Here is a 144,179-nt window from a genome sequence, read left to right on the forward strand (position 1 = left end):
TCATCACGTATCAATGTATCTAATCATTATTTAATGTTTTCCATTAGATATCAGTTTAATTTTTCGTCAAAAGTTATCCTAAACCATATTCTGAAATAGTGTCTCGTTTCTCCACTAGGCAGTGCCACAAGTTCCTCCAAAAATCGTAACACAACACACACACAAATGTAATACTTACTAATGTAAACCCACCCGATGATGGAGGTTTAAACCATCGAAACGCGTCGTGGAAATAAATAAAACGGTGACTGGTAACAGTGAACTTGTTGCTTCATTTAATGTCAGTAACAGTCACGGTAAAGCCTAACCTAAAAATGTTCGCATGTAAAGCATTATGAACATGTTTAACTTTATATTATCTTTATATGAAGCAATTTATTAGGTTGTTAGTGTTTCAGTAAGTCTTTAATTATTATTTTGAAACTATTGACCATAGAAACCGCCTCTCAGTTTGGGAATTTCAATGTTTTATCTAATTATTTACTATCTTCATATTCTGTTTACGTTAACTATGTTTGTCAATTGAATACTTTTATTTTATAGAGCTAACTAATTTGTTACAATTACTACCTTCATATTTTAGTTTATATTCTGAAACTGATTCCACTATGTAGCAACGAGTTTAACGTTTGCCAAACAACACAAACAATTACACATTTCTAGAGGCGCCTGTAACCTTCAAAAGATCGGTGCTGATTCAGTTCGGCCAGCATCTACACTTCTGACATACCGAGTTTAGCGTTGCAAGTATATATGAGTAACAGAATTTGTAATACTTCATTCCAATGTTGTGAAACTTTTGACATACTTTTAACTTTTTGTGCTAAGATCTGCATTCTGATACAGTAATGATGATGGGAAATTATCGTATTGAATTATGTGTGAAAAGATCAATGTCTCTAAATGTTTTATGATTTTGATCAACAATCTTCCTGTATATCGTTTCTTTTTTTTTTTTAAAAAGGGACTTTCTTTTTATGTTGTAAAATCACTCCAGTATACATAGATGTTTTTTTAAAACTTAGATTCACCCCACGCCCATTTTTGCAAATATTAGCATACCCGACCAAGGGAGAAAAATTGTTTTCTTTTATCAACTAGCAACAACTAATTTTCACCATAAAACCTCTCTCCCGCGGAAGGGGAAGGAGATGTACAGGTGCTGACAGATTGAGTACGGGAGTCCTTTATTTTCAATAAAAGAAAAGGGAATTTTTTTTCCTAAATGCGTGAGCTATGGATGGCAATGGATCTTCACAAAGCCGTGCACGGGCCCTGGGTTGGCGACACATCAGATTTTTCCAGTATGTGCCGCTATCCCACGGCTTGTTCACGTGCTCGATGAACAAACAACCTTTCTGCTGACGGGGTGACGCTTAGGGAAGCGTCGCTTGCCTAGGCAGAGCTCCTACAGCAGCCAATCAGAAAGGTCCAGGAGATCACGCGTAAGCGTCCACCGCGCCGAGTTGCGCGGATGAGGCGTGTGGATCGCTCTCTTTTACTGACAGACCACCGACGAGATCAGACGCATTGGCCGGTTGCCTCCGTCCACTTTTCGAGCCCTGGCTCAATTTATTTGCGCCTTAGGGCCGCTAACCTCACATAATGTACCCCGGCTAGGTCATCAGTAGATGTTTTTTCAATAAACGGGAGGCAGTTTCCCGACCGGAGTTGAAAAATTAACACTTGCTCTTTTTAGACCCACTTCCACCTCAGCCACATCCTGACATGCACAATACAGTGTACAAAGCCCGATTTGAACCTGGTGGCCACAACTGTAACTAATTTTTTTCCAGCGTTAATTGATTCCCCATTAATACAGTATAATATCTACCAACTTTCGCTGCCATAAGATAATTACAGTTCACCCTGGACCTGCGTGAATAGCTGCACTTCAGTTATAGCCACCCGGTACACGTGCTTATTGTACTATTTCCTACAGCTTCAGAAGAGATTCTCAAGATTGAGGTATGTACTGAAAGTGTAGAGACATGTTTTAAGAAAAATACCTTGTCACGAAAGTGCTGTGTTGTGGCTGACAATGTACAGAACTGACTGCTGCAAATATTTTACTTGGTATGAAATAAAGACACTAGCACAGTTACTGCAGGAGTCTCATGGAAACAGGTCAGACAGGGGCCGGCCAGACGAAGTTACATCAGGAGCGACCTGCTGAAGCAACAAGTGCTGTCACAACAGCATGAGGCAGTTAGCACACAGCCTGGCCCAGCTGGGAGTCGGTGTCGTAATGTCGTTGACGTAGTGGAAAGTTAGTGCCGCTGTTGTGTTGGTTATCTAAGTGCTGCACGACCGAGCTCTGTTGTGGCTTGTGGGGTGGGAATTGGTGCCTTGGCAAAAGAGGGACGAGGTTAGCTAGTATAAATATACCTCAATTTTAGACGGAGGTAGTCAGACAGCTGCCAGCTTCAAGGGGAGGTCTATGCCACTCTTCTAGTGGATAGGAGTTGTCAAACCGCCACCAGTCAACTTGGTCTCTGCTAGCAGTGGGTCTGGTTCAAATGGCTCTGAACACTGTGGGACTTAACATCTACGGTCATCTGTCGCCTAGAACTTAGAACTACTTAAACATAACTAACCGAAGGACATCACACAACACCCAGTCATCAAGAGGCAGAGAAAATCCCTGACCCCGCCGGGAATCGAACCCGGGAACCCGGGCGGCAGTGGGTCAGTTAGTGTGCACCAATACTAATGCCGCTGATTTAAGCCATGTCCTATGTGAGCAACAGAAGCGAGCGACAGCGCTCCACAGCTTCAGGCGAGAAAACACAATCGCAGGTGTAGTTATGGAAGTGTCCTACGTGAGCGACATCTGTGTCGCTGCCTGTCTCCTGCTGCAACTGGCGACGTTTGAATTCAAACGTGTTTGAATCTTGTCGCTGCAGCACGAGAGACAGAGATCGACAGCCACGTGACTTTTCGGCAAAGCAGTGGAGCGTACGCGACAGCAGCTATGAAATATTTGTCATCCGATTTTAAGAAAACTATTCGGTGAAAAAAATTGATTCTTCCGCATCTTATAGCCTGATATCTTTAAACGATAAAGATCTGAATTTATTTTCGTTATTCGTCATAGTTACTGTGCCGCACGAAATTGAGTACATGGCTGCACGAAATTTTTAAGAATTTGCAGAGGTAAAATCACACTGCGCAGACTTTCCGTATGGTTGATTTAAGGCCATACATTATTGCGTATGAAATGTAACCAATATATCCTAATTGTATTTAAAGTTGAGACCGGAATGATATCTCTTTTCATTCTTTCCTGCGTTCCGGGAGTCAAATGTCCGTAAAAATCGTCGTATATCTCATAAACGGTTCAAGATATGGAAACGACGATTTTTGGAAATGACAGCACGTAGAAGGGACTATTTTATCGTATAATTAATACTCGATACGCTTATGAAATTTGATGCTCGAAATCATGAACAGAAAATGAGTTGCAGCCTACGTTTCCCTAATATTTTTTATTTCATACTTTTAGACAAATCATTACACAAAACATCTGACTTTCTTTTCAAAACTTTTGTATGTTTTACTTTTACAGACTTTTTAGATTAATTGAAACGCTTGACATTAACACTAACTGCTGATGAAATCCGTTCGCAACATCAAATATCTGTAAAATTCCATGGTTCATTGTTATTTATTAGGAATTCAACGTGTCTGATAAACTGAGATAGGTGTGCATATACATACAGATGAAGTTCTTTAGCAAGACCTTAAAATGAACTTTGCGATGCAGTGTAAACAGTATACATAAAAATAAATACACAGAATTGCAAGTAAGTCAGTTAAAACATAATCAGGGCCAGGAAGCGAATGCAGAACCTTCCCCATGCACGCAATCACACTCTATGACGCTACCACTACACCACAACTGCAAAGTTGTATCTGTAGTCTATTAGTGTGTTTGTATGAGAATTTAGGATAGTCATGTAGCCAGTCATTCTTCCGCATTTATTGGCTGTTAAAAGTTATTGATCATGTAAAAACATTCGTATTTAATTTATTGATGAGATAGTCGAATGTTCCTCTGCTCATTCAAGTGTATTCGAAAAATTTGTCTAGTGATCTTCATAGTTGATGATATTTATGAACTTTTCCATGGAGATTCCTCCCTTTGTAAATTTCATGCACAGCATTCCTTTTCGCTTTATTTTCTTAAGTAAACCTAATTTTGTAGCCTTACTCTCTAGCTACAGTATTCTACAGTTTAGGGGCGCCGTTTTATAGAAACAATTGATCGGTTCTAAGCAGCCATCTTGTAGCACGACATGGTCGCTCGCCTGTAGGACACCAAGCTTTTCGCCCGATGCTGCTGCTTGTCGCTGGAGTGTCGCATATCCAGAAGTTGCTCGCTGTCGGCCGCTTCTGTTGCTCACGTAGGACACGGCCTTAGCGCCTTTCAGCTGGTAGGCGACTTCCAACCGCTGTCATCTTCCTGTCCTAGCGATGTGTGATTTGAGCCCAGCAACGTGCACCTGCTGAATGGCCTTCGCTGATGTGGGAAAACCTTGCTGCTGTCCGTCTCAATTTGGCATGGCCTGAGAGGCGCCTCCTGCACTCTGGGTCCACGGCGCGATTCTGTGCGCTCCGGAGCGTCCTGTCCAAGCCACGAGGTTGCCGTTGTGGGCTGCTGTCCACTGCTGAAGTCGGCGCCCTTGTTGACTCGCCGTCATCGTATCACCCCCGAGCGGCGCCGCAAGCTGACAGTGACGACCGTCCACTTGCTGATAGCAGTACACCATCTCACTGAACGTGCACGGCTTACGCTTGGAGGCGTTGACACTTATCACCTGCGTCGCGACTGTTGCAGTTTCCTGCGCAATAACATGAATGTTTAACAATGCTGTTTGCTTGACATCACGTCTGTCAGCAAGCAGATCTAGTACACCATTAAATTACATCACACACATTTGCTTTCTTATCTGTCGGGGGCCGTTGTGGCCGAGCGGTTCTAGGCGCTTCAGTCCGGAACCGCGCTGCTGCTACGGTCACAGGTTCGAATCCTGCCTCGGGCATGGATGTGTGTGATGTCCGTAGGTTAGTTAGGTTTAAGTAGTTCTAAGTCGAGGGAACTGATGACCTCAGATGTTAAGTGCCATAGTGCTCCGAGCCATTTCAACCATTTTCTTATCCGTCATTAGTGGTAACCTGGTGTAAAGAAACGTAATCCGCCGTTACGCGCAACTATATAGATACAGCAGCATATGCAATAATAATACAAATGTGGTGGAGTAATTAGTGTTCAAGGTCACATACCAGTAAACTGGTACGACGAAAAATGATATAAAACAAATCAAAAGTAAGTACAAAACTGAATTCAGTGTCTTGTGAATTTCATTGATCAAAATATAATGTGTTTTGTTCGCAGACTTGTGTCCTGGACGAAATTAGCTGTTTGTGACATTGTAATTCCCGAAGCAGAGAAAAAGAGCATATGGCGAAGAAACTATTTACTGGGACTGAATTAAAGGAGATGTTACACTTGCCTGATTTTGGCATGTGTAATAGTTTGCCCCCCCCGTTGGTCCACAGTATTCTGTATACTTGATAAAGTTCAGGTGTGGCACATAATCTACGTGTAATGTCTTGTTTATTCTTTACATAAAATTGTCCCATGGTCAGTCACGGAGCAAGAGATCTCTTTACTTTGCGCGTTGAAGGGCATTGTTTGTGACAAAGCGCCGCAAGTCCACGACTGATTTCCCGGAATTCACCGTTGACGTTCTCCGTTCTTAATGCCCTGATAGTCTACGAGAGGTTAATACAATAATCTTTATTCCTTAGTCTGCTAGGGCTGACGGCATATTTGTTAGCTCAAATACGTTCAGTGTGTTCATGATGATACGTCAATCATAGTCTGATTCCGTTTCGTAATCTGAGTATGTGGATGAGATAAACATGGGAGGGATGTATACGATGTGTAGTTTGTGATGATGTGGCTACGGAAAAGAATTTACAACCAAAGATCCAAACGTGAACGGTTCTTTTTTTTGACAGTGAATACTGCGGTCACTGTCCGCAGCGCCGGATTATCCGTCTTGCCCTGTCGGACAGTCTCTCAAAATTGCTGCAACGAAGCGTGCTCGCACGCGCCGGCCTGACACTCACATTAGCGCTAGCGGCGGAAGCCGGGTGATTTATCATCAAAGGCAGCAGCGAGCGCCTCACCGCAGAAGCTCGGCAGAGAGCAGACGGGAAACCGATGCGCCGTTCCGGCCACCGCCGCTGTCGCTGCTGGTTATTCATGAGGGCCGACCGGCCGCGCCTCTGACGGGCCCACACTGAAGCGTGGGCGAGGACTCTCACCGCCACGCGGCCCGTAATTACGTCGTTTCCAGGAGGAATTCAATAAGCGGATGTAGTTCAAAATTGACAGCATACACCAATAAGTCACCTAAATTATCATTTCGTTGTAGATGACATGTCTGGTTGTGGGTAAGAGCTATGATAGAGCTAAAGCGCCACCGTCTAGTGCGCAGTATAGCGTAGTGTATGCTGACAACATATCATTTTATGAATGAATTTTTCACTCTTCAGCGGCGTGTGTACTGATATGAAACCTACTTGCAGATTAAAACTGTATACCAGACCGAGACTCTGGGCCTTTGCCTTTAGCGGGCAAGTGCTCTAGAGACTGAGCTACCCAAGCACTACTCACGACTCGTCCTGACACGTTTAAAGCGGGTCGTGAGTCGTGCTTGGATAGCACAGTCTGTACAGCACTTGCCCGTGAAAGGCAAAGGCCCAGAGTTTGAATCTCGGTCCGGCACACAGTTTTAATCTGCCAGGAAGATTCGTATCATTTCATACTTGCGTCCTTGGCTACTGCATGCACCACGACGGCCGAGCGGGATTAGCCGAGCGGTCCTGAGCGCTGCAGTCATGGACTGTGTGGCTGGTCCCGGCGGAGGTTCGAGTCCTCCCTCGGGCATGGGTATGTGTGTTTGTCCTTAGGATAAGTTAGGTTAAATATTGTGTAAACTTAGGGACTGATGACCTTAGCAGTTAAGCCCCATAAGATTTCACACACATTTTTTGCACCACGACGTGTTTCCCGTATCCACGAGGAGGAATGATGGTTCGGCTTCTCCGAAATTGTTTTGAATGTGGCCAGAGCCTACTGTGCTATACTAGCTTAAAATTACTGGTTTTCCCCTGATAACCGGTGCTTGCTAACGCATATAGCAATTAAACTTTGATAATTCATGACAGGAACTAACTTTTTTAGATGAGTGGTATTACGAGATGCGTTTCTTATTGATTTACATTTTAGTTTTTCCCATCATTCATGATGCGCCATCTTAACTCATCATTACAGTTGCAAGTGTGTAGTTGCCAACGTGGGGTGTGATCATCAAGGACTGCTCTGGATGAAGTAGTTTCTGTGAAAAGAGGGTGTAAACACTGCGGATATTCGCAGGCGTTTAGTGGCAGCGCATGGAGAGTGTGCAGCATCACGAAAAATTGCCCTTGCAACACGACAACGTTAGTCCCCAAACGAGTCAGAAAAGCAGGCCAACTCCTGTAGGCCATACTCGAACTACAAAAGTTGAAGATACTCGAACCATTTTTCTGGAGCCTGTCACACCCTCTGCAGAACAGCTGCTCGCAGATCCTGATAGTCTGTGAAATGATGACCGTGCAGACGCTTTTTCAAAGTCCCGAATAGGTACTAGTCAGAAGGGCAAATCAGGAGAATATGGTGCCTGTGGCCTTAACTGGAACCCCATTTTAGAGATGGCAACAGTCGTATGAGGACAAGCGTAATCGCGTTGCAAGAGCATTTTGTCGTGACGGTCGATCACACTGCCACTATTCGCCTATGAATATTCGCAGTGTTTACACCCTCTCTGCAAAGAAACCAGGTTGTCCAGCAGTGTCCTTAATGACCAAAGCCCTTGTTGACCGCTCACTTAATGACGGAAGTTGAGAAAATGTACTGTACTGTGCATGGATTATATTGTGCGTGGACGGTCCTGCTACCTTCCTTTAGATCAACGTACTACATATTTCCAATTGTAATGATGAGTTAAATGGGACGCTGTGAATGATGCGTAGCAATAACGTATGAATCAAATATCAGTATGCAACACCCGTCGTAGTTAGAACAGGAAAAAAAGTGGCTCTGAGCACTATGCGACTTAATTACTGAGGTCATCAGTCCCCTAGAACTTAGAACTCTTAAACCTAACTAACCTAAGGACATCACACACATCCATGCCCGAGGTATGATTCGAACCTGCGACCGTAGTGGTTGCGCGGTTCCAGACTGTAGCGCCTAGAACCGCTCGGCCACTCCGGCCGGCCTTGGAACAGGAAAGGTCGACTGATATTTATATTATGGTTCCGAGTGGGATTGGCTGAAACACCTGAATGTTGAAACAATATCGTGGAGATGCTTGGAGTTCGCGAAATTGGGTACCTCAATTGGTAGCTCTCCTGAGTCTTGGAGTTGTGAGTTCTGTGGTGCTGATTTACGAGTATTACTTATTTCTGAATTCGGAGAAATAGTGATCCCCTTTAATCAGTGAAGTATTTCTTCCAGCCGGAAATCTGAGAGAACTGATGTTTTTCCAGTGCTCAGCGGTTTTCCGATTTTTGTAAGCAAGAGTGCTGTTTAGATGTTGTTCGCAGTGTTTGCAGGAAGACGTCTGAATCAAACCCTGAAGTCATAAGCTATTTTGAGGTGAAGTTTCGAAAATTTTAATAGACTTTGAAGCCAAAATATTCCTGTACGCCTAGTTGCAGTAAAAACTTAAAGTATGATCTTCTTGTGTACCTTTTGATTATTTGACTTTGTACTATTATCGTCTTTGTTTTGGTGGCGATTATTACTGGAAGATTCTAGACACCACCTGTAAGTGGTAGCTAAACAGTTAACAGTGTATATTTTCCAGTCCAGCGGCCAGACCTAGGAATCCTTCTGAAAATAGGTATGGAACTTTAATTATTGGCTTTAGACTAGTAACAAGTTTAAACCTGTCTCATTGGTCAAAGCGAAACTGGAGAGCCTTATTTTAGTTTAATTTTAATACCGAAGCAGTGCAGAGGATTAATCTGGATCCGCCACTAAAGGATACCAAGTAAATTTCCCGAGCAGTATGTCTTATAATATGTCTCGCACAACACTAAGTCTGTGGAACCAGGCTTTGGAAATGTTGGGACATCGTGTGGTGCAAAGGAAACTCCTGGAACTAGAGATGAGCGATCAGCTGCTGAACTGATACAAAGAGATAAATACTTCTACAGAGTGAGCGATAAGCGGCGCAAAAAGGATCAGTTGGCGAAAGGAGATCCCTGACAGTTGGCAGCACTGTTGCGTTACGTGATTGGTTAACGTAGATAGGCCCCTACCTCTACAGGTTCCGCTCAGTACAGAATGGAGGCTACCCCTCAGGAATCATCATCCCACTCATTCTGCTCTTGACTCACTCAATGATTCAGCTTACAGTGCTTATGCCTTGCTCACTTATCAACCTGATTCTATCTTGACCCAGAGCTATCCATACAATGAGACGGAGTCTATTACTATATAGATCAGCAAAAACCGAATACCAAGCTGTCATAGATACCACACAGAAAAGGAACATGAAACATGACGCTCAAAGGCAACTAACAACGGACGCACGGGTTCTCTCTATAGAATAGTAGCAGAGAAAGCAAAAACAGCAACTGTGCTATCCACATTGCGTAAACAAAATAGGACATTACTACAGGATGGAGGGAATGTACTGAATACCTGTCGAGGTCGCTACTTCCAGAAGATAATAACGAAAATATGACGATTATAAAAAAGAGGTTTGAGAAAGTATCTATGCCCCTTACCCTTTTACGTTAATGATCGTTACCTTACGGATAAGAGCTGATCAGTTTTAACTGCTACGGGAGTTGTTCCCACGATATTTTGAGCCGCTCAGTAATATTATACTCAATGAATAGATATTTTGCAATAATCAATGTCATGAAAGTTTCTACTACGCAAACTGACATATTCTGATCAAACACAATCTGAGACAGTCACTACCTTCGTCATAAACATTTGTTCACGTCTAATTTCATCACATGTCCAGCACATCGATTATCATCATACGCTGTTAGTGTAATCTGCATACGTTATCCTTACTGCAGTTCATTGGTCGGCACGGTATAGGCGAACGCGTAATATCGACACTCTGTACTTATAATTACTTTTTGGAAAAACACTTTGTCACTTGCCTTTATACTTCTTATAGTTTGCTAAGGGTCAACCGACGGCAATGGGGTCACAGCCAGCATGATATGTCTCCTCCCGCTACGCCGTTCAACAACCACTCGCACACTGCCTCAACAGCGTCTGACAACAAGTCACTCGCTGGGCGCTGGGCTCTCGGCGCTTCACAATTGATTCTTTGCCTATCCTCGACCTTTGCGAGCAAAACGTGGCTAGCTTCAAGGGACTGTGGATCTTTTACAAGCTATTATCACTCAATTAAAGAATGGAATAGCTTACGGTCCGAACTATATTCAGAAGTAAACGTTGAAAGCAGCCAAGAATAAAATTGTTCCATTTTTCACACATCCATTGAATGAATTACTGAGACAGGGAACAGTTTCTATAGTTGCGAAGTACGCATAAGATGTGATAATTCAGAAGAGCATCGACAGCGATCCAGTGGTTACTAAGAGCTGTCTTCTCAGCAAATAGCGTAGGAAGGACTGGCTGCACTTCGCAAACAGCTGAAGATGCTTTTGGCCGCCATCAGCGATCTTCAGGCTGCTGCCTCGGGGTGTAAAGGTGGCGGAGACTCTGGCACGTAGCATGGGACACCTCAGGTGTTGCTTGTTTCTCCCATGGGCTCTGCTGCTGAGGCACCTTGCAGTGTATCCGATGTGGGGACCTGCCCCCACAGAGGGTGATTGGCGAGTTGTAGTGTGTTCATGATGCTCGAGGCGGAGAATCGATGTGGAAGTTGGCCGTCGAATCCCTTCCATTCACCGTACATTCACTTCAGCATGGTTCGAAGACACATGGACAGAGATTTACCAACTATCGGAGGCTCCAGTGTTAGGCGCGTACTGGGCAAGAAATGAGTCACATCTGCGCTCGATACGCCTGCCTGGGGCCTCATCCGAGATATATAGGAGGCCTGTCTCTAGTTATCGAGGGTGCAGGGTGCAGCTGTCTGCAAGTTGTGGCTCACGTCGGCACGATTGATGTCTGGCGCTTGGATCCTGAAGCCATTCTCAAATTTGTATGTGTGGCTCGTGGAAGTGATGGGATTTCTTGGCCTCGTTCGCAGGTTACAACAGAGCTCACAATTTGCAGCATCACAGCGGAAATTATTGGGGGGTCCTTTGGTCTGGAGGGTCTCAACCAAAGGCTTTGTTGATTTTGTGATGATACTTCGGAGAGCACAAGGGATTTATTAAGGCAAGGTGTAGTCTGAGGTCTTCTTATGAACGCTCGCCAGTCGATATGCAGAGAGTGCGTGCAAAATAAGGCCACTTGAAATGATAATATTTTAAAAGGAAATTGTCGAGGTACTCGAAACAAAGTTCCTGACTTTTACTGCCCTTCTGGAAAGTTATCACGTTCAAATTCCTCTCGGAAATGAGAGCTGGCTGGAACCGGAAGGAGGAAGCTCTAAAATATTTAAAGAGGCGTCGAACGTAATCTAAAAGTGTTGAGTTCCGTAACTCACTTGTCACTGTAAGAGCCATCTAGAGGCAGTTAGAAAACTGGGCAGGTCAGACTATCCCATATAATCTGCTCCCTTTCAGGTAACATTGTAACTGTGTGTGCGGAAGTGAACTTCCCAGCTTCTTTGTGCATGCACGTAAGCTGGTCAGCTGCCGTAAGCGGCCAGGTGGCGGCCCGTTCAACCAATGGCTGCAGCTTGCGGGCACCCTGTGCACTTGTTACATTTTGCTGAATAGCACCTGTAAAGTAATACGGAATAAAGTGTTTATATATCAAAAAGGTTTCTTCCATCTAATTATTGCGAGTGGAAACAAGGGGAAGACAGTGAGTCCTCTCGCACTACATGCTCAAAACTTAAACGTATAACGCAGGACCAGAGGCCTGCAAGTGAACTGCGTACAAAAAGACAATTTAGACACCTTGGGAGGAGGAGAAGTGTCGACAAAGAAATTGTGTATATCGATGTCTAAATAGTCTGTGAAGTTATCTGGATGCCACTAATAGGCCTAGGTGAACTTAAGTTAGTTATGGGATGCTCTTACTGGTCACCTGGTCCCGCAGTGACAGTTTTAGAATCATTCGCAAGATAGTCTACGCTCAACAGCGTGGAGCAGGGTTTAGAGATCATGATGTCATAACGAGAATGGTTACTAAATTTAATAAATTCATCAAGAAGGTCAGGAGCGTATTTGTGCTAGAAAGAGCAGTTAATCAGTTAGCGTACCACTTAGACAATAAAAGGACATAATTTAGTTCCAATATGATGAAAATAAATGGATTAAGGGCAAAATTTAAACTTATTTCGAATCGCGCTCTGAAGAAATAAGTGTTGACTGAGTGGTTTATGGACGGAGAAGATCCACCGTGGTTTAATAACAAAATTCGGAAACTGCTGAGGAAGCAGAAACTGTTGGATTCTCGGTTCAAAGAAGAACGCGCATATGAAGGAATGCAAAAGCCAGTAGAAATCAGTGCCACTGTAAAAAGATCGATGCTGAAGGCATCCAACTACTTCAACCATCATAATGAGCCGTGCCCGCGCCAGTTTTCTGTCGCACGCATCAAATATACGTATCGATAGCTGCGACACTGTCTTTGGCGGTTTCCTAGGAATGAGACCGTGCTGTCTCGTGTAGTACTGGGCCGGCGGACGGTTGCGCTTCGATTTAAGGCTGTGTGCTGACTGGCTAAGGGAGGCAGCTTTCTTTTTTTTTTTTTTTTTGTTGGCCTTCAGGACGTGCTCATACGGTGATCTCAACAGTGGATGTCATTCCTAACGATAATAACATAAGCACAAATAACACCCAACCCCGGGCGAAGAAAATCTCAGACCTGACCCGGAGTCGAACCCGATCCTGTAGTTAGTAAACCGCCGCGCTGACCCCACAGTTACCATGGCGGACGGCGGACTAGGGAGGCAGTTGAACTGAATGACTGGAGGCGATCGGTGCTGTTGGTGAGCGCCTCGCTGTCCGCGGCGTGTTCTCCCTGGCGGTGCACACCTCAGTATGGACGAAGTGCTGGCCTGGCCTCGTGTTCGTTACTGTCAGTCAGTGATTTGAATTTGAGCAGTCTAGCGTCTTACACCATTGCGGTGCCAACCGCAGCACGGAATTATTCATTTAAAGCGGTACCAATGTTAACCGTAAGCGTCCGCTTTGGTTCAAATGATTCGAATGGCTCTAAGCAGTATGAGACTTAACTTCTGAGGTCATCAGTGCCCTAAACTTAGACCTACTTAAACCTAACTAACCTAAGGACATCACAAACAGCCATGCTCGAGGTAGGATTCGAACCTGCGACCGTAGCAGCGGCGCGGTTCCGGACTGAAGCGCCTAGAACCGCTCGCCCACAGCGGCCGGCCGTCACATTTGGCTTTATGTGAAAGTTTCTGCTGCTTGTTTCTCAAAGCTTCTTGCTTTCCGAATTCTTTGGTTGAGTGCGCCTTGTACTATATGGTCATTGTGTATGGGCGCTTAAGTTGTGATTATTTTTTTTTTTTGCTGTGCGTGTTGGACCTACGCATTGCGAGTCATTGTATAGCTGTGCAAAGAATTTAAACATCAGGTTAAGTATACTGAGCGATCATCTATCGTGATTTATATAGCTTCAGATGTTTTTCATGCATATTTGTGTGACATGTTCAACGGTAGCAGCTTGTATTTAATTTTTGTGTTTAAAGTGCACCATGCCCGGTGTCGTTATACCCTATGATAGCTGTTCGGCAAGAAGCAAGTGTCCTTATTCCTTTTAGTGTTTTGTTCCGTTGTTTGATGTCTGTTAGTAGTAGCTTAGTGGACGATTGCTATTCGCGTATCGGACGTGATTAGGTTGTAATGTCCGTTAGTACACTGAAGAGCCAGAGAAACTGGCGTACTAACGTGTAGGGCCCCCGCGAGCATGCAGAAGGAATTCAACAAGTACATGGCATGCTCTCGATTAATGTCTAAAGCAATGTTGGAGGGAAATGACACCATGATTCCAGACTCGTTCGACCAGGCAACATGTTTCCAGTCATCAGCAGTCGAATGTCGGTACTGACGGGACCAGGCGAGGTGTAAAGCTATGTGTCACGCAGTTATCAAGGGTACACGAGTGGGCCTTCGGCTCCGAAAGCCCATATTGATGATGTTTCGTTGAATAGTTGACACGCTGACACTTGTGATGGCCCAGTATTGAAATCTGTATCAATTTGCGGAAGGGTTGCACTTCTGTCACGTTGAACGATTCTCTTCAGTCGTCGTTGGTCCCGTTCTTGCAGAATTCTTTTTCCGGCCGCAGCGATGTCGGAGCTTTGGTATTTTACCGGATTCCTGTTATTGATGGTCGTACAGGAAAATCCACACCATTTCTACCTCGGAGATGCTGTGTCCAACCGCTCGTGCGTCGACCAATACACCACGTTCAAACTCAGTTAAATTTCCGTATCTCTGTCGCCAAACACCTTCATCCCGCCATTCTTCCTCATCGTCTTCTATTCCTCTTTCCTCTATCGCATCTCCAATAGCACTTTTCGTGCCCTTCCCATTCTTCTCCTTCCAGGAGGTTGCCATGAAAGTACTCTCTTGGGCCATCTGTTTTCATGCTTTCTTTTGACGTGCGCGAACCCTCCTAGCTGCATTTTTTTCTGTTCTAACAATAATACGATAATGGGTCTGTGTCCTTTCTCTTATTTTCTCATTTTTTTACGTGATCGAGTCGGGAAATTCTACACATTCTTCTCAAGTGATCCAATTTCTAAGTTACTGAGTGTCTTTTTATTTCTTTCTGTGAGTTCCCAGCACTAACTCTCATAGCTTGTTACTGGTTCCGCAATGAATTTGTATAAATGCACTTTAATCTTTAAACTCATTTTTGAGGACCAAAGTACAGACTTTAATATTAGGATAGCCGCTCTTCCCTGCCTCATCTGTTGTTGGATATCCCTGTCACATCTTCCATCTTTAGGGTAGTTATTGGAACTCCTCATTTGTCAACCGCTTCCCTGGTTCTCATTTGAAGAAGACTGATTCTTTCTAGGGCTTCCTTCATTTTACTTTCATTCTGTTTATGTCGTGATACCTCTGCATTTGCATCTTATAAAAAACATATAAATTTAATTTCTTTGGTATCACTCAATTCGAAATAGATTGCTTCTATACGACGCTAATTTACCACAGTGGTAGTTTAACACTCGCAACGTTATTATTTGTGCTAGACATTATCAGACCATACAATACTGATAATAGTATAAATTGTATCCGACCTTCTTCTAGGTGTTTAATTTGATCTCCTATCATACATGTACATGTGTACATGTAGGTAGGACATACTTTGATAAATTATACTGTACGAATACGCTCTGTAGTCCTTTTATTTTTGTCCCAATATATGACACGACAAATTTTCTACCAATAATTTTCCCCTAATAATGTATACGACTACAGGAAATACAGGGTGTTTCAAAAAGAATATACAGGTTTCAAGGCTTTGTACCGTTTATTACATTCAACTTACAGTTATAAACAATAGATAAAATGAACGGTCAACTCAAACAGCTTTTCTTACAACTGCTCAACGTGAGAACCTTTATTCACGCTTCGAGTCGATACGCGAGTTCTTCCTAAATTTTGATCAGTGTGTCTCGAGTAATTGTTGCAAAAATTGTATACCTAAAGTCAGACAGATCAGCTGATAATGGAGGCACTTACACAATATCCTTTATGAATCCCCAAAGGTAAAAATCGCATCAGATCGTGTGTGCAGATAGAGGTCATGCAAAACAAGCTATGTCATCTGGACCCTCATGGCCAGTACACGGGACGGGTACAACGTCGTTTAACCAATCGCTACTGAATTTTGCTAGTGAGACAAGTTCTGTGGTTCAGCTTCTTCCAATAAAGAGCCATAGTTCTAGCGCTTCAAGGTAAGAAGCACCAATTATAGTTAATTCACCGAAGAATAAAGGCTCGTAAACTTGCCTCCAGGATATGGCACAAACAACATTCAGTTTGGGGGAGTCTCGTTGCAACTGTAACATCTCGTAGAGATTAGCTGACCCCCAAATGAGCACGTTCTGTGTGTTATCTTTTCCACTTAGATGAAATTTCGATCCATCACTGAAGAGGACACTGAAACGCGCAGCTTAACCGGCAGGGAAGGATAGGTAGTTTAAATTGAGGAAAGGGGCCAAAATAAGGGGCTGTCAGTACAACCTTATTATTTGTTCAAACATTAAAAGAGCCTAAAAAAATTTTTTTGACACACAGCTTTAATCTTTGGGAATTAATTACTGACTGAAAGCCACCTTAATTTAAAAACGGCTGATGGCCAGTAACTTAAAACGCAAGCATAATCAGGAAATTAAAAGGCAAGTCTTATCTTAAAACAGTTCTTTAGTTAGGCTGAAGACCCAAAGAATCTGAGATTTTCAGAGCAAACTATTTGAATTCAAAATCGGCTGAAAGCCCAACACTTAAGGCTAAACAACATTAATTTTTTAAAAATAAAACAAAGGCCTTATGTAAAACAGTTATTAATTAGGCAAAACTCAACCAAAACAGAATTTTAAAAGACAAAGCCTTATCTTAGAACAGTTCTTTAGTTAGGCTGAAGGCCCAAAGAATCAGACACTTCAAGAGTAAACAAGTTAAATTCAAATCGGCCTAAGGGCTAACACTTAAAACTCCATAAAATTAATTTTTTTAAATACCAAAGGCCTTACGTGAAACATTTCTCTAATTTAGGTTGAAGGCCTTAAGGGACAAAACAGCTCAAACTCAAAATCGGCTGAAGACCCAACACTTAAAATTCAACAACATTAAAACCTTTAAAATGCCAAAGGACTTACGTGAAACAGTTCTTTAGGCTTAAGGCCTAAAGAATCTTGCGCCTTAAGGGCAAAACAACGTTAATAAAAAAATCGGCTAGAAGCCACACAAGTACAAACAACAAGAACAAATAAAAAAAGGCAGTACACCCAAGGGCGCTCAGACGTTCGAGGGTCGGCCTGAAATTCAAATACTAACTCTCAGTTAGGTGAGACAGGCAGTTGGGCCAACCATTCACGATCCGACGACAACCCAACAGACCAACAGTCAACGGATCCACCGACAGGATAACTTCTACCTCACCCGACCAAGGCACAACAGGGAGTTCAACGGAACAACATAGAAGATATTGGCTCCCACAATCAATCATACATGGAGCTGTCAAACTACACACCGTGCTGGGCAGCAACAACACGATGAGGAAACGAAACTGCTTGAAATTTACTTCAATGGCCAGGGCAGGTAACCGAAACGTTAACGGCCACAAGGCAGAAGATTCTGCTGGTGCACTTGAATTCAAATAACGAAATACAGTGAAACCCCACCAGAGGGTGGCTAGAATTTTCCAACTTGAAAACCACATTGTTGCTCGCGGGAATATCCCAACAGCCGATGACGAACTCCAATCGACACAATGTGAACAGTCTTGACTTGCTGGTAGATTAAATCAAAACCGAACCTCCGTGTCCAGGGTCGGTGAGCCACGGACCTCATAAAAATGGCAACAGCCCCACGTATTCCAACACCGCGTAGAGACCGCCAGCGGCACCAGCCAAACTACGTCCCGCAGAGAATTCCTCGCTGCTCCACGCCAAGCGACCGACTCCCCAGGCCCGGAAACGGCGAAAGGACCAAATATTCATCGGCCTATGAGACGCCCAACCGGACGACCAACCAACGGCCGTCCTGCTCCAATCTCCCTCCGTCGGACAGTTCACGTGTCGCCAACGGTCGGCGAGGACTGGCTGTCGACGCCCCACCGACGCTCCGTTCCAGACTTCACTGCTGCGTCCCGACTGCACTGCTGGTCCGTCTCCAACTGACTGCCAGGCACACGACGACCCGGAAATACTATCGGTCGCTCCAGAGATGGTACGACAGTGCACTTATCGATACGCGCTGCTGCTGCCGCTCGCGGGCAAGTAAAGCAGGAAGTTAGTGAAGCCAGTAAATGGAATAAGAAAATGAGGTGGCGGTACCGTAATAGAAGATGACAAACAATAAATGGCATGAACACGAGCTATGCATGGCTCAGACACGATCCAGGAATTCTTCATCGCGATGTAGCAACATTTCGTTTGCAAAGTTGGTATATAAACTGTAGTCTGAACGCTTCAGAGCATGTAACAACAGCAGACGATAAGGACGTAGTTATAAGCGTCTCCTTGAAAGTAACTACACAAACGTCGCTGAAACTGTTAATTCACGACTAGCCTTCCGAACTGATTTCTTGGGGCTACGCATGAAAGACTCTCACTCGTATTCATTTTGAAACACCCTACAGTACACCCTGCTTCTTTCCTTTCCCACACGTATTACATAAGTGTTGAACTGTTGCCACTTTTAAGGAATAAGACCACCCGTTTCTGCTGGCCCTCCAGGCGGATACCGGATAGGTTAAACTGCAATTCCCTGCTTCTACCAGAGTCATGTTTTAACACGACTCTGTCTCGCCAGACTGGGACGTATCTTGAAAACAAATGTACGTTGTTTTCCCGGAGCTGTTTCGTTTAGGGTACTACGCTAGCAGTGCTTCGCGACGTGTGAGCGGACAAATTATCGGCGAGGGCGAATTATCAGCGACCGCAGTAGCAAACTGTGCGAACCGCATTTCGCGGACTCGAGCGAACATTTATTAGGGCCAATAAAACGCTTGTCGCCGGTCGCTGGTGGCCGGTCGCACTCAATTATGCCGGCAACTGGCCACCGGGGAGCGGTGGGCGGGCGCAGCTGCGAGCGCAGTCCGGCGCAGCTCAGCGCCGCCACCTCGCGCCTTGTTTATCGCCGCGCTCGCGCGCCGCAGTAAATATTCTCATCAGCTGACGCGCATCCACTCCTGCTAAATGGTGAACGTGCTCCCCCTTTAAATATGGAGCCGCAATCGGCATTCTAGGTAGTAATTTGGGAACGAGTAGTGCTAAACATCTCCGGGGCATTAACATTACTCTGAGATAGGTTCGCACTATAATGAGGAGTCACCAGTTGTGGGATCTCGTACTGTCTGATTCCTTTGATTTACAGTGTGGTCGAAACACTTGCTAAGTTTGAGTACCAGTTTTTCTTTCTTTCTCAGAAAGAAGAACCAAGAAACCTCACCCCCATTTGCGAATCAATTCGTGCATCATCAGAATCAGCATCTACGTCCATACTAAGCAAACAACAAGAGCACGGTAGAGAGTACTTCACATGCCCAACGAACCAGTTACTAGGGCTTCTTCCCATTCCGTTCACATCTTAAATGCAGGAAGGATGATTTTTTTAACTCTGGATTACTAAAACCAGGTAAATTTACGACTGCAAGGTTCCCGCCAGTCTGGAAGCATGAGTGACACAGCTGATGGTAAATATTGTTGTCAACAATGACTCAATTGAATAAGTTCTCGAGTTTTCAGTTGCATCAAGTGATTCATATTACACGAGCTTTCGGCCAAGTTCTCCTTGGCCATTGTTAAGTTGTATGACTGCCATTGGGCTGCAGGTACGCTCCTTAAATACACTGCTGCCGGTTGTGACGTCACTGGTGCTTGCGGCGTCGCTCTATGTGGGCACACGCTGATTCGGCGTTCGCTGTCAATGTGTGCCCATATGTGGCGATGCTGCAAGCACCAGTGACGTAACAGCCAGAAGCTAGTGTACGTGAGGGGCGTACAAGCAGCCCGCTGGCAGTCTATTACTTCACAATGGCCAAGGAGAGCTTGGCCAAAAGCTCGCGTAGCTTTAATCACTTGACGTGGCTGGAAATTCAACAACTGTTTATTCAATGTTACCGCCGAGAGACTCTGCATTCTTACAACGGCTGCATTATTTATTACCTGATTCCATCAGTTTACTGACACACTGGTGCTCTTGTCGTAAGGATTGCGAAAGTTTAGTAACAGTGTGCCTGTTTTCTAATAGTACACTTTATACTATTGGGCCTACTAAGGAGAAATATCAAGTAATTACAGTTACAAGAGCGGTAGTTTATAACACATTAGCCTTCTTTAGTGAATGTCTCGTCCTCTGCTACTGAAATTAGCACAATGTGGATGGTGCTGAATTTGATTTTGACGATGACATACCGGGTGGTTTACTTGAAGAACTTCACCTGACAAGCAGCAGCAGAACGTAAAACAACTTCAGGGAACAAAAGTATGCTAATTTTGTACTCCGACCAAACGAAGTTTGATGACGACGTTTTGTAACCATCGCTGAAGCTCAATTTCTGCAGAACACCCAGCTAAGATTTACTTCGATATATTTTTTAAAACTCAATATTTTTAGTGTAAAAGACTCTTTGACTTACAATAATTGTAACTATTCCATAACATAACTTATCAGTTCTTTCCCAATAACATTTTGAGCAGTAAAATTGTCGTTGTAGAGTATAACACAGCACTTTTGTACTTCATTTGTATGTATCATACAACTGGAGATTAATATTTATAATTAACCAACGCTTAACTTATAACCTATCACTTACTTTCAATAGAATTTATAGCAGTAAAATACACGATGATTTAGTAGTAGTGTAGTATTTTCCCACTTTAGTGCTCTAAGTTTAAACGCCTCTGCGAGCTGTAATAAATGTAATCTTGTCCTCACGGTCACTACGAGAGCGATATATAACGTGTTGTAATATATTCCTAAATTCATCATTTAAAACATATTCCTGAAACTTTTTGAATAGGCTTTCTCTGGATATTTTACGCCTGCATTAAAGCATTTGCCTGTTCTGTTCTTCCAGCATCTCCGTGACTCTCTCCCGTGTGGCAAAAAAAAAAAAACTTTGACCATTCGTGCTGTCCCACCCTATATACTTCCCATATTCCCCATGTCCTATTTTGTACAGGCCTAACACACTTGTGCAGTGTTGTAGGATGATTCGCACGAGTGATTTGTAGGCAGTCTCCTTTGAAGACTGTATTTCTGCTGAAACGATATCTGCTATCTGCTTCACCTACGACAGAGCCTGTGTCATCTTTTCTTTTCATATCCCTACAACTTATTACACTCACGTTTTTATATGAGTTAACCAATTGTAATTGTGACTCATTTATATTTTAGTCATAAGATACCCCCTTTTTTTCTACATTTCTTAACAATTAAAGCAAGTTGCGTATCTTATCAAGATTACTGTTTGCGCAGATTTTTCTATACACTAGTTCACTGTAGATAACTGTGTCATCTGCAAAATTTTTTATGTTACTATTAATATTGTCTGTAAGGTCACGAATATACGACATGAACAATAACGCTCCAAAACACTTTAAAAAGGCTATGATGAGGGGCTTAGACAAGACGAAACCGGTCACCAAATGAAGTGTACCTAGCCTCTTTTATTGAAGTAATTTTAATACCGATTGTCTTCCATCCAACATAACTTGCTGCGTCCTCCCTACCAGGGAATCCCCTATCCATTCACAGTTTCACTTTATACGCCGTACGATAGTAGTTTTGACAACAGGCCAAAGTGTGGTACTGAGTTACATGCTTTGCGGAAACCAAGAAATACTGCATATACCTGTTTGCCTTCATCCATGGCTTTGAGTATTTCGCACAAGAATACATGCTAGTTGGCTTCGAATGATCGACGTTATCGGAATGCGTGGTGCTTGGCATAAACCTCAATGTCGTTTGGTATTGTTGGCTGGGATATCACAAGAGATGGATCGAGCCACCAGTCGGGAAGGGCATTCTTCGTCCGAGCGCAATAGCCTCTTTCTGTGCAGGTATGCGGATGTTTTGCGATATGTACCTTTTTCGAGTATAGGTGAGTATCAGGTTCATGTTGCGTGATAATGATGAGAGAAGGGACAGGGTGAAATCTGATTCCGGTACATACTCTACTTCTCTCGAATAGCACCAAGTTGATCGCCAAGCTTAACGTCCTCATCCGACAGACTGATCGACACCAACAATGTCGCAAGCCCTCACTGCATGACACAGGAACTTTGCGCCACCACCTCCCCTCCCTTTCAGAGAAAATTACCGTCGACTAGAATTCGAACCAGCTTACCTTAGAGTCACGTGCTACCGTACAGGCATGGATTAGCGACCTCGGCTATGGTAATCTGGTCTAATGGAGGAAGTCATTCTGTCCGAGACACGTCTTCATGTTTGAGCTCAGAATATGCTCTAGGGCGTACAATATGTGGGTCAAATGGCTCTAAGCACTATGGGACTTAAGATCTGATGTCATCAGTCCCCTAGACTTAGAACTGCTTAAACCTAACTAACCTAAGGACATCATACACATCCATGTCCAAGGCAGGATTCGATGCTGCAACTGTAGCAGAAGCGCAGTTCCGGACTGGATCGCCTAGAACCGCTCGACCACAGCGGCCAGCAATTAACCTCTCTCCGCTGCTAAACCCTCCCCTCCACCCCCCTTCTTCTCCCCCTCCCCTCCTCTACCTGGAAATTGGCGGCTCTGTGGTGGAGAAGAAGAATCTCATGACAGGAAATTCAACGGTATATTGTTTATTTATAAAAAAATTCAGTTTGCGACGGCTGGATTTCTCTTGCTCATCATTCTCTGCTTTTTGGGAAGATGCAGGTCTTGTAAGAACTAATTAAATCGATCGCCTTTCTTTTTATTCCAGTTGTGCAAGGAATACCATCATTAAACATCTATCACACATAAGTATACAGCTAAAAATCTTTCGATCGCAATGCATGCGCTGTCCACTGGACTGAACAGAACAGAACGCCACAGCCATACTACCAGGAGTCGGATGAACCGGCGGCCCCTGCAAAGCGACGAAGCAGCCATCAGCTGCTGAGCCAAGTGCAGGTGTCCTTTCGGGTCCCACAACTGATAGACTGCATGTGACTCTAATCCTCAAATGGAAGCATGAGGTGGTGGTGTCCCTTTCATACTTGATACCTGAGAAATTCCTGTCGAAACACATGTTAAAATACCTAGCCACTGTGGCTGGTGTGCTGATGCATTGCCTTTGTACATGTGGGTCCAGCACTGGTCTAATTGCCGAGCGACATATTTGCCTAGCGACACATTCTTGCAGGTGCAGCTAAGAGATTGTCAGTGTTATACTGACATCTCATGTCTATGTAAATAAAACAGCCAACTCTCCCTCTGTACATTCTATAGAAATCTTCTGCAATGCTTTCAGAAACTGTTTATGAAAATATCCCGGAATAACACAGGATGCATTCTTCCTAGCAATCCTCACAGGATAGCCCATCCATTAAATATCAACCCTTCCCAGAAATCGTGAAGTGCTGCAGAAATAGTTAATGGTCGCTTTTGTTATTGGAGATTTCGTGATGTCTCAGCTTGTCTGCATAGAAATTCTTGTCCTAAGAGGACCTGTTTACGAAAATATCCCAGAATAACACCGAATGCATTCTTCCTGGTGGTCCTAAAGAGGCACCCCATCCATCATGTGTTACTCTTCTCGGAATGTCCTGCTTGCAACATATGTCTTAGAAATGGTAAACGTTTGCTCGTGTTCTCACTGCTAAAAGCCTGCACCATGTCTGTGCATGCTTGTCAAAACACCGTTAATCATAAAATCATTCTTGATGTTGAGAAAGAGAGCTCCATCTGAGCACAGACGGGAAAATAAAAACAATTACAGAAACAAAAAAATGGCTCTGAGCGCTATGGGACTTAACTTCTGAGGTCATCAGTCCCATAGAACTTAGAACTACTTAAACCTAACTAACCTAAGGACATCACACACATCCATGCCCGAGGCAGGATTCGAACCTGCGACCGGAGCGGTCGCACGGTTCCAAACTGTAGCGCCTAGAACCGCTCGGCCACACTGGCCGGCGATTACAGAAACAGAACTGGAAGCACAATCCTACAGAAGAGAAAAATGGATGGAATTTTCGTGTCCCATAGCTGCTGGTCTGAAGCTGTCCTACATACAGGTACTGCAGTCCGAAGCAAATGTGCATCTCTCAGGATCCATTCATGTCCATCACCCCAACATTCTCTCTACCAATTACCACCCAACAGAGAATAAAAAACTACAAACTATAAAAAACGATGCTTACTTCATCTGATAGAGAACTCGATATATTGATCGAGAACAGATACTGTCTACTTGCTGATATCGAACATACATGGCAATTCTATTAAATATACAGGTACTGATTCATTGGAGCAGGTGACCAGTGATCAAAGTCGCTTGCACAGACCAGTGTAAAGTTTCATCGCCCATACTGTAGGAGGACCATATCCCACAGACTATCATTCGCAAGAGAGGGTCCCTATTTTGTTGTTTGCTATATTGTTTTTTTTCTGTTGTAACACATTCGTGCACTTCCATACATTGTTTGTTCTGTCACGAATTCGAAGTCTGTTCAGGTTCTAAACTGACATTAACGCATGCTGATCCATTGCTTCTCACAGAAAACTAAACGTCGCACAGAGTAAATCAAGTTGTTGCTGCTGCTACCACAACATACACAAACTGGATATTTTAAATAAGAGATAGTATCCGCATATGGAAACTGGAAGAATTTTGTGGTGTTGTGAACGTTTCCAAATGCTGTCTGAAGGTGATTGACGGCCTCTACATTTAAACTCATCTTTCACAGTGACGGAATATCTGATTTTTCAGTGTTACATTTCGATTGATTCCTTGCATTGCAGTCATGCACGCGATCACTGTTCGGTGCTAGTCATCCCTGGAAGGTGTTGCCCCTCGACCATGACTCTTTATCCATCTCAAACAAACAATCTGTCACTCATTACATGGTAATCAATAGCATGCTGGTGAACAGGTGGGATGGAAAAGACACCATCGATATACCGTAATCACATGTATCACAAATGATAGTGCGAACAATTTTAGCAATTTCACCGTAATTTCAACACCAACGAATGACGTGGCAGCATGCTTCCTAGTTTCAGTATCATCGCTAAACCACCCCTGCTCCACTTTGTGAGTACTATCACGAATGTAGATAGATGACTGTGCAGTATGTCCATTCATTGTAAATTCTCAAATGTATACATCAAAGTATACCAGACAGCGATCTACATATTTCTGACACTTCGAGCATAGTGCATAATTTACGATCTTTCTCTATGCAGATGGGGAGTCACAAGGCGTTCTCCCATTCTTAGGATAAAGTTAGAGACTGAAAGAACGCCTCACACTGTCTTTGAGCAACCCGCCCTGCAGCACTGTCACCGATTTAATCTGCAGCGGACCAGAAGGAGCGTGCTGTGTCTTTAACTGCTGTTCTGCATCCATCCAAGAGCACAAGATTTCTTCAGATGCGCACATGTCGAAGAGGTTAGCACCTCTCATCGATGTGTTGTAGTGGATATGAAATTTTGTGATCGCGAAGCTTATAAAGTATGTGTGTGCAAAGAAACTGGATATGTCCTGTTGTAAGGGAAGGTATGGATTTGACGTGGAATACTGCGATAGCAGCAAAGGGAATGAAAGTTTTTTTTTTTTTACCTGGAAAATTATGTCCAGTCACAAGAATGGTAGAGATATTTCTCTTTCCAGAGCGACAGTGGTCAGGAGGGGGTATTACCAATACTTCGCTCGTTGTTGGATGTCGTCCGATTGATGCTGAAATCGTAATATTTAATGGTAAGTACAGTGCTCAAACATATACGAGGGTGAGTCAAGTGAAAACCTTAAATTTGTAATAACAAATCAAAATTTCGCGCCGTTATCCTGTAAGCTGGTAAGCGTGCTACAAACAGCGTGAAGAATGACCTGTAAGTGGCAGCTTAGTGCAGATGCACACATACCGTCGCAGTATAAAGATGGCCGCCCCACGTGCGATTTGCACCAGGGAGGAACAGCGTTCTGTTATTCGGTTTTTGTTTAGTGAAGGTGTGGAACCTATTCAAATTCATCGGCGAATGAATGTTCAGTACGGTGATGCATGTTTGTCACAGCTGCAAGTCTACGAATGGAGTAGGAAGTTCGTAAATGGTGTGACTTCAGTGGAAGATGCTCCTCGTCCAGGTCAGGCACAACGAGTTGTGTCTCCACAGAACATTGCAGCAGTTGAAGCCATAGTGAAGGAAAACCGCCGAGAGTCACTTAATGACATTACAGCATGTTTACAGATTAGTCATGGGTTAGCACACTACATTGTGCATGATGTGCTCCAGTTTCACAAAGTGTCTGCAAGATGGGTGCCACGGCAGCTGATTCCTGAAATAAGAAAACGACGTGTTGACACTTGTGAAGAACTTCTTCGGTGTCTTGAACGAGAATGTGATGGCTTCCTTGCAAGAATCGTTACTGGGGACGAAACCTGGGTTCACTTCTACCAACCGGAAACGAAGAGAGCGAGCAAGGAATGGCGCCATTCCTCATCAACAAAACCAAAGAAGTTTCGAACAGAACCATCAGCTGGGAAGGTTATGCTGACTCTCTTTTGGGACGAAATAGGCTTCATCTTGGAGCATTACATGCCTAGAGAGACTACTGTCACCATTGCATCACGCACAGATCTCCTAAAAAATCATCTGCGGCCTGCAATCAAATCAAAGCGACGTGGATTTCTGTCAGCAGGTGTCCTTTTGCAACATGGCAATACGAGGCCCTACACTGCCCGTACAACAGTTGCAACAATCGCAGACCTGCATTTTGAGTGTCTTCCTCATCCACCATACTCACCAGACTTTGCCCCAAGTGATTTCCATATGTTTGAACCACTCAAAGGCGCAATGGGAGGAAAGAAGTTCCGTTCTGATGAAGAGGTACGCCACGCGATGGTTGCGCAGACTAGCAAAAGAATTTTTTTCTAAAGGAATTTATGAACTTTGTAAGCGCTGGAGGACTTACATTGAGCATGGGGGAGATTACGTTGAAAATTGATACAGCTTTATACTACTTCTGCACAATAAATAATATTTAAAAAAATAGTTAAGGTTTTCATTTGACTCAACCTCGTATTTGTGTTTGTGGTATATGTACGAGTGCCTGGTGGTCAACAGTTATTTGCAGGATGCAGAAGTGGTGATTTCGTATGGCGCAGGATACGATTTGTGTGTTTACTACATCTATATGGTATGTGGTGATATAGCTGGGCTGGAGATCAGCTTCACGCTCAGATATTCAAGCCTTCCTCGACAGTAGCAGAGCAATGCAATTGAGGAAGTATCTTTCTGTATTTCATGATCTGAAGACCACTTTTATAAAGTTTAACTGTCAGAGCAATATGCCAGTCTGTGCAAATAGTTTTGCCATGGAAAGTCTCATCTGCAGAAAATTGCGGACAGTGCTCACACACCAGCAGCATTAGTTTGGTGGCTTTCACACCGAAAAATTCAAGCTTTGCTCAACAATAGCAGAGCAGTGTAACTGAGGAAGCGTCTTTCCATATTTGACAACCTGTAGACCACTTTTGGAGGGTTTAACTGTCAGTGCAATATGGTGATCTGTACAAAACAGTTTTGCCACTGAAAGTCTTGTCTGCAGAAGAAAATGGCGGACAGTGCTTCCACACCGGCAGCTGCACGGGTTTAACAGGTAAATTCAGTAAAAGCCAATCAGAATGCTCCATTAATTCACAAGACATCCTTTGTGTTGGGACATAGGAGCCTCTACAGACTGGTTTGAACAAGATGGGGGCAAGGTATCTGCAGAAAGTTCCGAAAGTAACGTGATGTCTTCTTTGTACAAGTGTCCAAAGACAAGTTGAAGCAGACCATCCATCTCTGGTGGGATGCTGTCCCTCATCCGCCATTGTGGTGTTAGGACATCTTCAGACCAGCAACTGTAGGACACCACATATACCAGTCATTTTTCTTTTCTGTAGGATAGTGTTTAGAATTCTGTTTATGTAATTATTCCGGTTTTCCCGTCTGTGCCTATATGAAGCTCTCTTTCCTAACACAACACTGCTTTTACGACTAATGGTGTTTTCGTAAGCATGTACAGACGTGATGAAGGCTTTTAGCAGTGAGAACACGAGCAAACGTTTTCCATTTCTGAGACATATGTTGCAAGCAGGTGCCTCGTTAGGGCCATCAGGAAGAATGCATTCGGTGTTATTCTGGAATATTTTCGGAAACTGGTCCAGAGGGAAACTTAGCTGTTATTTACATATAACTGAGACATCAGTATAACACTGACAGTCTTTTAGCTGCACCTGTGAGTGTGTGTTAAACATCTCGCACGGCAATCAGGCCGGTGCTTTGTCTGCAGGTACAAAGATGATGCGTCAGCTCAACAGCCGTTATGGTTTGGTAAACTAGTGTTTCGACAGGAATTTCTCAGGTATTAAGTATGAAAGGAACACCACTGCCTTATGTTTCTTTGAGGATTAGTGTCACATCTTACCTGTCAGTCATGGGACCCTAATGGACATTTGTGCTTGGCTCAGCACCTGACGGCCGCATTGTAGGTTTCGCTTTGCAGGAGCCGCAGGTGCACCTGACTCCTGGCAGCGTGGCGGTGACGTTCTGTGTAGTCCAGGGAATGGCGCATGTTTCACGATCGAAAGATTTTTAGCTGTGTAATTACGTGTGATAGGTGTTTCATGATGGTATTGCTTGTGTTACTGGAATAAGAATAAAGACGATCGATTTAATTAGTTCTTACAAGACCTCCATCTCCCAAAAAAGCAGAGAATGGTGAGCAAGAGAAATCCAGCCGTCGCAAACTGAATTTTTATAAAAAAACAATATATCCTTGCATTTCCTGTCATGAGATCCTTCCACTTCACCGCAGAGCTACCAATTTCGAGATAGAGAAGGGAAAGAGGAACGAGTTGGGGTTGGTGGGAGGGGTTAGCAGAGGGGTGGTGTTAATTGTTTGATCAGTTTAATTAAGAAGCCAACCAAATTCATAAGAGTTAGAGGGGGCTATTTGAATAGCTCAGACCTGAAAGTGTACCTGTATCAGCGAGGGGGAGAGGGTTGGTTGGAAGTTTCCTAAGGGGTTGGGGAGAGAGGGAGGGGTAGGGGAACAATAGGTTAAGGACCTGTCAATCAAAAGGGTAGATTATCACCAAGAGGTCATTACCTGTCAATCAAAGGAGGACATAGGTTTCCCCCTGATGTAGGCAACCCGCAATCTGGCACGATGCCGGCCTTGGTCCCCTATTCATGCACCTATACTGACTGCTGTTTGTTGGCGACGATGGATGGAATTTGCCTGCCAATACCGCAACTCGGCGTCCACTGAGTGGTGAGAGGTGGCCTTTTTACATGAATTACATCTAATCACCGGCTGTCGGCGAGAATGGCGTAAAACGTCTGAAAGCAGATACCCTGCAACAATTGTCGGAAGGCTCCAGGCCTCAGGAGGGAGCGTTATGGTCTAGGGAATGTTTCTGTGGCACTCCCTGGGTCGTCATTCTGGATTAGCAGAAGTATGCAACTGCCCTAGGATACCACGTCTACCGCTTCATGTGGTTTATTTCTCCTTGGTACAGTGGCATCTAGCAGCAGGACAAGCAACGTCACAAACAGTTTGCAATTTGCGTTCGTGGTTCGAATAGAACAGGATGAGTTTACCGGAATTAAAGCCAATCGAGACTCTGTGGGACCATCTCGTTCGAGTTGTTCACGCTATGGATCCTCTAACGAGAAACCTAGCGTAGCTGGCCACAGCACTGGAGTTAGTATGATACCTTGTCCTAGCCGGTACCTTCCAGAACCTCACCGACCCTCTTCCTGCACGTCTCGCAGTGGTCCGCACTGCAAAAGGTGGTAATTCAGGCATTTATCAGGTTGTCACACTAATGTGACTGGACTGCGTATATGTATGAGGCTTTTTTTACGACTGGACGGTCGTCGTCTTCCGCTTCTCGAATTGCATACCTCTCTATCTGTCCAGTCTTCCTCCTGAAGGTCCCTTGATTTCATCTTCTCTTCAAGGATGATGCGAGGAGACGAGAATGGTGCTCTGTTTAATCACAGCACCATATTTATAAGTACGAAACTCGTCTCTGGCGAATTTTTGAAAAATGAAAGATATTTCCAAATCTTTATATGTAACAGTTTTTCACAAGCCGTTTTCACATAGAATTGAGAACCTGTATTAAGTTCTAGTTATTTTAACGTATGCCTAGTCGCACAAGTTTATTCCTGCTGCACATTCCAGTAAAATCTAATTTCTTCTGGATGTGTTAGTCCGTGTCTCATCTACTGCCAGTTGGACGTGTGACGGGTGGTACTTGTACCACTATCAGTTTTCCTGTTTCGTATTTCATTCATGAAATGTACACGTGAAGAACAATTGTTGTAAGCGTCTCCCTGAGCATTAATTTCCCCAGTATTCCGTCGCAGACATTTCATGAGAAGTACTATGTTGCTTGGCGTTTCTAGGAACGCACGCTCTTTGAATTTCAGCAGTAAATCTCTCAGAAATGCGCAACGCCCCTCTTGTAGCGTCTGCCGCTGAAATTTGATGAAAATCTCTGTAGTGCTCACGTAATTACTAAAGAAAGTTATGATGAAAAACGCTGTGCTTCTTTGGGAATTTACTCTCTAATGTATTCCTTGACCTTTAAAGAATTTTCATGAACTTCATATATCATCTGTTCTCCATAATTCCTCTCATTTTGTATCTTTGCCCTGTTACATCAAATTTCAACTGCTTCCAGATTATTCTTCTCCAGTTCTTGTGCGCTAGCCGATTATTTTGTTTACATTTTCGGGAGCTTCTGCTCTGCGTCAGTTTAAGATAACAGCATATGTCTTTTGCTGACGAAACGTGGTGCTAACTTTTTACCATATTTTCGTTTTTAAATGTAAACTTACTTCTTAAACAGAAGTAATCTTTCTAACGTACGCTGAGGGAAAAAAATCGCACCACCAAGAAATAATTGATGTAGTGTAATGAAATATCGGAAATAAATTTGTCTAGGTAGCATGTTTAAATGATCATCATTTCAAGATCACAGGTTAATGCAAGCGCGAGAAAAGCCATTGTAAATACGAAATACTGATAATTAATAACACGTGAAACCGCCGGACTGTTGAATGCAAGCATGCAAACCTGTGTGCACTGTATTGTACAGGCGTCGGGTGCGCTTTGTGAGATGGAGTTCCACGCTTGTCGCATATGGTCGGTTAATACAGGGACGGTTAATGCTGTTTGTGGATGACGCTAGAGTTGTTGTTCGATGATGTCCTACGTGCGCTCGATTGGGTACAGATCTGGCGATGGAGCAAGTCAAGGCAATATGTCGACACTCTGTAGAGCGTTTTGGGCCACAAGAGCGGTAGGTGGGGATGTGTGGTCGAGTATTACACTACGGGAAAAGAAACCTGGAATACTGCTGGTCATGAACGGCAGCACAACAGGTCGAATCAGTAGATTGACGTACAAATTTGCTTTCAAGATACATGAGACAACCTCAAAAGTGCTCCTACTGTCATACGAAATCGCACCACAGACCAATCTCCAGGTGTAGATCCAGTCTGTCTAGCACGCAGACAGAGTGGTCACTGGCCCTCAGCTGACCTCCTTCTAGTCAATACACGGCCATCAGAAAACACAACAGACCCCCACCTAGTCCTCCAGTGAGGTCTCACGTGTCATCACCGACTTCACAAATGCCTGCGGTTTGGGATCAGCGGAATCCACTTCACAAGGCGTCCGGCTAGGAGTCGTCCTTGAAGTAACCTATTTGTAACAGTTTGTTGAGTCACTGTAGGGCCATCTGCTGTTCAGATAGCTACTGCAGATGCAGTGCGAAGCGCCAGAGCCGTACGCCAAAAGCGATGACATTTCCATCTCGGTCTTGCTACGGGACCATCCGGAGCCCAGTCTTCTTGTGACCATACATTCTCGTGACCCACGATGCCTGCACAATAGTTACATTCCTGCCAGGTATTTCTGCAGTAACGCTGAAAGATCATCTAGCTTCTCGTAGCCCTATTACACTACCTCGTTCAAGCTCAGTGAGGTATTGATAATGGCGTCTTTGTTGCCTTAAAGGCATTTTTGGCCAACATCAACCCACCACGTCCAATTTCAAAGGTAGTAAAGCTCACGGCCGTTACAGCGAGTATTTAAAGAAAATCTTATTTGCTTCCTCTTACACGACTGGTTGAACAGACATCATCTTTCAGTTTCAGAAACACGTCTACCTACTTTCGTTTAGTCTCTGTATGTTCATCATTTCAGAGGTGGTTGCGGGACTCGGTTGTTCGCTACAGGATGCCAAATAAAACACCTTTCAGCCGTCTAATTTTCAAAGCGACCAGTTTCGGCAATTTACTACGCCATTTTCAGGCCATTGCCCGACGTGCAGGAAGATTCCAACATCGGTTCCAATCACTTCAACTTTCGTTTATGTCACACAGCTCCTTCCCGGTGTTGCGATTTTTTCCGTCAATCCTTAGTGACTATTCTTTGCAAAATAGGCTGTCTATTTCAGTCAAAATTGGTACTTCCAGCTGTATGGGTTGTGTCGTTAGCGACCCAAGAATCTTCGTCCTGATACCACGGGATTTTCATTAACCTTGCAAAATTGTCTTCCATGTTCTTCTTTACGTCTTCAACAGACTGGTTGAGGATGAGGGAGGTAAACTTTGACCATTCCCTACAGCCTTCTCAACAAGACTTTCTAGTTATTATTCCTGCCACTTGGTATTTCTAAGATTTTGAGCTGTAGAAATTTTTCGCTCGATTTTGGAAATTTTATCCTTCTTAGATTTAGGTCACTGAATTTTGAAAACTGATTTGTAATGCTTCAATTTCGGCTAGTAAATTTAGTGTAGTTTTGTTGTTGATTATTCCTTGTGTTTTTGGGTCAGCCTTGTGCGGATGTACAACGGCAGTCTTTAATAGATGTGTGTGTGGAATTCCTTAGCGGATAGCTTCCGTTCCCTCTGCCACACGTCAGGAATACTACACATTACTACGAGGAGCGTTCAGTCAGTAACGCAACACTTTTCTTTTCTGAAAGCAGATTGGTTTTTGTCTACAAAACCCTATTTTCAACAAAATCTCCGTTCAGTGCGACGGTCTTATGCGTCTACCCCTCCTTAATGGGATGGCCTGTACGCTCGCATGTTATCACTCTCCTGTTCGACGTCTAAGACAACGTCCCGCTGCATCAATAACCTCCCCATTATCCACGTACTGCTTCCCGCGGAGTGCACCCTTCACTGGGCGAAACGGATGGATGTCGGAAGGTGCGAGATCAAGGCTGTAAGATTGATGAGGAAGAACAGTCCAATGAAGTTCTGTGAGCTCTTCTCGAGTGCACAGACATGTGGGGGGCTTTGCACCTCATGGAGAAGGAGCAGTTAGTAAGCACTTTCGTGGCGACGAATAAGCTGAAGTCGTTTCTTCAATTTCCTGAGGGCAGCACAATGCACTTCAGAGCTGATTGTTGTACCGTCATGGCGGATATCAAACATAATAACTGCTTCAGAATGTCAGAAGCCCTTCCCCATGACTTTACCGGTTGGAAAGGCGGCGTGGTGCCACTCCTTGGATTGCCGCTTTGCTTCCGGTTTGAAGTGATGAACCCATGTTTCACCGTCTGCGACGATGACCGACAAAAAATTGTCACGATTAGCTTCGTAATGCGCGAGAAACTCCACACAGACATTCCTCCGTTGCTCTTTACGGCCTTCTGTTAGGCAGCGAAAGAACGAGGTGGCGCGCAGCTGTGAGAACCCCACCTGAGGACGTGTATGTCAGCACTACCAACGGACACGTCCATTTCAGCAACGAGATCTTCGATTGTGATACGTCGGTCACCTTGAATGAGAGTGTCCGCACGTTCCAGCATTGCAGGAGTCATAGCTGTGTGTGCGGCTGGCCGGCACGTGGGAGATCGAACAGGTCTGTAAGACCTTGTTACGATGATGACAGACCACTCTCCCAACGACTCACCGTGCTTTTCTTCACTGCCAGGTCTCCGTAGACATTCTTCAATGTGATACTCCGATTTTCCGCCACAAGTAACTCAGCTCTCTGCTTGGAACGCACCTCCGTTACAAAAGACATTTTGAAGACTACTTACAGTGGCGCAGTGTATTGGAACTTCATGAAACTACAGGGGCTGAAGAGAGAAAATTCCACGATGTCCCAAAGCAAATTCCGCATTTTTTCAACAGAAATTAGCCAAGAAAAAAGTTTGTTGCGTTACTTATTGAACAACCCTCGTTGTAAGGACTGGTGGGACTTACGAAGCCGCCGCCGACTGCTGCCTGACCCCGGGTGCTGCGGTGCAGAGCCAGGCGCGCGCGGCCTGCCGTTCATCACACCAGGTGGCGGACAGACTCGCGCCGCCATATTTCAACTGGATTACCGAGCCGGCTGCTAGCACAACGAGCATGGGATGCCACAGGCACCGGTGGCAAGTACTGCTCTCTGCTCCCTCTCTCTCTCTGGTGCGCCGCGCTTTGCGTCCAGCGTGGCGCACCATATAGTACTGAAAGTGACAAAAGTATGTCTACCTACGTATTCAAGCCACTGTGCAGCAACTGCTGAGGGTAACCACTTGAGATCAGAAATGAGTTTCGTACACTCACTTTGAACTCACCAGTGGCTCTCCGAACTCGCCGTCTCCGTATGCTGGGCGACTCGCCACTCGGTGGTGAAAACTTGTCACTTGAGTCTATTGTCGGGTACAGGTGAACTTTACCAACATAGAAAAGAGAGCAAACATACGAGTACACAAGAATAACCGAGGACTCACTGCATTGCCGCTACATACGCAACCATTGGGCATGACGATCATTTTACACAATAATTCTTTGGTGATATTACAGACTTTCAACGATGGTGGAGAAGTGTAAATGTATAAATTTGAGCTAAGTGACTCTGTTCCGGAAACGACCGAGTCCAAAGTTATACGCGACAATCCTTTTGATACCTCTGACAGTGGTTCTCTTCTACTACAAGCTCTTTGCTTTCCACATTTAGGGAGGAGGTAGTATGGATCAAAACAAGAAAACATTCCAGTAAACATGAGCTCTCAAGTGCATACCTTGAGCACTTGTTGGTCTTTCTTAGTGTGAAACGCATCTCTTCTACTGAATAAGTACTCATAGTTCTTAAGGTATGTATTTTACAACCCATGTTTACTAGATATCTTTTGTTTTGTTTGGTCCGTACCACCTCCTATGGAAAGTAAAGAGCTTGCAGAAGAACAGATGCACTGTTAGAGGTATATGAACCATTTTCGCTTGTAACTTTCGACTCGGTCGTTCCTGGACTAGGGTCTCTTACCTCAAAATCATACATTTACCATTCTCCATCATCCATGAATGCCTGTAATATCATCACTGATTTACCCAGTATATACAGGACGTAATTGGTATTAATGCAGATAGTTTTACTGATGACTGAGAACAATGTACTGAACAACATAAACATCAGTATTTGCTTCATTTGCAAACTACGTGTTAGGAATAGTGTGATTTTAGGTTGCTTAGTACCTCGAAGTACATGTTTATTTTCTACTGGGCGGGGCGTTAGATGAGGCAGTGTGGACGCATGTAGATAAAACTGTTCGTCTCTACTCACAGTTTGTAACGTAGCAAGTTATTACGAGATAACATTCGATGCAGTTAAAGCACGCAGCCGTGTAGCACGGTGGCTTCAGGATGGCTATGTATTTTCTTCGCTCTGGCTCACAGCGTAGCTGACATTACCAGCCGTGAGAATGGTCTCTAGTAACATTCAGTCGGTACGCAAACTCATACCCCCTACGAATCTAAATAAACCATAGTAATTCTGATCCAATTTTGTTCAAACTTGGTACGCAATGTTTTGTTAGTGAGGAAGGGATTCTGTCAAAATTTCAGATTTTTATCTACACTCCTGGAAATTGAAATAAGAACACCGTGAATTCATTGTCCCAGGAAGGGGAAACTTTATTGACACATTCCTGGGGTCAGATACATCACATGATCACACTGACAGAACCACAGGCACATAGACACAGGCAACAGAGCATGCACAATGTCGGCACTAGTACAGTGTATATCCACCTTTCGCAGCAAATGCAGGCTGCTATTCTCCCATGGAGACGATCGTAGAGATGCTGGATGTAGTCCTGTGGAACGGCTTGCCATGCCATTTCCACCTGGCGCCTCAGTTGGACCAGCGTTCGTGCTGAACGTGCAGACCGCGTGAGACGACGCTTCATCCAGTACCAAACATGCTCAATGGGGGACAGATCCGGAGATCTTGCTGGCCAGGGTAGTTGACTTACACCTTCTAGAGCACGTTCGGTGGCACGGGATACATGCGGACGTGCATTGTCCTGTTGGAACGGCAAGTTCCCTTGCCGGTCTAGGAATGGTAGAACGATGGGTTCGATGACGGTTTGGATGTACCGTGCACTATTCAGTGTCCCCTCGACGATCACCAGTGGTGTACGGCCAGTGTAGGAGATCGCTCCCCACACCATGATGCCGGGTGTTGGCCCTGTGTGCCTCGGTCGTATGCAGTCCTGATTGTGGCACTCACCTGCACGGCGCCAAACACGCATACGACCATCAATGGCACCAAGGCAGAAGCGACTCTCATCGCTGAAGACGACACGTCTCCATTCGTCCCTCCATTCACGCCTGTCGCGACACCACTGGAGGCGGGCTGCACGATGTTGGGGCGTGAGCGGAAGACGGCCTAACGGTGTGCGGGACCGTAGCCCAGCTTCATGGAGACGGTTGCGAATGGTCCTCGCCGATACCCCAGGAGCAACAGTGTCCCTAATTTGCTGGGAAGTGGCGGTGCGGTCCCCTACGGCACTGCGTAGAATCCTACGGTCTTGGCGTGCATCCGTGCGTCGCTGCGGTCCGGTCCCAGGTCGACGGGCACGTGCACCTTCCGCCGACCACTGGCGACAACATCGATGTACTGTGGAGACCTCACGCCCCACGTGTTGAGCAATTCGGCGGTACGTCCACCCGGCCTCCCGCATGCCCACTATACGCCCTCGCTCAAAGTCCGTCAACTGCACATACGGTTCACGTCCACGCTGTCGCGGCATGCTACCAGTGTTAAAGACTGCGATGGAGCTCCGTATGCCACGGCAAACTGGCTGACACTGACGGCGGCAGTGCACAAATGCTGCGCAGCTAGCACCATTCGACGGCCAACACCGCGGTTCCTGGTGTGTCCGCTGTGCCGTGCGTGTGATCATTGCTTGTACAGCCCTCTCGCAGTGTCCGGAGCAAGTATGGTGGGTCTGACACACCGGTGTCAATGTGTTCTTTTTTCCATTTCCAGGAGTGTATTATAGTTACGGAGATTGAGAAAATTACTTAAATGTCCTAAACCCGACACTTATGTTTCAAAACTCAGTTAGGAACAATATCCAAATGTCTTTTATTATCATCTGAAATCATAACGGAGCTCACAGTATACAAAACACTCAATTGGAATTTTCTTTTCAAAACTTTTATTACTCTACGTTATTAAGTATAAAAATCATTAAAAATTATTATTTGTTTATTATTTTGTTGTGTGAATACATGGGAATGAATGAGAGTGTGTGTGCGAGACATACGTTAAAACTTAATGTCATTTTAAGTAAAACCTTCTAAAATTGAACTGTGGGAGAATTGTGTTGCAACCACGATGCTGATGACGCATGTCGATGGGTGCTTGCTTTTGTAAGACAGCATCCAGAATAAAAGTCTGAAGCGGAATAAGTTTCTATATTAATTTAAAGAATATTTGGCATTTCGTTTTATTTTATTAAGCAATATATTAGAAATTAAAATTGTAATGACGTAAATGATTATGTGATTAGTGGCTGGCTAAGGCAAATTTTGTCGCGACTGTGATCTGGAAGGACCATTCTGATTGGTCATTCAGATCAATAGCCAATCAGAACCAAGCGGTTCCTTCGTGCAGATAGATAGGCAAAGAGAAGAGGAACATCGAGATAGTTGCTGGCTAACCTGCTTCGGGGTAACACCATGCTAGATGTATCCGTGAAAATACTATGTAAAATAAAGAGCTAGTGAGATCATTTCAGATAGAACGTGTCATGACTAAAACGGCTTAAGTTACGAAAATTTTGGTGAAAGTGCGATATTTCTGAATTAATTAGTTGAAGTTTTATGAACGTGTGAAATTTTCGGTCATAGTGACAATTACGCGTGGCATATTCCGTGTTCTTTATGGAATACTTTGGCGTGCACTTCTAACATAGAAGACCACTGAAATGACCGAATTTTCAACTCGCTAGTAGTGGTGTGTCAGTGACTGTTAGGTCGCAAAATTAGTCGGGTCGAACTGGCAGAAATTCTGGCTGCTTTTCCGTGTGAAATAAGTTGGAAAAACAGTGAACTTGGAATGATAAAGCATTTGCATTATTAAACACGGACTTGATAGCCATTTCATGTGCTTTCTTATGAATAAAAAGACTTTAATAGAATTTTCAAATGCTTACTGCAATTAAACTGTATTCTCCTACCACCCGAAATTTGTGAAAATGTAGTACAGGAACTGATTTGCAACTTGAGTTACGCGGCCTATGTGTGGAAGGTATTAGGTAGTGGTTTCATCAAAACTGCTTTACACTGCCTAACGTGTATCTACTACGGCAGAGTGAAGGGACGTTTAAAGGAAAAAATATAGAGGTAGGTGAACTGTTCGATGAAAGTGACTGAGAGTGAGAGTAAGGAGACGAAAGAACGACAGAACTACCCCGCCCCGCCCCACAAGTTGTAACACACTTCATGTTGCAGTTGCGACCATGTACAGAACATCAGGTAGTAAATTATGTGACTTTTCGCGGAAAGAGCGGAAAGACTGTTAGATGCAGAGAAAAACAGCTAACGCACTGAAATGGGTACATATTAAGATACCAAGGATCAAAGTATCCGCACTTATATCCCTAACACACTGTATTTGTATATATGCATGTATGTATAGGTAAATATATGTTTTTATGTATACATATTGGTCTGTGTACATAGCTATAAAACGTGCTGTAGAGTTACTTAAATATGTAATCTATATTCAGAGGATGTCTATCAATGACGTTGACATTCACACAGTTTTGACATGTTATCGAGGCTGTTAGCAGATTACAGAAAAACAGGACATGGGGATGATACGTATTCTCTAAAGTTGACTGATTATTAAAATAAATTTACAGCAGTTTTCGCAAAAGTTGCAGAAATGAATGATAAGCCACACAACCCGCTAACGGTCGATAAATGCAAGTTGCTACTATCAAAAGAAATAACAAATAGTACATTTTTTATTCTCAAGGACAGAATAATGATGTTCCTCTACTTCCAGTTTTCGATTGACGTAGCATGTGTTTTTCTCATAGTGGAGATGGAACCAACTGGAACACATCCATTTGGTTTGCGTTGGACGAAATTCGTACGTTTTTAGCCTGAAGCACAGAAAGATTTATCGCCTCCTCTTAATAGCCACATTTTCAGTTGTACATAGTACATCAGTCAATTTTCGTCTTGCACCCTCCACAGTTCGTTAGAGGTCATCTGATCCCGAGAGTCGGTCATATTTACTCTGTTGGTGGTACTTTACAGTAGGAAGTTTGAGCACTGAACCACAGTGCCACATTAAGACGCTACACTCCGGCGCACTTTAGTAAGAGGGAATGAGTTGATGAGCATGAAGAGAGTGCAGAGCCACCGTTCTCAGATGTCATACTCGCGGAACTACACAGGAAAAGGAGGAAGCTAGTATGGCACTGACTTAACAGTGGCGCCTTGAGTTCCATTGCATGGAACCCTCAACAGTAGACTCGAACTGACTCCATTTTTTATCTCTAGTAACTATTCAAAGTCCTAGTGACATACTTACCTGTTTAATTTGTGAATGGATCAAGGAAAAAACGACTGCCTGTAATCCTCCTCACACAGAGGAGAGACGGAGTTGTAGCCTGACTAAAGGAATACAATTAGAAAATAGGAAAAGGAATTCAGGAAGAAGAAAAAAAGTCTTTGAGGTTTACTGGTGACACTGAAATTCTGTCAGAGACTGCAAAGGATATATATCCCGTGTGAGGCGGTAGAACTGGTATTCACTAGACTTAGAATACCAATTCTCTAAATTTATCCAACAGAATATCATGACAGCAGAGTCACTTTTCTTCCATCAATACAAATTAAAGACTTGTAGTACAGTTTTGAGTGGACTATTCTGGCATATTGTAACCCTAATACAGCGTCTGTTAGTTGCTTAGACTCTTTCTTCTGGCCCACACGATAAGATGCTAAAAACTGGAAAATATAGTAGAATTGGTTACACTAGTCTTTTATGTGATAAGTTAAGCAGAGGTGTTGCACTTTCTGGAGATTTTTAATACTGTCTCTAAAGTTCTTCATGCAATTTTAGTCAAACATTGTTGAAGCACTATCGAAGGAATGTGGAAAGAATTATCCTCCGACCTGAAGGTATTTTTTCTTTTTCAAATGTTTTTATTCATTTTATCTGTGACTGAGGTACTACTCACAGTTTATCTAATCACACTCAGGTGTTCGGTATATTATCCATTTGGGGTAGGTAATAAGTGGGAACAAAGTCCAAGCCTATCCATCACTCGGCTGCAAGGACTACCTTGGCGCCCTCAGCAGATGCTGCAGTAAGGTTGTCTAGCGAATCCATCGCAACAGTCTATTCAGAATCAGTTTAGGGTAGAGCACTTCGACAGAAACACTTAGAACAAGGAGTTGCCACGTCCAGCACAGATGCCGAGTTTTTTTATTTATCTTTTTCTGTCTCGTGTACTTTCAAAATACAGTTTTGGCTAGCTATAATTTAATTGTAATCTATTATTTTTTATACAATGTAGAATTTTCTAGCTGGTGTTTACTTCAGTTAAGACTTCTGGGCTGCGAGGTCTTAAGTGAAACATTTTTTTTCTTACCCTTTGTTATACAGGGTAGGATCCTGTTTCCTGTTGTTCTATTAAAATGTCCAAGGATCATTAAGAATAAAAAAAAATACTCTGGCACAATTTTGCTAATATGGTATTTGTCTCGAATTTTGTAAGAAAGGTATAACGTTCTTTTTAGCAGTGAAATTTGTAACTTGGAGTGTTTTTTACTTTAAAATAAGTAACATTAGAAATTAAAAAGAGATAGCAGTACACATATTTTTACTGACATTTTTGTATTATCTGTCTTAAGTGTCGAGTAGCGTGACCATTTCGGTCGTTTCTAATCCAATGTCCGCTCCATCACCTGATTTAATTCCACTATACTCCTTTATTCTTGTTTAATTATAGTCGATGTTTATCTTATGGCCTCTTTTCAGTAAATTATTCATTCTGGTCAACTGATTTTCTACGTGCTTTCCAATCTCTGACAGAATTTCAGGCCGGCCACTGTGACAGAGCGGTTCTAGGCGCTTCAGTCCGGAACCACGCGGCTGCTACGGTCGTAGGTTCGAATCCTGCCCCGGGCATGGATGTGTGTGACGTCCTTAGGTTAGTTTTTACGTAGTTCTAAGTCTAGGGGACTGATGACCTCAGCTGTTAAGTCCCATAGTGCTTAGAGCCATTTGAACCATTTGAAAAGAATTTCAGTGTCACCAGCAAACCTCAAAGATTTTGTTTCTTTTGTCTGAATTCCGTTTCCTAATTTATAATTGGATTCCTTTAGTCAGACTACAACTCTATCTCTCCCAATTCTAATGTTGCCTCCAATTCACGTTCTTTGACACTTGTGAACTCTAGTCTGGTTTCTGTGCAAGCTGTAAGTAGCTTTCTGATCCCTGAATTTTTTCACTGATGACTTCAAAGAGACTGTCTAGTTTCTGTGAAATGTTTCCTCTATTCTGCTTGACTGCTGATTTCAGAGTTACTTGTGAGAACATGGCTCGTTTCTACAGCGAACAATGTTTTTAGTCATATGATTTTACTTATGTTAGCGCTGGGGGGACTAAAAATATTTGAAAAATTGCTCGAACATTTAGTGTTCAGTTAATTTTGGTCATTCAAAATCATCTCTGGGCTAAAAAATAAAATTTGTTTTTGTATTTATTAACATTGCGTTTGCAAAGTGGAAGGTGGATAATAGTAGTTTGCTCATTGCCAAAGTTAAAACGCTATGCGGTGCAAATAACTTCATTGAATAGCACTGATGACTTGGCCTTGATTAGTGCAAATAATGTCCTTAAGTTACAGCATAATCCTATACTACTGTGTAATTATTCTGCCATCTACATTTTAACATCCAGTCATACTATTAATAAAACTTCTCTATTACAAGGGACAGATGACTAGCTGTTGTATGATGTCTGCCATGCTGCATTTGTAATGTGGCACCCTATGAGGCTTACAGCGTATAATTTATAAGTTGGACGTCTGTGTGCATACACAAACTCGAAGTCTGAGATATTATTATAGTGAGTAGTAACGAGCGAGCGAGCAGTTGTCGAGGGGAGTCGAAAGTGATCGGACGCAGGGTGCGGTCGACAGAAGCCGCGCGACAGGAGAGATCGCAACCTGGCGTAATCGTGCTAATAGCGCTAGAGGATTTCTGGTAATTTACCGTTTCGCTGCACATAGTTGTTGGTTGCTTGCGCACAGGAGGGACTTTGTCAGATTTATGTATGCATACATTCAGAGTTATATTCGTATCTTTGTTGTGGCCACAAACATGTTTATTGAGTAGAGACTTTGTGGAATAATGAATAGTCTGTGTAAAGTTTGTGAGCATTTAAGTCATCAATTTTCTGACTACAGTAAATTAAAAGTTTTTATTGATTTCTTTCATTTTTCTTTACGTTGTTCGAGGTCAGTTGACCAAATCCTTCCTGATCATTAAATTTATATGTATAAAAGTGTGGTAGGAATTATGTAAGGCTTTCGTGGCCGATGTGACTAATGATAAAATCTTCTGGATTGTTAGGCCGCGTCATATTTCCTTCTAAACTAAATATGACGCCGCCTAACAGTACAGAAGATTTTATCTTAATGGCAGTAATTGTTGCAATTACTCCAGGCATTGTGAGACCCTAACTTTTCCCGGCGAATTGAATGTTCAGATAAGTTACGGGTTTGCTCCCGGGTGACGTCGTCGACCACCGCCGATATTTCGACAGGAGCACACCCTGCCATTCTCAAGGCACAACTGCAAGGAGGAAGCAATGTGCAAGGGAATTTAATACCCCGGTTCACAGAGGAGAAACAAGGAAGATACCACAAACAGAACAAGTAACCGCTGAGTCAACACACAACCAAAGATAACCAACATCATAAATATCGATAGTGACTATAAATCTACAGGTGAGGTAGCACTAATTCTGTCCCTCTGTTTTCTGATGAGAGACAGACCCGGATTCCAAGCAGCATTTAAACAAAATCCACCATCTCTGTTTATAAGGTTGCTTGATAGTTTGGTTTCAACAGCTTCCTTAATAACACTACCCCAATAGCTGGACGTGCAAGCCAGAATCTCCGTGTTGTTGTATTCCATAGGATGACCGGTGTCAAGGCAATGTTCTGCAACAGCGGATTTGCTCGGCTGTTGTAAGCGTGTGTGACGGTTATGTTCAATACACCGGTGTTCCACAGTCCTGATTGTCTGACCAATATATGACATGCCACAACTGCAAGGAATACGATAGACACCAGCCTTACACAAACCGAGATCATCTTTTACGAACGCCAACAGGGCCTTAATCTTAAAAGGTGGTCGATAAACACATTTCACATCATATTTCCGCAAAATACGGCCAATCCTGTTGGAAATGCTTCCTGCGTAAGGCAAAAAGGCCGTAGACTTAGGTGCCACTTCGTTGCTATCGTCACTCACCCGTTGCACAGAAGGCTGATGGCGCAACGCACGTTTGATCTGCCTCTCACTATAACCGTTCTGACGAAAGGTGACTTCGAGGTGTGACAGCTCAGCTGCCAAACTTTCAGGGTCTGAGATAACGTGGGCCCTGTAAACCAAGGTGCGAAGTAACGCTGGGCTGGATGATGACAACTATCAGCTCGCAGATACAAGTCAGTGTGAGTAGGCTTCCTATAAACAGAATGTCCCAACGTACCATCAGTCTTCCTTCTGACCAACACATCAAAGAAGGGAAGGCATCCATTCTTTTCCACCTCCATAGTGAACTGAATATTCGGGTGGATTGAAGTCAGGTGTTCCAAAAAACCGGTTTAAATTATCACTACCATGAGGCCAAACAACAAAAGTACCGTCTACATATCTGAAAAAACACGCAGGTTTCAAGGTAAAATAATGAATTTCGCACCGACGCCTAAGAGTTTGCCAGACGTTGATTTTATTAGAGTGGAAGACCAAGAATGAAGTGCAAGGATAAAAAACCGTGTAAGAGACGGATGTATTCTTTCACCTCTGCAGATTATCACTTGGTACAACCAGAGAAATCAAAGTATTAGTGGCTGGGTCGGACCACCTCTGTCAAATAGAATGGCGACACTGGCGCGCGTTACGGGATGAGAGAGGCACGGCCGCAAGAGGAAGAGCCGGCTGCTGTGCACAGCACACTGCGCCGCGCTTTGATGCGGGCCAGCGGCGCGTGTGCGGCGGCGGCGGCGGCGGCGGCGGCCTCGGACGGGCTGTGTCAACGCCGGGGATCGCCGGCAAACAGCCGGGACAGGTCCGCCGCCGCCGCCGCCGCCGCCGCCGCCGCCGCCTGCTTGCCAGCGGCACGCCCGTGGGAGTCGGCCCCCATGCAGTATGCACACCCGCCAGCGCCGTCGCCCACCGCCACTCACGAACGCCACCGCAGCTCACTTCAATTTCCCTTCGACATCTCCTTGTGGAAATCTGCTCAGCTTCAATGAAAATACCCGAAGACGGTGCAGCCTCATTTACAATGTAACTCTTTACGTCTGTAATTTGAAGATTCGCGAGATGCGGGTGACTCCGTGTCTTCTTAACGAAGGGAATTTGTGTAATGAAATTCGTCAATCGTACACTCTTCCTCTACTGAAGAATACGGTTCCCTGAATTAGTAAACAACACGATTCAATGAAACTTCTCAAACACTAATATTTTTTCTATGTTTATAGAATGGATACTATCTACATGACATTCATTTATGCATTATTCCAAAATGTATGTAAAAATTATATTCACTCAAATGCTATTTCAAAATTGCCATATCTCTTTGTCTAACTATTATTATTACCAGTAGTATTAAAATACTTGGAAATACTGAGTGGTTACAATTAAACTGCAGCCACTCGCAGAGGCTCAGTGTGGGCTCTAATGGCAGCGAAACTTAATAGATGTCCTACGGTGTTGATGCAGAACCGATTTACAATGAAAAAAGCTAGTTTCCATTTTGGCCATCAGGTACAAATCTGGCGCAGCGAATGCGAGGTAGACGTATAGAAATATTTCCTTATGTAATGGTTTAGGTAAGATAGTTGGGAAGAAAAGGTAAAACGAGTGAGGAAGGCAAGATGTTCATTCAATTGTTAACTGTCGCTTGCACAGTTTGTTCAATATCAGCACCAGAGACGTTGATAAGGTGCTGTACAGTGCCAGATTTGCACCTATATTGGAACTAACTATTTTCCAGCGTAACTCGGTTCTGGATTAACGCATTAGCATACCTACCAAGTTTCACTGTCATACTGCACCCCTATGAGTAGCTGTTCTTTAATTACAACCACATGGTAGTACATTAAAAATGAGCTGCAAATGAAAATCTTTTCCGTTAAAATACTAACGTTATCGCTGGAATAACATTAGAATGAAATATTTTTCGCGGAATTGCACCGTGAGTACCACGCATGAATTATACCTCGCGTCGACTGGGCATGCTCACAGAAAAATACAACAAAAAATATTGATTGACATGTGCAAGATAGGAATCCTATTACATTTCATTTAAAGACATATGTAAAACCACACAAGACACACAAATATTTTCTACGACCAGGAGTGTCATCCCTTCAAACAAAACTGTGTCACAACAAGAACAAGGAGTAATGCGCAACGAGCTAAAGGAAAGTAAAGGTTCATTTTTAGCAACGTCAATTTATATTCGTAGACAATCTACCATTTCATAATATTTGTTGCCAGGGTATGACAAAATATTCGCAGAACATACTTGTGAGGTTTGCAACTCAAAATAGCTTCACTACTCTGAAGAGCCAAAGAAACTGGTACACCTGCCTGATATCGTTTAGGACCCCAGCGAGCACACAGAAGTGCCGCACCACGACTTGGCGTAGACTCGACTAATGTCTGAAGTAGTGCTGGAGGGAACTGACACCATCAGTCCTGCAGGGCTGTCCATAAAACCGTAACAGTGCGAGGGAGTGGACAGCTCTGATGAACAACACGTTGGACGGCATCCCAGATATGTTAAATAATGTTCATGTCTGGGGAGTTCGGTGGCTAACGGAAGTGTTTAAATTCAAGTCTTCCTAGAGCCACTCTGTAGCAATTCTGGACGTGTGGGCTGCACTGCTGGAATTACCCAAGTCCGTCGGAATTCACAATGGACATGAATGGATGCAGGTGATCAGACAGGATGCTTACGTGCGTGTCACCTGTCAGTGTCGTATGAGGGGTCCCCTGTCACTCCAGCTGCACACACCCCACACCATTCCAGACCCTCCACCAGCTTGAACAGACCCCTGTTGACATGCAGGTTCCGTGGATTCATGAGGTTGTCTCCCCACCCGTACACGTCCATCCGAACAATACAATCTGAAACGCGACTCGTCCGACCAGGTAACTTGTTTCCAGCCATCAACAGTCCAATGTTGGTGTTGACGCGCCCAGGCGAGGCGTAAAGCTTTGTGTTGTGGAGTCATCGAGGCTACATGAGCGGGCCTTCGGCTCCGAAAGCCCATATCGATGATGTTTCGTTGAATGGTTCGCACGATGACACTTGTTGATGGCCCAGCATTGAAATCTGCAGCAATTTGTGGAAGGGTTGTACTTCTGTCACGTTGGATGATTCTCTTCAGTTGTGTTGGTCTCGTTCTTGCAGGATCTTTTTCCAGCCTCTGCGACGCCAGAGATTTAATGTTTTACCGGATTCCTGATATTCACGGTTCACTCGTGAAATGGTCGTAGGGGAAAATCCTAACTTCATTGCTACCTCGGAGATGCTGTGTCCCATCGCTCGTAAGCCGACTATTACATCACGTTCAAACTCACTTAAATCTTGATAACCTGCCATTGTAGCAGCAGTAACCGATCTAACAACTGCGGCAGACGTTGTTTTATATACTGTTGCCTACCACAGTGCCGTATTCTGCCAGTTTACGTATCTCTCTATTTGAATACGCATGCCTGTACCAGTTTCATTGGCGCTTCAGTGTAAAAGGTTAAATGTGTTGCGACCCCAACTGTTCATATTGTACAGGGTGATGATATACCTTCTATATTCATCGATATGATGGTCAACTGTGGTACTGAAAAGGACCAAGATGATGTTTCTGGTGTGAAAGGATCAGCCGCCAGAGCTCATGCTTTGAAAGAGTGGAAAGAAACCTGACAACCGCACTTAGAACACTGTCAAGCTACTACAATCGGAACCAACTCAGACCAAACCCTTCGAAGGCACAAGTGTGTGCCTTCCATTTAAGGAACAGGGAAGCTAATCGTGAGCTACATATTGCATGGTCAGGCATCCAACTCCGGCACCATCACGCACCTAAATACTTGGAAGTCACTCTCGATAGAACCCTGACATTCAAAACTCACTGCAAGAATACCAAAATTAAAATCTCCGCTCGAAACAACCTAATTCGCAAACTAGCGGGAGCACAGTGGGGATCACATCCACAAACTATTCGCTGTTCTGCAATGGCACTGTGCTTTTCTACTGCTGAATATGCTTCTCCAGTCTGGTACAGGTCATCTCATGCCAGACAAGTAGACATTGCTCTCAATGAAACCTGCAAGTTGGTCACAGGTTGCTTAAGACCCACCCCAACTGGTAAGCTCTACTGCCTGGCTGGAATAGCGCCACCATGGATACGCAGAACAGTGGCTGCCAACAAGGTGAGACTGAAAGTGGAACAGGACAGTGCCCATCCACTGCACGGACATAATCCACCATAGCAACGGCTGAGATCGCGAAAGAGCTTCCTGAGAACATCCGAGAAGCTCACCATTTCACCAGAGAAGGCAAGGCTGGAGTTATGGAAGAAGTCGACGCCTCACCTGCAGACGCGAGAAACTGAAGAACTACCACCTGGACACAACGAGAGCTGGCTGGTGTGGAAATCTTTTAACAGATTACGATCAGGAGTTGGACGATCCAGAGACAACCTGAAGAGATGGGGCTTCATAACAGAAAATACGTCCTGTGATAGTGGACAAGAACAAACCACAAGCCACATGCTCCAGTGCCTTTTATGTCCTACATCCTGCACGAAGATTGATCTCCTGCAAGCCACTCCAAGCGCCTTGGAGGTTGCGAAGTACTGGGCACATGTAATATAAATACAATTTGTGTATATATATGTACATATTTATTGATGTGTATGGCTACTGTAAATTTGTATGTTTCTGATTCGAGAATAATAATGTTGTACAGGGTGAGCATGAAGTCTTTCTTTGATAACATAAATTTATTTCTAAGCGACTACCCTAGATACAGCTATGCGGTTTTTAGCAAATGGTGGCTTAACTCACCATGTTTTTTTATCGATGCTCCACCACATGTGTTCCGTTTGTTGTCCGTAGAACGCCTAGTCGACACTCAATTTCTCTACAAGTCTTTGCTAATATATCTTCCGTCACTGCCTCTACAGAATCTCGTATTCGAGCCGTAAGATTTTGCACATCAGGAAGTGGAGAACTTAATGCTTTATCATACTTCATCCTTAGCGTACCGCACAAAAATGTCAAGAGCATTTATGGCTGGTGTATGTGGTGCAAAGAACTGGCGAACAAGTAACTAACAGTGTGGCGGTCTACCATCTTGTTGAAAGACTGCCATTGCTTGAAATTCCTGAGGTACCCATCCAGTTATGTGTGTATGTTAAAGCGCCTGTTTCCAGGAGGGGAAGGTATGCCAGTCCTGAAACGTATCCGCCTGGTGGATTATCGCCGACGGTGGTTGTGCCGGCCAGCCTGGATGTATTTTAAATGATTCCTGCAACCCCTAGGTGAATACCCACGTCCCGTCTCACATAGACGCAACGCGAACACTTTCAAAACTTTCCCACACTCGCACATAAAAAGGAGATTCAAATAAAAACCTTAAAAGTGCTAAAATATTTTTAATTGTAACAATGAACAGAAAACTTACACGTCATTTTTCGACGTAATCGCCCTGTTGTTAAATGCACGAATTTCACCGCTTTGGAAATACGTAGATACCTCAAGGAAAGAATTTCTTTGGTCGTGTGTGCAGCCAGTCATGCACAGTGGGTTTTCACCTCTTCGTCACTTTTGAAATGCAACCTCCCGTTGATTGTTTGAGTGCACCAAACGGATAAAAGTCACCAGGAACGAGGTCTGTCGAATAAGGAGGATGTAGCATATGTTCAACTGCGTATACGGTCGGGTGTTGTCATGAAGTAGCAATACTCCTAAAGTCAGAAGTCCTCATCATTTACTACTGATTGCAGGGGGAAGTTGATTTTTCAGAATGTCTGAATAAGGCACTCCTCTATCCATGCAATGCTCCAAAGCAACTCCATTTGCATCCCAGAAGAGAATGAGCATGACTTTTCCAACTAACGTTTGAGTGTGAATTTTCATGAATTCAGCGGTGAGCTGTGGCACTGTTCCTTGCATGACCGTTTCATTTCTGGTTAGTGATAGAGGAGCCAAGTCTCATCGCCTGTATATATTTTTCCCTGAAATACATCACCTCTGACATGGAAACAATGCAAAAGTTCTTCACAGGCATCGGCGCAACGGTCTTTCAGTTCACCAGTGAACTGACGTGGCACGCATCTGGCAGACAGGTGATTGAAGTACGGTGTGTGTGTGAATGAATTCCTAAGGGACCAAACTGCTGAGGTCATCAGTCCCTAGACTTACACACTACTTAAACTATCTTAAGGCTAAGGACAACACTCACATCCATGCCCGAGGGAGGACTCGAACCTCCTCGGGAGGGGCCGCACGATTAGTGGCATGGCAACTCTAACCGCGCGGCCACTCCGCGCTGCGAAGTACAGTACACCGTAAACATTATTCTGTACTGAACCAATACTAATCTTCATATTTATGGCTATGTCGTTCACAGTTAGGCGTCTTTCCTTCTTTAAAAGCTCACTAACGCAATGTTCTCGTCTGTCACTACGCTGTGAGCCTGCCCTGGTCTGGTCCTGGGACATCCTCCACAGAAGTCACACCGCTTTTAAACTTCCTACACTGCACGTACACTGCTGTTACAACAAATACGAATTAACGTACTACGATGTCATTCTGCAACGAATTTCGATTGATTTGACACCTTCTCTACATAAAAAAGCATCACAGATCGCTGTTCAGTCGCGGTGCGTGTGGACAGCGGGCTGGCCATCTTGTTGTGGACGCTGCTGCGTTTTCCTGCACTGTACAGCCACTCTGCGACTTGTCTGTCACTTTCTGAACGTCAAGGAATACTAATGCCATGTACCAAATCCCACTTACCAACTGCATCACATAACTTTCCCAAATTTTTTGGAACTTTTTAGGTTTCCGTTTGAATCACCCTCATGATACCTACTCTAGACGTAGAAAGGTGGGGTGCTCAAAATTTCGTCCTGTGGGGACGTGGTGGGGGGCGGGGGGTGAACTGAAAGACTGGAGACGTTAGATATTTAGTCTCCTTAAACGCATAATGAGATGTAACTGAGGTGGAACGTTTCAACAGATAGAAGCAAACTGTTGCCGTTTTGTTAGGCTCGCTGAGAAAGAACGGACCAATAACTGTGTTGTGCACTGACGAACACCACACATTCAACTTCAGACTGTACCTTACCTGTTGCACCGCGATATGTGGGTTCCCCGACTCATAGATTCGGATATTATGCATTTTTATTTTCCAATAGATGCGAAAAGTCGTTTCAAATTTATTAAGTTAGTCATTGTCTACATCGATTGATTCCGACGTGTCCCTAGTAGAGTCAGCATGTCTGGGCCCATCAGATGGCTTCGAAACTTGCAGGAGTCACACTTCGCGTGCCTGGAAATGCGGCCGTTTGTGTCAGATCTTCACCATAGTGCCCTATGGTATGCCTGCTTCTCTGGAAATAGGACGCGTCGATTTTCGCGGACTGCGTTGGAATGCTGTACGATAGCATCAACAATATCGTCACTCTCTCTAGGTCTACTGCTACTTGCCTTATCATTGCCACTGATAATCTCTCTAAAGTTTTCATAGCATCCCTTGATGCTCTTCGCATCTCACAGAGCTAGACGACAGGCAAAATGGTTCAAATGGTTCTGAGCACTATGGGACTTAACATCTGTGGTCATCAGTCCCCTAGAACTTAGAACTACTTAAACCTAACTAACCTAAGGACATCACACACATCCATGCCCGAGGCAGGATTCGAACCTGCGACCGTAGCAGTCGCGCGGTTCCGGACTGCGCGCCTAGAACCGCTAGACCACCGCGGCCGGCTAGACGACAGGCACTTCGGAACCATCGCTGAACCGTGACAGGCGACCCTGTCTCATGCAATCACAAAACAAATTGTACTTTCTCCTACAGAGACACCATTGTGACAACAGCGCTCCTAATTACGTTACCTGTAACAAGAGACAGGGAAGAGAAATCAGATGCTGTCAGAGAAATGTGGATGCATATGCATGAAAGAAGTTGATGAGTTAAGCTACCACCATTTACAACAAACTACATAGCTATAAGTAGAATCGTTCCTTAGAAGTAAATGCCGCCCGGGGTGGCCGAGCGGTTCTAAGCGCTTCAGTCTGGAACCGCGCTACCGCTACGGTCGCAGGTTCGAATCGTGCCTCATGCAGGGAGGTCTGACAATCTGAAAATGGCAGCTCGTTACTGTCGAAAGTTGAACTGAAATAAACAGATTCACATTGAACGACCTTGGTTTCTAATAGTACAAAAGTAAAATTAACTGTTGTGTGGGTGAATGAAATGTAGATGTATTGAAAGAATAGTAACATGTGGTGAATCTATTGCCGAGTTTGGAAACTTCTCGAAGTCGGGTGGAACTGTGAAGTTGAGGAAATTAAAAAACGTTCTGTGAAGTTGAAAGAGCATAGGGCGTTGGGGATTTAGCCCATACGAAAGTGTGTCGCAGATGATCAAGAAAGTTAAACATTAATCGTTGGTAGTATGTGACGTTGGTGTCGAGAAACGCTATTGGGTAACATTATTTGAGGTAAGTAGGTCGACTAACATCCTTTGTGAAAGCACGAAAAGGACGAAAAGAAATATATTAGGATCCTTACAGTTGTAAAATCAAAAATCTTTCCAGCTATTTTTTAATCTGTCCTTCATATTTATGCCAACTGCACAACTGATTCGTATCCATACTGCTACATAAAGACAAGTCATTGTTTAACCTTGTTACCTGAAATATCCAAAATTGCTTGCCGCTTTTCTTCAAATTTTTACACAATACTCTAGTAAACTTTCGAACAGGCACAGACTATCCATTTTCATAATATAAAGGTGAAATATTGTTCGCCAAAATCAAGGAAAGTTCATGATCGATTTACTTCATATTTTTACGCGATACTGTAAAAAGCGTTCAGAGAGGAACAGGATACATATGCACTTCTCTTGAAAATGGTTCAAGTAAAAGATGTCCCAAAAATATATGATACTGAACGACAAGGAACTAAAGATGTAAGAATAGTTAGCACCACAGGCATGTCAGAAGAAGAAATATAGTACATTTCGTACGAAGAATTAACTGTTTTACCAAATAGATGCTGTATTTGCCGAATTGTGACCGAAACTAAATGTGAAAGCAAACCTTTCAGCAATGTTTGATCATTTGAAAACAAACCTACCGATTTTTCGCCAGTTCACCCGGACTGAAATCTTATGAAAACTTTTTCATTATATTCCAAATGGTAGTATCATAGCTGTCGAATACTGCCAGCGTCATCTCGAAAAAAAAAGTGGGAAGGGGATTCATTAAAGAGGAAAGCTTCGTGTTTTTAGCCTAGTGCACCTCCTCACAAAAGTGCTCTCGGAATGGGGGAAACGGTTGAACAGCAAATAATAAATCTTTGAACATCAACCCTAAGATCTTCAGAATCTAAAGAAATTTGCGGCAGTGAAACGTTTCATGTCTAATGGAAAGGTTGTGGTAGCGGTAGAGATTGTTTTCAAACCTTCCAGAATCAAGCTTCTTGGATGAAAGCAGCTCGCCAGAGGCAAGTTGATCCAAGACGAGACTACGTAGAGAAATAAGTAAAATTTGCCTTGAAAATTGCAGCCTCTCACTGCCACTTCGATAACTTCTCAAATTTCCCTCGTAATTGAATATGTTTCATTTAGAGATGGTTTCATAAACAGTATTAGTAAACTTTGAATAAACGCCCCCGTATTCCCCAACACATAGGAATCCAACAAATATGATAATTAATTATGCCAAGGGACAGACGTTCTGGTTTCATAACAACGGTGAAAATTATCGATTTATGAATGAACTTAAAAATTAAATCTGAGATTTTGATAGAAAATCGGCCTCTGAACCATGTATTTTCACATACTGTAAGTTTACGCTCCAAAATCATTTTTCGTGTTTTTATAGTTTTGATGGCCCTTGTCTGTCTCCTGAGCAAAGTCTTCGCGGGTAACTTCGTGACATCATCATTACGTTGAGACATCACGAATAGCTTGTGGGATATAGAGAGCTGGATGTTTCGGTGATAACTGTCAATTGCGCTACTCGAAATATGTTGTTAACGAATCACGGAAATGACAAGAAACGGTATATTACATATTACGAGTGCTGGGATAGTTGTTTACCTTTGGTAAATATTGTTGATTAGTGATCGAAAACATTTTTAACATGATTGAATTTTCTCACCTGGAGAGGGCTGAAAGGCGACCTGTTTATTTCATCAGGCAAGATTGCATTATTTTCTTGTTATTTAAGACAACCTGTTTCAAAACACTATGCTGTCATCCTTTTGTTGTAAAACATGTTCATTTTACGCTGACATCACACATAAGATAGTAAGTGAATAAAAACAACGCACATTTTGGCGATGACAAACTTTTATAATGTGCTCTTTTTATGCACGTGACATCTTGTCTGTGATTTCAGCGTAAAATGAACATGTTTACAATAAAAAATTTTAAGACCTGAAGATCACAGCATAGTCTGTTGAAACCGGTTGCCTCAAATAAAAAAAAAATATTCTTACGATATTGGCTGCTGCTCGGTTTTTATCAATTTTTAACAGGCCCCAGTCCGCCACAACCTGCAATTTTAAATGAGGCCTATCACTTGAAGATGATGTGACTAAACCAAAGTACAGTCCTTTAGCGGCCTCAAGAAATCCTTCTCATGGATGTAAACACGGTCACTGATGAGGATTACGGCCTAGAGACCTCTGTAATTTGAGTATAAATTACATCATTTAAACAAAAAGCGGTATTTACATCGTAGCATTTGGAAGAGCATTTATACTTATTTACAAGCAGGTGTTATTGAATGAAATATTATTCTGTAAGAAACTGACATCTTTTTTACGTGGTCTAGTTCTGGACAGAATTATTGTCAACACTTGTAGCCTCTGCATATTATTTTGAGTTCAGGTAAGTTGTGGAGTGTACACATTCTTTTGTTTCTTGTCTAGTAATAAAGGGCGAGTACTGTCATAATATTGTGATATTTTGTGAAACTTAAGGATATTATTTGCAATTTTCTTAGAGTTAGCGTAAATTAATGAAATTATTTCGAAAAACCCATGTTTTGCTGTGCTATATCTCATGAACCTCAATCATCGAAAATTTTCCAAGTTGAATTTGCAGTCAGATTCTGATATGTAGCTAGACTGTTTTCATTATATTCAGTTTATTGAACAGTAACTGCAGAAGCTCAGCCATTTATATGAATCGTATTTGGTGTCCGACGACGAAATTCCCTACCGTAAACCTTGGTTAAGCTTATGGGGACTGCAGGGACATCTAATTTTGTGGCGAAATAACTCTGCTACCGTGCCCTAAATAAGAAGCCGCAGCAGGCTTTCCTTGGCTTTACGGTAAGTAATTCTCGTCCCTCGGGAGAGGACGCGATCCGCCCCCGTCCTCCTACTAACAACAAAGAACGCGACGGCATTGCTGTCTGAGCACGACGTGAGACCGCAAGTCGGCCATATGGTATTTCACTTCGAATATGAGAAACCGACGCTTATTACGCCCTCCTCTTACGTTCGCATTGTTCATTTTTGTGATGCTACCAAATGGCTTTCTTAATATGTCCTCATTTTATCCGAGACAGCACGGTTATGGCATTTGAACTTCAAATGATACTTTTAATTGAAGACTGAGGACGAACCATCTGTACAGTTGTGTTGAAGAAAAAGGTCTGTAACTTAAGAATTAATTTTCCTTAAACGGGGTGTAATGAGAAGTTTATAGAAAGCAACAAACACAACGTCTTATTTCTCAGTTACGCACTTAGCTCGACCTTTATACAGGGTAATTTATCTGCCCCTACCGCTGGGTTTTATGCCGTCTGCAAAGCCTTCAAAAACCAAATGCAAGATCTGCATATTCTCTCACTTGCTATGTACAAACTATTAGTCCTACAGAAATAATGAACAAGAATGTTTTTGTAGAAAATTTAATGTAGTTGAATTCTGAACATGCAAAAATGACCTACAAACGTGTTTTTCTTGAATAACTCGAAAATCGAGGCTTCCAAAAATGTACCCAAACACAAAATTTAACGGCACAAAAAGAGAATGTGACAATCTTGCACGCGGTATCTGAAGGCGTTACGGGTTGCATAAAACTCAGCAGTTGCGGCAGCTGGCTCACCGTTTGTGTGTACCACATGCGGAAAACACCAATAAACTCATGAGACAGTGTAAATAACTTCATAATAGCGCAGTTATCCTGTTGTCTGGTCGGTAGCGTCAGGATGTTGTGACTGATTCGTAAAGGAGACTTCATTACCCTCCATGGCCATGGGTGAGAATTTCAGCAGGCCGCCATGACGGTAACATAGCCTCACAGATGACGAAATCTTTTCAGGCTTCCATCTGAGTACCAGTGCTGAAATTCCGCAACATTTCTACGTCTGTCACTCTCATCATATTGTGGAGACTTCGCCAGACATGATAATCGAAACATCGCGGAATCTCAACACAGCCATCCGGATAGAAGCTCAGGATTTTGTTAGCAGTATGCGACGGAGAAGTATGCATTCACATAGCCTCAATTTTCCTCTCTTCCTTCTAATAGCACTCGTATTTAAATATCTGTTTACCCACTTATTTTCGTTTCAGAAGGGTGTTTCTTTAATGTGCCCATACTATGATTAAATTATGTATTATATATTCCTTGAAAATATTATTATGTTAATTAAATATTACAATTTCAGTGAAATTGTCTGTGTGTGGCGTAATGTTACTACAATTGATAAAACAGGAAAACTAATCTAGAAACACTATGTAATTCTACCGACATACGATCGATATCTTATGAACACATTAAAATACAACCAAATGCACCCTGATAACTATTCGTGAAAATAAATATGCTTTTAGTTGTCACTTTGCTTTTCAGCGTACTACCTCAAATATGTTCACTCTGTGTCATGAAAGTCATCGTCACTTTGACGTAGTCCTGGCCAGAGCCTAATTCCAAACAATACATTAAAATGACTGGCAAATTCGTCAGTAAAATTGCCTGGTCTAGGTCTCCAGCTTTGCTAGAAGAAAAATTATTAAACGATCTGCGCTGATAGTAACGCGCCTGTAAAGCAATAATGTAAATATTAAATGTGGCGCGTAATGGCGGCGGATTGCAGCGCTCCAGCGATGCTCCTTTCCCTGCGCTGCAGACAATGTAGTTGTTTTGAAACCTTAGATTATTTGACACAGATTTAACACTTCTACAAATAAAACTCGGCTGACATGACATCAGCTCAGTAAATTACATTACATTACAGACCTGAAAGTAAGTACTAATAACGCTTTGAGAGACAACCACACACACACACACACACACACACACACACACACACACACGCACGCACACACACACACACACACACACACACACACACACAGAGAGAGAGAGAGAGAGAGAGAGAGAGAGAGAGAGAGAGAGAGAAATGGAATCTTTACATATATAAATCGGTTGAAGATGCCAGATGAATGATATAGTTTAGTTTCAAATACATCATTACTGTCTGTTTTTTAAACTATTAATTTTTGTAATTGTTAGCATAAAACACTGTCTTTACGCATTCCATATTCATTTTTAAAAGTTTTTGCGTGTCTCACTTCACTTTCAAAAAATGTTATTTTACATATTGGTATGGGGACCCTGTAGTTCCAACCTTATAATTACTGTTTACAGCAATTTCTTGACAATGAATACTATGCGACTGGTGCTACGCGTCAAAGACATTCACATAATCCATCGGAGCCTGTGGAGGAGTTTTTTCTTGAGTCACCGAGGTAAAGTGAACATACAGCTGGTGTCGAAATATGTCAGAGTCGCAAGGTGCCAATGAAAGTCACTGAAAAGTGTAGCTCACGATTCTTCTGTCCTAATTGTCGTGGTTTGCTGTGCATTATGTTGTACGGCGAGAAAAACATCTTGTTTGTGCAAGCCTGTAAATTAGCCGGTTCCTGCGATTTGGAGTTGTTGATAATCGTGAAGTAGTTTTGTCGAAGAGAATTCTACTTAGGTTATGCGCAGTAACTAGTGATTTTTGTGTGTGTATGTTTGACTCTTTGTACTGATTCTTTGTTTCAACCATCTCCGTCTGTGTCTTTGATTACCATGCCAAAATATCATACATGGATTCATATTCTCTGAATGTGATATTTGTTATAAGAATATTGTATTGAATGAATGTTACTGTGCGTGATTAAGCGATGATAGTATATGCCTGCATAGTGATCTTGTATCAAGTGTCTTCTTCTAGGAATCTGCACTGTTGCACTGACGACTGAAATCAAGTGAGCGTTCCGATCTCATACAACTTGTGGAGCTACTTAAGTATTAATGACTATAAGCGCTTTACAGACTAACATTTTCTACCACGTTGGAACGCGATTCCAGCACGTTTGGCCGGGGGTGAGGGAATATGGATTTTATAACTTCTATAATCAGAACTTGTATTACTATTTGACGCCACTTACTGCAGACTACAACTTCAAGTAAAGAAACTCCACAGACTGCTCACCAACCTTGACGTCAAAGCTATACATTCACTCTTGCCAGAAAGCTAATACATCCTAGGTCTGTTATATTTTAACAAACTTCATCCATCAGTTACCGATATTGTGAAGTAACTGCATAAATGCTAAATCACTACTCCTATCTGATTAACTGTTGCACAGCATGCTACCGGATTCTGTGATTCTCTCCTCTCGCCACCTAAGGAGACTGATTATCACAATAGATCATCAATCCAATTATGTATTTAGCTACGATGCAATAAGAATCATTTTATAAAGTGACAAAAAATCCGATGTCTTGAACTGTTTCTATATCTGGAGAGCTAAATACTTAAATTTCTTTACACTACTGATACCCAATAGGAATTAAATCTACTGACGGGCATTGTCTTAGTTATCTTCTACGTAAGATAAGCATTTAAGTACATTTTGGGACAAATCATTGACGGTTACCACATGTAATAGAACACGATGCAGTACATAAACACATTACAGAATTTACTTCCAAAGGCAGGGCGATATGTTTTTAAGATTATCCTTTTCAACCACACGCAAGTAAATAGGTTCTGTTGTGAGCGGAAAATAGGAGATCCGGCCCATGAAGAGTCGTGATTCTTTTGTGTCAAGTGCCTGTAGAGCTGGAAGGGAGGCAGATGGAGCCTCAGCTGAGAATAGCAGTTTTGGCATTTGCCTTATTGATAGGAATTGATTAGAGTAGGTGGAATTACCCTTTTAAAACCTCTAGAGCGGGATAGCTTGGATACAGTGATCCTCGAGTGGAAAGCCACTGAACGATAGATTTACCAAACGTTTATTAACATCATTTAAGGTACATACATTGGTACCTACAGCATTCAACAGCGTTACTTATTTCTAGATTCCAAATCATGACTTGTTTCACTCAAATACAAAAGAAAAGTTAACGTTACTGACTACATCTACATCTACATTTATACTCCGAAAGCCACCCAACGGTGTGTGGCGGAGGGAGGGCACTTTACGTGCCACTGTCATTACCTCCCTTTTCTGTTCCAGTCGCGTATGGTTCGCGGGAAGAACGACTGTCTGAAAGCCTCCGTGCGCGCTCGAGTCTCTCTAATTTTACATTCGTGATCTCCTCGGAGGTATAAGTAGGGGGAAGCAATATATTCGATACCTCATCCAGAAACGCACCCTCTCGAAACCTGGCGAGCAATCTACACCGCGATGCAGAGCGCCTCTCTTGCAGAGTCTGCCACTTGAGTTTGCTAAACATCTCCACAACGCTATCACGCTTACCAAATAACCCTGTGACGAAACGCGCCGCTCTTCTTTGGATCTTCTCTATGTCCTCTGTCAACCCGACGTGACACGGATCCCACACTGATGAGCAACACTCAAGTATAGGTCGAACGAGTGTTTTGTAAGCCACCTCCATTGTTGATGGACTACATTTTCTAAGGACTCTCCAAATGAAGCTCAACCTGGTACCCGCCTTACCAACAATTAATTTTATATGATCATTCCACTTCAAATCGTTCCGCACGCATACTCCCAGATATTTTACAGAAGTAACTGCTACCAGTGTTTGTTCCGCTATCAAATAATCATACAATAAAGGATCCTTCTTTCTATATATTCGCAATACATTACATTTGTCTATGTTAAGGGTCAGTTGCCACTCCCTGCACCAAGTGCCTATCCGCTGCAGATCTTCCTGCATTTCGCTACAATTTTCTAATGCTGCAACTTCTCTGTATACTACAGCATCATCCGCGAAAAGCCGCATGGAACTTCCGACACTATCTACTAGGTCATTTATATATATTGTGAAAAGCAATGGCCCATAACACTCCCCTGTGGCACGCCAGAGGTTACTTTAACGTCTGTAGACGTCTCTCCATTGATAACAACATGATGTGTTTTGTTTGCTAAAAACTCTTCAATCCAGCTACACAGCTGGTCTGATATTCCGTAGGCTCTTACTTTGTTTATCAGGCGACAGTGCGGAACTGTATCGAATGCCTTCCGGAAGTCAAGGAAAATAGCATCTACCTGGGAGCCTGTATCTAATATTTTCTGGGTCTCATGAACAAATAAAGCGAGTTGGGTCTCACACGATCGCTGTTTCCGGAATCCATGTTGATGCCTTACAGAGTAGATTCTGGGTTTCCAGAAACGACATGATACGCGAGCAAAAAACATGTTCTTAAATTCTACAACAGATCGACGTCAGAGATATAAGTCTATAGTTTTGCGCATCTTCTCGACGACCCTTATTGAAGACTGGGACTACCTGTGCTCTTTTCCAATCATTTGGAACCTTCCGTTCCTCTAAGAGACTTGCGGTACACGGCTGTTAGAAGGGGGGCAAGTTCTTTCGCGTACTCTGTGTAGAATCGAATTGGTATCCCGTCAGGTCCAGTGGACTTTCCTCTGTTGAGTGATTCCAGTTGCTTTTCTATTCCTTGGACACTTATTTCGATGTCAATCATTTTCTCGTTTGTGCGAGGATTTAGAGAAGGAACTGCAGTGCGGTCTTCCTCTGTGAAACAGCTTTGGAAAAAGGTGTTTAGTATTTCAGCTTTACGCGTGTCATCCTCTGTTTCAATGCCATCATCACCCCGGAGTGTTTGAATATGCTGTATCGAGCCACTTACTGATTTAACGTAAGACCAGAACTTCCTAGGATTTTCTGTCAAGTCGGTACATAGAATTGTACTTTCGAATTCACTGAACGCTTCACGCATGGTCCTCCTTACGCTAACTTTGACACCGTTTAGCTTCTGTTTGTCTGAGAGGTTTTGGCTGCGTTTAAACTTGGAGTGAAGCTCTCTTTGCTTTCGCAGTAGTTTCCTAACTTTGTTGTTGAGCCACGGTGGGTTTTCCCGTCCCTCACAGTTTTACTCGGCACATACCTGTCTAAAACGCATTTTACGATTGCCTTGAACTTTTTCCGTAAACACTCAATATTGTCAGTGTCGGAACAGAAATTTTCGTTTTGATCTGCTAGGTAGTCTGAAATCTGCCTTCTGTTACTCTTATTAAACAGATAAACCTTCCTTCCCTTTTTTTTATATTTCTATTAACTTCCATATTCAGGGATGCTGCAACGGCCTTATGATCACTGATTCCCTGTTCTGCACTTACAGAGTCAAAAAGTTCGGGTCTGTTTGTTATCAGTAGGCCCAAGATGTTATCTCCACGAGTCGGTTCTCTGTTTAATTGCTCGAGGTAATTTTCGGATAGTGCACTCAGTATAATGTCACTCGATGCTCTGTCCCTACCACCCGTCCTAAACATCTGAGTGTCCCAGTCTATATCTGGTAAATTGAAATCTCCACCTAATACTATAACATGCTGAGAAAGTTTATGTGAAATGTATTCCAAATTTTCTCTCAGTTGTTCTGCCACTAATGCTGCTGAGTCGGGAGGTCGGTAAAAGGAGCCAACTATTAACCTAGCTCGGTTGTTGAGTGTAACCTCCACCCATAATAATTCACAGGAACTATCCACTTCTACTTCACTACAGGATAAACTACTTCTAACAGCGGCAAACACGCCACCACCGGTTGCATGCAATCTATCCTTGCTAAACTCCGTCTGTGCCTTTGTAAAAATTTCGGAAGAATTTATCTCTGGTTTCAGCCAGCTTTCTGTACCTATAACGATTTCAGCTTCGGTGCTTTCTATCAGCGCTTGAAGTTCCGGTATTTTACCAATGCAGCTTCGACAGTTTACAATTACAATACCGATTGCTGCATGTCCTGACTTTGCCCCGCACCCTTTGAGGCTGCTGCCCTTTCTGTACTTGCCCGAGGCCATCTAACCTAAAAAACCGCCCAGTCCACGCCACACAACCCCTGCTACCCATGTAGCCGCTTGCTGTGTGTAGTGGACTCCTGATCTATCCAGCGGCACCCGAAACCCCACCACCCTATGGCGCAAGTCGAGGAATCTGTAGCCCACACGGTCGCAGAACCGTCTCAGCCTCTGATTCAGACCCTCCACTCGGCTCTGTACCAAAGGTCCGCAGTCAGTCCTGTCGACGATGCTGCAGATGGTGAGCTCTGCTTTCATCCCGCTAGCGAGACTGGCAGTCTTCACCAAATCAGATAGCCGCCGGAAGCCAGAGAGGATTTCCTCGGATCCATAGCGACACACATCATTGGTGCCGACATGAGCGACCACCTGCAGATGGGTGCACCCTGTGCCCTTCATGGCATCCGGAAGGACCCTTTCCACATCGGGAATGACTCCCCCCGGTATGCACACGGAGTGTACATTGGTTTTCTTCCCCTCTCTTGCTGATGGCACCAAGCCACTTAGAAGGTTCTTAACAAAAGTAGTAAAATTTCTTTAATTACTTCGAATCGCTAGCCACATACATTTTTAAAAAACAAAATAACAACATACAACGACATCTTGAACTAAAGCCAATGGGTACGGCTTCAAATTTCCGAAGTGGCGACATACAATGACGTCTTGACCAAAAGCCAATGGGTACAGCTTCAGATTTCCGAAGTGGCCACTCATTGTATTATCTTCATTCTAAGACAAAACGAACATCCACTAGTGCATGCGACTACATAATTAGTATGCACTACAGTGGTTTCAAGTTTTTCAAAATGACTAGGGATCTAACCCTTTTAAAATTACAAGACAGATGACCAATACTGAAACAAGACAAATTACAACACACTTTTTAAGATAAGGACTGTCAATGACTTACATTTCGGGTACTAGCCCTCCTTGGAATTTCACGAAAACCTCCCAAATCTAAGGCACAAAGAGATTATTCAAACTCCGGCCCCTACCAGTTTGAACTACTGGTTAATAGGCTAATTTTCCTTAAGCCCGATCACGTAAGACGAGTAAAGATAATTTCAGTTTGAAATCAACTACCACAATGAGCAGCACGACAAACGTCGGTTCCCTTAAAATTTAACACCTTAATTGGCGCTTTGAGTTTTTGTCATTAAAGAGTATGATCTTTCAGGTGAACTCAACATCCAAATTAAGCAACATGACAACTGTTTATTCCTTTTGAAACTTGACCACTTAAGTTTGAGCTTTCGTACTTGTCATCCAAGGGACTAACCCACAACTTTACTGTTCGAAATGATGAAACAAGAATATGTGATCACTTACAGTACCTTGAGCCGACAGACACGTTTTCAGTACTTGTGAAACAAAATTATACTACTCATTCCGTTGCAGACAGTTTACCAGTGCGTTTTGCTGTCAGCATAGAAACCGGCTGCCTGTAAGCACAAGGCATCAGCTGATAACGATGAGCAAACACTATACTCAGGACATTTCGTTGCTTACGTAAAACCTTCCTGCTTCTACAACAGATAACAAAACGAAACGTTAATTGACACGGGGGCATGAAAGACAGCACCAACCACACTTCTCAAAGCACAAGCAAAATAAATTTTCAACATGCAATGAATGTGATGGATAAAGTAGAACACAGCAACAACTCAAACACTCATGGTGCGCTCGCAGTCGAACACAGGCACCTCACTGGCCCGCTTTCGCCGCTCTCCGGTACATCAAAACAACTGCCGAATACCGACTGCCGAGGCGTGGCCGCGTCCACTGCACGTGAATCCTTCAAACGTCTTTACACGGAACCTCTCCCGTTGACAGCCCACAGCTCAATGTCCAAGCTTACGGGCAGAGGGCTTTTTCTGTGCTCGGAACGAGTATGACTTCTGGCTTTAGCCGCATCAGTACAACTACACGGCCGACTGACAGGTCCAATCGATACGCTCTTATCAATTACAATCAAGGGAACCCTGCAGAAAACCTTTGTCAGTACCCCTGGATATTAAGTACTGTTCATTTTTTGTAGTGCAACAAGACACCTTAGACTAAGGATGACAATCTGCTGTATTTCTCTGAAAGTATACTGAATGAAGTCGACGACCTGACATGAGCATATCATCTGGGTTGTTCCTGATTTATTGATATCTGCAGCATACCTGAATATACCGAAGAAAGTCGACAGCTTAACGTATTCAACTTACTGCATCTATGTTGCTATTGATGTTGATGGCGTTGTAGAACATTGCCGAGAGTTGTGTTTTACTTACATTTTTCGTACGTGAATCCGAGCGAGGAAGAAAAGTAGCGCGGTTTACTCTGACTTTACACACGACAACACTGAGAACGCCTTCAAAACAAATGCTCAGACCACTTAACTTTGATTCAGTTGTTTCGAGAAAAGAGTAATGTTATTACTTGTCTCTGCTTTTCAGAATTCACACTGAACTTTGTGTTGATTGTTTATTTCTTAATTTAAATAGAGGAATCACGACACTGCTGTCAGATCTGCGACTTACAATCCTCTGTTTCACTCTCTGGTAGCATGACGCGGCATCAGTTTTGAATTTAATACCGAAGTATATCCGCCGATTACTTTAGTATTTTACCAGATAAATAGAATTTGAAACTGAAGACGATTCTCTTGCGTAAATTCATTCCAGTTGTAAGGTGACCATGTCATTTGCCTCTGCGCAGTGTGATACATTGTTAGTTGAAGTGTGGTAGGTGATGGACGTATTATGTAGTGCTGTGTTGACTTGTGATTGTATCTGTTAGATGAAGAAAGATTATAAAGGACAGTAAGGATGAATAATATATATATATATATATATATATATATATATATATATATATATACATATATATATATATATGTGTGTGTGTGTGTGTGTGTGTTAGAAAGAGAAAAGAATGTAAATTTTGGACAATGTATTATTTCTGAAGAGAAGAAGTTTGAGGTAAGTAAGACTGAAGCATTGCGCAGCTAGAAATAATTATTGCCGCTAGTTAACTGAGAGAAAAATCACCCACTTCCCTGAGTCATTCATACAATCTCGTATTATCTGATTAAGCTCTTTGGTTTTTATAGAAGTTCTCTGTTAACGTTGCATCCTTTTTAGATCATAGTTCACTCTGTTACGCATAGTATTGTTCAGAGAAATGCTATTTGTGAAGATCAAGCGAACTTCTGCCCTGTCTTTTCGAATACATACTTCATTCTAAAATCGTTGTCTTGGAATATCTTTTCATAAGAATAGTTACTCTCTGCTTCTCACTGTTTATCAATTCGCATTGTCACTGCTCACAATTTGAATACAGTTGGGAAATTTTATTCAGAAATATAAATCTAACTTTGCCGCTGCCTGCTTGCTGTTGGCCGCTGAGCTTTGCAACAATGTTGTCGAGACGAGAAGTACGTGGTGATTTTGATTAGGGCCAGAAATTTGTTTTACTTCCGTTGCGCATTTAATATACAAACAAGCTCCATTCAGATCAGTTACAGTTCAACTCATATTAGGTTCTGTCTGGTCAAAGTTTAGCAAACAAGTTTCAGCTGGATAACATTTGTGGGGACATAGTTTTGGTAATACATAGACATTTATAGAGTCGGAGGTAAAGTTGGGCAAATTCCATGGAGAAACAAAATATAAAGGGGAGGTTACACTGTAAGTTCAAAACACCCTACACAAGATCACTGGTAACGGGAGTTGTTACACAGAACTTGTAACTAGTCGCAGAGGTTCCAACTGACAAAATACCCGTAGCCCTGACTGTCATATTTTGAACAAGACAGTGAAATTTATTAAATAAAAAAATCCAATGCTATTGTATCGCTTGCACTTCATTCTGTAATTCTGAGCCGTTTTAATGCTTCCAGCCAGATGCATATGTTGTACGTAGGTACAAATTAGCTTTCCGTATGCCTTCTTTCATAATGCAACATTTTTCTCAAAACATTTGACATTTCTCAGAATAAGTTAACGTAGTTTACTGTACATGCTGCTACCTTACCAACAGCCTAACACCAAGCCCTGTGCAACTTTTTCGCTTAATTACTTTACTCAGCGACATTAATTAATGACAGATTCTCTTTGGGAATGGCTGTTAGTTTAAAAGAATTTATACATTGAATTTCACATCGATAAAATGTTTCATAGTCATATACATTTTCATTTTACCTTACGTCAAATTTCATGGATACACAGATTACAAGAACGGATACAACTTATATTACGTGTGATACTGAATTTTAAATAAACGTAATACTCATTCCGATATAACAACTGGGCACTCCCTTTAAGAGTTTCTGATTTTTGCTTACTAATAGCACATTTAACTTCCCTGCATTTTCTATGTGGCCCAAACAATAGAGACGCTAATAGCATCTCTTTATTGGGTACTTCGCGTAGCATCGAACACACTGTATGCATGGTTTGTGTTACTGATTTCTTTTTTACACTGTGTTTTAGATTTGGTCTTCTTATTTTTGTGCTCTCGTTGGAGAAACTTTTCATTTTAGTTTTACTTATATTAAAACTTTTTGTGTATGTATGTTGCAGCCTTAGTATTGTAACCAGACGTTGTTATCATTTTTATGTAAACTGCATCACAATGATTAATTGCAAGGGAAGGCACGCAGGTTTTATTTGAATCCTCAGTGATAAAATATCTTAAATGCGTCATGCTGGGGCATTGCTTATTTCTGCCTGCTAGTAGTATTATGTTATGCTGACGTGTTCTCATTTGAGGGCTATTCTTTATATTTCCACGTCACACGCAGTGGTTTTTTTACGTTTCACACAGTATTGAGTGTCACTGGCGTTACGTACTGAATTGGCATAGTAGCACGTGTGAAGTTCAAATCTCAAAGAACTAATTAACAATGAGATTACATTAATGTCACTATAAATAAATTTCATAAATGAGTAACTACAGTAGAATCTGTTTTTCGCATGCACGAAAACATATAATCATATTTTACGTTTAACTACGTTACATATTATTTAAGCTAAAAGATTAGCAGTCTGAGTCAAAGCATGAAGCGTCGTTAGAGTCTGTTAGCAAATACTGTGTCCTTTGTATGTGCTGATACAAATCATTGTAATCATCACATGTACTGCTAATGTAATGTGGTGTTGGCAACATATATGTACACTAAACGAAAATATAATAAAATACAACAGTCAGCTTTCAATCATGAATACTTTTAACGGCAGTTTTGTAGCAGTGTGCGCACTACTCTCTTACTTACTTCCATCTTAGGTGTCTTGTAAATGGGTTACACAAACATCTGAAACTATAAAAGTTGCATTTATGTTTCGGAATTGGAATACATAACATTTAACAAAGATCTACAGCTATAAAAGTTACATGATATTAGACATGGAGCTGTCCATTCCAGTATTTCAATTTGCAACGAAATAGAGTATGAGTAATCCATACTATATTATTAATGTGAAAGTAACTCTGTATGTTGAGCTTTCACGACTAAAACACTGACCTGATTTTGTTGAAACTTGCTATGGAGGTGCAGTACGCTTATTGACTTGAGGAATATAACGTGAAATGTGCAACAATAATTAGTCTTCAAAAAAACTATGTACTCTTTGACTTTTGAACTTTATATTTTGAATATGCTTTTATTGTTTGATATGCTCTATATAATACGATTCAACGTAATGAATACAATGCTTCCATAATCCTCTACACGTTTAATGAGTACTTCTATACTAACGGCACTCACAAATCCGTTGCATTTTAGCTGCTGAGCGTCATGCATTCTTATAGCTTCGAAGACGGGTATCAATATGTGTCAACTGTTGGTGCTCTTGTGATTGGCGATGGACCATAGCCTATCGGGTCCCGGCTTCCATTATCTGGCGAGGTCGAATTTTTCCTCTTACGCTTCTGTGTGTGTTGTCATCATCATAATTTTATCATCATCGACGCGCAAGTCATCAAAGTGGCGTCAAATAAAATGACAAGCACCAAGCGCCCGACCTTCCCCAACGGCGTCTCCCGGCCAATAAAGCCCTACACATTTTACTTCATTTCACTAGTATGCAAGAGCAGCCGCGGGTAACAGCTAGTATGTTACAATTCCGAAAAACGTTACTATCTAAGTCCAGTCCTAAAGAACATTAGCGAGATTTAAGTTTAGTGACAACACAAACGTGATACGTTACAGTCAGATCCACATTATTGTAATGCACTCGATACTTTTTAACACTGTCATGAGCCTGAATTAAAACATTACCTGAGGAGACATTTGGAGAGTTTTTATATACCACGCTGGAGAATAACGAGCCACTTGTCGAATGACCATAAACTGAACGTGCGTCATTTGGTTGGCGGCTGTCCTGTTGGTCTGCAGCGCCGGGAGAGTACTGAAGGTGGGTTATGACTGGCTTTACGACCGACTCCAGGGTGCTATTACAGCCCAGAGTTCTCGAAATTTGTAGCAGTTTTGCTTGTGTGTGATAACTAATGGCGCTCCCTAATGTCATTCGCGTTATTCGCTTTGGAGCGTGCCCATGAATTGGCTGTGCTTCGACCCACAGTTCAAAAATGTTCACTGCGTGCGACGGTAACAGACTGTGTTCCGGACTTAGCTCACTCATCATTGTTTCAGTAACGGTCCGTCCACAGATAACCCTTGAATTATGTTGCACTGGTGTAAGTCTTATAACAGACAAATGATACGCTTAGTGGTGCGGGATGCCTTCCTTACCACAGAAGATCTCCTCTGTTATGAATTATGAGTATCCCGTTTGTCACTTGTCGCTGTCGGCATAGCATCCGTAATCAAAACGCCATCGAATGGCCTAGAGTAATTGTATTTTACAGTAAAAAGCAGAGAATGACTTTATATTTATGGGGGAAATAGCTTCTGAAGACATTTGGTTTTGTACCGTTTGCACAATGTATTAAACTCACGAGCTCAGTTAATGTTGATAATGTCAAAGATTGTAACACATTTTCATGCAGTTTTTACCTTACAAAAATTTCAGCAGGACATTAACGTAAAACTTGAAATGATAATTGTATTATAATTGTTTAATAGTACGATACACTTCAAAATTTATGATCAGTATAATGGAATTACAGTTTACAGCTGAATGAACACGTCTTCAAGAAACATGTGTAACAATGATATTCAGCTACAGCTGCTTTTTAGAATATTATTAAGTTTGCTAGATCGGTTTCGGGCTTTATATTGGTTTATTATCAAGTGTATCTGAAAGTTATGATGTAGAGAAGGAACGTCAAATACTAAAAAATTGTTCCTTGACAGCATAACTTCCAGATACACTTGATGATGGCCTAACATAAAGTTCTAAGAAAGCATCTGGAGCGGCCATTCATACGGATGTTGAGTACGAAATGTAACGAAGAGAGGAAAACAACCACTCCAGGTAAAACTCTTTTTTTCGTATCGTATGCTTAAAATAGTATAGATTGTAGTATTAAGAAAATTATATGTTACAACACAACATAACTGAAGATATTTTCGAATGAACCGTTTAACTGCATGACCAGAAATTATTTCATTATATTACAGTTTGTGAAAGATATTGTTATTTTAAGACGGGGAATAATTACGACAGCTGTAAGATACTTTCGAGCATGAAACTGATATGATCAAAGTTTACTGCTCTTAACTTTCATCTCTTTTAGCACTTAAGGACACGGTATGAGAAACTTCCAGTTAAGAGAGGATATAGAAATTTATATGGGAAAGAAGCAGCAGTGTCCTTTCGTTATAACCTATTTATGAACTGGCATACTGTTATTTATGGAAAAATTAAACAAAATCCACCCTCAAATAACAGTCAAATACAGACTGACAACCTACAAGATTGTGCCCAAAAAACATTTCAAGCTTTGAGGCCTAAAGCTTAACTTGAAAGAACGGCATAATTTTTGCGTCCGCTCAGCCAGCCTTTTCTTAGCTACGGCATTACAGACACGGTTCATAATAGGGACCACTCGTCTGAGACTGACAGTATGGTCATTCAAGACGTACCTGAATAGGTGGATATGTACATATCTATGAGTCAGTCCAACTACGGTTCTGAAACTGAGCAGAGACCAAAGCGAGTCGCAGCACACTGCAGTAATCCGGTGTAATAACCAGTTCCAGCGTGAGTCCGTGTTAGCATAGCGACAGGGCACTGTATGGGGACAGTGGTGGCTTTATGTGTTCTGCCTGGCGAACGCCCTGCGTGGTACAAGGAGAGGCGGCTCTGTTGCGGCTCACTTCGTGCCCTCTGGAGCAGATAGCGAGTGTTCGTAATTAATATTAGATCAAAGTACCGCTTGATTACGAATCTTTCCTGGAAAGTAAGTTTATAACGTATTGCTCTGGCAATCTCTACTGGAAAGTACTTTTTCAAATTTTGAAAGTAGCAGGAATTAAGTACAGGGAACGAAAGTTTGTCTGCAAATTGTACAGCAACCAGGCTCAGTAGTTATAAGCGTCGATAACATGGAAGGGAGGCAGTAGCTGAGAAAGAAGTGAGAAGGGTTGTAGTATATCCCATATGTAATACATCTCACACGTACAATGAACAAGCAGTAATGGTACACAAAGATAAATTTGGAAAACGAATTAAAGTTCTGGTAGAAACAAAACTATTTAAGGTTCATGTGTGTGAGAGAGAAAAGAGAAGATCAGTCGAATGGAATATCTTGAAAAGAGGCTATAAATGATCAATAAAGTTAAAACAAGAGTAAGGGCAAGTATTTGAATTATGTCAAATGCTGCTGAGAGTGCCAGGGTAGGAAATGAGACACGGAAAATATAAGACAAGTTTTACTTTTGTGGAGCAAAATAACCGTCGATGGCAGAAGGAAGACGACGTTAAATGTCGACTTCAATGGCAAGTTTTAGGAGGTATAATAAATAGAACAGACAAGAAGAGACGATTGTGTAACGTGGTGTTGCTGAATACTACAGAAGGTTAGATGGGTTGATCGGGTAACTAATGAGGAGCTCATGAGTCGAAACCGGAAGAAAATAGATTTATGGCATACATCAGCTAGGAGAAGGGATCGGTTGATAGGACATACTTTGAGGAATCGAGAGTTTGTGAAGTAAGCAGTGGATGGAAGTACAGAGGGTAAAAATTGTGTAGGAAGACCAGACTTGAATAGAATAAGCATGTGAGCTGCATCGAACCATTCTTCGGACTGAAAGCAACGAACATTTGACGGAAAAATTTTGTACTTCTGCACGAAGATGCATGTCTAGTGTAGAGAACATGGGGCAGGGAATTCAGCAGCATGAGCGCTTGATAGAGAATCATGGAATCGAGTCCAAACACAAACTTGGAAATTCCTCTGATACGTTGTTTGTCTGTAACGATAATGAGATGCCCATCTACGTCCAGAGAAAAGAAATGATTAGTAAAGTTGGCAATGTAGACCAGAAATGGTCAAACCAACATTCACGATGAACATTTAAGTAGAGGATAATCTAGTGCGGCGAACGCCTTTGTGGGCAGTTTCGAACGGCTGAAGGACGAAGATGGCCACACACCGTCAGGTGCCTTGCGGAGTATGGATGTAGATGTAGATTTGGACGAACTGTGAAAGACTGAAGCAGACGTCAATCGACTAAACTTCTAAAAATGGCGCACTATGAGGGTCTCACATGTCAAGGCTGTAAAATTCCTTGATTCTACTGTAGCAGCAGATGAAACCCGGATGGATTATTGCATATCGCATTATAAAAACTGACCAATGCAATGTCGGCATTTTGGATTGCTGTTGGAAAATTAACGTATCTGTACAAAATAATAGTTGACATTCTTTCAGGATCGTTAGCGGACTAGCTACATGTCAATCCATTAACAGTGTTAGGCTCTACGGGGGCATTCAAGAGGATTTCTGATGGCACTGAAAACAAGACGAGAAGGTGGGTGTGTAAGAAAATAGATTTCTTATGCGAAGATGCTGGATAGCGGACTGTACGCTGAGGTCCAAACGATCGTTTTACTCAAGATTTTTCTTTGGGAAGGAGGGAAGTAAGATTAGGGTTGCACGTCCTGCCGACGAAGAGGTCGTTAGAGAAGGAACGTACAAAGGTGCAGCACTGAAAAATGTAGTGATAATTGTATAGGATATGAACGCAACGTATCTTATAACATAAAGTTTAACACTGACGCCAGTAGTGCCTTTCAGAAAGCACAGCAAACAGAAGCCAAACGCACCACTTCAGAGCCTCGTCCTGGCTAAGAGTGTACTAGCGGCAGACACTAATAGTCAGGATGTATTTGTATATATGTGATGGCAGAAGTCGCATTCACCTTCATTAATAAATACAGTATCTGGCACAAAGCTTGACTCCTATGAGTGGACAATAATATTTTTGTGTGTGTTGACACTTAGTTTTTATGACGATGTGAACTTTTCTGGGGACAGATTCAGTGAGGTGTCTGAATGGATGTGGAAAGAGAAGGTAGTGATGTTGGACACCGGGGTCTGGAGCGAATTTGTGTTTCTTTGGGTTCAGTCGGGACTCTGGACACGCCAGTCAATTTCAGGAATGCTATTATCCACAAACCATTATCTCGCAGGTGCTGCTTTTTGATAGGATGCATTGTCACGCCACTCAAGCAGTCATCGTTTGATGTGATGGCAGGTAACGTTCTAGAAGCACTGACCAAACCCAAAGCCTCTCATCGGATTTCCACAGGCTACAGCTTGATTCATCATTCCAAATCATTTGTTTCCAATTAGCCACTGTACAGCGGTGTCGCTCTTTGCACCAGCTCATGTATCGCTTAGCACTGAGTACATAAATGTGTGGCTTTTATGGGCTGCTCGACCGTTGCTTCCCACTCTTTTCAACTCCCTACACATAGTCGTTGTGTTACCTGAAATGCTGGTAGCACTCTGGAGCTCACGAGTGATTTCTTCCCGATAATGTGATGCAATTTTTCACAACTACCCTCAGCAATGCTCGACAGTGCCTGTCAGGCAGTACACGAGGTCTGCCACGTCTTGATTTAGTTGTGGTTGTTCCTTTGAGTTTCCACCTCACAATCACATCACCAACAGTCAGAGAGCTCTGCTGATGGATCCACTGCGCTGTTACTGCTTCTCTACTGACTACACAGTATACCCCGCCTCCATTTTTATACAGGCAAGTCCGCCTCTCGTGGCCTATACAGATCGATTCCGTGTTACGTAGCGATGTCCGGATATTTGTGATCATATTGTATAATATTTGAGTTGAAATTGTGTTTCATCCACCTGACGCAGTTTTATTCCGACTCCAAACTAGATCATCCAATGGGAATATACAGAAAATCGATTACAGTAACCATAAGAGGAGTAAGTCTAAGAGGAGCCCCGCGCGGTTCGCCGTGTGGTCTAAGACACGGCTTTCCAGGCGGGAAGGAGCGCCTGGTCCCCGGCACGAATCAGCCCGGCGGTTTTGTGTGGAGGTCCGGTGAACCGCCAGTCTGTGGATGGTTTTTAGGCGGTTTTCCATCTGCCTCGGCGAATGTGGGCTGGTTCCCCTTCTTCCGCTTCAGTTACACTATGTCGGCGATTGCTGCGCAAACAAGTTCTCCACGTACGCGTACACCACCATTACTCTACCAGGCAAACATAGGAGCTACACTCGTCTGGTGTGGGACGTTCCATGGGGGGGTCCGCCGGGGGCCGAACCGCACAATAACCCTAGGTTCGGTGTGGGGCGGTGGAGGGGTGAAGTGGACTGCGGTAGTCGTCGTGGGGTTGTGGACCACTGCGGCAGCGGCGGGGACGGAGCCTCTCCGTCGTTTCTAGGTGCCCGGTTAACATACAATACAATACATACAAGTCTAAGAGGAGGAAGTATGCTTACACTTTATGACAGCTGCAACGGAATGTTGAATTCCACATACTCTTCAAATGAGTTCGAGGACTCAACGTAGCCTAGCAGTACACTGAGTGTAACATCTATTAGCAACAACGGAACTTCATGTAGAACTGAGTGGAAAGTTGTTCAGGAAAGTATTAGAAAGAAATTGTGAACTGAGTCAATAATTTTTAATTTGTGAAAGAAATTTTTAAATTATATGTAAATAGTGTATCTAGGCTGGCTTCAGTGCTCTAGTGAATGTGCAAAGTTCGATCTCTGTACTGTACGTAGCGCAAGGCACAATGGACTCTCGGATTAATTACTTTTCTACATAAAAATTATTATGTGGTCCTTGTCCAAAATGTCTGCAAAATTACGTCATCAACATAAGAATTGCAATGTTTACCTTAAGCATTACACTGCTATTTTCCAGAAACATGCATATGTCCGTCAAAATTGGTGCCTAAAACGTTATCACGAACTCACAAATTAAGTTCCCCAATTGTGTTTCCATGCCGAGACACATATGGATAAAACATAACATACTGAACAGGCAGTTAAACTTCATGTTGCGGCGAAAACGAGGCAATGTAATAAAACTGACATGATCATGTTTAAAACTGAAGAAATTTTATGCTGACCTTACTAATATGCTAGTCAAGCAAGCCCACAAACTATTTGGGTGTTTTAATTACTTCCAGCTACTGGAAGAACTGAAACAATATCTTTTTCTAAAATCATGAAAATATATAAAACTCACTATCTAATACTCAGTCACGCAGTGTGAAGAAAATGAAATAGAATAGAATAGTTTCTGTTTTCTAAGACACTGCTTCCATGTCTGTATCATTTATCTTTTAAAATAAAGAGAGTTACTAACTTTCGTCCATCAAAACAAGGTTTGTGCCACTTTGTTCTCTGCCCTCTGCTTGATTAATAAGTTATTGTAACTGTAGCTGAAGTAAAAAGTTTATTAGAATAAATACATATTTAAATTTCTTATAGGTGTTTTATTTAGTAGAAATATTTGAAACATAATTTCACAGAAGGCGGTTTTCAAAGGGTCTGCAAGCGCCTCCGTTCAATGTCGATACGATTTGACCTTCATTTTGGCCTTTTCGTTAATTACTCACTCATTAGAGAAATAACTTACTTTTGTGCAAGCCGAATTCCCGTCATGTTAACTTCCTTTGTGTCCATATCCATGGTTTAAGAATTTCATGGAAGTCTAGCGGTCAAAAGGTTACTGAACAACGTCACGAGCAATCCATTATGCACTGGCGTAACATTCAGCGTTCGAAGAATGGAAAACTTAATTACTTAAGCCTCAAATAATTTTTTTTAGCAACAACTAAACTACTTAGATATTGAGAAACAATCTCTTTGCTGTTGGAACGTGCTTTCATGACGACGATAAATATGTAAGGGAAACTTACTCGCATCTTTAAATGTCGCATGAATGGAGGATTCTTTTTTTGATATAATTTTCTCTATTTGAAGGCTCATTTCAACTGGTAACCATTTTTCCGGGAGCTTTGTTGTAAGATACTTATTGTATGTCACTGCAATCGTATTACCTTTGTACCATGTACATCAATCAACAAAGAATACATGTAGCTAACTTAAAGGGGACAAAAATGGTTCAATAACAACAAGAATATAACACCTGATGAACAAATATGTTCAGCCAATAATGATGATATAAAATTTTTAAAAAGGAAGATAATTTACACCTTCAGAATGACAGGTAAGGACACTTTTGTCGAGTGGCTAATCAATGACCTCCACAAAAATTTGTTAAATGTTTTACAGATTTAAAAAATGTCTATTTTTATTTCGCATTGTACTTAAAATTGTTTATAAGATGGCTCTTTTAGTTGAGATGAACCACAAATGGAATAATGATTTTGCTCTGTCTTTATAAATGCATGGACTGAAAGTTGTAGGTGCATTATCTTTAAATTTACATTACCATGTATATGCCTGGTAGATAAATAATAGAAACCTGAGAGTTTGTAAAATAAAGAAATAAGAACTATTTACATGCATTATGGTTAAGTTTGGAAAGTTTACAAAAATGTCAGTGAAAATGAATTCCATGTCGATGATTGCAATGTGGCTAATCCTACAACGTACGACGTATGTACCAATTCTGTTGAAATGAACCAAATGTTATTCAAATGTGTGTGAATTCCTAAGGAACCAAACCGCTGAGGTCATCGGTCCTTGGACTTACACACTACTTAAACTAACTTATGCTAAAAACAACACACACACACACCCATGCCCGAGGGAAGACTCGAACTTCCGGCGGGAGGGGCCGCGCAATCAGTGACATGGCACCTCCAACCGCGCGGCCACTCCGCGCGGCAAAATGAACCAAATCCAACTCGCAAATATCTGCTATTACTTCTCAGACTTGCATAGAATCAAATCTCATGACTGAATTACTTGACGATCTACGGCTGTAATGGCCACTAATTTAAAATTATTAGCAGAACAAAATGCAAACGTCGTTGCTAAGAATCTGTTAAGACAAGTAATAATTTTAAAAGTATTTCTGTCGAAGTTTTGGGCTTAAAGGAAGCATACAAAAATATTCCAGAGACAATAAAGCAATTATCATCTGACGTGCAACCGATTAAGATGACTCGGATTGAAACTGAGCAGACCAAAGTTTTGAAAATAAATGATAATGACTGTTAACCAAGATCAAGTGTAATAGGAAAGATTCTGTGCCCAGGAAAAGAAACTTTCTGACAGTTTTATGAAGTTGTTTAACCACAAAAGAAAATTATAGCAAGATTAGACACTAAATTAAGAGTAGCACTGCAAATAGCTAGCGTGAATGTACTGTTCGAGCATAGTACTACTAGAAATGAATTTAATTGTGATTTCACGGAGATGAGAACTGTTTTAACAAAGGACCTTCCTGATAGGTGTGCTCAAGCCACCGAGCAAGTAAATGATGTACGTAAAGAAGTGACAGCAGTCAAGAGTAGTGTACAATACACAACTTTTAATTTACTGTACAGGTTTAGTACTACAAGTCAGTATAACGAAATGTAAAGACACAATGTGGAAGAATCTAGTCCATCTCCCAAAGATGCAGCTTGTGCTATGGGGATGGCATCTAAACTGTCTGCAATATTAATGGAGAAAAGTATCCTGAAACGCAGGCAAATTCAGGTTTGCCATTCAGACAAAAAAACATACATTCAGATGTATACAGAGTTTTAAAGGTTTTTACCAAGAACGTGGACTGATTATCAAAAAAACCCAGTTTATCACAGCCTGTATTCAGGATGAAGGCGCCCTCTGGGCAACGGTATTTGCCAAAAAATGTACAAAACACGAGCAGTTTGAGCAGGTCTTTTTGGCAAGTATTGATTACCTCGTTTTCAGGAATGTCTTTGTGAGGAAGTTTTTAATCCTGAACAGTAGAATAACAAGAAGGGTAGCTTGCAGGAATGTTTAGAAAGGTATATCAACAAAACATTATATTGGGACCAACGAATTCTCATTGGGACATCTTGATAATACTGAAAGCGAAAATACCGCTCAATATTCACGAGAAACTGGTTCATGTCCCAGAAAACAATCTGTAAACTTTCTTGTCAATATTAGATTCCAAAGATTTTGTACAGAAAGATGCTAAGGGTAATGGTGGCAACGCCGGCATCCTGCCTCCACACTGAAGCGTTCACAGCAACAATCAGAGTCCCAACGGTGAATATCGCGATAATGGTGCGGCAACGCCAGCCGCATCTGTAAACCAAAAGAGTCTACATAACACCCACAGTTCTTCATATTTCCGAAGGAGGCAAAGGAATGAAAATAACATGTTAAAGTCAGGCTATAATATAATTAATGACGGCCGCTGTCAAAACAACTGACAAGGTCGATTTGGAAACCGGTGGCAGCAAAAATTTAGGAATCGTTCTCCACCCAACATTAATCAGACGAACTCAGAAAGTAGACTGATTACGAACCTCGGAGCGCTTCCTGATTGTCACTAACATCAACAACAGCCACAACAACAACAACAAAACCATGTCGCAGGCATTGCAGAGGTGACGGGGAAAAGACTAAGGCCTGGCATGGTAGATATTGCAAAGGAGTAAAGATTAAAGTGTTAAACCCTGACGGTGCTATATACTGATCGTATCCTGTCTAATGCCCTACAAGAGAACATGTGACAACAATTTGCCGATGTAAAAAGGACTCACCTATGTTTTACAAGAAAACTTTAGAATATGAGTGTGTGAATGACATACAGCATGCTGAACTAGCCAGTTTCTTATCAAAGTATGAAAGAGTTTTATCTGCTAAGCCAGGAATTATTAAAGAATCAGTACAACATGGGACCACTGCCTCACAAAACATACCGTAGTGTAACATTGTCCATCCTATGAGCAAAGTATGAAGTGGAAAAACATTGAATCAAATAATATGTCCAATAACCAGAGTCTGGTGTTCATATTTTATGTATTTATATGATTTCACTTTTTAAAGTACGCTACTATATTTATGTCATATTTCTGCGTCATTAGCTAAGTACCTGTCTTCCGAATTGGTAACTAAACGATTTTGCTGAGTTTCACTAAACGGATTTCTCAAGCAGACTGCGAAAAATTGAACTCCAAACACGAAGAATGTACGAAGGGCATTCAATGAGTACTGAAACAAATTTTTTCTGAAAGCGGGTTGATTTTATTCAGGATATCAGTATACTGTATGGTTCCCCATTCTTTTGGCTACAAACCACATTTTTGAGCATAATATCCGTTCAGTGCGACGGCTTTACGCAACCTTGGTACAAATTGCTCTGAGCACTATGGGACTTAACTTCTAAGGTTATCAGTCCCCTAGAACTTAGAACTACTTAAACCTAACTAAACTAAGGATACCGCACACATCCATGCCCGAGGCAGGATTCGAACCTGCGACCGTAGCGGTCGCGCGATTCCAGACTGTAGTGCCTAGAACCGCTCGGCCACTCCGGCCGGCCAAGCGAAGAAGAAGAAGATGGTTCAAATGGCTCTGAGCACTATGGGACTTAACATCTATGGTCATCAGTCCCCTAGACCTTAGAACTACTTAAACCTAACCAAGCTAAGGGTGTTGTGTGATGTCCTTAGGTTAGTTAGGTTTAAGTAGTTCTAAGTTCTAGGGGACTGATGACCATAGATGTTAAGTCCCATAGTGCTCAGAGCCATTTGAACCATTTGAGCCACTATGGGACTTAACATCTGAGGTCATCAGTCCCCTAGAACTTAGAACTACGTAAACCTTACTAACCTAAGGACATCACATACATCCATGCCCGAGGCAGGATTCGAACCTGCGACCGTAGCGGTCGCGCTGTTCCAGACTGAAGCGCCTAGAATCGCTTGGCCACACCGGCCGGCTACGCAACCTTACGAGGAGGTCCTCTATGCCTGCATGGTACCACTCTACTGGTTGACATTGTAGCCAATGTCTTGGTGCATCAGTAACCTCCTCCTCATCCACGTATTGCTTCAGCGGAGAGCATCCTTCATTGGCCTAACAGATGGAAGGCGCGAGATCCGGGTTGCAGGATGAATGGGGAAGAGCAGTCCAGTGAAGTTTTATGACATCCTTTCGGGTGCGCAGACTTGTGTGAGGCCTTGCGTTATCATGGAGAAGGAGAAATACCTTTCTATTTTTGTGGCGACGAAACCGCTAAAGTAGCTTCTTCAATTTCATGAGGGCGTGCCGGCACGCGTGAGATCTGACATGTTTACGCGAACTTAATGCGACGATGACAGCTTCCTCGGCCAATGACTCACGTGCTTTTGTTCACTGCCAGGTCTTCATAACAATTCTGCAAGCACCTATGGAAACTCAATGGCCACGTTCTGCTTGGAGAGACGCCATTTTCAAGGTTATGTGTAGCGCCGCCATCTATTGGAACTTCATGAAACTACAGGACCTGACGCGGGAATCTTCTCTGATGTCGCACAATAAATTCTGCATTTTTTTCAAGCGAAATTGGCCGAAAAAATGTGTTGCGTTGCTTATTGAACGCCCCTTAGTATTTGCATGGAGATGCAGAACAATGACTGATGAAAAATAATAATTAAATATGTAATATGCAGTGTATAACGCATTAGTGTGGTATACTGCATAGTTATAAAAACGAGCCGATATAGACGTAATTTTCTATGTCCTTGGAATCAGTAGTCCAAGAAAGAATGGAGAACATGTAATTTTATGTATAAGAAAAAATAAAATCTTATCTCATTTTTGTGACTGTGGATAGCCAAATAATTGTATGCTCCACACTCTAGAAGATCACTGTTTTTCATCGTATATTATATACAATGAGTACTCAAAATTGCTTTACTTGGTGAGTAAATATTATGATACAATATTAGCAGGGCCATGGGTTGTCTAATGCGAGCCTGTCTGTAATTACGAGGGGCGTTTGAAAAGTCCACGCAAAGTCAGAGACATGGCATCATCGGCGCGTATCGAGGTCATGTTTAATCAGTAGCATCTTTGGAAAGAATGCACACCAAGTTTCAGCCATATTGGTCTATTTCTTTTTGTTTGGCATTCGTGTGACTCAAGGAAGTCGAGTGATTGTCAAAAAATGGACGTAAAGGAATTGCGTGTGATGATTAAACATTACATTATGAAAGGCAAAACGCCTCAGGAGACTAAGGAGAAGCTTGATAAGCATTACGGTGACTCTGCACCTTGGATTAAAACAGTTTATAAGTGGCTTCAAAATTTTCGGAGTGGCCATATGGGCACAAGTGATGCTGGACGATCTGGACGTCCTGTGGGGGTTACGACTCCAGGAGTCATTGATAAAATCCATGATATTGTGACGGATGACAGAAGAGTTAAGGTGCATGAGATTGCTACTGCTGTGGGCATCTCGAATGATATTTTGCATAAGCATTTGGACATGAGAAAGCTATCTGCAAGATGGGTTCCGCGATTGCTCAAACTTGATCAAACACGGAATCGTGTGAAGTGTTGCAAGGATTGTTTGCAGCAGTTGAGGTAGAATCCTCAGGACTTCAAGCGTTGTTTCGTCACTGTGGATGAAACATGGATAAGTTACCATACTCCTGAGACCAAACAACAATCTAAACAATGGGTTACCAACGGAGAATCTGCACCAAAAAAGGCGAGGACCCTTCCTTCGGCCTGAAAGGTTATGGCGACTGTCTTTTGGGAGTCGCAAGGGATACCCTCATCGAATATCTGGAAAAGGGTAAAACTATTACAGATGCATATTATTCATCGTTATTCGACAGTTTGAAAACCGAGCTGCAAGAAAAACGCCGCAAAAAAGTCCTTTTCCATCACGACAATGCACCAGCACACAACAGTTGTGGTCTCAAAATTAATGAAAATAGGATTCAAACTAGTTTCACATCCCCCTGTTCTCCAGACATGGCTCCCTCGAACTACTGCCGGCCGGAGTGGCCGAGCGGTTAAAGGCGCTACAGTCTGGAACCGCGCGACCGCTAGGGTCGCAGGTTCGCATCCTGCCTCGGGCATGGATGTTTGTGATGTCCTTAGGTTAGTTAGGTTTAAGTAGTTCTAAGTTCTAGGGGACTTATGACCACAGCAGTTGAGTCCCATAGTGCTCAGAGCCATTTGAACCCTCGAACTACTATTTGTTCCCCAATTTGAAGAAATGGCTGGCGGGCAAAAGATTTTATTCAAACGCGGAGGTGATTGCAGCAAGTAATAGGCTATTTTGCAGACTGGGACAATTCCTATTATTTGGAAGGGATCAACAAATTACAACAGTGTTGGACGAAGTGTATAAGTCTAAAAGGAGACAATGTCGAAAAATAAAAAAGGTTTACCCCAAACACGTAAATAGTTTTATTTTTGCAGCTCAGGCAGTTCCTTCTTGCACCTTTCGGTGCACTTTGTTTCCGCGTACGCGGTTTTTTTCATTTTTTCTGTGTTGCATTCCGCTGTGCAGTGCAGTATTAGGATTCGTTGTTCTGAAGGCGAGACAATGATGTCCTCAATTCCTACGTGTCTGTCTAATTAATGATAAGGGAAAAATACTTTTATTTCTGAATATCAGACCAATGTGTTGTGTGAATGTTCCAGTATGGCCATCCAGATGAACGAATTGGAATAAAATTAAAATAGACATGGATAAATACGTAGTTACGTACTGTAAATAGACGAAACCACTTGTAAAGAGTAATCTACGATCCTCGGGGATAAAACTGAAATAAATCCGTTGGAGATAAAATTGAAGTAAATGCGTTACATATAAGAATGAATCTTAAAATGCAAAAGCGTGTACGAAAAGCACGCTTCCATATGTGTCTGAACTGAATGCTTAATTGAACTTACAGTTACTAAATAAGTGGACATATTCAATAAAGCTAGCGATATAGGACACTCAGATGAGTGATTCCCAAACTATACTTAACGACAAAAGACTTTCGAAACATAAGAGGAAACACAGTGAAATTCACTTACCTATGTTGAAACGGAAGTGTAACTCTTTCGTGAGGTAAATACACGGGTAATCACTGCCTGGCGAAAATTCTTCATGAACTGAAACACACTAGCACTTCCGCACACTAGAGCGAACACATGAATGCAGAGAGATTTTGGTGGTGCACGTCGCCAGCCAGTGCAATATTTCTGAATATCGGCAAGTAAAAGTTTGTGTGACCAAATAGAGAGACTTCAGGTATTTAGAAAAATAAATGTGCGCTACAGAGGCGCTTAATTAGTGCTTGTGACAGACACTCATGTCAGTAGAATCTCTTCAGCGAACTGTATTACAGCTTATGAGCCTACGATTGAATTAGTAAAATAATGCTATAGGTCATTGCCAATATGCAGGCTTACTAACCAAGAACTAGTAAAACACCAAATTCCAGTAAAAGGATCGCGTATATGTTGCATCAGTTTGTCGATACAACTGTGTTACAGAAAATTTTATTTTACTGCAGCTTAGAGTAGATTTGTTATTAACCAACACTGATACTCTTCGAACAATGTGTCGTGTACAAACTTGATGAGTTGCGCTACTATATGCGAAGAAGTCCGACTTGGCTGCACACGTAAGTCTACTGTCTTGCCCAACTGCTCTTTGCTGTTGCTGACAATACGTCACGGGTCACGGGGTCAGCGACTGACATCCTATTCCGTTAGTAATCCACTGATTTCGTCGCACCACGCATAATGAATTCGCAGTCATAGATCGAGAAATGAATATTGCTTAGTTTGTATAAAAGTATAAAAGGGAAGGGGGACAAACTATTTACAAAGTCTTAAATCACAATAGTTCACCAAAGATAGAAGCTATTTTTGAAACGAGACCAAAAAATCAAAGTAACTCCACAGTCACGTTTCATTTCTCGTTTGGGGAGAAAGTTTTTATTGCAAACTGAAGATAACAAGATGGGATCTGAAGGGCTCGACCTGGCTTGTTTTCCGTGATCCACGCCCAAATGAGAAGGAAAAACATACATATTTGAATCCGTGCCAAATTAAATGATACCAAATCCCATGAGGCGCTGAAATAGTCATTATGTACCTGCCAAGCAAGTAATACATATGAAACTATATGATTCCAGAGACTTTTTAGAGTCTCAAACATCTGTAATCTTTATATGCTGACTGAAGCCGTGAACGAACATTTGTACCAAAAATTGTTTGGACCTTGATGCAAATTTTCATTCGTCGCTTCAGTCTGCATATATACATCAAGTTATACATGGTATTATAGCGCCAAGCACACAGAGGAGTAAACCAATTTTATAACTCAATGCTGGAAGTGTGTGTGCTTTCTTTCTGCACATAACGTCTAGCATTCATGGGGACAATGGAACAATACCTGTTCCTGAAACCGTGAAAATATATTTAAAAAACCACGATATGTACTTATCAGTCATGCAGTGTAAGGAAAATGTAATGGCAGAGAATAGTTTCTGCATTCTAAGATTCTGCTTCCATGTCTGTATCATTTATATTTTAAAGCAAGGAGATGTTACTAACTTTCGTCTATCAAAACAAGATTCTCTGTCCTCCAGTTAGTTGGTAAATTGTTGTAAGTGTCGCTCATGTAAAACTTTTTTTGAATAATTACTGAATTTAATTCCTTCGATGTGTTTTATATTGCAGAAATGTTTGAAGCATTCAGTTCTTTGTGTTAGTTTCTCTAACCAAAACTGTAATTTATTATTTCACAGGAGGCAGTTTTCAAAAGGACTGCAACCACACCCGTTCAATGACGAAACGATATGAGCCTGATTTTGGCCGTATCGTTAATTATTCACTCATTACAGGATGAACCTAAATTTGTGTGAGCCGAAGTTGGATCACAGTAATTCTTTTTTTCTTTTTTTTCTTTTTTTTTTACACTACCATGGTTCAAAAATTTCATGAAAGTCTCATAGTCGAAAGGTCGTTGAACCATGTTACGAGCCATCCATCATGCACTGGCCTAGCATTCAGCAATGGGAGAACAGAAAACTTAATTACCTAACGCTTAAATAAATTTTTTTGGCGGCAGCTACTCAGATAATTTTATTTTATTACAAATGGAATAAAACTATCTTGCAAAACAAAAAGAAGACTGTACTTAATGTCAAGGGTAAACGATGACTACAAAGCTAAATCGCATTAGAAATTATACTGTAAAAGAAAGTAATCAGAACCTCAAGATGTATCTATTTTCAAGAAACAATAAATGCCTCTAATGACAAGTTAAAAACTATATGGGACATACGAAAAAGTAAAACAGAAGAAACTAATCAGGCAAATAAGGAAATTATGTAAATTGTAAATAATGAGTTGATTATAGATAACTTCAAAATTGCAGACACTTTCAACAACTTTTTACTTTCAGTAGCAGACAACATAGGTTTGCATAGTTCCTCAGAAGACAGATTAAAATATTCAAAAAATGCATTTCTGCAGAAGTTTGACAAAACTCAACTATATCTTGCCTCGCCGAAAGAGATTTCTAATATTTTTAGCTCTCTTAAAAACAAATGTTCCAGTGGTTATGATGAAATCAGCACTACCATAATTAAATGTTGCTCCTCAGAACTTCGTGACATACTGAGTTACTTATGTAATGAATCCCTCCACATTGGTACTTTTTCAGATGGCCTAAATATGCTATTGTCAAACCATTACACAAAAAAGGAGACAAATCACCAGTGGAAAACTTCCATCCCATTTCATTTTTGGCAATATTTTCAAAAGCGTTTGAAAGTGTTATGTAGAATACTTTATAAACACTCAGTACAGAAAAATATTCTCATTCGCAATCAGTTTGGATTTCAGAAAGGGTTGTCAACTGATCAAGCTATATTCACTTTTAGAGATGATATATTAAAATCAGTAAATCAAAAGTTATTACCATTTGGAATATTCTGTGATCCGGCTAAAGCGGTTGATCGTGTTACGCATGATATCCATATACAAAGGGTAAAATATCATGACCTAACAATAGTAGCAGACTCATAGTTCTCATATCCATCTTTTTAAAAGAAAACAGTGTGTGTCTGTATCAGGCTTACCACATAACAATAGTCATTCAAAATATGAAACCATCAGACAAGGGGTGCCCCAGGGCTCAATTTTAGGTCCCTTGTTGTTCCTATTATATATTAATAACCTTCCATATGCAGTGTCACAATATGCAAATTTGGTCTGATTTGCAGATGATACAGGTATTGGTATAAAAAATGGTACCCGTGATCTCACTGAACAATCAGCTAATGAAATATTTGTAAGTATCAATGGGTGGTTCACAGCAAATGGATAGTCACTGAATTTTGACAAGACCCAGTACGTACAGTTTAGTACCTCACAAAGAATATATGATCCTATAAGTATAATGTATTCAAACAATGAAATTAAAGCTGTAGACAGTGTCAAATTTATAGGGTTACAAATTGACCACAACCTAAACTGGAAAACTCACACTATATACTTAATGAAACGCCTTAGTTTAGCTACATTTGCGGTAGACATGACAGCAGAAATAATTCACTAATGAGTTATGGAATCATCTTTTGGGGAGACTCCTCTCACAAAGAGAACATTTTCAAAATTCAGAAACGTGTCATTTGAATTATATTTGGTGTCAGTCCTAGATAATCATGCAGAGACCTCTTTCAGAAACTTGGTATTCCAACTACCACTTCTCAGTACATATATTCATTGATGTCCTTTGTCATTTCCAACATGTCTCTTTTTACACAAAATAGTGCAAAACATGATTATAATGCCTGAACCAAAAACAATCTGTATAAGGACTACAAAAGCTTAACATTAGTAAAAAAGAAGTCAAATACATGTGTACTCATATATTCAATAAGTTACCAGAGCATATCAAAGGTCTTATAAGTAATGAAGACCGGTTTCAGAGTGAATTAAAGAACTTCCTTTTGGCCAACTCCTTCTGCTCCCTCGATGAATGTCTTCGCAAGGATTATAACTCATAACTCTGTCTGCATTAGAATTGTACAATATCCACGTATCTGAGTGAAAAAAAAACTTTGACTCTTTCCACATCCCAGTGACTCCTCTCCAAGGGATCCATGAAAAACGATAAATGTAATAATGAGAAATAATCCTATTGCTGTCGGAATATGCTTTCATGACGCGGAAAAATACGTATGCAAAACTTTTGAGTTACTGCCATCTTTAAATGTCACATGAATGGAGGATTTTTCCTTTGATACAATTTTCTCTAGCTTCAAGGCACATTTCAGAATATAATTAGGTCCATTTTTTTGGCCTACACTTGGTGTAAAACACAATGGACTCTAAAATTAACTATTTCCACATCTAAATTCTTCTATAATGCTTGCTATGTGTAACAATGGTATCTCCAAGACTAAAATACCTGAAGTGTGTTTGCATTTCAATCCGATGATATATTCTTGGCGATTCATAGAACGAACTGATATCACGTAGCGTTTTTATAATTTTTTCTGTAATGCTTCACCTCGGCGAACATCATTTTGGGAGGAGGGGGGGGACAACGACGAAAATATTGCACCACATTGTACACTAGAAAGTATAATTATTGATGTTATTAACAGCCCGATATTCCTTTTTATTTGCGTGTGTACGAGATGTGCTAGAGTTTATGTACAAAATGAACTTTCGAGGTATGTTGGAAAATTTTCTGACAGGAAATATGGTGCCAAGGCTGTCCAAAACTTTTACGGTCAGAATTTTCTGTAATCAACAATAAAATAACACCAACCTCTAATGTAAATAAGTGATGTAAAAACAAACGCACAAAACATAGCAGAGGGCAAACGATCTGACTGAACACGATTTTAGGAAAGAAGGAAGAGCGGAAGTCTTTCTATTTGGCACGTCTTCGGCGACTTGCGTGTCGATGATAATGTAATGATGATGATGACAACATAGCACCCAGTCCCCGAGTTGGTAAAATCAATGACCCGGCCGGAAAGCGAACTGGGAAAAATACGAGGTAGCCAGTCGCTCTGACAATTCAGCTACGGAGGCGGATGAAAATGATGGTAGTGGAACAAGACATTAATGAAACTTGTCCAAAGTTGATGGTGCAACAAGACAGAGAGGGAAGGTCGGTATCTTGAAAATACAATTTTTGCTACTGAAGTAAAACTATTATCATAATTACTAGATTTAGAGTACCGCTTCCCGCTAGAAAATCAGACACGACGTTTCTTATAGTAATATGTAAGGATAGCTGTAGATTTCTGATCACAAAGGAAAATTTGAACTTTGCAGTAAAATAAAATTACTTCCCGAAATATGAAGACTTCAACTTGAAACCACATGTGGCTCTACTGCATTTATACTTTAAATGTTCTATAAGATTAAAAAGTACACATGGCTTGGAATTTGGCACTACTGATAAAATTTATCACTCCTGTTGTTGGTAGGAGGGCTCAGTATCCAGTGATAAGAGAGGTCTAGTTTTCTAACTTGTTGGATGGGAAAAGGAGAGGGGAAGCTAAGATTGGGCTGCAATGGGACAGAAGATACGTCAGCCGTGGTAAAGGTAGCTTCTCTAGGAGAACAACACCCGAAATCACGGTTCCTTGCCCGCCGGAAGTAGAGATTTAGCTAGAGGCCTGTAATCTCTACTAGAAAAGAAATTAACCCATTACAAGCTTCAGCAGATAAATAGCCAGATGGATAAAAATTAAGTCGACCATAGCATGAAAAGGCTAAGGAAGAAAGGATATGCAATACAGGACAGCTTAAAGACATCAATTTTAAATGTCAGAGGACTCACCAATAAAGAACTCAATTAGTTCAAGAACTGAAAGACAAGGAAACTGATATACTAGGTACAATGGAAAATAAGAAAGAGGGAAAAGGATCAAACATGATTAATGACGTGATGACATTTTACAGCAGAGTTCTGGAAGACAAAAGAGCTCACTCTGGAGTGTCCATAATTCTGGATAAAAAAAGGGCATCTAAAAAACCTGAAAAGCTTCTATTAATGAAAGAATAACAAGTGAAAGGTTAATGTAAAACAGAGGCTACTTGACAGTAGTAGCAACATGTGCACCAGAAGTAGGAAAGCAAGAAGAAAAATAACGATTTTATTGTATTTTGCAAAATGAAATATATAAACAAAATAAAAATGACTTAATGATTTTACTGGAAGATTTTAACTCAAGAGTATGGAAGCAACCTATAACCAACGTAACTAGCACCCAAGGGGAAAGTATTTTAAATGCAGATGGGCAAGAATGAACAAAGTTCTCAATTTTTAATAACTAGAAAATTACTAGCATTTTTTTTTTAAAGAGAGATATTGACAAGTACACAAGGTCAGTCAACGGATACAAGACTATAATGAGGAAAGTGGCAAATATTCCGAGTATTATTAACTAATTACTAAAAGGAATATTTTCAACAAGACGGAGAGGAAGTAATAACACTCACAGAAACGAAAGAAACAACATTCAAAGTAGACTTATTACAGTATGAAAGCGTACAAACCTTATATGAAAAGAGGATTAAATGAACAATGCTTATAAAGCACATCACTGAAGATACGAATGGAGAGTGGGAGAATGTAAGTAGTAGTGTTCAGAAGGGCAGCTTTTGAAGCATCGGTAACAAGATTTAAAGACAATGTAATAAGAAGGGATAAAGAATATGGAATAAAGAATTAGAGAAAATAATAAGAGAGAAAAAGCTAGCATGTCTAAAATATAGAGAAACAAAAACGCCAGTATCAAGAGCAAAACGTAATCGAAAAAGAGCAATTGCTAAATGAGAATGTAGAAACGCACACAGAGCAAACTGGGACAGGTATACTGCATAAGTAAACTAGAAAATAACATTCACGGACAACAAGCAATTGCCTATAAAACAATCAAACATTTAAATAGACGAGAAAAAGATGCATTAAACATTAACACAATCAACGACAAACAATGGGAAGAACATTATAAAAAAGGTGTGGTATGAATGAAACTTAACGTAATAAGCAGACACGTGTAAGGGTGGGAAAATCGTGGATGTACTGACATTAGCAGCATTCGAAGAATCTTTGAAAACAATGAAAAACGGAAAGGCAGCTAGTCTAGATGGCATTAACAGCGAGTTACTAATTTTGGCGGAATTCTCCTCAAACTAAGGTTTTTACATTACCTAATTTTATAATGGGAGAAAGCGAGAATACCGGAAATCTGGTCAACAGTTGTTGTGTTCTTGCTTTTTAAAAATGGAGATCGAATAGACTGTAATAATTACAGGGAAATAAGTGTTTTAACGCCAGGAATGAGGGAACAAAAAACAACCGAATAAAGCTAAATAAGAACCATTACATAAAAAAATTACATTAGTATGATGAGTAGACCATAACAGCCACTTCAGAAGAAGAATAGCAAAGAAACACTCTTAAATTAAACAAAAACCGCCAAAATTATATTTTCAAAATATCTACAGCAAAGACAAAAGTGCTCAAAAGTAGTTATAGAAAATAGAATTATCAAGCTTGTAGGTCATATTAACTAGCTGGGCTGAGACAATATCTTTTAGTTATGATAAATTTAGCTATCTATACTAGTAATAAAACTGTAAAATCATGGTGTCTAATCTATTAAATTTCGGACATGCAGCCGCGCAAATACTACTTAGGCGCTACCTGTGTTGTACAAGTGTACCTCTTTGTTGCCGATCAGCATCTGTGACCGCATGCATTGCACCGCAACAGGTGGCGCCTGTGCAAATGTGTCTCTTAGCTGCCGACCAGCAGCTATGACCCGATGTGCAGTACCGCCGAGGTGGAGCATATAAGGGAACCTTGTCAGGCCTGCAACTCATTCAGAGAACAGTCAGACGATGAGCGGCCGAAATGTCAATTGAAGAATTATTATTTGTGGAACTGCATGTACGAAATTTGATGGATTATTCATTACGCCGAGAGAAATTAAAATGCACACCATACTGTGTGTCTGTTTGTTCAAACATGCTAATCTCCAAAACTATTAGACGAATTCATAGGTGAGATGAGTATAGCCAGGAACAACATGTAGGCTTTACTTCATCAACAATGGATCACGTAATTTAAAGTTTTATGTAAGACTGTTATGTCTGTATGTTTGTCTGTTTGAACATGCTAATCTCCAAAGGTACTTGACGAATCTGCAAGAGGTTTTCACAGGTATCTTGAGCGTATAGGGGCAACATAAGGGCTTTATTTCATCGAAATAGGATCACGAGGAAAAAAGCTATCGGAATTTAAAATTTTAGAAATTGGCTAACCTTAGTAGCACAGTACACTAATGAACTAATAAAGGGCGCTGTTAAGTTTTTAGTACACCAAAGAATTAGCAGATGGTGCTGTTAGTTTCCTTATTGTATTGAAAGAAGTATTTCTTAAAGTTTGTCAGTGACAGAATTTAGTGCCTCAATATTATATTTATAAGTAAAAACTAACATTGCTTTTACTTGGCTAGGATATAAAGATTTACTGATTTTGTTTTGTGTATTAAAAGGTTAACGAAAACGCTTTGATACTTTTGATAGATTTTATTTCTGTCTGGCTTCATGACTTGGAAAAACGAAATTATTGAGAAATGATCCTACAAGAGTTCCACTTTTGCCAGAAACATAAAGACCGACGGTATGTAAGGGCACTCTCTTAACTTCCATTGTGAAGCACAGGAGATTAGCCAGTACGTCTAAGCTTATTGAGAACTGTTCCAGCACTAAGCAAGTAGTTTCAATAGGTAAACGTGATTAGTCAGCAAGTTGAGACGTCAAGTAAAGACTTTTTCTTCCCACCAGAAGCTAACAGTGTATTTATGCAGTGGGTCTCAGCCACTTGGGGTGCGGATATGTCAACTAGTGGAGGTGTCAGCTACTGGGCAGGGAACTGTATTCCTTTCATTCCTTTGGTAACGTCTTATAATGTTGTTGCCCCTTTGAAGTAGGTATTACAGAAATGTGGATAGAGAGATAGGAAATTAACTGAGGTACTTAAATCAGAGAGATGATGATAATGAAGTTGTGTAAATACTACAAATAATTGTTTTAAGTTGTGTGCACGTATGTGAGTTGAAACTTAATGACAAGGCAATGCACTATTTACAGAGGAGAGAGAGAGAGAAGGGGGAGGCAAAAAGAGAGAGAGAGACGGGGGTGTGGGGACTGTGGAAGGTACTGTGGTGTATAAATCTGGTAGATGTTGATAATGATGATGATGAGGCAGAAGTAAAGACACTGTACATAATTTTTTGATGTTGTGTACAGACATAAACTGCATCAGCTAGACACAAAACCGTAACAACTGCCCCTCAAATCTATATCAACATGCAAACACGCAACTTTAACAACTTGTGCCAAAATTGTATACACTTGCCCCCTCCCTACCCCACCCCCCTGCAACTGTGTCAAATTTCCCCCTTAATCTGTGTCAACTTGTCCCGAAGACTATACCAACCTGTCCCCAAAATTCTACCAACTTGTTCCTGAAACTATATGAACTGGCCCCCTAACTGTATCAGCTTGCCCCAGAACTGTATCTGATAATGCATATATTTAGTGAACACATGCCTTTCAGTTCACATACGTTGACAAGACACGGATTTAATTTTTTTGTCAGATCATGCCTGTCAACTGTTGGGAACAAAAATGTGATTATGAAAGACGAATATTTCAATACCATCGAACCCATGTGAATGTATCGGACAATTTCATTAAAATCGTTGGAAAGGCGGTACGTCGAAAGAGGGAACTGGTCTCATTTTGATATAAAATCATCACGAAACCCATAAGAATATTGATGAGTGAGTTGGGATACACATTATGTGATCAAAAGTATCCGGACACCTGTCTGAAAATAACTTACAAGTTTGTGGCGCCCTCCATCGGTAATGCTAGAATTCAATATGGTGTTGGCCCACCCTTAGCCTTGGTGACAGCTTCCACTCTCGCAGGCATACGTTCAATCAGGCGCTGGAAGATTTCTTCGGAAATGGCAGCCCATTATTCACGGACTGCTCCACTGAGGAGAGGTATCGATGTCGCTGAGGCCTGGCACCAAGTCGGCGTTCCAAAACATCCCAAATGTGTTCTATGGGATTCAGGTCAGACTCTGTGCAGGCCAGTCCATTACATGGACGTTATTGTCGTGTAACCACTACACCACAGGCCATGCGTTATGAACGGGTGCTCGATCGTGTTGAAAGATGCACTCACCATCCCCGAATTGCTCTTTAACAGTGGGAAGCAAGTAGGTTCTTAAAACATAAATGTAGACCTGTGCTGCGATAGTGCCACGCAAAACAACAAGGGGCGCAAGCCCCCTCCATGAAAAACACGACCACACCATAGCACCACCGCCTCTGAATTTTACTGTTTTCATTACACAGGCCGGCAGATGACGTTCACCGGGCATTCGCCATACTCACAACCTGCCATCGGATCGCCACATTACGTATCGTGATTCGTCACTCGACACAACGTTTTTCCACTGTTCAGTCGTCCAATGTTTACGCTCCTTACACCTAGCGAGGCGTTGTTTGGCATTTACCGGCTTGATGTGTGGCTTACGAGCAGCCGTTCGACCATGAAATCCAAGTTTTCTCACGTCCCACCTAACTGTCATAGTACTTGCAGTGGATCCTGATGCAAATTCCTGTGTGATGGTCTGGATAGATGTTTGCCTGTTACACTTTACGACCCTCTTCAACTGTCGGCGGTCCCTGTCAATCAACAGTCGAGGTCGGCCTGTACGCTTTTGTGCTGTACGTGTCCAAACAGTGGACCTAGGGATGTTGAGGACGTATGACACAAGTGACACCCAATCACCTGACCACGTTCGAAGTTCGTGAGTTCCGCGCAGCACCCCTTTCTGCTCTTTCGCGTTGGTTATTGACTACTGAGGTCGCTGATATGGAGTACCTGGCAGTAGGTGGCAGCACGATGCATCTTATATCCATAACGTATGTTTTTGGAGGTGTCCGGATACTTTTGATCACACAGTGTATATCCCATGCTCACTGTCGGAAAAGGACAAAAATTGGAGTGAAAAATTACGCCACTTTGAAACTGTTATTAATACTTTGTGTCATAACTCAACCAGATTACCATCGTGTACTGTTTTCTTTGGGAAAAAATTAGACAATCGTTTTCAGAAATACATTAATTTACCACAGAGGGAAATCTAATGCAACAGGATTGGATTAGAAATGCCACACAGATAGTGCAAGGAAAATCACAAGAAAGAAAACATTCTCAGGACACAGTTGTGAAACCAATTACATATACATCTACATCTACATCTACATCTATACTCCGCGAGCCACCTTACGGTGTGTGGCGGAGGGTACTTATTGTACCACTATCTGATCCCCCCTTCCCTGTTCCATTCACGAATTGTGCGTGGGAAGAACGACTGCTTGTAAGTCTCCGTATTTGCTCTAATTTCTCGGATCTTTTCGTTGTGATCATTACGCGAGATATATGTGGGCGGTAGTAATATGTTGCCCATCTCTTCCCGGAATGTGCTCTCTCGTAATTTCGATAATAAACCTCTCCGTATTGCGTAACGCCTTTCTTGAAGTGTCCGCCACTGGAGCTTGTTCAGCATCTCCGTAACGCTCTTGCGCTGACTAAATGTCCCCATGACGAATCGCGCTGCTTTTCGCTGGATCATGTCTATCTCTTCTATTAATCCAACCTGGTAAGGGTCCCATACTGATGAGCAATACTCAAGAATCGGACGAACAAGCGTTTTGTAAGCTACTTCTTTCGTCGATGAGTCACATTTTCTTAGAATTCTTCCTATGAATCTCAACCTGGCGCCTGCTTTTCCCACTATTTGTTTTATGTGATCATTCCACTTCAGATCGCTCCGGATAGTAACTCCTAAGTATTTTACGGTCGTTACCGCTTCCAATGATTTACCACCTATGGCATAATCGTACTGGAATGGATTTCTGCCCCTATGTATGCGCATTATATTACATTTATCTACGTTTAGGGAAAGCTGCCAGCTGTCGCACCATGCATTAATCCTCTGCAGGTCTTCCTGGAGTACGTACGAGTCTTCTGATGTTGCTACTTTCTTGTAGACAACCGTGTCATCTGCAAATAGCCTCACGGAGCTACCGATGTTGTCAACTAAGTCATTTATGTATATTGTAAACAATAAAGGTCCTATCACGCTTCCTTGCGGTACTCCCGAAATTACCTCTACATCTGCAGATTTTGAACCGTTAAGAATGACATGTTGTGTTCTTTCTTCTAGGAAATCCTGAATCCAATCACAAACCTGGTCCGATATTCCGTAAGCTCGTATTTTTTTCACTAAACGTAAGTGCGGAACCGTATCAAATGCCTTCCTGAAGTCCAGGAATACGGCATCAATCTGCTCGCCAGTGTCTACGGCACTGTGAATTTCTTGGGCAAATAGGGCGAGCTGAGTTTCACATGATCTCTGTTTGCGGAATCCATGTTGGTTATGATGAAGGAGATTTGTATTATCTAAGAACGTCATAATACGAGAACACAAAACATGTTCCATTATTCTACAACAGATTGACGTAAGCGAAATAGGCCTATAATTATTCGCATCTGATTTATGACCCTTCTTGAAAATGGGAACGACCTGCGCTTTCTTCCAGTCGCTAGGTACTTTACGTTCTTCCAGCGATCTACGATAAATTGCTGATAGAAAGGGGGCAAGTTCTTTAGCATAATCACTGTAGAATCTTAAGGGTATCTCGTCTGGTCCGGATGCTTTTCCGCTACTAAGTGATAGCAGTTGTTTTTCAATTCCGATATCGTTTATTTCAATATTTTCCATTTTGGCGTCCGTGCGACGGCTGAAGTCAGGGACCGTGTTACGATTTTCCGCAGTGAAACAGTTTCGGAACACTGAATTCAGTATTTCTGCCTTTCTTCGGTCGTCCTCTGTTTCGGTGCCATCGTGGTCAACGAGTGACTGAATAGGGGATTTAGATCCGCTTACCGATTTTACATATGACCAAAACTTTTTAGGGTTCTTGTTTAGATTGTTTGCCAATGTTTTATGTTCGAATTCGTTGAATGCTTCTCTCATTGCTCTCTTTACGCTCTTTTTCGCTTCGTTCAGCTTTTCCTTATCAGCTATGATTCGACTACTCTTAAACCTATGATGAATCTTTGTTTCCGTAGTACCTTTCGTACATGATTGTTATACCACGGTGGATCTTTCCCCTCGCTTTGGACCTTAGTCGGTACGAACTTATCTAAGGCGTACTGGACGATGTTTCTGAATTTTTTCCATTTTTGTTCCACATCCTCTTCCTCAGAAATGAACGTTTGATGGTGGTCACTCAGATATTCTGCGATTTGTGCCCTATCACTCTTGTTAAGCAAATATATTTTCCTTCCTTTCTTGGCATTTCTTATTACACTTGTAGTCATTGATGCAACCACTGACTTATGATCACTGATACCCTCTTCGACATTCACGGAGTCGAAAAGTTCCGGTCTATTTGTTGCTATGAGGTCTAAAACGTTAGCTTCACGAGTTGGTTCTCTAACTATCTGCTCGAAGTAATTCTCGGACAAGGCAGTCAGGATAATGTCACAAGAGTCTCTGTCCCTGGCTCCAGTTCTGATTGTGTGACTATCCCATTCTATACCTGGTAGATTGAAGTCTCCCCCTATTACAATAGTATGATCACGAAACTTCTTCACGACGTTCTGCAGGTTCTCTCTGAGGCGCTCAACTACTACGGTTGCTGATGCAGGTGGTCTATAGAAGCATCCGACTATCATATCTGACCCACCTTTGATACTTAACTTAACCCAGATTATTTCACATTCGCATTCGCTAATAACTTCACTGAATATTATTGAATTCTTTACTGCTATAAATACTCCTCCACCATTGGCGTTTATCCTATCCTTGCGGTATATATTCCATTCTGTGTCTAGGATTTCGTTACTGTTCACTTCCGGTTTTAACCAACTTTCCGTTCCTAATACTATATGCGCACTATTTCCTTCAATAAGAGATACTAATTCAGGAACCTTGCCCTGGATACTCCTGCAGTTTACCAATATTACGTTGACTTTTCCTGTTTTTGGTCTCTGAGGACGGACGTTCTTTATCAACGATGATAAAGTATGCGACTGCATCCTAATTAAAGTGCTTACTAAATCTTCCAGAATGAACTATGAAATAAAGAAATGTAGTCACTAATGTTACGGACCATTTAAAATTAGAAAGATACTTAATCAGAATGCTGTTAAAGTTAAGGTGGCTTAGTCTGGAAAATACTATGATCACCAACATGCAGAAAACATCAAATTGTACCTTCGTCAAGAGAAGTTCGTAGAGCGAGTGATTAGCGAACCGTATTTCAGTTCCCATATGTTGAAAAGAGAGAGATTTAAATTTTTTTGTCTGTCAGATCATGCCTGTCAACTGATGGTAACGAAAATGTGATTAAGGAAAACGAATACTTCATCAATACCATCAAACCCACGTGAATTTATCGGACAGTCTTGAGTAATAGAAGACAGTCAATATCTCTCGTGAGCTTAGGTTAGTGGAGTGGGTAGCTGCTGTGATGAAATTATTAAGTACTGTAGTAGTTAGCTGCAGTGAGCTAGTGATAAATATTGCTGTGAACGGGTGTGCTATGTCAACGCTTTCAGGCAGTGTACTTCGTGAGATGTTACAGCAGGAGACGGCAGTAGTGCACGTGGCAAGTGATCTTTGTCAGTTTCCAGACAGGTAGCCAGGGACACGAGGTGAACTGGGCGCAGCGCGGTAGCTTATTGTTCATAATGCTGCCTTATCGTTTTTATGTGTTTGCATTTTGGCGAGACGTTGAGCGGTATGCGGCAGTTCATCGGAAAGAACCACGGGAACCTGACGTCATCAGTTATTGTCTCTCTGCTCACCATTGAAGTCAACAAATCGAGTCGCTCACAGTACATCAGCACGATACTGTATTATTCACACACCTCGCAATCTGTGACGCCACCCACGAAGCCTTCCATAGTCCCCAGTGGCATCGATGTCACAATCCAATGCTTCAAGAAATTGTGTAATTGTGTGTGAAGTACGGCTCAGCGTGTAGGCAGCGTATTAAAAGCATGTTTAGGGCTTGAAAGGGTAGGTGCATCCATGACCAGTGTTAAAATTAAATTTTAGGCACATATACGTAACTGACCCATTTCATTGTATGTAAATATAAATACTATTGCCGGCCGTTGTAGCCGAGCGGTTCTAGGCGCTACATTCTGGAACCGCGCGGCCGTTACGGCTGCAGGTTCGCATCCTGCCTCGGGCATGGATGTGTGTGATGTCCTTAGGTTAGTTAGGTTTAAGTAGTTCTAAGTTCTAGGGGACTGATGACCTCAGAAGTTAAGTCCCATAGTGCTCAGAGCCATTTGAACCATTTGATCGTATTACGGTAAAATTGCATGTGACATATATTCAGACTTACATGTTTGATATATTTGCATTTCCTACACAGACATTATATCGAGCACTTTTACCTATATAGTTAAGAAATTTATGCATATTTACCATGCAGTCTGAGGTTTTTGCTATCTTATACTAGTGCTTAGGCACGGAATTAGTTACACATGCTAGTTTTACTGTATCCAAATATTTACTCACATTCAGTCGTGTTTTTAATTCTTAACACTTTGGGCGTCTATCCTGTCGAAAGTTTCGGAAGACTGCGCCTGACGTCAGTCGATGGGTACGATTCCTCTCGCTTTTGCCGAAACTACGTATGTTGATGGGCTCGATCGGTCTTCATTGTAAAATTTTGTACGTGGAGTAACAACAATAGGATGAAATCTCCTTGTAGAAATAGTAAACAGCCAATCAGTTGCAAAATGAAACGTTTATTAGAACCCTTTTACCACGGTTTCAACATTTAGGAAAAATCTTCATGGGAGAAAACATTGATAGTTGGATTTCACGTTGTGGCAGAGGTACGTTAAAATGTAGCCGAAAGGCCACAACGGTAAGCATTCCCTTTTGAAGAACATGAATTTGTAAACTTTGAAACCGTAGTAAATGGATTTTAACAGACCTTCCATTTTGCAACTGATTTGCTGTTTACTATTTCTACATGGAGATCTTCATTGTGTTGCGAGGGACATGAGTTTCTAAAGCAGCCATAAAAATGGCTGCGTTCTAAGAAACCAATGCTTACGTGGCGACGGTCAAAATCCTAAAATGAATAATCCTGAGTTGGTTTCCATGTACTTCATCTCATTTGTGTAATTTTTATATAATTTTGCTTCCAATCATTTTCACAATTAAGGGTTATAATGGATCAGTGCAACATAGATGCAGTCATTCACTGCTTAGATAATGCAGCATTATAGCAAGCTGCAGACCTACCATTTATTTGCTCTGTTTTGTTATTTTTATCTAAAAAAGGATTAATTAATGTAAAACTTTTTTCTGATACATATTATAGAGGTATATGCGTCTATTTTTCACATAGTATTTTTGTGCAGTTAGTGTACAATTATTGAATTTTCAGTATGAATATTTTTAACTTTTAATTGAAATTTTGTTTCTGAATTTAATTTGTTTGAAAGATTTTAATTTTGATTCAGGTATATAAGAGTACAGTAACCTTACACAAAGAGGCTATCGAATAAATATTCGCTTCAGTTGCCAATAATTTTCTTGCTTTATTCCATGACCGGTTTCGAAGCTTAACGCTGAATCTTCAGGCGCCACCAACTGCGAACAGGAGGAGGGGTACTAACGACAAGCACTGTGAGGCTGACTTGTACATTAGTAGCCCCTCCTCTTGTTCGCAGCTGTTGCACCTTAAGAGGAATCTTTAAACTTCGAAACCGATGGTGGAACAAATTAAGAAAAATGATTGGAAACTAAAGCGGATTTTTGCTCTATAAATATGTTCTTCAGTTGAGGACGTCCATCTGATCGAATCTTTCTTACATGAAGTAATTATTGTACGGATGTGACTGCAACATATCCTATAATATAAAGTTTATTGCTGACACTAACAATGCGTTTCAGAAAGCAGTGCGAAAAATGTGATATGTCCAACCCCCCCCCCCCCCCCCCCCCCCCCTCTTGTGTGTGTAGCACAGCCTGAGCCTGGCTAGGATGCAGATGCAGCTTTTTTCTGTTTTAATTATTTTAAGAGCTCAGTTGTGCCATATACTAACAGTCAGGATGTATTTCATATGTGATGACGGATGTTGCATTTCCCATTAATAGATAGTATTTGAGCTAACATCGTGTTTCGTTAACTCGACTTAGACATTGTCAAATCCCAAAGTAGATCACTAAACAGAAGTAAACAGCAGATCAGTTATAGTAACTAAGAGATGTCTAAGAGTCAAGGGAGGAGGTGCAATTACAAGTTGGAACCCGGACTGCAGACGAATGAGAGAGGGAACCGACTGTGTCCCATGCAAGGGAATCGTCCCAGTGATTTACAGACACCACGGAAAACCCAAATCAAGATTTCTGGATGAAAGAGTTGAAACACCGTCCCTATAAATGCGAGAGCAGTATCTCACTACTTTCCACGTCGTTCCGTTGTTCGTTGGGTTTATAAGATCAAAAGCGCAGTTATTCCTAACCAAGCAGCACGAAGTGACTGAGTTTTGTCCACCACTCGGAAAAGATTTTCCTAAAGATCGGGAGGTGAAGGGTACCGTTACTGAATGCTTAAAGGGAGCTTATGGCAGCAACGTGATTCGCTAGTACACAACAGTTGATAAGCTGCCTGAACAAATATAGAAATCTACTGCAGATTACGTGAAGTAGCAATGTAAAAAGTAGTGTAAGTTTCGTGAATAATTATACATCTGGATATTTGAGAAATAAACTCGCTGGATTAATGAACAAGTGGCAGCTATGAATCACTGTAGACGGTGTAGAACTGGTACCAGGTGGTCATGTGAGCATTATGGCTGACGTAAGTCATGGAAACGAAGTAATGTGTGCCAGTAAGAGCAGGAAAATGGGTCGACGTGGAGACGACACAGAATGACGGAAAGGAGCTAATGTATTTAGATGTGCCCATAACTACACCTTGAGCAAATTAGTCCGACTTGCTGGTATTTCAAGGTGGACTGCCTCACGTGTTTATGGGGAATGGTGTACCACTCCCAGCCACGTAACAAGGACTAAGAACAATGGCCGTACGAGGAGAGCGTGAAAAGTAAGAGCTCTTAATATAATTAAAACAGAAAAAAGCTGCATCTGCATCCTAGCCAGGCTCAGGCTGTGCTTCACACACAAGAGGGGCGGGGGGGGGGGGGGGGGGGGTTTGGACATATCACATTTTTCGCACTGCTTTCTGAAACGCATTGTTAGCGTCAGCAATAAACTTTATATTATAGGATATGTTGCAGTCACATCCGTACAATAATTACTTCATGTAAGAAAGATTCGATCAGATGGACGTCCTCAACTGAAGAACATATTTATAGAGCAAAAATCCGCTTTAGTTTCCAATCATTTTTTATCAACCAAAGTTCTTTTTCTCCAAACAACAGAGTTGTCCAATTCAAAGCAGTTCTCTTCGGCAGCTGTACTACGTAGTTGCAGTTGTCTATAACAAAGTAGCAACGCCAGAAGATAGAAAGAATTTGTAGAACGACCAGCAGAGAATTGATGAATGGTGTAGACTCGGGCACTTCACCCTGAGCGTAAATAAATGTAACATATTGCGCATACAGCTAGACTATTGATGAGAAACAGTTGGAGACAGCGTCTGCTGTAAAATATACTCCTGGAAATGGAAAAAAGAACACATTGACACCGGTGTGTCAGACCCACCATAATTGCTCCGGACACTGCGAGAGGGCTGTACAAGCAATGATCACACGCACGGCACAGCGGACACACCAGGAACCGCGGTGTTGGCCGTCGAATGGCGCTAGCTGCGCAGCATTTGTGCACCGCCGCCGTCAGTGTCAGCCAGTTTGCCGTGGCATACGGAGCTCCATCGCAGTCTTTAACACTGGTAGCATGCCGCGACAGCGTGGACGTGAACCGTGTGTGCAGTTGACGGACTTTGAGCGAGGGCGTATAGTGGGCATGCGGGAGGCCGGGTGGACGTACCGCCGAATTGCTCAACACGTGGGGCGTGAGGTCTCCACAGTACATCGATGTTGTCGCCAGTGGTCGGCGGAAGGTGCACGTGCCCGTCGACCTGGGACCGGACCGCAGCGACGCACGGATGCACGCCAAGACCGTAGGATCCTACGCAGTGCCATAGGGGACCGCACCGCCACTTCCCAGCAAATTAGGGACACTGTTGCTCCTGGGGTATCGGCGAGGACCATTCGCAACCGTCTCCATGAAGCTGGGCTACGGTCCCGCACACCGTTAGGCCGTCTTCCGCTCACGCCCCAACATCGTGCAGCCCGCCTCCAGTGGTGTCGCGACAGGCGTGAAAGGAGGGACGAATGGAGACGTGTCGTCTTCAGCGATGAGAGTCGCTTCTGCCTTGGTGCCAATGATGGTCGTATGCGTGTTTGGCGCCGTGCAGGTGAGCGCCACAATCAGGACTGCATACGACCAAGGCACACAGGGCCAACACCCGGCATCATGGTGTGGGGAGGATCTCCTACACTGGCCGTACACCACTGGTGATCATCGAGGGGACACTGAATAGTGCACGGTACATCCAAACCGTCATCGAACCCATCGTTCTACCACTCCTAGACCGGCAAGGGAACTTGCTGTTCCAACAGGACAATGCACGTCCGCATGTATCCCGTGCCACCCAACGTGCTCTAGAAGGTGTAAGTCAACTACCCTGGCCAGCAAGATCTCCGGATCTGTCCCCCATTGAGCATGTTTGGGACTGGATGAAGCGTCGTCTCACGCGGTCTGCACATCCAGCACGAACGCTGGTCCAACTGAGGCGCCAGGTGGCATGGCAAGCCGTTCCACAGGACTACATCCAGCATCTCTACGATCATCTCCATGGGAGAATAGCAGCCTGCATTGCTGCGAAAGGTGGATATACACTGTACTAGTGCCGACATTGTGCATGCTCTGTTGCCTGTGTCTATGTGCCTGTGGTTCTGTCAGTGTGATCATGTGATGTATCTGACCCCAGGAATGTGTCAATAAAGTTTCCCCTTCCAGGGACAAAGAATTCACGGTGTTCTTATTTCAGTTTCCAGGAGTGTATTTAGGCGTAACTATCCAGAGCGACCTTGAGTGGAATGACCACATAAAAACAAATAGTGGGAACAGCAGACACCAGACTTAGATTCACCGGAACAATCTTAAAGAAATGTAACTCATCTATGAAAGAAGTGGCTTATAAGGGGCTTGTTCGCCCTATTCTTGAGTATTGTTCATCTATATGGGATCCCTACCAGTTAGGACTGATAGAGAAGATAGAGAAGATCCAACGAAGAGCGGCGCGTTTCGTCGCGCGATCGCTTTCCTGTGAGAGCGTTACGGAGATGTTAAACAAAGCCGGCCGCTGTGGCCGAGCGGTTGTAGGCGCTTCAGTCCGGAACCACGCTGCTGCTACGGTCGCAGATTCGAATCCTGCCTTGGGCATGGATGTGTGTGCTGTCCTTAGGTTAGTTAGGTTTAAGTAGTTCTAAGTCTAGGGGACTGATGACCACAGCAGTTGAGTCCCATAGTGCTCAGAGCCATTTGAACCATTTCTTCCCGCGCACTATTCGCGAGTGGAACAGCGTTGGAGGGATCAGATAGTGTTACGGAAAGTATCCTTCGCCACACATCATTAGGTGGCTTGCGGAGTATCATGTAGATGTAGATGTATTCCGGCAGAGTCGTTGTTTCCAGTCTTGGTAGCAGCGCTGGAAAGCTTCAACTAGTAGGGCCTTTAACATGTCGGTGACAATTTTCTGAATGGCCTACACAGTCCCAAAATGATGTCTTGTTAAGATATTTTTCAATTTCTCGAAAAGAGAAAAGTCACAGAGACACAGATAATTTGAACAGGGAGGCTTTGGAACAACAGGGATACCTTCAGAGGTCAAAAATTTCGTGACGGAAGTGGCCATGTGACATGGTGAGCTGCCATGAAGCGGCATCCACTTGTCTGCAGTGTCAGGCCCCACTAGATACACCATTTTTCTGGGCGTTTCAATGACGTCTTTGCAAAATACGTGGTTGACAGTTTGTCCTGGAGGAACAAATTATTTATGCACGATACCACTTCTGTCAAAAAGCACATCAGTGCTATTTTCATCTTTGATTTGTTCGACCTCTTATCGTTCGAGGAGACGTCTCAGTAGGCCACTTCTCATCTTGCTGCTTTGAGGATCGTACTCAAAAATCCAGGATACATCACCTGCGATCACACGACTGAACCATTCGTAGTCATTGACAATCCTCTCAAGTACATCAACGCACACGTTTCTTCGATTGTTCAGCCCAACTATGAGGTTTTTCGGCACCATTTTGGGAAAACCTTCTGCATGTGTAAATATACAGTCACAATTTAATGTACAATAAAAGTGTTTAAGTTTAAAAAGTCACCCGTCATCCGTATTGTTAAACGTCGGACTGATCTCACAAGAGCACACACACGTTCGACGTTTTCCTCGGTTATTGAACTGAAGGTCTCCCTGAGCGAGATTCATCTTCAATTTGTTCTCGGCCGTCTACAAATGATTTGTACCTGCGAAAAACTTGTTCTCTTGATCAGGAATGTTCCCGCATAGGCCTGTTTCAACTTTAAAAAGCTCACACTCGCGGATTTCCCAAGTTTAACAAAAAACTCAAAAAACTTGATGACATAACGTTGCTCTGAATTCCGCTGTTCCGTTTTCGTATCACACAACAAAAACACAACTTTACTGATGGCGCTCTCAGAATCCACGCGACGGCTGAACAGAGCCGAAATTCGGACTGAGAATCTGAAAGCGATGTACACACCGGTCTTCACAGAACAACACAGCGTTACCAGATCGCTAACAGTGTTGTCAGCCTCATTACTTTTCTCACGCACGTCTTAAAAATACTAACCGACTACAACTCCAGACAACTGCAAAGCCTTATCAGTGACAATCGGTATCAAAATCTACAAGAATTGCTGCTGTCAGTCAGTGAAAATCCATCTCAACCAGCCTCTGGGCTAAACCTGCGAAAGGAAGTGCATGCAGCAGGCACTCGGGGTCGGGTATCTCGAAAACGTCCATTGCTCACAGCGCGGCAAATAAAGCTGCACCTCCCAAATAGACCAAACAATACAGAACACTGGACAGCAGCTGGCTGGAGGCGTGTGGGGTGGATCGACGCATAACGATTTTGCCTCTTTTTTAATGGCCAAATCAGCCTGGACCCTAGCACCCAGCAACACACCTCGCCATGGACGCTGTCTGGTGCAGTGGAAACTGACGCCTGGGATAGTGGTATGCGAGCACCACAGGTTAATGCGTCGGTGCGATACATGTGGTCGTCACATGACGCAGGTGCTGTGAGCTAAATTTGTGTACAATATGCCTATTTAGTGATCAAGGGTGCGGCCGAACTGTATGCGCCGTTGCAATACGTGCACTGAGACTGATGGTCTCCACTCTGAACAACTGCTATGAGTAACGTTGTTGTTATGCAGTGTACGCTGTGTATGTCCATAATACAATAAATATGCATTTCCGACCATTGGTTTCCTGTCCTAATATAATCGGTGTGGACCCATTATCACCTATTTCAATTTGACCGAAAATACTTGAGAGACACTTAGATCAAAGATTCACTGCCAAGAAAAAAGGCAACACCATCAAGGATTGTGTTCCGTGGCACCGCGGTTGCGATGTTACTGAATCATTTGGCACGGTCATAGTCGATCAGATGGCGCTAAGGAAACCCGTTAGCGTACCCTCGCTTTGATGTTTGCAATATTCATTCTAGAGTACAACCACGCCCCACTTAAGAGTATGTATTCCTGTTGAACAAATTCAGCCATTTGAATGGGTTCGCCAATGTACGGGTGGGAAGCTGGATGGATGCATAATGACTTGCTACACATGCTGGGCACAGTGTATCGGTTGTGTGTCGCTGCTTTCGAACCTGGTCTGTGAAACCGTCACTACCCGTTGAACATTTTCCAGAAGTCCGCGTACTACAGACGTACTAGACTGACCCAAAGTGCGAGCGGCGGTGCCGGATTGTACATCGTACAGGGACAAAAACCGAGCGCCTGTTGCACCTGCTGTTTCATCAGAGTTCATTGGGATCTGTTTGCTTGCAGCAGGATTAAAATAACACGTGCCTCTGATCGGGCTACCACCGACACGATGACATGGCAAAGCGTGGTTACCCTCGCGCCATGAAAGAGTTCATTAGAGAGTGTAATGGCTCTCTGTTGTTTACAGTGATGAGAATAAGTTCTGTCCGTATGCGAGTTCACGTGTTAGCGTAGACTTGGTGAGCTGTCTATTGCAGTGTGCATTTGCGACACTAGTTCCCGTTCATCGTTGTGGGGTGCCATCAATTCCAAATCGCGGTCGCTTTTGTGTTTCTGCAGGGTAAAGTAACCAGCGTCCACTACATTGCACAGACTGTTGTCCCTGTGCTGCTGCCGTTTCTCCGACAGGGAGGTGATGAGCTTTTGCAGCAGGACAGCATACGTTCACATAGGGCTGCCGCGACATGACGAGCTTTTCATGGTATACACCAACTGTCCTAGCCAGCAAGATCACCAGATCTCTCGCCATTTGAACACGTATGGGACATGGTGAAGGGCAAAATACTTGTTCTCCAGGCCCCGCAAGAGTCACCGCGGAATTGCAATAAAAGGCGCAAGATATTTGGGACAATGTATCACAGCATGCCATTCGTCTCTTTATGATCTTTGCATGCGAGAATACACGTCTGCATTGCCACGATAGGACGAAAGGGCGGGGGGGGGGGCGGGGGGTGGAACAGTCTGTACTGATGGGACTGTTTGAGCATGACTTACTTTTTTTTTTTGGGTCGTCATTTTTCTGACTGGTTTGACGAGGCCTGCCATGAATTCCTGTCTTTATCTCAGAGTAGCGCTTGCAACCTGCATTCTCAGTTATTTGCTGGGTGTAATCTAATGTCTCTCTTACTCCACAGTTTTTACTCTGTACAGCTCTATCTAGTAACATCGAAGTTATCCCCTGACGTATTAGCAGATGCCTTGTCATTCTGTCCCTTCTGCTTGCCACTGTTTTCCAGATATTCATTTCCCCTTCGATTCTGCGCAGAATCTTCGCATTCCTTACCTTATCAGTCCACCTAATTTTAAACATTAGTCTGTAGGACCACATCTCAAATACTTTGATTCTCTTCTTCTCCAGTTTTCCCACAGTCCATAGTTCACTATCATTCAATGCTGCGCTGCAAACATACATTCTCAGAATTTTTTTCCTCAAATTGAGGCTCATATTTGATACTCCTAAACTTCTCTTGGCCAGGAACGCCCTTTCTACTAGTACTAGTCTGCTTTTGATGTCCTCCTTGGGATTAGCCGAGTGGTCTGAGGCGCTGCAGTCATGGACTGTGAGGCTGGTCCCGGCGGAGGTTGGAGTCCTCCCTCGGGCATGGGGGTGTGTGTTTGTCCTTAGGATAATTTAGGTTAAGTAGTGTGTAAGCTTAGGGACTAATGACCTTAGCAGTTAAGACCCATAAGATTACACACACATTTGAACATTATTTTTGTCCTCCTTGCTCCGTCCCTCATGGGTTATTTAGCTGCAGAGGTAGCAGACTCCCTTAACTTCATCTACTTCATGTTAAGTTTCTCGCTGTTCTCATTTCTGCTACTTCTAATTTCTTTAGCCTTCCTTCGGTTTAATCTCAGTCCATATTCTTTACTCATTACACTATTTATACCATTCAGCATATCCTGTAATTCTTTTTCACTTTCACTGAGGATAGTAATGTCATCAGCAAATTTTACCATTGACATCCTTTCATCCTGAACTTTAATTCCAGTCTTCAATCTTTCTTTCATTTCCATCATTGTTTCTTCGATGTATAGATTGAACAGTAAGGGCGAAGGACTAAATCCCTGTCTTAGACGCTTTTTAATCCGAGCACTTCGTTCTTGGTCTTCCACTCTTATTATTACCTCTTGGCTCTTGTACATGTTGTGTAGTAGCCGTCTCTCCCTATAGCTTACCCATATTTTCCTCAGAATTGCAAATACCTTGCACCATTTGACATTTTCGAACGCTTTTGCCAGGTCGACAAATCGTATGAACGTGTCATGATTTTTCTTTAGTGTTGCTACCATTATCAGACATAACGTCAGAACTGCCCCTCTGGCGCCTTTACCTTTCCCACAACCGGACTGATCGTCATCTATCACATCCTAAATTTTCTTTCCCATTCTTCTGTATATTATTCTTGTAAGCAACTTGGATGCATAAGCTGTTAAGCTGATTCTGAGTGATGTTCTGCGGGTCAATCAATTTTCTTTCCCATTCTTCTGTATATTATTCTTGTAAGCAACTTGGATGCATAAGCTGTTAAGCTGATTCTGAGTGATGTTCTGCGGGTCAATCAATTTTCTTTCCTATTCTTCTGTGTATTATTCTTGTAAGCAACTTGGATGCATAAGCTGTTAAGCTGATTCTGAGTGATATTCTGCGGGTCAATCAAACTATTCTCCCAACCAGTTTCATAACAAGCGACAAACAATCAGTTATCTTTAACGGTAATGATAAGAGAAAGGATTAATTCGCTCCAACGCTTCACTTTAGATTTTGCATTTATTGTCACACTCTTCAGTGTAAACCACAGAACAAGCAAGAGTAACAATGAGAGAATATTTGCACTCGTAATATTTGCTGTATAACTTAAAAATTACTTAATAAACAATAGGAATCTAAAATTAGTCCTTCTTAACAAACATTTTTAAGATCATAAACAATAATGATCAACGGTTAATAAAGCCCCATAAACTTGAGCAAGGATCACCCGTTTCAGTCTCTGAATGAAGTCAGTAGGTGACATAGGGGACAATCGGACGTACATTAAATGTTACACCATTAAGGACGATCTCTCATTAAGAATTATAACCACAAATTAAAGGAGATTCATTTAAAGCAATTAACATCAATAGCAAATAATTAAGTCACATCTCAGAAAATTTATCAAAACCAAATCTTTCAGTTCTATAACAATGTTGGATCGTGGAATACGCCGGATTACCGACACAGGAGGTTACATTTTGCCAAACAGCAATTTCTCCAAGCCCAAAACTATCTTAATAGTGTACAATACTTAGGTAATCTAGAACTACTCTAATTCGCCTTTGTTGGACATAACAGTGGAGTAGATAATTAACCTCTTATTTCATTCTCCAGGAACACTGAGCGGCAATAGACACTCGGGCAACTCTTACCCCAGCGTGGCTCGGGAAAGAGGATGGCTCCACCAGGAGGAAGAAACATTTACCCGAACTGGAAAGGGAACTCGTATATCACGAGCCACTAGGTTGGAGGAAGACCAGTTGGCGATTTTTAATCATTAACCAAAGCTTGCTGGCCAGCGGACGAAAATTACAGAGGCAAAGGTAGCTTTATTTGTGCTCACAAGAACTGATAACTCCTGCGAATGAGAGTCCGGCAGAACTACCGCTGTAGTATCAATACGGGACTTCGGAGGTGACGAGAGCAAGTCAACAACGGTCTCTACCCAATAGGCCCAACATTTCAGACAAACCGAGCAACCGACATCAGTCGTGGCTAAGCGGATTACCATATAGAAACTCTAGCACTACCTTAAATATAATTAAATAGAGCACTTAAATGCCACGGGGACTACGTAACACGAGAATATATACACAATAACGACTAAAGTTAAATATGCCTACGTACTAAAAGACAACAGATACTGGCGAACATTAACATAATCTCGCATTTCAGACGTCCATAAGATTAATTGGCTCTATCTCTCCGGCAGACAGTACAAGGTTATTTAACATTTTACAACGTGCTTGTCCGAACAGTGACTACTCCACCCATGAGAAAACAATGGTTTGCAGAAGGTCCACAGCCAAAAAAATTTCTTTTTTTTCCTTACGAGGCGCGCCTTAAGTCAGTATGGCGTACAAATGCGCGATAATGCAGGGGACAGTAACACACACGCAAGGCAATTTCTGATCACAAACTTAAAGCAGAGGAACGTTGCCACACAGTCATTAACAGCTCCCACAACATCAGGAGATTCGCCAGACGACGGCCGTTGCACTAGCTAGATGAAAAATCTTACTTTCAGTGACACAACCTTCCGGAGGTTATTGGCAGCCGCAGACGGACTTCATAGCTTCTCCAGCCCATGAACGGAAACCGAACGTTGTCCACCGATTTACGGCCTCTTGTATCCTCACGCCCCTGGGTTTTGGGCGCATCCAGACTTAGCATCGAGGGACCGAGCATCCCGCTGCAGAACGGTCGTCCAGAGCCAAACACTCGCCTCAGCTGCCTCCTCCGCCCTCGGCACGGCACACACCGCCTCCTCCCAGCGGGCGCGCTAGCAGCGCGCTCGTGGAGGCTGCGCAACGCCCTCTTGGAAAGTGCGGAAACTCCAAACAGGACTAAACCAAGGGAAATACTGGAACCGTGGCAAGCCACACGATTCATTGCGATAATTCTCGCACTTATCAGCTCTTGCTGTCTTCAGAATCGTGTGGATGATATTTTTCCGAAAGTCAGATGGTATATGGACAGTCTCATGCATTTTACATCCAACGTGAATAGTCGTTTTGTTGCCACTTCCCCCAATGATTTCAGAAATTTTGATGGAATGTTGTCTATTCCTCGTGCCTTATTTGGTCTTAAGTCTTCCAAAGCTCTTTTAAATTCCGACTCTAATACTGGATCTCCTGTCTCTTCCCTGTCAACATCTGTTTCTCCTTCCGTCGCATCAAACAGGTCTTCCCCCTCATAGAGCCCTTCAGTGTACTCTTTCCACCTATCCGCTCTCCCGTATGCATTTAACAGTGGAATTCCCGTTGCACTCTTAATGTTACCACCCTTGGTTTTAATTTCACCGAGTATTATTTTAATTTTTCTTTATTCTGAGTCAGTCCTTCCGACACTAATCTCTTTTTCGATTTCTTCACATTTTTCATGCAGCCATTTCTCCTTAGGTTCCCCGCGTTTCTTATTTATTTCATTTCTCAGCGACTAGTATCTCTGTATTCCTGAATTTCCCTGAACATTTTTGTACATCCTTCTTTCATCGCTCAGCTGAAATAGTTCTTCTCTTAACCAGGGTTTCTTCGCTGTTATCTTCTGTGTACATTACCTGTGGTCTAGGGGTAGCGTCTTTGATTCATAATCAAAACGTCTTCGGTTCCGGGTTCGATCCCCGCCACTGCCTAAATTTTGAAAATAATCAGCATTGGCGGCCGAAGACTTCCGGCATAAGAAGTCAGCCTCATTCTGCCAACGGCCTTGTCAAAGAGGGCGGAGCAGCGGATAGAGGTTCAGGGCACTCTCTTGTCCTAGGGGTGAGAAATTGCCCCTAAAGGTGGAAGAATCAGCAATGATCAACGACATGAGGATGCAGAAGGCAATGGAAACCACTGCATTAAAGACACGTAACGTGTATCCACAGGACATGCGGCCTGTAATTGAAGAAGTGTCATGATGATCTCTCCATTGGCAAAAGATTCCGGAATAGTCCCCCACTCGGATCTCCGGGAGGGGACTGCCAAGGGGGAGGTTACCATGAGAAAAAGATTGAGTAATCAACGGAAGGATAACGTTCTACGAGTCGGGGCGTGGAATGTCAGAAGCTTGAACGTGGTAGGGAAACTAGAAAATCTGAAAAGGGAAATGCAAAGGTTTAATCTAGATATAGTAGGGGTCAGTGAAGTGAAGTGGAAGGAAGACAAGGATTTCTGGTCAGATGAGTATCGGGTAATATCAAGAGCAGCAGAAAATGATATAACGGGTGTAGATTCGTTATGAATAGGAAGGTAGGGCAGAGGGTGTGTTATTGTGAACAGTTCAATGACCGGGTTGTTCTAATCAGAATCGACAGCAGACCAACACCGACAACGATAGTTCAGGTATACATGCCGACGTCGCAAGCTGAAGATGAACAGATAGAGAAAGTGTATGAGGATATTGAAAGGGTAATGCAGTATGTAAAGGGGGACGAAAATCTAATAATCATGGGCGACTGGAATGCAGTTGTAGGGGAAGGAGTAGAAGAAAAGGTTACAGGAGAATATGGGCTTGGGACAAGGAATGAAAGTTGAGAAAGACTAATTGAGTTCTGTAACAAGTTTCAACTAGTAATAGCGAATACCTTGTTCAAGAATCACAAGAGGAGGAGGTATACATGGAAAAGGCCGGGAGATACGGGAAGATTTCAATTAGATTACATCATGGTCAGACAGAGATTCCGAAATCAGATACTGGATTGTAAGGCGTACCCAGGAGCAGATATAGACTCAGATCACAATATAGTAGTGATGAGAAGTAGGCTGAAGTTCTAGACATTAGTCAGGAAGAATCAATACGCAAAGAAGTGGGATACGGAAGTACTAAGGAATGACGAGATACGTTTGAAGTTCTCTAACGCTATAGATACAGCAATAAGGAATAACGCTTTGGAGGACTTACGGTCAAATAAGGCAGAAGGGACAGATAACATTCCACCAGAATTTCTAAAATCATTGGGGGAAGTGGCAACAAAACGACTATTCACGTTGGTGTGTAGAATATATGAGTCTGCCGAAATACCATCTGACTTCCGGAAAAGCATCATCCACACAATTCCGAAGACGGCAAGAGCTGACAAGTGCGAGAATTATCGCACAATCAGCTTAACAGCTCATGCATCGAAGCTGCTTACAAGAATAATATACAGAAGAATGGAAATGAAAATTGAGAATGCGCTAGGTGACGATCAGTTTGGCTTTAGGAAAAGTAAAGGGACGAGAGAGGCAATTCTGACCTTACGGCTAATAATGGAAGCAAGGCTAAAGAAAAATCAAGACACTTTCATAGGATTTGTCGACCTGGAAAAAGCGATCGACAATATTAAACGGCGCAAGCTGTTCGAGATTCTGAAAAAAGTAGGGGTAAGCTATAGGGAGAGACGGGTCATATACAATATGTACAACAACCAAGAGGGAATAATAAGAGTGGACGACCAAGAACGAAGTGCTCGTATTAAGAAGGGTGTAAGACAAGTCTGTGGCCTTTCGCCCCTACTCTTCAATCTGTACATCGAGGAAGCAATGATGGAAGTAAAAGAAAGGTTCTGGAGTGGAATAAAAATACAAGGTGAAAGGATATCAATGATACGATTCGCTGATGACATTGCTATCCTGAGTGAAAGTGAAGAAGAATTAAATGATCTGCTGAACGGAATGAACAGTCTAATGAGTACACCGTATGGTTTGAGAGTAAATCGGAGAAAGACGAAGGTAATGAGAAGTAGTAGAAATGAGAACAGCGAGAAACTTAACATCAGGATTGATGGTCACGAAGTCAATGAAGGTAAGGAATTCTGCTACCTAGGCAGTAAAATAACCAATGACGGACGGAGCAAGGAGGACATCAAAAGCAGACTCGCTATGGCAAAAAAGGCACTTCTGGCCAAGAGAAGTCTACTAATATCAAATACCGGCCTTAATTTGAGGAAGAAATTTCTGAGGATGTACGTCTGGAGTACAGCATTGTATGGTAGTGAAACGTGGACTGTGTGACAACCGGAACAGAAGAGAATCGAAGTATTTGAGATGTGGTGCTATAGACGAATGTTGAAAATTAGGTGGACTGATAAGGTAAGGAATGAGGAGGTTCTACGCAGACTCGGAGAGGGAAGGAATATGTGGAAAACACTGATAAGGAGAAGGGACAGGATGATAGGACATCTGCTAAGACATGAGGGAATGACTTGCATGGTACTAGAGGGAGCTGTAGAGGGCAAAAACTGTAGAGGAAGACAGAGATTGGAATACGTCAAGCAAATAATTGAGGACGTAGGTTGCAAGTGCTACTCTGAGATGAAGAGGTTAGCACAGGAAAGGAATTCGTGGCGGGCCGCATCAAACCAGTCAGTAGACTGATGACCAAAAAAAAAAAAAAAAATCTACGTTTAATTCTACTGAACTGCCTACTGAGCTACGCTTTAGCGCAGTATCCATACCCATAGAGAACTTCAAGCGTATCCGTTCATTCCTTGGTGCTTCTGCATTTCACTTCTTTGTGTATTGATTCGCCCCGACCAGTCTCTTAAACTTGAGCCGACTCTTCATCATTACTAATTTGTGCCTTGAGTCTACAACTGCTCCTGGGTACTCCTTACAATCCAGTACTGTTACTTTGGCATGTGTGTGGCGTTTGGTCTGAATATGTTATCATATACTCTTACAACGATGAACTGCCTGTCACCTCACTTGACAATAAAATAAACTTGACCATGAGGGTTTTTCATATTTTTTCGTGCAGTGTAGTTTATATTACCAGCGATATGTATAACTGATTTCCAGTATTTTTTCCTACCGCAGAGCACGTATAGTTGCCTGACTCCATACGTAGTGGACACGGTTTTGAGTAGAATAAAAGGCTGTTACCAAAATATCAGAAATGTTTTAAGAGTAAAAGGAGACCACACCCTGCCTATCTAACCCATGTTAATGTAGGCAAGTTTTGAACCATTTCTGAAAAAAACAATTTGGTGCAGAATCTTAATATTTTTACTGTATGTTACATGATGCTAATAGAGTCAACTGTACTAAAGTCTACTTTATCCATTTTGAAGTTTTTAAGAAATTCTTTTTTAAATTTATTAAGAAAAAATATTAAGCTTTTTCTGTAGGAAATATTTTTTTGTGAACTTCCTAATGGGGCTTTTTATGTTATGCAGAGCCTCTGAAAATTTCATTCATTTATCTATGAAAGTTTCTGATATAATGGGGCATATGTACCAAAAATTTTAGTCTGCGTGAAATTGACTTTAAAGAAAAAACTTTCGAAATTTGTTACTTACAGTTAATTAAATCTGTCCTGCTGCGTATGATGGCCCTTCTTTGGCCTGTAGCAGGTTTTCCAGCTTCTTTTTCACCTTCCTGGATGTTTGTCTTGTTTTATTGGCCATATTAGGTGCAGACCTGTCTGCATCGGCTATCCTCATTTTATCGTAATGTTGCAGTCCAGTGATCATAATTTCACCAGGATCAATTCCCAGCTTTTTCAGTATCCAACACTTTCCAATATTACCACAATTGAAAGTAATAACAGCATCATGAACTCCCAGTTACATTGTATGCATGCCTACAAATACAGTTTTAGGAAGGCGGTCCCAAATTATGCTGCTGAAACATTCATTTGGGTTCTGTGTCTGCCGATGCAGACATTTCCTTACAAGGTCAGGAAGAACCAAGTCTCTAAAATTAGATTTAATTGCTGTAATAACAACAGCAGGAAGAGAATGCTGGTGATAATGAGATTCTCCAGTTGCCTGAGCCCTATTGTATTTGCACCGCGAATTTTCTCCTGATGGACACAATCCATGACATGGCTTATCATCAGTAGAGGACATGGAAGAATATGGCCCAAACATATCTTTTCATTGCACCAGATTTTCTTTATTACTCCTAATTGCCTGCCCATAGTACATCTGCAAGTCTTCTATTTCAGTTTTAGTTAACTGACCCTGTACGGTCAACAATTTTCCATCTTCAAATTTTTTTCCTCTCATATCAACAGCTAGTTTTCTCAGCCTTGTTCCCAAACGTTTTTGAACATGGCCTACACATTCTATTTTGCTAATAATGGCATCTCCATATGGCTTGAAGTTGACAGTGTGTGGGTTGACAGTGGGTGACAGAAAAGTGGGCGTGGCACATAAACACACGTGGTAGGAAAATGCTCTTTAAAAGTTCGAAAAAAAATTTTTCGGCAAAATCCTTTTCAGAGTACTTAAATAAACCCTTCATCTATCGAAATATGATGAAAACTGAAAATCGATTTTTTTCGACCTGAACCACGGTGTGATCCCCTTAAGACCATGGAAAAAAGGAGTCTTCATCTCGAGGCCGCGCTGCTTGTAAAGAATGAAAGGGGAAAGGAAAACGTTAATGTGTGCTGTATTCCAGAAAACAGCTTGAGGTTTGAAAAAGACATGCGTTGAGGCGTCTTTGAGTGGTAGTTACTTCTTTGGTTTTCAGCCAGACTGGAATATTGCCCAAGGGACGGTGCATCGCTCCGAGTTGTCTCAAGCGCAAGTAATGCTGCGTGTCTGTCTTTGGTGGAAGACGACTCCGGCGCGACGGCGCTGTCTACGTGAGTGTCAGGGTGAGGCAGCGGCAGACAGTGGGGCTGCCGACCGAAAGAAGCTCCCCCCCTGCCCCAACAGGCAGACAACCCCGCCGACTGGAAAACAGCGCCGCAGGCCGGATTACTGTCACGTCTCGCGCCACTTGGCTGCCGGGTCGTCGCACGGGCACTCGCCAAGCTGAGGAGCGGCGCTCTGAGGAATGGGCGAAGGGCGTTCCTCCTGCAGCAGACGATGCTAACAGGGATGTGCTCCCAGCGCCTAGCGGAAAGCTGCTGCAACACGCGAGATTTTTTATTTCTTTACGAAACGTGCGTCTCTCTGTTCGTGGGTCTCGGTACAATCATTCAGTGACATCATTTGATTTTTTTCGTGTTCATTTTGCAGACAGACTTTCGAAATATGACTTTCGATATCTTCGTGTCAAAGGAAGTCCAAAAATACGTTGCTGGGTGCATTCTTACTGGGATCCTAATCTGAACGTGCGTGGTGCTTCTAAGGTTTTTAAACAGTTGAATAATTGTCCCTCATTTATTTTACCATTCGAACAGTTGTGGCCGCAATGCAAAGGCAGTAGGTGAACATCTGAAGCATAAATAATTCTCAGCACAAACTTAAGAAATCTGGAAGGAACTACTGGTCGTTAGCGGCAACTATGACATCTGTGGAGTTATGTGCGCTGCTTGCACGGAAATCACATCGAAGTTCTTGGTAAATCTGGACCAATATTTCATAATTACCAAGATTTTGTTTCACAGTTTTGTTTCCTGCTTCAGATGCAACTGGATTATTTTCGTCATTTGACGTTAGAGAGCATGGGAGCAACAGTGATGATAGAGTATTAAAAGAACTTTCGGCAAGGCGTTGGAGGCGAGATGCCGCTTTCGGAACGTGCGCCTTTGCCTCATGTAGACCGCAAATTTCCTTACTCAGCTCACTGGACAAAAAGTTAGTCAACAGAGAGAAATCATTATAAGCATCATTTAATACAGTCTAATTCCGCCCCTGGACTTGATAACCGCCTAGGTTCGGTTAGGAAATGAGTCCAGAAGGTTGTGAAGGTACGTCGCATCCACTTTAAGCCGCTCGCAGAAGATTTGATCGCACAAGTCCACCAAATTGCGGGGATACTGATGTCGGCGTTTTGCCCGCTGGTCCCACAGACTTTCCTGCGGAGTCCATGTCAAATGATTTTGAGGCCAATCTAGATGTAATAGGGTGCTGAAATGTTCAGAAAACCAGTTACATATTCTTCCAGACCGATGTACTTTGCTGCTGTCGTCTTTATGTTCCTATATGAGCAATGCTCTCTTACGAGGTGACCGACACCAGATGTACAGTGCGTGAAGGTCCCGTCGCAATGTTCTCTCGGTAACAGCTTAGGATGAACCTTAATTCACTGCCTGCAGCAATTTCTATCCGGTTTGGAAGCACTTTTGATTCACGAACCGTGAAGCTCGCGGTCCCTCTTAGTCAGGGTCTTTTCTCCGATTGAAATTCCGACGTCGTATTTCTTGGCCACGTGTATTACACTACTGCACGCAGACATGTTGAACAGTCCGCCACGAAGCACCAACAAATCTAACACCTCCACACACCGTATGACCATGGACACGGCCGAACTAGCTTCCCCCTTTTTACCACTCTGTAACGTCCTTGCATTTACCCATGTTTACGTACAATGTCCGCTTGAAACGTCTCACTCATCGCTACTGCCTTATGCTCACATAACGCAGTGAGTGTGCGGTTACGCACATGACTTGATCGCTGCGCTATCTATACGAGCTTAACGATTCGTCTATTTATAGACACAGGTGTAAGAAAGTTTTGGCTGGTGAGCCTACTTTGCTGGCGTATATTTAATTACAGGCTATCTGGGGTAAGAAAGTTCTTACAACGTTCTTTTGATATGCTAGTACCAAAATATACAGAATTGAATATTTCAATAAATTTGAAAACTTAGTCGAAGCTGTTCGTGGTTTACGTAACTTTATACGCCTTCACGATGGTGTTTATTTCTTTTTAAACTTGGTTTCGGGCCGTGCCCTTTCATCCATCTCAGTAGCAATGTCAATTATGATGATACGAAAGTAAGGACAACACAACATCCAGTTCCAGACCGAGAAAATCTCCGACCCGGCCGGTAATCGAGCTTGGGCCCTTTCGCTTAGCAGTCCACTGCGCTGAGATCGATGATGGTGTTTACACCATGTCATCTGTGCAGCATCATGCAGACCACCTATTGAAAACCCAGGAAACCATCAGAAACTTATGAACAGTGTTATGGAATTGAAAAATTGCCATGCAGATTCTTTCTTAGCCCAAGTCGAACACCGTCTTGGCATGTAGCACTGTCTTGCTGCATGTAGCGCTGCTGTAATTGTACATACGTGGTTGGATGTTTCTGCACTAGACCATCAAAATAAGTTTGGAAATCAGGATCGTCTCTCATTTTCCTGACATACAATCGTTCAGCCAAATCATAATCTTTCGTAAACTGTAACTAGCGGTGATGTATTGCTGCAAAAATGGAACGTCTCGCGTTCATCTGGCAGTGACATGGCAGGCCATAGACTGAGTTCAGCTGCGTCAGTGCCGTAGGCTCTGCTCCACCACCTGAAGATGCAAGCCAGATCACTAGCCGCGTCACTGCTGATGGCGTCCTGCCTAATGGTAGGATTTCGTACTGTCAGCTACCAACGAATTGCCAGAAAAGGAATAGACGTAGAAAGAGAGAGAGGCAGAGCGAAAGACAGAGAGAGAGAGAGAGAGAGAGAGAGAGAGAGAGAGAGAGAGAGAGAAATCATCGTATATGACAAATACACTGACCACAGAAGCTGGACAGAGGAAGAAATGTTGATTACACTGGTCGAAAAAACTGAACATTTTTTTCTTTCACAAGAATAAATCAGACTCTAGGAGTATTGGCATGCTAAATGCAAATATGATTTCCCTTTTCCCCATCAGGCAGGAGTAGCATGATATTCATTTGAATTTTTTAAGTTGTTGCTCTGGTCTTCAGTTCTGAGACTGGTTTGATTCAGCTCTCCATGCTACTCTATCCTGTGCAAGTTTCTTCATCTCCCAATACCTACTGCAACCTACATCCTTCTGAATCTGTTTAGTGTATTCATCTCTTGGTCTCCCTCTACCATTTTTACCCTCCAAGCTGCCCTCCAATACCAAATTGGCGATCCCTTGATGCCTCAGAACATGTCCTACCTTCTTCTAGTCAAGTTGTGCCACAAACTTCTCTTCTCCCCAATCCTATTCAATACTTCCTCATTAGTTATGTGTTCTACCCACCTAATCTTCAGCATTCTTCTGTAGCACCACGTTTCGAAAGCTTCTATTCTCTTCTTGTCCAAACTAGTTATCGTCCATGTTTCACTTCCATACATGGCTACGCTCCATACAAATACTTTTAGAAACGACTTCCTGAAACTTATATCTATACTCGATGTTAACAAATTTCTCTTCTTCAGAAACGCTTTCCTTGCCATTGCCAGTCTACAATTTATATCCTCTCTACTCCGACCATCATCAGTTATTTTGCTCCCCAAACAGCAAAACTCCTTTACTACTTTAAGTGTCTCATTTCCTAATCTAATTCCCTCAGCATCACCCGACTTAATTCGACTACATTCCATTATCCTCGTTTTGCTTTTGTTGACGTTCATCTTATACCCTCCTTTCATGACACTGTCCATTACGTTGAATTTTTGATAATTTGTAATGAAATCAGTAACTAGCTGTCTAATTCTGAATGGTATATTGTTCAATCTGACTTATTTAGAAAGTGGTGAATAGCGATTTTTGGGCATATTTCGCATCTGGAACATCTTGATCCAGCAGTAGTTAGCTAACATATTAGAACTCCACTTGCCTTGGTGCCTCATTTCCATTATAGAAATTTGATGATGGAAACGCTCACCGTGCTCTTCGCTGACAGCCCGAAAATGATCTGGGAAGAAGTCTAAATGAAAGTCCAAGAAGTGCTGCGTTCCATCGGTTTATAAGAATGCAGAACATCAGCCACTATGTTGCGATCGTTTCTACTTTATGGTTTCAAGGAAATTGCAATATATATACACTCCTGGAAATGGAAAAAAGAACACATTGACACCGGTGTGTCAGACCCACCATACTTGCTCCGGACACTGCGAGAGGGCTGTACAAGCAATGATCACACGCACGGCACAGCGGACACACCAGGAACCGCGGTGTTGGCCGTCGAATGGCGCTAGCTGCGCAGCATTTGTGCACCGCCGCCGTCAGTGTCAGCCAGTTTGCCGTGGCATACGGAGCTCCATCGCAGTCTTTAACACTGGTAGCATGCCGCGACAGCGTGGACGTGAACCGTATGTGCAGTTGACGGACTTTGAGCGAGGGCGTATAGTGGGCATGCGGGAGGCCGGGTGGACGTACCGCCGAATTGCGCAACACGTGGGGCGTGAGGTCTCCACAGTACATCGATGTTGCCGCCAGTGGTCGGCGGAAGGTGCACGTGCCCGTCGACCTGGGACCGGACCGCAGCGACGCACGTGCACGCCAAGACCGTAGGATCCTACGCAGTGCCGTAGGCGACCGCACCGCCACTTCCCAGCAAATTAGGGACACCGTTGCTCCTGGGGTATCGGCGAGGACCATTCGCAACCGTCTCCATGAAGCTGGGCTACGGTCCCGCACACCGTTAGGCCGTCTTCCGCTCACGCCCAACATCGTGCAGCCCGCCTCCAGTGGTGTCGCGACAGGCGTGAAAGGAGGGACGAATGGAGACGTGTCGTCTTCAGCGATGAGAGTCGCTTCTGCCTTGGTGCCAATGATGGTCGTATGCGTGTTTGGCGCCGTGCAGGTGAGCGCCACAATCAGGACTGCATACGACCGAGGCACACAGGGCCAACACCCGGCATCATGGTGTGGGGAGCGATCTCCTACACTGGCCGTACACCACTGGTGATCGTCGAGGGGACACTGAATAGTGCACGGTACATCCAAACCGTCATCGAACCCATCGTTCTACCATTCCTAGACCGGCAAGGGAACTTGCTGTTCCAACAGGACAATGCACGTCCGCATGTATCCCGTGCCACCCAACGTGCTCTAGAAGGTGTAAGTCAACTACCCTGGCCAGCAAGATCTCCGGATCTGTCCCCCATTGAGCATGTTTGGGACTGGATGAAGCGTCGTCTCACGCGGTCTGCACGTCCAGCACGAACGCTGGTCCAACTGAGGCGCCAGGTGGAAATGGCATGGCAAGCCGTTCCACAGGACTACATCCAGCATCTCTACGATCGTCTCCATGGGAGAATAGCAGCCTGCATTGCTGCGAAAGGTGGATATACACTGTACTAGTGCCGACATTGTGCATGCTCTGTTGCCTGTGTCTATGTGCCTGTGGTTCTGTCAGTGTGATCATGTGATGTATCTGACCCCAGGAATGTGTCAATAAAGTTTCCCCATCCTGGGACAATGAATTCACGGTGTTCTTATTTCAATTTCCAGGAGTGTATTTGAAAACTGCTACGCTGATTTCTCCAGTGGATTTAACAGTACTTCAGAATGCTCATAAACCATCAACGTGGTCGTGTAAAAATTCCCTGTTTCAGTTTAGCATCACTGACTTTGTGTAATTTCGATTTCAAATACAAGAATCTATCAGAAAGTTCATCCGTAGCTTTTCGTTACTACTAATTTAATATGAATGAAAGTAAATATATTTTTTCAGGATCCACTAAAGGGACATGTGACACATTTTTCTGGCCAGACATAAGAGATTCAAGCTTAGGCCACAATTTTCTTAGTGAGACTTATCTTCGCTGTCACATTAGGAAAAGAAACGCAGGAAATTTGGTGAATACAAGTTGCAAATCGAGCAATAGATGACTTTTAAGCCACCACAGATATTCCATTTACATTTTTCATTTTTCATATTTGATTTTCTGTAAAATTAGTTTCATATTGTCATATGTCTCTTTCATATCAGTTGCATGCCGCTACAGGTATTGATGGAACTTCTTGCCAATATGTAGCAGCACAGCCTTCATAAGCAGTCTATGAACAGCTTTTTGTATGTCCATCCTTCTCACTTTTAGCACCGAACACATATTTTGGCTTAATCATTTTTCAATTAGTTTTTATCTTCTGATGAGATGTCGGACCATGCCGATTTAGGTTTTCCGTGACTTCACTAAATCGCTCCAGAAAATGCCAGGATGTGTCCCTCGAAAAGGACGCAGAAGACGTCCCTCCCCAACATTGACACAATCAGAATTTAACCTGCAACTCTAATGATCTCGATGTCGACGGGACATTAAACCTAATCTTTCTTCCTTCTTCTTCTGATGACTTCATTGGGCGGTACTGTGTAAAAATCTGAAGGAAACGATCAGACTGATTAAATTCTTTAAACACAATGCTTTATTTCTTTTTTTTTTTTTAGACTGGTTTGATGCGGCCCACCATGTCCTCTTCTAAAGTTTATACCTTCTGCAGCTCCCTCTAGTACCACGTATTAACACATGTCCTATCATCCTCTCCATTCTTCTTGCCGGTGATTTCCATATGTTCCTTTGCTCGTCGATTCTGTGGGGAATCTTCTCATTCCTTATCAGTCCATCTCATTTTCAACATTCTTCTGTAGTATCGCATCTCGAACTCTTCGACTCTCTTCTGCTACGGTTTTTCCACTTTCCACGAATCGCTATAATACGATGTTGTGCTCCAAAGGTACATTCTCAGGAATGCATTCCTCATATCCTACATTTGAAACCAGTAGACGTCTCGGGGCAGGAATGTTCTCTTTGCTTGTTCTAGTCCGCTTTTTATGTCCTCCTTGCTTCGTTTGTCAGGGGATATTTGTCTTCCAAGGTAAAAAAATCATTAACTTAGCCTACTTCGTGATCATCAGTGTTAATGTTAAGTTTCCCGATCTTCTCATTTCCTTATTTCTCATTAATTTTGCTTTTTTCCGGTCTACGCTTAACCCTCATTCTGCACTCGCCGATTGTTCATCCAATTAAGTACTACCTGTAATTCTTCTTCACTTTGACTGAGTATAGCAAGGTCATCAACGAATCTTATCACTGGCGTCATTTGGCGCAGAATTTTAATCCCACTCTTAATCCTCTTATATTCTCGTCATTGCTTCTTCGCCGTGTAGTTCGAACCGCAGGGGCGATAGACTGTATCCATCTCTTACAGCTACTCTTATATTTTAACTAAAGTTCAGTCTTGATCACAACACTTATGTCTCAATAACATAGGTGACCGGTTTCGGTTATTTTTACATAACCATCTTCATACCCGTGAATTAATTTTAGAAAATACTAGAAACCAATCTTTAAATAAAATGAAAGTGTCTAATGACGACAAAACTTTTAACATGATAAAATAAAATTAATTATACCCATGGCTTCATTGGAGGATGGTAGGCGGAGCTCTCCTCAGCTGCTACGAAGTCAGCTGATGGTTATGAGTGCTGAGCATGAGCTTAAATATGCAGAGGCTCCGCCTACTTCCTGTCACACTACTTCACAACTACCAATCAGCGTTCATAATATGACGCATTCGTCACAGTATAAAAATACGAAATACACTAATAACATAAAATTGATTCATTTAAAATGTCTGATTAACAGATAGTTAGTATGTGTAAAACTTATTTATATTTTAGATAAAAACGATAAACTACGATGTGTAATAGCTGTGCCCTCTATGGGCAACCTTAATACTATTACAGTGTCAGTTACATCAAAGATGTGAAAGTCCTTGGAGTTGTGGTATATATCGATTATTCCGAGTCACCTACATCACAATTGCATCTTTGTTGGATGTTGCAGAATCGTCTTACTTTAACTGTAGTTTTCATAGCAACATTATTTATAGCAGTAGGGTAGCAGCCAAGAGTACGTTAACATTATGTATGTCTGAATAACTGATGAGACCGCTGATTAAGTATTTAGAACTCATCGATCTAATAGTTTTTATAATAATCAATGTCAATTAAATAAAATTTTATATGTTGTATAGCATATTTTTCGTACATTGCTTTTGCCATGCGTATCACTAATCTTATATGTTAAAAACAAAAGAGTAGGTTCTTTTTATTATAAAATTTCGTCAAAAAGGTCATAAAAATATTTTTCGCGAAAATATGATTATTCATTGAGCAGCATTGATGATTTGGTTTTCAAATGAGCATATATCTCGATTTCTTCTAAGATATTCATAAGTAAGCCTTTATTTGCATAATGAAGAACTTGTAAATTCTGCTCTACTGTCCCCTCAGCGTGATTATTGAATGCTATATGATGGCCGAATACAGACTTTGTTCGTGAGGTATCCGACGTATGTTCTTTGTTCCTTACTAAAAATTTTCGACCTGTTTGGCCGGTATATATTTTCTCACAGTCTCTACATTGGATCTTGTACACTTCTGATCTGGTAAATTTTTCATTATCTTTACTTATGGTATGTCTTAATTTTTGTTGTAAGGTATTGTCAGTTGTCAGTGCTATTGTTATTCCAGAATTACTAATTTATTCAAAAATTCTTTGCTTAGAACTGGGTTTCCATCTGAGCTCTTGATATTCATACAAGTGGTTCTCTTCTCTCCAAAGGTCTCTTTAATTTTCCTGTAGGCAGAATCTATCTTACCGCTAGTGAGATAAGCCTCTACATCCTTACATTTGTCCTCTAGCCACCCCTGCTTAGCCATTTTGCACTTCCTGTCGATCTCATTTTTGAGACGTTTGTATTCCTTTTTGCCTGCTTCGTTTACTGCATTTTTATATTTTCTCCTTTCATCAATTAAATTCAATATTTCTTCTATTACCCAAGGATTTCTACTAGCCCTCGTCTTTTTACCTACTAGATCCTCTGCTGCCTTCACTACTTCATCTCTCAAAGTTACCCATTCTTCTTCTACTGTATTTCTTTCCCCCATTCCTGTCAATTGTTCCCTTATGCTCTCCCTGAAACTCTGTACAACCTCTGGTTTAGTCAGTTTATCCAGGTCCCATCTCCGTAAATTCCCACCTTTTTGCAGTTTCTTCAGTTTCAATCTACAGTTCATAACCAATAGATTGTGGTCAGAGTCCACATCTGCCCCTGGAAATGTCTTACAATTTAAGACCTGGTTCCTAAATCTCTGTATTACCAGTATATAATCTATCTGAAACCTGTCAGTATCTCCAGGCTGCTTCCGTGTATACAACCTTCTTTTATGATTCTTGAACCAAGTGTTAGGTGTGATTAAGGTGCGCTCTGTGCAAAATTCTACCAGGCGGCTTCCTCTTTCGTTTCTTAGCCCCAATCCATATTCACCTACTACGTTTCCTTCTCTCCCTTTTTCTACTGATGAATTCCAGTCACCCATGACTATCAAATTTTCGGCTCCCTTCACTATCTAAATAATTTCTTTTATTTCATCATACATTTCTTCAATTTGTTCGTCATCTGCAGAGCTTGTTGGCATATAAACTTGTACTACTGTAGTAGGCGTGGGCTTCGTGTCTATCTTGGCTACAATAATGCGTTCACTATGCTGTTTGTAGTAGCTTACCCGCACTCCTATTTGTTTTATTTATTATTAAACCAACTCCTGCATTACCCCTAAGTGATATTGTGTTTATAACCCTGTATTCGCCTGACCAAAAGTCTTGTTCCTCCTGCCAGCGAAATTCACTAATTTCAACTATATATAACTTTAAGCTATCCATTTCCCTTTTTAAATTTTCTAACCTACCTGCTCGAATAAGGGATCTAACATTCCACGCTCCGATCCGTAGAACGTAGAGTTACATAGCAATCAAAATGTCATCGGTCCTGGGTTCGAACCCCGCCACCGCTTACATTTTTAATAAAAATCATCAGCAATGACGGCCGAAGACTTACGGCATAAGAAGTCACCTTCATTGCGCCAACGACCTTGTTAAAGAGGGTGGAGGAGCAGATAGAGGTTCAGGGCATTCTCTTGCCCTTGGGGTGGGAAACTGCCCCTAACGGCGGAAGATTCAGCAATGATCAACGGCATGAGGATGAAGAAGGCAGTGCAGACCACTGCATTAACATAATATGCATCCACAGGACATGTGGCCCGTGATTGAAAAGTGCCGTGATGATCTCTGCATTGGCAAAAGTTTACGGAATATTCCCCCATTCGGATATCTGGGAGAGAGTTGCCAAGGAGGAGTTGACCATGAGAAGAAGATGTCATAATGCCAGAAGTTTGAAGGTGGAAGGGAAGTTAAATAATCTGAAAAGGGAAATGCTAATCCTCAATCTAGATATAGTGGAGATCTGGGACGTGAAGTGGAAAGAAGACAAACATTTCTGGTCAGGCGAACATAGGGTAACATCAACAGCAGCAGAGCAGAAAATGGAGTAAAGGGAGTAGGATTCATTATGAGTGGAAAGGTAGGACAGAGAGTGAGTTGCTGTGAACAGTTCAGTGATAGGGTTGTTCTCATCAGAATCGACAGAAAACCAACACCAACAACGACAGTGGAGGTACGCATGCCGATGTTGCAAACGGAAGATGAAGAGATAGAGAAAGTATGTGAGGATACTGAACGGGTAATTAGCATATAAAGGAAGATGAAAATGTAATAGTCAAAGGGGAGTGGAATGCTGTTGTAGGGGCTGGAGCAGAAGGAAATGTTACGGGAGGATATGGGGTTTCGGCTAAGAATGAGAGAAGAGTATTGAGTTTGCAGTAAATTTCAGCTGGTAATCACAAGAGGAGAAGGAGGAGGTATACTTGGAAAAACGTCGGGAGAAATGTGCAGATTTGAGTTAGATTACATAATGCCTAGGTAGAGATTCCGAAATCAGATACTGGATTGTAAGGTGTACCCAGGAGCAGATATAGATTCAGATCCCAACTTAGTAATAATGAAAAGTAGGCTGAAGTTTATGGGACCAGTTAGGACGAATCAATACGCAAAGAAGTGGAATACTGAAGTACTAAGGAATGAAGAGATACACTTGAAGTTCTCTGAGGCCTTAGAGGCTGTATGGAACAGCTCAGTAGGCATTTCAGTTGAAGAGGAATTGACATCTCTAAAAAAGGCAATCACAAAAATTGGAAAGAAAAACATAAGTACCAAGAAGGTAACTGCAAAGAAACCATGGGTAACAAAAGAAATACTTCAGGCGATCGATGAAAGAAGAAAGTGCAAAAACGTTCAGGGAAATTCAGAAATACAGAGATTGTAGTCGCTGAGGAATGAAATAAATAGGAAGTGCAAGAAATCTAAGGCGAAATGGCTGCATGAAAAATTAGGAAAAATCGAAAAAGAAATGACTGTCAGAACAACTGACTCAGCATATAGAGAAGTCAAAACAACATTCCGGTAAATTTAAAGCAAGAGTGGTAACATTAAGAGTGCAATGGGAATTCCACTGTTAAATGCAGAAGAAGACGCGGATAGCTGGAGAAACTACGTTGAAGTCCTCTATGGGAAGACTTGTTTTATGAGGTAGAAGGAATCGCCAGGGAAGAGATATGGGATCCAGTACTAGAATCTGAATTTAAAAGAGCTTTGGAAGACTTAAGCTCAAAACAGTTACCGCGGCTAGTTACGTGGGAGCGCAAGTTGTTCAGCAAGGGCAGTCCGTGTTTTGCGGATGTGTTCTCAACTTTACAGTGGAGAAGAGAGATGAAAATCAACATGGTAATAATTGAGTGACTGCTGCAATTGTGCGGTATCCTGGAGATACAGTGAAGGCCGTTGCAGGACTGGAGGCTTTTAATAGAAGAGATATTATTGCTTGTCGCACCTTTCTAGTAAATGAGGTGTACAACCAGGACAGTGATCTCTCCTATTTCACGTCAAATATGCCAATTATTATTAGGACCAAACGACTGTTCACTTTGGTGTGCAGAATGTATGAGACTGCCGATATACTACCTGACTTTCGGAAAAATATCGTCCACACAATTCGGAAGACAGCATGAGCTGACAAGTGCGAGAATTATCGCACAATCAGCTAAACAGCTCGTGTATCCATGCAGCTGGCAAGAACAATATAGGCCCTAAAGAAGAACGGAAAAGGAAACTCAGGCTGTGTTAGATATCGTTCAGTTTGACTTTAGGAAAGATAAAGGCACCGGAGAGGCAGTTCTGACGTTACGGATGATAAAGGAAGCACGACTAAAGGAAAATCAAGACAAGTTCAAACGAGTTTTCGACGTGGAAAAATCGTTCGATAATATTAAATGGTGCTAAATGTTCTAAATCCTGAGGAAAATAGTGGTAAGCTATAGGGAAAGACGGGTAATATACAATATGTGCAAGAACCGAGAGCGAACAATAAGAGACCAAGAGCGAAGTGCACGGATAAAAAACCGTGTAAGACACAGATGTATTCTTTCGACTCTGCTATCCAATCTATACGCGGAAGAAGCAATGACACGAATAAAAGAAAGAATCAAAAGTGGGGTCGAAATTCAGTGTGAAAAGGTATTAATCTTGTAATTTGCTGATGACATTGCTATCCCCAGTGAAAGGGAAGAAGAATTACATTATCTGTTGAATTCAATGACTGCAGAATATGGACTGAGAATAAATCGAACAAAGACGAAAGAAATTAGAAGTAGCAGAAATCAGAACAGTGAAATAACTTATCATCATAGTCGGTGATCACGATGAAGTTAAGGAATTCTGCTACCTAGACAGCTAAAAAACCTATGACGGACGTAGCAAGGAAGACATTAAAAGCAGACTAGCATTGGCAAAAAAGGGCATTCGTGGCCAAGAGACTAGTATGAAACGTAGGTCTTCATTTGAGTAGGAAATTCCTTAGAATGTACGTTAGGAGCACAGCATTGTATGGCAGTGAAACATGAACTGTGGGAAAGGCGAACAGAAGAGAATAGAAGTATTAAAGATGTGGTGCTCCAGACTAATGTTGAAAATTAGGTGGACTGATAAGGTAAGGAATGAGGCTGTTGTGCACAGAGTCGCAGGGGAAACGAAGATGTGGAAACACTGACAAGAAGAAGGGACAGGGTGATAGGACATCAGGGAATAATTTCCATGGTACTCGAGAGAGCTGTAGAGGGTGTAAATGGTAGAGGAAGGCAGAGATTGGAATATACTCCACGAATAATTGGCGACATAGGTTGGAAGTGCTGCTCTGAGATGAAGAGGTTGACACAGGAAAGGAATTGTCTCTCTCCTCTGCGTTTAACAGTGGTTTTCCCACTGCACTCTTAAAAGTTACCACACTCGCTTTTCTATACTTTGAATCAGTCCTCCCGACGATCATTTCTTAATTGGTTTCTTCACATCTCCCCTGCAGGTGTTTCGCCTTGGCTGCTCTGCACTTCTTGTTTATCTCCTTTCCAAGAGATTTATGTTGCTATAATCCTGTCTTTCTCTGAAAATTTTTGTACATCCTTCTTTTGTCGATTACTGGAAGTATATCTCCTCTTACCCAAGTTTTCTTTATAGTTATCTTTTTTGTACCTCCGTTTGTCCAACATCTATGACTGCCCTTTGTAGGGATGCCTACTGCTCTTCAACTGAACTTCCTACTCTGGCTGTCCTGATTGCGGTATTCACATCCTTCGCCAACTTCAAACGGGTCAAATTATTCCTCAGTTCCGTATTCCACTTACTTCCATACTGATTCTTCCGGACGATTCTCTTAAATTTCATTCTGTTTTTCATCATTGTTAACTTGTGGTCTGCTGTATCATAACGTAAAATAATGTAATTTAAACGAGCAGGTGATCTCCTCAAGGGTTAGCTCCACGTAGATGTTTTAATTTCTTGAAGAGACGAGCCAAAGCGCTTATAATCACTGGTTCCTAAAAGTAGTGACTTGGACTCGATATTCTTCGGATTAGATCTCACTTACTGCTTGCAGTCTGAATAAAAACTAATTATGGGGGAGGGGGAATAAGGCTATCGTTCCAAGGAATGAAGTGCGGAAATTTAGAAATTTCAGTGTAGTTGTGGAACTAGGCAGTTTAATGAGGGAAATGCAGGCTAAAGTTAATATATGTTGCCGGATCTACGCTGAAAGGGAGCAGATATATCTGACCAGATGATTGCGTATGATATAATAGGTAGTGGATTCGCGTAAAGAGGAAGGTGGGTAACACGGTAAGCTACTGTAGCAGTAAACTGACTGAATTATTTTTATGGAGTTGGGTTAGAGTCAATGCCGACAACAATTGTACAAATTTACGTGCCTCGTTACTGATGACGAGGAAATAGAATAAATAGTAAGTTAAAGGAACTGTTACTTTATGTTAAGAGTGATTCAGATTTGCTGGTCTCATGTCATTGGAACTTGTACTTATAAAGGCAACAGAAAAATTTACTACAAAATTTGGACTGGAGAAAAGGTACCGTAAGCATTGGGAGCTCAGCATTAAATTTCGTTTCGTTGTTGTGAATGCCTTTTCCAAGATCGAAAGAGGGGGAGATATACCTGGAGAAGATGTATAAACACCGGAAAGTATTAACTGGACTATGATAAGAACCATGCCAAATGGCGCAGTGACTAAGAGATTAGAACAGAATTCGTATCCGTGGTCATTCAAATCTTCTTTTTGGTCATTCAAATCTTCTTTTTCCATAAATTATCTAACCGGTTTAATAGAAATGCCACGATATTTCCTTCCAATACCACACATTCCCAATGCAGGTTTGTAATCCGGCTCTAAAGACCGCACCGAGCGAGAAGCAAGTGAGGGAGATGTTTTCATTATCACAGTATCATAATTGGTTTCCACCTACATCTCAGTATTTAGTACAAAACAATAACGTTTGTTGTACGCAGAATATGATACACTGCTCCAGAGAGTATCGTTTACCATGGCATCTGTGTCAGTTTTACTTTCACCTGACGCATATATTCTGACATTAATATTGTTCCTTTAACAGTAAAGTTAGGTATCCAGCAAGATGACATTAGGTTGATTTGTGAATCGGCTGTTAGCGCCAAAATTTTAGAAACCAAATTATAGCTATACTCCAGTGCAAAATTTAGAATCCATTAAGTGCGAGAGACACAATAGACCAACAATTTATGAAAGATTACTCACTACCAGAAAATTAATAAAAAGAAAACAATAAATAATTCCGAGGTTAGTGCTCAAATATCGGATCATGAATCAAGTGGTCTGATGGCCCCCTGAAAATAGCACAGGGTGTGTGGAAACCCTTTGCGTGGATTTATAAACGGTGGCGACCATTGTCGGCAAGTGGTGGTGGTTATAGCCTCACTGCTGTGCATCCGCGAGACTTCAGCGGTTTTCCCGTGTGGAGACATGATGACAGCTGCAAAAAGACCCTGACAAACTGCCACTCGACGGTAATGACGTATGGTGTGCAAATTTATCTTACTCCGTCAGCTAAATTTATCGCTCACTATTAATCCCAACGTGAATTATGCGCCAGTGGATAAAGCGTGTAGCATAATGGATTCATTGTGAGAATATTATCGTAAAATTCGACTAAATATATGTCCGTCTGCGTTTTCCTCCCATATTGGTAGAATTTTAAACTTAAATGTGAAGTAAATCGAGACATTTACCTGCATTAATCAAACGATGTTGAAACAATTGTAAGTACTTAAGCTATTAACTGAGATGCAAAAAGGTGAAAAATGAAAATCCGGAAACAGTACAATAACATGACTGTATTGACACCTGTTGTTTCCGATTGTAGCTTCGATCAGATAGTTTCAGTTATGAGTCTAATGTGAAAATGCCAGGATGGCCAGTGACTGCTGATAGTGTGCTCTTTCGCTTAACATATGCCTATTTTTCGTAAACCAAAAGTCAAAACAGGATATCGGACAGGGAATCACAAATACTTTTTTTCGTAGTTAGTGTGCTATCCGTTATACTACTCGAGAAAAGTTACATACTGCCTCTTATACTTCGCAAATGGGATACTATATTTCGCTCACTTTTTCCAAATTTATCGCGATTATTTCTGGCGTGAAATTCTAATTGTAGGTTAGCAGAGTACATTACATAATCTGCCTTCCTGATCGCGATTAAAACTTGCCTTTCGCAGACAAAACGTTACGATTCACAATTCTCCACATGCTTATCCTTGGATTTTCCGAATTCCGCAGACCGACTCCCGCGATGTAAATGAAATAACAACTTCTTGATAATGACGACCTACGAATAACAAACATAGTCTTGCGCTATACACTTTGTATAACTGGACCAGTGGTAACAGTGCGAATTCTCTTATGAACACAACTAAACACTGTGCAAATGATATATTTTCCGGCACTCTTTTTTTCGATATGTGCAATGGGCTCTATAGGTGGGTATCGTAGCTCATCGTGGCAGGGACTCGCACCTCTTGTGTCTGGGGCCAGTCTCAGTTCCCTTAGATGGCTGCTTGCATTAGTGAAGACAGCTAGCCAGTATGGGAATAAAGCCGAAATGAGGACAGTCTACACTGCTGCCAAATTTATTCAAGATAGTGTGTCTACCTGGTTGGTACCCCCACCTCCTCTCCATGGGGGTAGATGCGGAAATTAAACATTGTTGACTTCACCAGCCCCACTTCTCCCGTCACCCCCACATCCCCTCCCCTCCCCCTCTCTCTCCCTCCCCTAATTCACTTCCCCCCTCTCTCTTGCTGCCCAGATTGAACCCCAAATCCATCTTTTCCCACGCGCCAAGCCCCTTCCACAGCGGAGGGGGTTCCTTGCACCTTTTCCTTTATATAATAGCATGAACCAGTAGTCAAAGTACAATTTCTCTTTCATGAGCATATATATTTTATGAAGTTTTATTATTTTAAAACATTATTAAATCTATACAATATACACATAGTAAACTTGCACTTTCCCTCTGACAATTAAAAAATCTTTACTAGTACAGAACAAGCACTTCGTAGTTACATACACATAATAACACTGTATAAACTACTTAAATCTATAATGGTGTTACAAACTATGCTTGCTACAACGAATATTGAACCGAGAACACTGAATCTTGCGTTGGATGTACTACAAAATAAGTACTTAAGGCCATCCTGCAGTTGTTAAACATATGTACAGGCAGCAGGTTCTACACACTATGGCGACTAGAAGACGTTGCCAATAATGTAATGCTGGTAGGACCAAACAACAACCCGATAATCAATATTGAGGGAACATTTCGAGATGAATGGAAATGTTTTTCTTGTTAGTGGTACCACTGTCTCCTAGGAGGTCAGAGACGTAATCCTCTTATAAGCGAGCAACTATTTTGTAGAAACACAATAGCAACAACTATGTTATACTAAGAGTGGATGCCAGCCATGGTTCTACAGGAAGATGAAACATTGTAATAACATCACTCAACTATCGAAAAAAAAATTTCTCCAGGACAGTGTTTGTGTTCTCACCTCGATCTGTCGATGCAGACTAATCAGAACCAGTCTTACCTTCCTTCATATCCCCCATCCTCCGTCCCTCTCCTCCCCCTGTAGGTAATGCTGGTTTTCTTCGCCTGTTCTAACCTGCCACTGATGGTACCTAATCATTGCAATCATTGCAGGTGCTCTGCTTTGGTCAACGTTGGGTTGACAATGATATACTGTTTCAGGTCTGCAGATATCAAAAGTGTTTCTAGGAAATACCGACTCTGGAACAATATCGAAATATTGGATGTTCGTAATGGACAACTCTCTGGGAGAAGAATGGCCAACAACACGCTACGGCCCTTGGCTACAACTCGCTGTAGTAAGAGGCAACTCTGGGGGCTGCACTCGACAGATCCCCCCCTCCTCCACCTCCACTTACTGCTGTCGGCTGCTTCCAGCAGTCTCCCATAGCCTGCATGCACTCCTCTCCTCCAGGCATTCAAAATGAATGTCTGTGGAAATATTATAAATAAATTGTCATGCATGTGGATATTACATACGTTTCAGACACACAAATATCAGTAGAACACAGTGGTTTTAGTTTATCTACTCACATTATGGAAAAAGAAAAACACAGTCATTTTTATAATTACAATTTGCATTCCCTCCCTGCTCGTAATTTCGTAACATCCCACTGAGTAAAACTAGAAGCTCGGTGTACGGTATTGTTGTCGACGGTAGGTGAGCAAACTGCCGATGTCGGAGCTCTATAACAGTATATTTGATGACTTATTAACCTGTCGCACATATCTTGTACATGTTTACTGTGCATAACATCGACAACACATCTTAAATGCGTCGGAAGCTTACACTATTTTTATGAGGACCACAGAATGTCCTTGTTATTTTGGGACATCCATTTCAGTAAAAGAGAGAACTTTAATCTCTGAAAACAGTCAGTGTACAGGAACATCTAAGTTAAAAGTTGTTTTGTGACGGACATTTTCAGTGGAAGTATTGTACATAACGTCAGCTTGTCTCTTATAAGCGACCAACTATTAACAAAAAATAAAATAAAAGTCTCAATGATAATAAAGCAGTCATAATTACACGAGAACTGAGAAAACTGATTACTTTCAGTTTGCTGAACAAACTGGCATAGTTGATAGCGTTCCTCACATTCAAAATTAGTGTGTGTGTAATCTTGTAAATAAATTGTCGTACACGTGGTTATTACATGCATTTCAGGCACATGAAATATCAGCACAGAAGAGTATCTTTTACACTAGCTATTCACAGACCGAAGAAAATGAAAAAAAGTCATTTTTATGTTCAAAAGCAAACTGCAATTCACATCTCTCTCTCTCATCGTTATTTTTATAGCATCCAACTGAGTAAAACTTTGCTAACTTCTCCTGGTAGAGAACTCAATAATATTTTTACAGCTTCTCTCTCTTCCAATATATCATTAACGAATACTGTCTGCATGTGGACATCGAGGGTATGTGGTGATAACATTAAATACGAGGGTAATCCCAAAAGTAAGGTCTCCTATTTTTTATCAGTACATAGACCTGTTTATTTCTACAGTGGTTTAGATCAATTTATAGCTCGAACAGTTAGCTATTTTTCGACATAATGACCATTTCTGTTGATGCATTTTTGTAGGCGCTGTGGCAGTTTTTGTATGCCCATGTCATACCAGCTCGCCACTATGCTGTTCAGAAAGTATTGAACCTCTTCTTTCACCTCGTCGTCGGAGCTGAATCGTTGGGACCACAATTAACGCTGACAGGCACTTTGAGACTCTGAAAAAACTCAAACGTGCAATTCAGAACCGGAGAAGAGGAATGTTGAGCAAGGGAGTACACATTCTCCATGACAACGCTCGCCCACACATCGCTCGGCAAACCTTTGCTCTCCTGCAACAGTTTCAGTGGAACATGATCACCCATCTACCCTACAGTCCTGACTTGGCGCCCAGTGACTATCACCTGTTCCTTAGGTTAAAAGAACATTTGGCCGGAAAGCGATTCAACTCCGATGACGAGGTGAAAGAAGAGGTTCACGAATCAACAGGTGTCCGTTTATAGAATCAAAATCTTTAACAGTTCGATTTCTCAGCTCTTGAAGGGTAGCAGGGACAAAGACAGTCATTCATATACCCTCGCAGACAAAAAATCGCAAGGTGCGAGTTATGTTGATTGGGGAGGCTAAAAGCAATGAACAAGATCTTAATGTTCACCTCTTCCAGTACAGCGTCGGGGTCGTGGTGTTCTTAAGATACTACCGCACCTCAAGGTGAAAGTGTGGCAGGACGCCGTCACGCATAAATATGAAATCATTGGAACTTTCGTGAAGTCGAGGGAACAACAAATTTCGCAGCATGTCCAGGTATAACATTCCTATTACAATTACCTCAGTAACAAAGACGACAACAGGATTTTGTGACGCCCAAATTCTTGCATTGTGGTGGTTTACTTTACCCGATAGATAAAACGTCGATTCGAACGAAGAGATGAGTTGTTCGGAAAACGTGCCTTCTGCCATAGCCTGGCGGACTGAAATGCAGAATTCGTACCTTCTGTTATGGTCGCCGGAAAGCAGGCGTCATGACCAGTGCTCTTTTCTTTGCATATCTAACCGACTCCCAAGGAAGTATGCCAGTCATAACACTACCTGCGCAGCGGCGGCCTCTCGCTGGTTCGACGACAGAGTGCACGTTTCACTTGAAAAATGGACTGAATTCACACAAATTCCAACACACAATGATTTCTGTTATGTTGCAGTCGCCAGGGTACTATAAACATCTTTGAACATTCTTCTATCCACTGACACGCGCGACATAATTCTACGTGTTATAGTTTGTCTAAAATAAACAGTAGAATCACCCGGTATTTGCGGTTGGAAACACCGCGCATACGGTGCCCGCCGCGAAGTCCACGGTCGGAAAACCTACGAGAACCCCGGCGGGGTGCACCACAGGGCTCGCCCAGGCTCTTCACGCACCTGGTCACAACGCGAGCAACAAGAAATTGGAGAAGTATGTGCCGAAAAAGTGGGTTACGGACGGAAAAGACCCACCGTGGTTTAACAGCGCAATTCGGAGAATGCTCAGGAAGCAAAGGCAGTTGCACTCGCGGTATAAGAACGATCGGGGGAATGACGACAAGCAAAAGTTAGTAGAGATTCGTGCTGCTGTAAAAAGAGCGATGCGCGAAGCATTCAACTACTAGCACCGTCATACCTTAGCAAAAGATCTTACTGAAAAACCAAGGAAATTCTGGTCTTACGTAAAATCGGTAAGCGGGTCGAAGGCTGCCATCCAGTCATTCACTGATCAGTCTGGCCTGGCAACGGAAGACAGCAAACGAAAGCTGAAATATTAAATTTAGCATTTGAGAAATTTTTCACGCAGGAGGATCGTACAAACATACCGCCGTTTGAGTCTCGTACAGATTCCCGTATGGAGGACATAGTGATAGACATCCCCGGGGTTGTGAAGCAGCTGAATGGGTTGGAAATAAATAAATCGCCAGGTCCTGATGGGAATCCAATTCGGTTTTACGGAGAGTACTCTACTGCATTGGCGAATCTCTTGCCCAACGTAAAGTCCCGAGCAACTGGAAAAGAGCGCAGGTGACGCCTGTATATAAGAAGGGTAGAGGGACGGATCCTCAAAATTACAGACCAATATCCTTAACATTGGTTTGTTGCAGGATTCTCTAACACATTCTCAGTTCGAATATAATGAATTTCCTTGAGACAGAGAAGTTGCTGTCCATGCATCAGCACGGCTTTAGAAAGCATCGCTCCTGCGAAACGCAACTCGCCCTTTTTTCACATAATATCTTGCGAACCATGGATGAAGGGTATCAGACGGACGCCATATTCCTTGACTTCCGGAAAGCGTTTGACTCGGTGCCCCACTGCAGAGTCCTAACTAAGGTACGAGCATATGGGATTGGTTCCCAAATATGTGAGTGGTTCGAAGACTTCTTAAGTAATAGAAACCAGTACGTTGTCCTCGATGATGAGTGTTCATCGGAGGTGAGGGTATCATCTGGAGTGCCCCAGGGAAGTGTGGTAGGTCCGCTGTTTTCTATCTACATAAATGATCTTTTCGATAGGGTGGATAGCAATGTGCGGCTGTTTGCTGATGATGCTGTGGTGTACGGGAAGGTGTAGCCGTTGACTTGGACAGGATTTGTGATTGGTGTAAAGAATGACAGCTAACTCTAAATATAGATAAATGTAAATTAATGCAGATAAATAGGAAAAAGAATCCTGTAATGTTTGAATACTCCATTAGTAGTTTAGCGCTTGACACAGTCACATCGATTAAATATTTGGGCGTAACATGGCAGAGCGTTATGAAGTGGGACAAGCACGTAATGTCAGTTGAGGGGAAGGCGGATAGTCGTCTTCGGTTCATTGGTAGAATTTTGGGAATATGTGGTTCATCTGTAAAGGAGACCGCTAATAAAACACTAATACGACATATTCTTGAGTACTGCTCGAGCGTTTGGAATCCCTATCAGATCGGATTGAGGGAGGACATAGAAGCAATTCAGAGGCGGGCTACTAAATTTGTTACTGGTAGGTTTGATCACCACGCGAGTGTTACGGAAATGCTTCAGGAACTCGAGTGGGAGGAAATTTTCGTGAATCGCTACTGAGGAAATTTAGAGAACCAGCATTTGAGGCTGACTGCAGTACAATTTTACTGCCGCCAACTAATATTTCGCGGAAAGACCACAAAGATAAGATAAGAGAGATTAGGGCTCGTACAGAGGCATATAGGCAGTCATTTTTCTCTCGTTCTGTTTGAGAGTGGAACAGGGAGAGAAGATGCTAGTTGTGGTACGAGGTACCCTCCGCCACGCACCGTATGGTGAATTGCGGAGTATGTATGTAGATGTAGATGTAGATCTAGAAGGACGTCTGAGACAGCAACACGGCACTGCACATATACGAGATAGATTAATAGAAGAGCAAGTAAGATAAATCAAGATATCTTCTCAAATGCGAGAGTAAGCACGGGGGAAAGCTAGCAGATAGTCCCTCAAATATCGACAAAACACAATAATAAGTCTCGGAAAAAAGTAGTCATGGAGGTGAGCGCTGGACGGACGTTACGAAGTTAATGAGCATCTAGCAATTGTAGACACCCGCTTTTAGTATACGGCTACCTACGCTGTCCTTTCCCTTTGAGGCTAGGTATAAAGGAGAGGAGGACTTTCGTTTACTTGATGTGTAGCAATAGGTCGCATAAGCTTTTATACGAGGGGTGATCAGTAAGCAATACAACACATTTTTTTCTGAAAGCAGACACGTTTTATTCGGGATTCCAGTACACCATATTATTCCCAATTCCTTTGAGTTCAAAGCTCTATTTACGCTCAATGCCACGGCCTTACGCCACCTGATTGGGAGGGCTTGTATGCTCTCATGGTACCACTCTACTTCTCGACGCTGGAGCCAACGTCTTGCTATCAACCAAGTGCTCCTTCCCGCGGAGTGCATCGTTCATCGGGCCAAACAGATGGCAGTCGGAAATTGCGAGATACGGGCTGTACGGTGGATGAGGAAGAACGGTCCAATGAAGTTTTCTGAGATCCTCTGGGGTGCGCAAACTTGTGCGAGGCCTGGCATTGTCACAGAGAAGGAGAAGTACGTTACCATTTTTGTGGCGACGAACGCGCCGAAGTCGTTTCTTCCGTTTCCTGACGGTGGCACAATACACTTCACAGTTGATCGTTTGCACAGTAAGGGAGGACATCAAACATAGTAACCCCTTCAGTGTCGCAGAAGACCGTCGCCATGACTTTACCAGCTGAGGTACGGCTTTGAATTTCTTCTTCGGAAGAGAGGTGGTGTGATGCTACTTCGTGGACTGTAGTTTTGTTTCCGGTTCGAAGTGATGAAGTCATGTTTCATCGCCTATGAGGATGTCCGACAAAAAATAGTCACGGTCAGTCTCGTAACGCGTAAGCAATCACGACAGGTGGCCCTTTGTTGCTCTTTATGGCATACTCTTTATGGTATACACTTTTGAGTACCCGACTGGTGGACGAGTGTGTCACCACTACGAGAAGAAAGCCGGCCGTAGTGGCCGAGCGATTCTAGGCTCTTCAGCCCGGAACCGCGCGACCGCTACGGTCGCAGGTTCGAATTCTGCCTCGTTCATGGATGTGTGTGATGTCCTCAGGTTATTTAGGTTTAAGTAGTTCTAAGTCCTAATGGACTGATGACCTCAGCTGTTAAGTCCCATAGTGCTCAGAGCCATTTGAACCAGAAGAGACGTCCAGTTGAGCAGCGAGGTGTTTGATTGTAAAGCGTCGATCACATGGAATGAGAGTGTGCGCACGTTACTACAATGCGTGAGTCACAGCTGTGTGCGGCTGGCCAGCAGGCACGCGAAAGATCGGACAGGATTGCGCGACGTCGTTGCGATGATGACGGACGCCTCGCTCTACGCGCTTTTGTTCACTGCCAAGTCCCCGTAGACATTCTGCAAGTGCCTGTGGAATGCTCTGGTTTTACGCCAAAAGAAACTCAGTGACAGCTCTCTGCTTGGAACGCACCACCGTTACAGACACCATTTCGAAGGCCATGTATCGGAACTTCATGAAACTATAGGGGCTGAACCGGGAATATACCATTATGTCAAAAGGAAAATACAGCATTTTTTCAACCGAAATGTGTTGCGTTACTTATTGAACGGTCCACGTAGCTTTTCGCAGCGCTGTCCGCGACGTGGATTCGTCGAACGGTGTCCCTCACGGCGGACAGGGTAGCGGCTATAGCCGTAGCGCCCGGCCGAGGCGAGATGAATGTTGCTGTGTCGGCTTGTTGGCTGCCTGCCGCCGCCGCCGCCGCTGCCGTTTAATGAAAACGCCGGCGCTGTGCTGGATCCTCATTACGGCAGCCGTTCCAACGCCGGCTCTCGGCACAGAGAAATTGGTGTTCAGCGGGGGACGTTGTGTGAGGAGCGTCAGTACAAAGGGAACACTTGTCGATTTCCACACCCGCCGCTTTTTAAACACCACTTCCTTTTATCTTTTTTAATAATTCCCTCTATTTACCTCTCACCTATGAGGGTTTGATTTTATTTGTACTACATTACACTCAAACAATAACGCACTTGCAAGAGAATAGGGTAAGCACTAGGCATGGTTGCCACGAAGGAACAATGCAGAGTATCATTTATACGAAGAACATACACTGTGTAACGTAACAGACTACTGAAACTATCCATACCATCGGCTGGCGAGCTATGTGGTGCCGTGAATCGATATGAAAGAACAATTATATTAATATAAAATTACAGTGAACTTAAACTGAAATATTATCATTTTATTATAAAATCTAATAATTTGCAGGACAATCGTATTATGTATTGCTGCAGATCTATTTGAGAACACTATTCAATTTTCGTACTACACTCTTGGAAATGGAAAAAAAGAACACATTGACACCGGTGTGTCAGACCCACCATACTTGCTCCGGACACTGCGAGAGGGCTGTGCAAGCAATGATCACACGCACGGCACAGCGGACACACCAGGAACCGCGGTGTTGGCCGTCGAATGGCGCTAGCTGCGCAGCATTTGTGCACCGCCGCCGTCAGTGTCAGCCAGTTTGCCGTGGCATACGGAGCTCCACCGCAGTCTTTAACACTGGTAGCATGCCGCGACAGCGTGGACGTGAACCGTATGTGCAGTTGACGGACTTTGAGCGAGGGCGTATAGTGGGCATGCGGGAGGCCGGGTGGACGTACCGCCGAATTGCGCAACACGTGGGGCGTGAGGTCTCCACAGTACATCGATGTTGTCGCCAGTGGTCGGCGGAAGGTGCACGTGCCCGTCGACCTGGGACCGGACCGCAGCGACGCACGGATGCACGCCAAGACCGTAGGATCCTACGCAGTGCCGTAGGGGACCGCACCGCCACTTCCCAGCAAATTAGGGACACTGTTGCTCCTGGGGTATCGGCGAGGACCATTCGCAACCGTCTCCATGAAGCAGGGGTACGGTCCCGCACACCGTTAGGCCGTCTTCCGCTCACGCCCCAACATCGTGCAGCCCGCCTCCAGTGGTGTCGCGACAGGCGTGAAAGGAGGGACGAATGGAGACGTGTCGTCTTCAGCGATGAGAGTCGCTTCTGCCTTGGTGCCAATGATGGTCGTATGCGTGTGTGGCGCCGTGCAGGTGAGCGCCACAATCAGGACTGCATACGACCGAGGCACACAGGGCCAACACCCGGCATCATGGTGTGGGGAGCGATCTCCTACACTGGGCGTACACCACTGGTGATCGTCGAGGGGACACTGAATAGTGCACGGTACATCCAAACCGTCATCAAACCCATCGTTCTACCATTCCTAGACCGGCAAGGGAACTTGCTGTTCCAACAGGACAATGCACGTCCGCATGTATCCCGTGCCACCCAACGTGCTCTAGAAGGTGTAAGTCAACTACCCTGGCCAGCAAGATCTCCGGATCTGTCCCCCATTGAGCATGTTTGGGACTGGATGAAGCGTCGTCTCACGCGGTCTGCACGTCCAGCACGAACGCTGGTCCAACTGAGGCGCCAGGTGGAAATGGCATGGCAAGCCGTTCCACAGGACTACATCCAGCATCTCTACGATCGTCTCCATGGGAGAATAGCAGCCTGCATTGCTGCGAAAGGTGGATATACACTGTACTAGTGCCGACATTGTGCATGCTCTGTTGCCTGTGTCTATGTGCCTGTGGTTCTGTCAGTGTGATCATGTGATGTATCTGACCCCAGGAATGTGTCAATAAAGTTTCCCCTTCCTGGGACAATGAATTCACGGTGTTCTTATTTCAATTTCCAGCAGTGTATTTTCATAAGTGTAAACTTGTGATGTATAAAATATCTATGCTCAATTCATGTTGGCAAACCTGTGTACTTTGTAAGGTCTTTGATTGTTAATGCAGAAACAGTTTAGCCGAGTGAGGCTAAGAGACAGTCGCGTTTTGGTGAGTCTAAGAGACAATGAGTCTTGATAAGTCGTGAGAAACGGACGATTTTTAGACAATGACTTATGTTGGAAAAGCTTATATTGGTGAACTACTGATTGTTATGAAGATGATATTACGAAAATATATAATATGGAAAGCTTTAAACAGTATCAGTTCTTACGTAGCATATTACAAACCCAAGGACCCATTTTACTAACAATTACAGCAAATCCAGAAGTTACTCCTAGACAACGAGCAAGCAACAACGAGTATTCAAGGTAAAGTAATTAAATTATTTCGTATTCTTTCTGTGAAGTTACCTTCTCTTGTGAAATATTTAAGTCTCTTATGCTCTTTTAATAGAGTGAACAGACTGACGGGGACTTGTGGTCCACTATTGAAACCGGGAAGACCACACAGGTTTTTAAACACATGTCATAATTTTATTAAAATAATTGATGATATTTAATATTTGTTCCCCGGACGAGAGAGGTAGCATTACAACTGGAAAATCTATATTCATGTTCAGACACATGCCTAGCTATCCAATGTAAGCATCTGGGCACAGGGCGTCAATTTACTGGAATATGCGATATCTGTGATGTAACGCCTAGTGATGCCTGGGGTAGACACGTATGAAACATTATGCTATCTGCAAGCTCCGTCTAACGATTTTCTCTCTTGGTCGCAAGACTTTTCTGCAGTTTAATTCTTGGTCTACTATAATTATAGCCAGGAATGTGTAACTTTACAGACAAATTATTCACGTGTTAATGAAACCTCCGCTGAGTATGTTGTAGTAATACTGTTGGATTTCGGGCACCCCACTACCGATAGATCTTATGCAATTTGCAACACCTTCAAAAACTACCACGAGATTTTCATATTCTCTCACTCGCTACGGGTAAACTGTAAGTCCTACAGAAAATATTAATCATGGCTGCGAAATAGCAACTATGTAAATCTGAAGAGGCTGAAAAATCAGCCAACCAGTTGCAAATAAAGATTTATTAGCCCTTGACCTAGGTTTCCATGTTTGTTAAAACTTTTTCTTCAGAAGTAGTGGACCTTGTTACACCTAATGTACCATAATATGACGTAACAAGGCCCACTACTTCTGAAGAAGAAGTTTTTACAAACACTGAAATCTAGGTCAAGGTCTAATAAACCTTTGTTTGCAACTGTTTGGCTGATTTTTCAACCTCTTCCCACAGAAAAAAATGAGCAGGACCTTTTGTGAGCAGGTTTTCAAATATAAAATGAAGTAGAATGATGGGGTGTGGTGGCCTTCAACTACACAGCCTCCAACTCAGAGTTGCAATATTAAAAGTTTTGACTGGTTTCGTTGCCTGGGGGCTGGGATACGTAGTTGCCCCAATTACTGGCCAAATACTGCTGAGTCTACAGTATACGATACGAATGCACACATGAATCGAATGGTCGAAGGTTTATATCACTTGGCAATTGCGAATTATGAATGTAACATATAAATTTATAAGTCAAAGATTGCAATTAAATAAAATCTGTAGGTACCATCTTAACCACTTTAAATGATGAGTACAATAGTAGAAGTACTTTTGAGAATGCGGTATATTTCTGCAAAACACTTATTGGTGTCGATGGTCCAGCAATTAAATAAAATATAAGTTGAATAACAGGGAAACAATAGATTCCTTCTTCACGTGATTAGTTACGAACAACAACATAGCTCACGAGATATTCACTTCTGAACGCATACTACGTTTTCACTGCAGAAGCCATGGATATCACACAAGAGCACAGGTCAGCACTCCAAAATATTTATATCCTCTGTGACCACGTACAAACTGCTCCACTGCCCAAGTCTTTCCACCAACCGTGCGTCCATCGCCCAGTCATGTCCAGCACTCCCCGTGTCCTGTGCCATACTGTCCCGAACTGCCACACTGTCTGGAACTCCCTCGTGTCCTCTTCAGAAACGATGCTCCTCTCCAACCTCCATGCGTCTCTCTTAGTAACGAGCTCTGTGATTGGCTAGAGCGCTCCCTCCATGTCTCCA

This window comes from Schistocerca piceifrons, chromosome 2, assembly GCF_021461385.2.
Source record: "Schistocerca piceifrons isolate TAMUIC-IGC-003096 chromosome 2, iqSchPice1.1, whole genome shotgun sequence".
In the NCBI taxonomy this organism is placed as follows: Eukaryota; Metazoa; Arthropoda; class Insecta; order Orthoptera; family Acrididae; genus Schistocerca; species Schistocerca piceifrons.